This window comes from Notechis scutatus, chromosome 4 (genome assembly GCF_049901735.1).
Source record: "Notechis scutatus isolate UNSWTSFEM ecotype Mainland chromosome 4, rNotScu1.2, whole genome shotgun sequence".
In the NCBI taxonomy this organism is placed as follows: Eukaryota; Metazoa; Chordata; class Lepidosauria; order Squamata; family Elapidae; genus Notechis; species Notechis scutatus.
Window position 1 is genome coordinate 101,464,203 of NC_142012.1, and position 124,937 is coordinate 101,589,139.

At 39.1% G+C, this 124,937-nt stretch overlaps 1 protein-coding gene across 1 annotated transcript; it reads right to left on the minus strand.

Annotated features, from left to right (window-relative positions):
* Nucleotides 1-42,993: 42,993 nt before the first annotated feature.
* On the minus strand, nucleotides 42,994-116,842 carry KNDC1 (kinase non-catalytic C-lobe domain containing 1). The gene is made up of 31 exons (XM_087965678.1): nucleotides 116,453-116,842; nucleotides 109,596-109,794; nucleotides 99,234-99,292; nucleotides 89,239-89,385; nucleotides 85,915-86,032; nucleotides 82,754-83,691; nucleotides 78,699-78,813; nucleotides 76,902-76,973; nucleotides 76,747-76,808; nucleotides 75,025-75,183; nucleotides 74,650-74,727; nucleotides 73,094-73,101; nucleotides 72,380-72,402; nucleotides 72,065-72,227; nucleotides 69,163-70,070; nucleotides 68,664-68,808; nucleotides 66,078-66,157; nucleotides 63,748-64,082; nucleotides 61,455-61,548; nucleotides 61,261-61,358; nucleotides 59,276-59,496; nucleotides 57,583-57,696; nucleotides 55,379-55,526; nucleotides 55,009-55,182; nucleotides 54,104-54,265; nucleotides 50,537-50,619; nucleotides 49,642-49,792; nucleotides 47,266-47,388; nucleotides 47,076-47,135; nucleotides 44,896-45,053; nucleotides 42,994-44,633 (listed from the first exon to the last, which is right to left on the minus strand). The coding sequence occupies exons 1-31, from the start codon at nucleotides 116,840-116,842 to the stop codon at nucleotides 44,405-44,407; spliced, it is 5,814 nt and encodes a 1,937-aa protein (XP_087821804.1). The 3' UTR covers nucleotides 42,994-44,404.
* Nucleotides 116,843-124,937: the final 8,095 nt, after the last annotated feature.

Sequence of the window (124,937 nt, forward strand, 5' to 3'; positions counted from 1 at the left end):
TTCTGCTTGGTACATTCTTAAACTACACACAGTATTCTTTAAAAAAGAAAAAAAGAAAAAGTTGTAAATGCATATAATTAAAACAACATTCCATTCCAGTTCAATTCTATCATTAATATTAATATTCCTTAAAGTCTTAACATTTTTCACATTACTTTTCAATTAAATATCATACTTCTATGGGAACCCTCTTCACTTATATTTTATAAAACATTGACTAATTAAAATGTTCCCGTTCCTTCCTAATTCAATTTTCTCCTATAAAACTCTTTTTGAAGACAGAAACACAAGCTGGGTTTGGGGTTGTACAAGAATTGATTATTCTGGAAATGGCAAATCAGCATGTTTAATTTCAAATTAAAAGGAACATTCCTAGAAGTTGTTAAACTGGAATAGCAATTATGCTTTGGGCAAGGAATCTTTCCAGTGCCCCTTTTACTGTGTTAGTTTGATGAGTGTTTAGGACACCTACAGCTTTGGTTTATTAAATCCATGTTACTATGAACTATCTCAATTATAGCACAGTGGCAATTTTTAATTGTGACTTTCAAATTGTAAATTTAAAGTTAACATTAGCAAGAATTGTCTCACCAGTTACCTAATATAAATTGTTCTGGTTTTTAAAACTTACTCTTTCCTGTAAAATCTCAAGTTACATTGGAAACCCTGATGAAAGATTCCACATTCAATGTTCTGTGTCCCAGTTTTTCACTCTTCATTTCACTGAATGGTTTGGACTGTATTTCATTATTCTCGTCTTGTTCTGGCATATAATAGAGGCTAAAAATGGAACTTTCTCTAGCACGACCCACTATTTCATGCAAAGTTAAACCTTTTTTTCCCTCTGTTAAATGAAACGAGCAATTCTTATTTTGAAAAGAGATAGAATTATCCTTTGTCCAATCTTATACCTTTTTCTTTCTTCCTTAAAGAGCGATCCACGAAACTTTGATGTTCCTTTCAATGCATGCACCCTTTTAGATGATAGGTGTTACGCTTATGGAGAAGTCCTTGACTTTCATGTAGTTCATTTAGTGACCGTTTGAAGTTGCAACGGCACTGAAAAAAGTGACTATTTTTCACACTTGTGACCTTTGTAGCAGAGCCCCATAATCATGTGATCAAAAATTCAGATGCCTGGCAACAGGTTCACACTTGTGACCTTTGTAGCAGAGCCCCATAATCATGTGATCAAAAATTCAGATGCCTGGCAACAGGTTCACACTTATGACCGTTGCTGTGTCCCAAGGTCCTGTGATCAACTTTTGCAACCTTTTGATCAGCAAAGTCAATGGGGAAGCCAGGTTCACTTAACAACCGGGTTACCAACTTATCAACTGCAGAGATTCGCTTAACTTTCTTGTGGCCAAGAAAGGTAGTAAAATGGGACAACACTCCCTTAGTAAATGTCACACTTAACAACAGAAATTTTGGGCTCAATTGTGGATGTAAGTCAAGGACTACCTGTATATTTTCTGAACTTTATGCACTTACATTAATAGGCCGGCTCTGGGTAGCTAACAAACCCCAACCTGAATTAAAACAAGAACTAAAATGTTTAAATATAGATGTGTGGTTGTTTGTCTTTATTTATTTATTTATTTGTTTGTTTATTATTTATTTATTTGTTTGTTTAATTTATATTGCCGCCTATTCACCCATGGTGACTTGAGGCGGCTTACACAATGTAAAACCATATTTAAAACAAAAAATAAAAATAAAAAACAATAAAAACTAACAGAAAGAATCAAATACATTAATAAAGTACAATAGAACAAAATCCTTTTAAGCTAAAGGATAAGACCCGGGCTTATTTGATGAATAGAGACAATATCCTTTATCATAGTTCATGACTGAGGCCAAGAGATAAAATTAATATACCTTTCTTCCTCCTTATGTATGACTGTATCAAGTGACTGTAATCTGAACTTGCAAGACTAAGCAATTACCACTGAATTGATAACTACAAAGGGGCTGAATGTAAAACAAAGCATACTCTCAGACTCCCTGACCTTTCTGATGGGAAGATGAAGATAAGGAAAGACATCATTAGTATAAAGGGAGAGCCAAGCTAATCAAATGATTGGGAGAAAAACAGATACATTATAAAGATAACAAGCACCCACTAACTTTTGCACCACAGTCTGGTACAGCTGCCCTAAATTGCTTAAGCTCATCTTGACCTTTTTACAGCGTAAACCTACCTCCCAACCAGATTAGAAGTCTTGATGAACTCAGAACCTGGATTGTTTTATTGTTAACTGATTTTTTTTAATGTGACCAAGTCTTCACGCATATGATTGTTTTAAAGCAGACCTGCCCAAATCCCAAATAATAATTCTCTAAATCCTGTGACAAAAAGGCCTGCAAAGTAAATATGAATTGCAGTCCATTATATAAACTGTTTCCCAAGCATGGGAAGCAGTCATATATGATCTTCAATTCATTAATCTCAATTATGTTCAGAATCACATGGAGTAGTTATCTGATCTGGAGAACAATCTTGGGTGTCCCTGGAATGAGGCAGATGTGGGAATAAAGCTTTGTGTTACCCCCTTTCAGAATTTTGGGCTGGGAGGAGAGAATATTTATTTATTTATTTATTTATTTATTTATTTATTTATTTATTTATTTATTTATTTATTTATTTATTTATTTATTTATTTATTCATTCATTCATTCATTCATTCATTCATTTATTTATTTATTTATTTATTCACTTACAAAATAATAGGTATAAGTATTAACATGAGTAAGAACACAGAAAATAGGTATGATTAAATGGGGACAATAGGACAGGAACGGGAGGCACGATGGTGCACCTCCTTATTTTTATTTTATTTTGTCAAGCGATTATAAGATAACAGGTATAAGTATAAACATAGTTATGAATACATGAAATGGATACATATAAGAAAAGAAAGCAGTAGGACAGGGACGGTAGGCATGTTGGTGCACTTATGCACGCCCCCTACAGGCCTCTTAGGAAAGGGGTGAGGTCAATAGTAGACAGTCTAAGGTTAAAGTTTTTGGGGTTTGGGGAAGAAGCCACAGAGTCAGGTAGAGTATTCCAGACATTGACCACTCTGTTGCTCAAGTCGTATTTCCTGCAATCAACTTTGGTGCTGTTAACGTTGAGTTTGTATCTATTGTTTGCTCTTGTGTTGTTACGGTTGAAGCTGAAGTATTCATTGACAGGTAGGACATTGCAATCTATGATTTTATATACCATACGAGAAAACCAGGAGACGCGAGTTGTCTGCCAACCAGCTGTCCCGCAAGGACTATAAATCCTTTCTTTCCCCACTATCCTGTCAGAGCTGAAGAAGCTTCTTGGATGAGAAGCGAAACGTCTTCAAAAAAAGGGGGGGGAACCAAGGAAGTCCAGCTGCCTCCTGAAAAAGCAGCTTGGGGGATACGCGAGCTGTGTGTTTCCCTCTTTGTCCGCTAGAGGGCGGAAAGAGCCGGGATCGTAACCAAGCGCCCGTAGCCGGAGTCTAATTCCAGCCTGGAGCATTTAATGGCGCAACGGGGATCCCCTTTGAAGTGGGCGGCTTTTAGGAGCGATTGCCTCGCCTCCCGATATCCCAGGGGGCCAGGCAATCCCATTAACTTCGACCTGGCCAAGCCTTTCCTTTGAAAGCGGCTTGCGATTTACTGGCAAGTCACGTGGAATCGCTGCCTCCCCACTTCTGTCCAGGCGCCCCCCCACCCTGAGGTGGCATTTTCGCTCCCTTCTCCGAGCCAGCCTGCCATTGCCCGCGGGTCATTTATTAATTAATTAATTTAATTATTATTTTTTTTGTTTTTATTTGGTGTGGCCTTTGATCCGCTTTGGATCAAAAACATTAGCGGCTGCTCGGCAAGTGCGGGGTGAGGTGGGGGAGGGGAGAAGCGAGGAGTCAGACTGAGGCGTCGGAGCCGATCAGCGAGGGACTTCGCCTTCGCGCTCGCAAGGAGATCGGGGTCACCGCCAGATCGGATCAACTCAATCTGACGCCAGCCGTTGCATCAGATAGCAGTCAGTTGGACCCAACCTTGGCAACTTTAAGCCTGGCGGACTTCAACTTCCCAGAATTCTGGGAGTTGAAGTCCGCCAGGCTTAAAGTTGCCAAGGTTGGAGAGCCCTGAGATAGCTGACCGAAAGGCCAGTTGCTTCAAGAGCCCCTGAGGGGAATGGTTAAAAGGCGAGAGAACGCAAAGACCTTCTGGTGACGCCAGGAATGTCTTCAGAGCATGTTCAAAAAGTTGATTCCAGCCTGGCTGCCTTGTTGATTTCTTTTTTAAAAAAAAACCACACTGCGGAGACCCTTGAGTTTAAAAGCTTGAAGACTTGTGGACTTCAACTCCCAGAATTCCTCCTCCAGTCATGTTAGCTCAGGAATTCTGGGAGTTGAAGTCCACAAGTCTTAAACGTGCCAAATCTGAAGGCCCTTGCACTAGAACAACACCTCTATGGGAGTACAGTATAAACCTTTTCTTCCTAGCTGACATTAAGTAAGGAACATCTAATGAATAAATCTCTATGAGGGACAGCAGACAGAGTCCATGGGGCACATCCCACTGTATTGCTAATTTTTAGCAACCTTGTGCAATTACTTTACTTCTCAGTAATGTTGTAAGTTTTTACCACCCAACAATATATACAGTTCTGGATATCTCACATCATCCCTGACCCAATATATGACATGTTCAGGCTGCATTGAAATAAGGCATGCAATGAGTAAAAATACCCATGAAGACCCATGGTTTAAAGCAGGGGGCTTCAAACTTGACAGCTTTAAGACTTGTGGACTTCAACTCCCAGAATTCCTCCTCCAGTCATGTTAGCTCAGGAATTCTGGGAGTTGAAGTCCACAAGTCTTCAATGTGGCAACTTTGAAGACCCATGGTTTAAAAGGAACGGCTAATTTGGTGCGATCCTTAGTTCTTGGTTTCCCCAAGTTGGTGCCAGTGTCAAGAGCTGCAAAGGTTTTCTGAATCAGCTTGCCGGCATCCCGTGAATAGCAGGAAGTTTTGAAGCCTGGAGGCGGTAGCTCTTCCTTTGATTATTAGACTGGTTGGCAATCAATGGGAATTGAATTTCAGTTGAAATTATGCTCTGAAATAGCTAAGGAGGGCACCCTAATGGAGAATCTGAGCCAATCGTAGACTTAAATATTTCATCCAAAAGTTGGACTGGGCCCCGGTCAAGGCACGGGACTGAGAAGGAGCAGTGGTGAGTGTGCCTGGGCGCATGTGGACAAGATTTGCACAATAAGTTCCAAGAAAAATAAATCAAAAGAACCACGAGCAGGGAAAGTATTAAAATGCATGGGAAAAAAATCATATATGGACTGCAATCTGTGCGTTGAACATCGCAATACAATCCCAGCTGTGAATCATGAGGAACCTCAGGGCTGCTGAGGGCAAATGCCTGGCCTTAAGAGGATGGGGGCCTTCCATCAAAGACAGCAACTGCCCCAAATGAGCCCCCAGAGGGCAAAAGTCTCTCTGAGTCACTTGACAAGTGAGATGGACAGAATATAAATTTAATAAGAATAAATGTATATAAATAATAAAAGGATGAATGATTGGGGTGCCTTGCACCCTTTCCCATTAGTAAGCCCAGGGGCTGCTGGGAAATCAAAAGTTTTCTGCAGAAATTACAAAGGGGCTTCCTGGGAAGTGGCCAAGGGAAGTGGCAAATCATGCTTCTTAACTGTCTGACATCATTAAACACTCCGTCGTATGTGCATGGGGAATGAGAGAACGGAATGGAATGGAATGGAATGGAATGGAATGGAATAGAATAGAATAGAATAGAATAGAATAGAATAGAATAGAATAGAATAGAATAGAATAGAATAGAATAGAATTCTTTATTAGCCAGGTGGGATTGGACACACAATGAATTTGTCTTGGTGCAAATACTCTCAGTGTACATAAAAGAAAAGATACATTCGTCAAGAGTCAAGAATCATCAGGTATAACAAATAATAGTCATAGGGTACAATAAGCAATCAAATCATACTAGGAAACAGTCAATAAAAATCGTTAGGATACAAGAAGGACGTTGGAAGATGTTGCAAATAAAGTCCCAAGGATTTAATTGGAACCCTCAAAAAGCGAAGAAAGAAGGAACTATTGGTGAACACCTTGACTTTTAAAACTTGATTTTTGAACTTCTTTAATTGGGCCTCCTGCAGATAGAAGAAAATATTAATAGTCCATTTGACTGAACTGGATAGGAAAATAAAGGGATGCTGTACTGAAGAATGATTTGAAATAATGGGGGGAAAGTGAGAAAACATAGAGAAATGTCCATGGAGATTCTCAGTCAACCAGATCATAGGTTTCCTGCAAGAAGAAGATGATGCATCCTGCAAGATGTATGAAGATGATCCTTACCTTTCAATATGATTTGACTTGGGGAAATGTAAATCCTACTTCTATTATGAAATGGCTTGAAGGACCACTGTACTATTAATCAGAGCTGGTGGGGATGGAGGTGGTTGAATGGTGGTGGCTTGGCTGTTCTTCATGTCTACTCAAAAACAAACCAACAAGCTATTCCTCCTTGGACTCAATAGGGCAACTCAACTGCCTATATAGGACATAAAACAGCATAGACTTATAGAGCTCTAGCTCCAAAGAGACAATGGATTTGAATACAATTTTTGAAAATTTGGAAATCTGCTAATGGATTAGAAATGTCCCAAAGCATCCGTGGCTTGAGAGGCCTTCCTTCAACAACAACAACAACAACAACAATCTAATTGGTGAATTCTGTGAATGGTTTACTTGTTTTTCCCTTCTAGGTTTCCTTTTCAAGAGACACATCAAATAATCTTCAAGAGTAAGCAGATTGGTATCCTCTAGAGTCTAGACTATAAAAATACTAAGCTTGAAAGTCAGGAAGAAAAGCTATGGCTTTTCAGAGGCCGATATCACCTAAGTAGGCTATCAACTTTTTGGCTAAGCAATCTGCTCCTTGCTGCCCGCTGCTGTCCATGGTGCTGAAATAGCAAGCGAGAGGTGAGTGAAAGGTCTTTGAGTTATCAAGAGAGCAAAAATAAAGCAAGGAGTTAAATAGTTAATAACGCGATGGGCTCCAAATTTGACTGTGAGTTGGGCTCCTTGAAATCAGTGCACTATTTATTGCTATGGTAACATACATTATGTACTATGCTGCCCAAGAAGACTTACTTTTAATGAAGAATTATCATTTTTAAAAACTACATAAGCCTAACCAAAAATCACACAAGAACAATACTTCAAAGATACAAAGAGATAAAACATAAAAATACAGAGAGAAAAACACTGTGAACAAAATATTCAGTAAATATTCATGGTCTCCTCTTCCCTACAATATTCCCCAATTGCTAACCGCTACTTAAATATTTATGCTTTGCACGGAATGTTAAATATTGGAGACTGTTCCTTATATCTATTTAAGTCATTTCATGTTCTTTTTAATTAGTCTTTTTAGAGTGCTCCTAGAAACCATATCCCAAGTGTCGACATTTGCCTTGCTGTGTAGTAGGAAACCCTAAGAAAGCCCTTCCTGCTTAAGTTTCAACTACTGTTACAAGTATGTTGTAAATCTTTAACCTTGTTTAAATTTAAAGTACAAGATGCATTAACATGGCAGAAAAGTCACCTTGAATTTATTTATTGATTTGAAACATTTACAGAGCCGCCTGTCTCTTATCAAATTCTGGGCAATTCCCAATCAAACCTGGGGTCAAAACACAGTAATAAATACCTCCTCCAGGGTTTACATTGGATGGGGCGGGGAGCCCACGGATGCAGAGAGGTGAGTAAACAAATTCTTAGGTAGTACATGAAAAGAATAAATTATTATTCTTTTTCTGCCATTCAGCAATTCTGGAAAACAAAACAAAAAAATGCATTTCTGCCACTCCTATCTAATGGCTCTCACTTTTATTTCTCTGACCACTGCAATTGGGAGAGTCGGTTTCAGGGTGAAACCTTCCTCGTCCTCTCTCATTGGGTGACATGTTCGAAAATGGTAAGAAAAGGAATCTTCCTTCCTGAAATGAATGTCCGGAATTCTCCATCTACCAGTAAGTTACATTGTTGCAGGGAAAGGCTTAAGCCAGTGGCGGTTAACCTTTTTCAGCTCCTGTGCTGATAATTCTGCCAGCGCCCAGAAGGCAGTGCGTACTGGGGGCCCCACACCCCCTGCGCATGTGTGCGTGACCCCCCTCGCACCCCATGCATCAGTGCATGCATGCGTGCTTCCTCCCTCACATGCCACACCTCTCTGCACGTGCGTGTGCGACCCTCCCTTCACACACCACTCATCTGTGCATGCGCACGCAATCCCCTTGCATGCATTGCATTCCTGCGCATGCACACACATCTCCCGCGCACCCCCCTCTGCCCCTGCGCATGCACACCGGATATCCAACAATCAGCTGTCAGGCGGCGGCGTGCATGCCTATGCACAGTGGAGCTCTCCAGAGCTTGCATGTTGGGGGAAATGGCTCTTGCATGTTGGGGGAAATGGCTCTTGCATGTTGGGGGAAATGGCTCTTGCATGTCGGGGGAAATGGCTCTGCATGTCACTTCCAGCACACGTGGCATAGTTTCGCCAACATGGGCTTAAGCTGAGCTCCTCATACCAGGGGTCTCCCACCTTGGCAACCTTATGACTTGTGGACTTCAACTCCCAGAATTCCTCAGCCAGCATGCACTGGCTGAGGAATTCTGGGAGTTGAAGTCCTCCAGTCGTAAAGTTGCCAAGGGGGGAGACCTCTGCTCCATACCATTCAGTGAGAAAAAGAAGATAAAGGGATGAAGTGGCTGTTACCCTAAACGTCCTTCGGCTGGCTTTCCTCTGCCCACTTGTCACCATCCTTTTCTCTCTGGGTATCTCAGGAAAGAACATAAACCCAATTTAATAGGCTATCCAAATGGAGAATTTGGGTTTATCATAGGTATCACTGACCTTTTTTTTTTTAAACTCTACATTGCCAAAAAGAAGCTGGAGACTGAACGGTAGAAATAATGACTGGTGCTCTCTCCAAGAAAATTTTGGTGGTGCGAGCCACACCTGTCCTAGGCCTAGAGAGGGCAAGCAGAGAAAGCAGATTATCCCTTGACTTACTTGTGACTGTAGGTAGTCCTTGGCGTATGACGAGAATTGAGCTCAGAATTTCTGCTGCTAAGGAAGACATTCGTGAAGTGATTTTTGACGACCTTTCTTGCCACCGTTGATAAGTGAACCATTGCAGTTGTTAAGTTAGGAACACTGTTGTTAAGTGCCTCAGGATTCCCCATTGACTTTCCTTACAGAAGATCTGATCACATCACCCCAGGACACTGCAACCATCCTAAAGGTGAACCGGTTGCCTGTTCTGACCCAAACCTTGTTCCAAGGAAACAAACACGAAACAGCGGGAACAGCAAAACCTTTTAATGGTTCTTTACGAATTCCATTCCTTCCCGGTTAAAAGGCTGTTTCAAATTAATTATCTCTGATAAGAATGAACCTTGCCATGATGGTGCAAGGCTGCCAAGAACACTAGATAAAGTTACTAAGAAATATTTCAAACACAAAGAGTCTCCAAACACCAACCAAGATATTCTGAACATCCACCAGGTTTGAGTGCAAAAACTTCTTTGCTTCCTGCAAAGAACTCCGGTTTCTCAGCTGGCTTTTATCTCTTAAGGAAGGGGCCATTACCTTGCAGCCTTACTCCCGAGTCTGCTGCAGCTGCTCTTTCCTTTGAGCAGGCCTGCATGCATGTGTGCTGGGCACAGGCTCCTCGGGGTCCTCTTCATCACTGCTGCCAGTCTCCACAATCTCTGAAGGCAGCATTTCACTCCCTGATGGTCCTGGCCCCATCCCTACATCACATGCAGGCCCCTCATCTGAGTCCTTGCTCTCCAAGACCTCAGCCGTCTGCACCAGCTGCCGGTGAACCACAACATTGCCAAGCATCTGAATGTGGATCACATGACTAAAGGGATGTTGCAACATTTGTAGGTGTGAAACATGGTCATAGGTAAACCAGAATATTTCCTTTTGGGACTAATGGAAAAAGAACTGGAGAAAAAAATTGGAACTTTGTTACTATACATCAGGAGTGTCAAACTCAAGGCCTGGGGGCCAAATCCTGCCTGTGGAGTAATTAGATCTAGCTGAGGGACCACCCTGGAAACAGCGAAGGACCGGCCCATGGTGCTTCTGCCAGTGGAAATGGACTCCCGAGCTCTGTTTTCAGCTGCCATGGCTCCTGCAACCTTCTGACCGTGAAAATAGCCAGTGGTGGGATTCAATTTTTTTTACTACCGGTTCTGTGGGCGTGGCTTGGTGGGCGTGGCAGGGGAAGGATACTGTAAAATCTCCAGTCAGAGGTGGTATTTGCCAGTTCTCCGAACTACTCAAAATTTCCGCTACTGGTTCTCCAGAACTAGTCAGAACCTGCTGAATACCACCTCTGAAAATGGGCCTCCTGGGCGTCGTTTTCACTGGCAGAGTGTTACAGGAGCCTGTGGCAGCCAAAAACGGAGCTTGGGAGCCCGTTTTCGCTGGCAGAGTGGCCCCAACATGAGTGATGTTGAGCTGGCCATGCCCACCTCAGCCATGCCCACCCCACCCCACCCACCCCCGAGGTAAAACACAATCCTGATGTGGCCCTCAATGAAATCAAGTTTGACACCCCTGCTATACATGTTGACAGCAGCAAGTCTATAGTATGCGCAAAAAAGGGAAAGACACTTCGCTACCTACCATGGAAGGATGGTTGCAGAAGTTGATGGAGTTGATTGAAATGGCAAAACTGACCACTCTGATTAAAGAGAAAAACACAAGTACTTTTGTTTCCCCTTCTGAACTTCCTGCTTGATGTGGAAAAGAACGTAATTTTGACTTTGGGTTTTATAGATTAGATTTTTATAGAAATGACTTGTTCATATTATTATGGAAAAACAAAAAGTTGTGATTTGATGCTAATGCCTTATTTTACTGCAACAGAGCTAGTTGGAAGTGAATGCTTCTTTTTCTTTTCTTTTCCCTACCTTTCCTCCCTTCTCTTTCCCCTTTTCCTTCCCTTCTCATTGCTCTTTTATGTACTTTTCTATTTTGTATTTTATAATACTTAATAGCTTAATAAAAAAAATGTTCATAGGTCACTTCTTTCAATACCATTGTAACTTTGAACAGTCAGTAAACAAATGGTATATATATATATGCCATTCTGAGTATTTTAAGGGAGATTAGATGTTTGAAAGGGGATGTGGTGGCTCAGTGGCTAAGACGCTGAGCTTGGCGATCAGAAAGATCAGCACTTTGGCAGTTCGAATCCCTAGCGCCACCACATAACAGAGTGAGCTCCTCTTACTTGTCCCAGCTTCTGCCAACCTAGCAGTTCAAAAGTATGTAAAAATGCAAGTAGAAAAATAGGGACCACTTTGGTGGGATGGTAACAGCGTTCTGTGCGCCTTCGGCATTTAGTCATGTCAGCCACATGACCACGGAGACGTCTTTGGACAGCGCTGGCTCTTTGGCTTTGTAATGGAGATAAGCACCGCCCTCTAGAGCTGGAATCGACGAGCTCATATATGTGAGGGGAACCTTTACCTTTAGATGTTTAAAAAATTCAAGTCTTCCTTTAATGGATTCTACAGAATGGATCAAGTAAAATTCTTGGGGGGTTATTATTTTTTATCCTCTTATCAACAGTTGCAAAGCAAGGTTCTAGAAGCACACATTAATATTTCAATACCAATGAGTCCTATGATTGTTTCTCTTTCTTAAAAAAAAAAAAACTATCGTAGATCAAATCTGATTTGTACTGATCACCTTGAAGTCAGTTTCATGGAAGGCGCCTCTTTTCCTCTGGGTGGGATTACACTAAAGTAATTAATTTTAAGATTGCAGGGCTGGTTTGTCATCGTTTTATCTTGATGCATTTATGTCAATTGTGAATAGATACACTAAATTAATCTTTAGTCAGATAGCACCATTTAACAGGAATCTTTTGAAGGCGCCTTGTAAACTATTGCTCCTTTGCAATCAAAATCCGGAGGAAAATTTTCTCGTACAACTTAACTGTGTTGACCAATTTGCCTTTCTTCCAAGTGTAAGGATTATTCCCTTCTTTCATTTTAAGTTTGGAATTATCCATTCAGCAAAACTTATCAACCAGAGCTCTTCTTGTCTTTGAGAGGAAAGGCCTCCTAAACAATTTAGAGCAAAGCAAATGTTTCAAACTGAACCCGCCGCATTTTGAAATGCTGCCATCTGTAGCTCATTCACTGAAAATAGCCTTTTGGTCTTTTGTAACACTGATTTTTGGTGATAGTGTCAGTGATCAGAAATATTAGTTTTAATCAGAGCGTTAATGGCAGCGATAAATTTTCATAGTTGGTTATCAAGATTGGGCTCTGGAAATGGATGCTCCTAAGAGTTTCAGACATGCATGTCAGACATTCCTTAGGCTTTTAAACAGAATTACACACAAAAATGATTGAAAGGGGGAGAAGGGACAATATTTTTCCACACAAATTTCCATTAGGTTGCAAGGCAAGGCAGTTAAACTGTGCAAGGTCCCTTTAAGAAGCTGACAAATCACAGAAGACTGATAGATTTTTCAAGAAAATCATATATCCAGGTTCCACAACACAGTTTTTAAAAGTTTTATTACATATAAAAAATTCTGTTTCTAAATAAACAGTGTGTTCTTTGCATACAAATAATTTGAGAGATATAATCATAATATTTACAATAGTATTCATCACATTGGTATTGGTCTCATAATAATAATATTTGCTTATCCATTTGAATAAACCTTCCTTATAAAATTAATCCTTCTCTTATATTTCCATATTTCTAACTTCTGTTTTTATTGGCTAACCATAGATAAAATGAGTCCCACTACTAGAAATATTTGTGTATTGCCAACTAAGTTATTTGTGTAGTAATAAAAAGGAATGAGAAAGCCAAGTTATTACAACTGGTTTGTGCATATGCAAAACCATAATATAATTTATTTTGATTTTTGACTTAGCTTTTTCCGTGAATCCAAACCCTGGGTCTGTATGCCCCCATCTACAAGACTTTTTGGTGCCATCTAACAATGATTTGGAATAATTCATTATGATGTTATGGGATTTAAAACATTAATTTTAAAGTTTAAAAAGATGTGAATTGATACAGAAATTAAAGATATCTGCCTGGTCTTAAACCTGCCCGAAAGTAGTTTTGTTTGCTCATTCAGTGTGTGGAGTAAAAACTCTATGTACTGTATATAGTTGTTCAAAAATATTTTGTGCATATTTGTTTATTATTACTATCCAGAGCCAGAAACAGAATTTATGACAGAACAAGAATAAATTCTGAGGCTAAGTCGATGCTTGGTCTCACTAAGATTCTTGTGTCAACCATTCTGAAAGGGATGACATTTAAACAAAAAATTATAATGTGATTAATTTAAAGCAGCAAACAATCAATGTTGCCTTCTAAAAGCACTTTTCGAAATAGAAACCAGTATTCAAAATCTTATCAGTTCAAATATAAAACCACTGGAATGGACATCATTTTTAGGACCAAAACAAGATTGGTAAGTATGTTCGATAAACGATCCCAAAGGTGATTTTTCAGGAGGCAACTGGACTTTCTTGTTTTTCCTTTTGAAGACATTTCACTTCTCATCCAAGAAGCTTCTTCGGCTCTGACAGGACAGTGGGGAAGGGAAGGAATGATATTCCTTGCTGACAGCTGGTCATTTGTATCCTTTTAGAGGGTGCTGAAGCACTTGGAGGTTTATTTGTGACCTCAGGTTCACCTGAGTAGTGCTCCTGTTTCCTGTGGCCTGCAATTTTTTCCACTGGAAATCCATTCCTACTCCCTCTAAAGCAGAGCTCTTCAAACTTAACAGCTTTAAGACTTGTGGACTTCAACTCCCTGAATTCATCCTCCAGTCATGTTAGCTCAGGAATTCTGGAAGTTGAAGTCCACACGTCTTAAACTTGTCGAGTTTGAAGGCCCTTGCTCTAAAGCAGTGATCCCCAACCTTTTTATGCGCGGTCCGGTCACCGCATCAGCTGGGCGGCCCGGCACGGTCATCAACTGGGCACCGCCATCTTTTTGACGAAAGTGCTTCGGTGTGACTCTCACGGAAGCACTTTTTCATCAAAAAGATGGCGGCGCAAGCGCTCGTGAGCTTTTCGGTAGAAATGGCTTTACCCGGAAAAGCTCACCGAAAGCGCCGCCATCTTTTTGATGAAAAGTGCTTCCGGTGAGCTTTCACCCAGAAAAGCTCACCGAAGCACTTTTTATCAAAAAGATGGCGGCGCCCAGCAACCAGTGGCCCGGTAAGACTTGTTCCGCGGACCGTGCACGGTCCACGGACCGCGTTGGGGACCCCTGCTCTAAAGGATGCAAATGACCAGCTGTCTGCAAGGAATATAAATCCTTCCACTCCCCACCATCCAGTCAGACCTGAAGAAGCTTCTTGGATGAGAAGTGAAATGTCTTCGAAAGAAAAAAAAACAAGAAAGTTCAGTTGCCTCTTGAAAAAAGCACCTTTGGGACAGCCATGACCTGGATGACTGAGAATCTCTACAGACTCTCAATAAACACAGTTGAACAGAGAAGGCTAGCAGATGAAAAAAATATTGGCTGATCTTGAAAAAGCAAAGGAAAGTTGGATCTGGTTAGTAATCGGCTGGGAGATCACAAGGACATCCACAAACGGTGTCAAAAACTGGAAAGTTGAAGGTGGCAAAGAAGGCAAACTGTATCTGCACACGTGATTGTGTGAAGTCCACCTTTTGAGTCAGCATTGACTCTTGGCATCTACCTGGACTAGCCCCTTGCCATTTACTCTGCAAGGTTTTGGAAATGGTTTGTTATTGCCTCCTTCCTAGATTTGAGAGAGTGTCTGGCCCAAAGTCACCCAGATGGACTAGAACTCACAGTTTCTAGCCTGATGCCTTAACCATTATACCAAACTGACTCCATCTGCATTATTACCAAGAATGCAGTCCATGTAATCTCCAGCAGCCAGGCTTGACTTGAAGGGAGACTTCATACTCACTTTATCTTTAGTTGGCAGTGATGCATGGGATAAGACTTGAGAGGAAATGATTGGAAGTTATAACCTGAGAAAATCATTCTTCAGCTAATTTGGTGTTTCCCAACCTCAGCAACTTTAAGATGTGAGGACTCCAACTATCTGTGGAATTCTAGGAATTGAAGTCCTCGTAACTGGGCTTGGCTAGTCAGATACTGATACAGATCATCAGAGTTGGAAGGGACCTTGTAGGTCATCTAGTCCAACCCCCCGCCCAAGCGGGAGACCCTACACCATTTCTGACAAGTGGCAGTCCAATCTCTTCTTGAAAGTCTCAACTGACGGTGCTCCCACAACTTCTGAGGGCAAACTGTTCCATTGGTTGATTGTTCTCACTGTCAGAAAGTTTCTCCTTATTTCTAGGTTAAATCTCTCCTTGTTCAGTTTCCATCCATTATTCCTTGTCTGGCCTACAGGCGCTTTATAAAATAGTTTGACCCCTTCCTCCCTGTGGCAGCCCCTCAAATATTGGAAGACCACTATCATGTCTCCCCTGGTCCTTCTCTTTACTAGACTAGCCAAGCCCAGTTCCTGCAACCGTTCGTTGTATGTTTTAGCCTCCAGTCCCCTAATCATCCTGGTTGCTCTTCTCTAGAGTCTCAACATCTTTTTTATAATGTGGTGACCAAAACTGGATGCAGTACTCTAGGTGTGGTCTTACTAAGGCTTTATAGAGTGGTATTAGTACTTCCCTTGATCTTAATTGTATCCCTCTGTTAATACAACTTAGGATTGCATTAGCTTTTTTGGCTGCTGCTGCATACTGCTAGCTCATATTTACCTGGTTGTCCACTAAGACTCCAAGATCCCTCTCACAGTTACTGCTATTGAGCCTGGTTTCACCCAGTCTATATGTGTACTTTTGTTTTTTCTTGCCTAAGTGTAGGACTTTATTTTTCTCTACATTGAATTTCATTTTGTTAGATACGGCCCAGTGTTCTAGCCTGTCAAGATCCAGATGGATCTTGATCCTATCTTCTTGGGTGTTAGCTATTCCTGCCAGTTTAGTATCATCTGCAAATTTGGTAAGTTCCCCTTTTATTCCCTCATCTAAGTCATTAATGAAGATATTAAAGAGTACTGGGCCTAAGACAGAACTTTGTGGCACCCCACTGCTTACTTCCCTCCATGTAGGGACCCATTAAGGACTACTCGTTGAGTATGGTTTGCCAGCCAGTTGCGAATAGTCTAGTGAAGAGAAGGACCAGGGGAGACATGATAGCAGTCTTCCAATATTTGAGGGGCTGCCACAGGGAGGAAGGGGTCAAGCTATTTTCTAAAGCTCCTATAGGCCAGACAAGGAATAATAGATGGAAACTGAACAAGGAGAGATTTAACCTGGAAAAAAGGAGAAACTTTCTGACAGTGAGAACAATCAACCAATGGAACAGCTTTCCCTTGGAAGTTGTGGGAGCGCCATCACTTGAGACTTTCAAGAAGAGATTGGACTGCCATTTGTCAGAAATGGTGTAGGGTCTCCTGCTTGGGCAGGGGGTTGGACTAGATGACCTACAAGGTCCCTTCCAACTCTGATTATCTGTATCTATCTTGAAGCTTGCAGAAGTTGGGAAACACAGAGCCAGTCCGCTCTTGTATGTCAACACAGAAGTGACTCAGGAACAAATATTGAAAGAGGTAACCCTTTTCCTAGCTTAAAAGAGGCTTGTATGGAAGGCTGTTTCCTTTGCGGATATAATTAAATAGATTCCAAAACTGCAAACAAACTTGATATCAAAAAGGGATTTTGTCAAACAGAAAGAGGCTTGAAAATACAAGTTATCCCATTCTCACTATCCTTAGGAAGTTTTTTTTTCCCCCTAAGAGTTTCAAGCTGGAAATAGATTACAAGAAATAAAATCCTGGATAAAATGACCCTTATTTAATTACTGGTGTGAATCAAGTTGACCTCTGTCAATTCAGTTTACTGCCCATTAGATCTGCTAATCCTTCTAACTGTGGGATCTGGAAGATCTGGTTTGTAAATATTCCCCTGAGGTCATTCCCCCCCCCTCATTCTAGCCCCATTTCAGTCCTTCCATAAAAATATGTCCAGCAAAGGTTCAACAGGTAAAATCTTCCCTGGAATTATATTTTTGTGCCAGGAAAAGTGTCAGGGGTTGCTTTTTTTTTGCCCTCTTCCCCCATAACCGCTTCCTGCAAGGCCATAAGCAGCATGGAGAGAAGGGATTGTTCCTTTTTAGAGAATAACCTTCCAATCAATTGCCTGCAGAGATTGTAAAGAAAAAAGAAAAAAAAAAAGGAAGACCCGGGACCAGGCGCCAGCTGTCTGCTGGGATTCTCAGCTGCTTCATGGCTGAGCTTTGCTGATCAAAGCAATGGGGGAGTAAGGCAGCTCCCACCTCATTCCCTCCAGACTTCTCATTGTCCTCAAACTTTGCATGGAGATAACCAAGTTCCCCTCTCCCTCCAAAGCTTCATTTAAGATCACACATCATTATCTGCTCAGAATGGCAGTTTCCCTTTTAAGTATCAACCCTGGGTAAATTGATGGCTGTTTGTAACACTCACCGCCTCTTTGGAAATGCTAACAAGTTTATTTAGCTCACCCTTTGATGTCGTGATCCCTGCTATTAGGTGGTCAATTAGGCATCAACCAGATTAACCCGGTTTAAAAAAAAAAGCTTTTGTTTTGAAGCACCCATGAGCACTAACCTGTCCCCTGCCTTGCCTTTTCTCTGGCCAAATGTAGAAGATGATAGGGGCACTTTGTCCCACTAAAGGACTGGACAAGACAGAGACCTATGTTGTCCAAGCATAACTTGACACCCTGTCCCACCCCATTGGCCTTTACAATACATTTATCCCCATTTCTTTGCCAATTAGGATTCCTGGCCCACCCATTTCCCTCCCGGCATGGAAAATTAAAGCCCAGTGAGGGGGCTTTGCTTTGAAGGGGTAATAAGGCTGGGAAGGGAGGGGGCTAAAATACAGTTGCTTCCTTAGCTTCTGGCCTGAGATCTGAGTGACAAAAAGCCAGCATGATAAAATACCCTGGGAAGAGATTTGTAAACACATTTTTCCATATTCACCCAAAGGCTTAAGGACTGCTTTTCTGATCTCTCCGGCACCAGAACCAAAGGAGAATTCTGCTTAGGGTTTGTATTGGAGAGGTTGCCACAAAGAGAAGGGGGTCCATTTATTTTCCAATCTAAAGCACCATAAGGTAGGACAAGAAACAATGGATGGGAACTAATCAAGGAGCAGTGGTGGGATTCAAACTTTTTTACTACCGGTTCTGTGGGTGTGGCCTGGTGGGTGTGGCCTGGTGGGCATGGCAGGGGAAGGATACTGCAAAATCTCCATTCCCTCCCCACCTCACTAACCTGCTTTCCAGCTCTGTTCTCCCGTGCAGGGCAACAAAAGAAGACCCAGCCAATCAGCTGGGACTCGGGAGGCAGAGAATAGATGGGGGCGGGGCCAGTCAGAGGTGGGATTTGCTGGTTCTCTGAACTACTCAAAATTTCCGCTACTGGTTCTCCAGAACTGGTCAGAACCTGCTGAATACCCACCTCTGTCAAGGAGAGAAGCAATCTGGAATGAAGGAGAACCTTCCAAACAGTGAAGACAATGAACCAGTAGAAGAGCTTTGCCTTCAGAAGTTGTGGGTGCTTCATCACTGGAGGTTTTTAAGAAGAGACTGGACAGCCATTTGTCTCAAATGGTATAGAGTCTCTTGGTTGAGCAGGGGGGTGGACTAGAAGACCTCCAAGGTCCCTTCCAGCTCTATTCTGATTAATGTTTAGGGCCTGGCTTCACTGATGATGGCTTTGGTGGGGTATGCAGGGTTGCTGCTGTTTAACTGCTGAAGTCACTCCTCCAGTGTTCTGCAAATGTTTTTCCCTTACAGTTGGCTTCAGACTTTCTCGGGATGCTTTGTGACTTATTTGGGCCAATGCTTTTTGATCTTACGTTGTGGCTGGAAGAACGTTTCATTTCATGGGGGTGGAGAGTTAGTTGTTGCTTTCTCTCTCTCCCATCCTGCAGTCTGTCCCATTCTTGACCTAATAAAGCATTCCAAAGGCAAGCCATAAGGACATCGTGAACTTCTCCATCCCAACATAGCTCAGCATGCAAAAGTAGAGGTACTCTATATCTAAAATGTCCCATATAAAGCATTGTCTAGTTTTCTACTGATCTGTCTCTTCTCAATTTACTGTATGAAAGATGCCATAGACAAGCTATAATACCTTGGTCCTATTTGGAGAGTGAAAATGGCTCTGGCAACTTTTTAGCTACATTGCATGATTGTTTCAAAGGCCCACCTGATGTTTACCCACACTCCCAGGTATCTGTCATGTGCCATCCATGTATATGATGACTGAAACTGAGGAATGTTTTGGGCCATTATGAATGCAATGGGGGTGAAGGTGTCCCCCTCTTTGGCCTTTGTGGTTCATTCAGTGCTTCTTCGATTTTTCCATATTTTACCAATTGGCAAGGTCTCTCCACTGTAGCACAATCCTGGGACTGTCCTATTTCTGTCGGTTCCTTTCACCCTCCTTTTGCCACCCCTTTTCACAACTGGCTGTCCCTTGACAACTTCCCTTCCTTTTCACATGTTGTTGCCTCCATGCTGAAACCAACTGGATGAGATCCAGATCCTTTTTCCCTACCCCCCCCCCAATTTTTCCACAGTTCCCAACTACGCAATGGCTGCTATCAATGCTTAAAAGTCTCCCCAGCTCCTTGGAGAAGGGGAAGGGGTTTTCCTGGTTAATAGACAGTTAATTGCACATCAAAGGAAGCGATAATATATGTCAATTAGGCCTAATGTCTTGTAGGGTGAGAACTCCTCAGTTACCACTGGATCTAAAATGGTTTCGCAAGACCGTGGCAGAGCTCAGAAGTTGGCTCCTGTGTGTCTGAGGACATCAGGGTTTGGCTTAAAACAGCTCAACTCCCTGCTGGCTTGTCTGGCCAAATGGTAAGGGAAAAAAGCTCCTAATTCACAGAAGACCCAAGTCAAGGATTGCACTCTTCTATTCCCACTCACAGCCATCTTCTTTTCTTGGTTCTCGATTTTTTTCTTGCATTTGATCTTTTCTGTTCTGAAGACTGAAGTCATATTAATCACCGGTCAATGACAGTGTTGGATTGATTTGCTTGATTGACTGAAAACCCAAGTGGCCTGGTTGATTTCACTGTATTTCCAAGAGGTTATTTTGGTCAAGCAGCAATCATGGAATGGAGAGAAGGGGCAACTGCCCAAGGAGCACATCTAAATGTAAATGACATGTCCTGCTTTCATTGGGAGTGTTAGGTGCCATCTCACTTGGGAAACTTTTATCTCATTCTCCCAAATCAAATCAATCTTTATTGCTGCTATTAACCAGCACAAAGCATCTACAACAATAGGTCTTAAGTGAAACTAAAAGGATGAAAAGAAATGATAGAGAGAGGAGGTATAAAACAGTCACTTTAACTCCAAAAACAATAAAGAGCTTACAATGCCAGAGGGTTGCATTAAGAAGCAAGCCAATTCTAAACTTAAGGCTAAGAGTAAGCCATATCCAGCAGGCTGCACTCAAGCCAGGTTTGGCTATTTTTACTCATTGCGTGCCTTATTTCAATGCAGCCTGAACATGTCATATATTGGGTCAGGGATGATGTGAGATATCCAGAACTGTATATATTGTTGGGTGGTAAAAACTTGCAACATTACTGAGAAGTGAAGTAATTGCACAAGGTAAAAATTAGCAATACAGTGGGATGTGCCCCATAGACTCTGTCTGCCGTTCCTCATAGAGATTTATTCGTTAGATATTCATTACTTAATGTCAGCCAGGAAGAAAAGGTTTATACTGTACTCCCATAGAGGTGTTGTCCTAGTGAGAAGGCCTTCAAACTTGGCAAGTTTAAGATTTGTGGACTTCAACTCCCAGAATTCCTGAGCTAACATGACTGGAGGAGGAATTCTGGGAGTTGAAGACAAGTCTTAAAGCTGTCATGTTTGAAGACCCCTCATCTAGTGAAAGAAATTCAGTAAGGTAAGATCTTCATGGCTAATAGATCAAGTGGATGCATGATTTAAGTCTGACGCCTTGTGACATGAGTTTTGTGCTACTACCAACAGTTAAGTGTTGTGCCGTTGTTTCACGCCCACTTTCAAAGAGACTCTTGGCTTGCTCTTTTGATGCTCATATCATTAGGATTGATTTTATATACTTACATGCAGAGTTTTATATACCTACATACTATAGTAATGCTATAGTAGGAAGGAGCCCCAGGCTTGTTGGAGACATCAGCTGAAATATTCCCAAGGCAGCCTTCCTTTACCCATCACTTGCCAGAGGTGTTGTTTTTCAACTCCTGGGAAGGAGCTAAAGTCTCAAACAGCCAGAGGCTACCAGGCTGGAAAAATCTTCCATGAATTAAATATCCCCTTTGGGCTCTTTTATGGTTGAAAGCATCTGAGGAATTAGCTTTGGAGAAATGCATCGATTAATCTGGTTAACCAGAAATCTGGTACTGGAATATAGTTCCACATTGTTACCCTAGTAGGGAAATTTAACATAAAGCTAGGAGGTTGTAATATTTCCATCTTTCCCATCAACTCCAAGATTTTCTCTTTTTCTCATGATGAAAGATTTAAAGATTACAGTGATCGGTGACAAAGCTAAGGCATTTAGTCTCTGCTTGACAAGGAATCAGAGGAGGGGACTGTGTGAAAATTCTTGAAGTTTCCTAGTAAATACAATAGGGAATTAATAGGGGTAATAGTTTCCTTTTACTTTTTTACACTTCCCATCTCCATTCTAAAAAAGGGGGACATCAATAGAGATGGACGGACGGATGGATAAAGTTAAGTTGAGTATCTAAGTTGGCACAATTGCCAGTTCTCCTAGCATTCACTTGAAAATGGGCGAATGAAAATATGAGTAATCCATCTCAGAAGAAATCCATCCATGGGAAAATTTGTAGACCCTTTTAAAAAGACATTCAAGCCTCTAGGGAAATCACTTAATTCATAATTGTCATTATGCATTTCAAACAGAGGTGATATTCAGCAGGTTCTGACCAGTTCTGGAGAACCGGTAGTGGAAATTTTGAGTAGTTTGGAGAACGGACAAATCCCACCTCTGACTGGCCCCACCCCATCTATTCTCTGCCTCCTGAGTCCCAGCTGATCGGCTGGGTCTTTTTTTGTTGCCTTGCACAGGAGAACGGAACTGGAAAGCAGGTTAGTGGGGTCAGGAGGGAATGGGGATTTTGCAATAACCTTCCCCCAGGAGTGGGGAGGGAATGGAGATTTTACAGTATCCTTCCCCTGCCACTCCCACCAAGCCACACCCACGAGCCATGCTACACCCACCAAGCCATGCCACGCCCACCGAGCCACACCCACAGAACTGGTAGTAAAAATGTTGGAATCCCACCATTGATTTCAAATATCATTGAGCAACATGTTAAGCTTCCAGAAAGCAACCTAGACTTTTTTGTAAAAGGAAAATTAGCGTAATAATCTTAACATGAGTTGGTTTAACTGGTTCTTCTCCATCTGATACTTATAAGTAGTCATTGTATCTTGCCCCTAGAGAGAAAGAAATTCAGTGTGGTAGCTTACTCACACAAAGCAGAAAGCTGGACTAATTTCTAAGTTAATATGAACACTGAGAATTATAAAGCAAGGTAGGCTGGGATGGCTAAAATAGGGTTCACCTAATTGTACTTCAGTGTATTTTATTTTAGACACTTGAGTTGGCAGGTCTCAACTGTGGGCTATTTTTGGCCTCCAGAACCATATCTTTAGATTGCAAATTATACATGTACATGCATGCCCACCCATTTATATCTACAGGTAGTCCAGTGGTGGGATTCAATTTTTTTTATTACTGGTTCTGTGGGCGTGACTTGGTGGGGGTGACAGGGACGGATACTACAAAATCTCCATTCTCTCCCCACCCCACTAACCTGCTTTCCAGCTCCATTCTCCTGTGCAGGGCAACAAAAAAAGACCCAGCTTTAATTCTTTTTTTTTAATTTGCTCTAGGGAATGAGATAAATGGATAATTTGGAGAATGGACAAAAAATATAAATAATAATGATTCAAATTAAAATGAATTAAATAAAATAGAAATAAGGAGAGTGAAAAGCGGAGAGAAGTTATATAGAAGATATAGAATGGTTAATAAGATAGGTAATGGTATATAAGATGAGCATGAATTTAATTGAAGTCCATACAAAGAGAGGTAATCTGGGGCCAAACTACTTTCTTAAAAGTTTTTATGTTTTTGTGTTTTGTGTGTCTATGTTTTCTTTGAGAATTAATAAAACCTCGGAGGAATGTTGGATGAGAATAATGTTAAACGAGACAGAGAGGAATGAAGATGATATTGAAATGTTGAAAAACAGAATGATGTTGTATAAAATAATATTTTATTGGACTTGTAAAGTTAACAATGGAGGTTTTATGTATTTAAAAGTTAACGATGGTTTGTTTGTCTTCAAAATCAATAAAATTTGTTTAAAAAAAAAAAAAAAAGAAGACCCAGCTGATCAGCTGGGACTCGGGAGGCAGGGAATAGATGGGGGCGGGGCCAGTCAGAGGTGGTATTTGCTGGTTCTCCAAACTGCTCAAAATTTCCACTACCGGTTCTCCAAAACTGGTCAGAACCTGCTGAATACCACCTCTGGTTTTGCCCCATTTTACAAACTTTCTTGCCACCGTTGTTAAGTGAATCACCGCAGTTGTTTAGCTAGTAACATGGTAGTTAACAGAATCCGTCTTCCCCATGGACTTTACTTGTCAGAAGTCACAAAAGGGGACACCATGATCCCAGGACACTGCAACCGTCATAAATATGAATCATTTGTCAAGCATCCAAATTTTGATCATGTAACCAGGGGGATGATGAACAGTCATGTGAAGAACAGTCATAAGTCACTTTTTTTCCCAGTGCCGTTCTGTCTTCAAACAGTCACTAAATGAGCTGTTGTAAGTTGAGGAGGACCTGTCTTTAAATTACAACAGCAAAATGTCTTCTCTCATGTTGGCTCTGCCAATTTATTTGGTGGTTCATTTAGAGATGACCAGTTGTTTTGGTACAGATATCAATTCAGTAGCCATCCAAAGAATTGGAGTCCAGGTAAACATTGCAATTGGCATATATTTCCACATAACAGGCCTGAACCTGTATCAATCTTTTTGGATCAGAGCAAGCATATGTCATTCCTGCTCCTATAATGGATGGCTTCCATATATTGGCATCTATAGTAAGTACCTCTTATTGGCAAAGACAGGAGAGAATTCAACGTATGATATTCCACATGTTGTTTTTTTGTCTCTCTCCTTTTCTTTCATCTTCCCTGACCTTTCTCACCTCTTCCCTTTCCTGTTTTCAGTTCAAGCCTCGGCATCTTAGTTTGTTTAAGGCCATTTGTCACCTGCCCTAAAGGTAAAACAACTGAATGAAGCATCCTTGGGCAGTTTTGGAGGTGTCACATTTGAATGAAGGGAAAGGATTTAGAAAAGCAAGGAGTGTGGATTATTAATACCATTTACAAACTTGTCCTTAGTACTTGATTTATTTCTTCTAAAGGCAAGTATGTAAGTTCCCTCAGCCCTCTGCCATCATTTGTTTAAATTGGTTTGGACGTTCCTTTGTGCTTTGATTGGATTACAATGGAGAAGAAAGCATTTTGAAAAGCTTTTTCCCTTGCTTAAATTGCCTTCACTAAAGGGAAAAGATACCCCCACCCCCCGCTGGGAAATTTTATATGGTCCTTCCTAAATCCACTTCTGAACATTTTTTCAATACTTCAGATAATCCATAAAATAATTCAATCAACCATTTGTCTAACCTGGATACATTGCCTGTAGGAATTTAGAAGTACCTATTATCTTCAGCCTGCATGCAGATATGATGTGAGATAACCTATTGGTATTTACTTTACAATCAACCAAGATTTCTATCTTACAATTTCTCCTTTATGTCAGCATAGATAAAAGAAGATAGCTTGAGCTCAGCCTGAAAAAAGAAGAGAGAGAGAGAGAGAGAAAAAAACCTTTAATCTGACTGATAAGGCTGACTTCTATTGCTAAGTGTTATTTTCTTTTTGCATTTGTCTGCTCCTAGGGTCCAAATTTCAACTTCTTCATTCTTTGAATCAAAAGACTGGCCATCAGTCTCATCTGGTAATTCTTTCATATCAAGAGTGGAGTCTTCATTCTTTTAAGAGCTGAAAGCTTTATTTCATTGTTGTTGTCTACATCAACATGCCATTGCTAGAAGATAGGGGTCATTCTTGTGTATCAAGGATAGACAAGCTAGCGCTTTTCTAGTTTGTTTGTTTTTTACCTCAGCCCCCATCAGCTTCAACAGGCAGAGTGAATTGCAGTAGTTTGTTAAGGTGGTTGTCCAACTGGTACACCTGGTACACAACAGTTAATTGAAGGGTGCTATTAGTATATAGAAAGTAAACTTCAACTATACAGTGTGTTTCTGTCCCTGGTTGTCCCTTCTAGTGTGAAATGTGCATATTAGATTTCTGTTGACAAATTTTAAAATACTAGAATGATGAATGTATTCCATTTTTTAAAAAAAAATTGTTAAAAATCAGGAGATGGTATGCAAGTTTTGTTGGTTAAAAATTAAGTGATAATATCCAACGTATTAACTATTTCATTATTTTAAGAAGACCCAATCCCAAAGGTTTATTCAGTTTGTAAAATTTGGCAAAGAAAGCATGGGAGCCTGTCCATTTTTTGTAGAACCCTTTGGCAATGATAGATGATTACAGATGACTTGGAAAATTACTGAATTCATTTGGACACATTAGGATTTTTCAAATCATTACCTTTAACTTTGCTTTCTTTTGCTTAAGACCTTATCATGACTTTAGACCTTATCTTGATTTTCAGGTTTACTCCTACCCCCTTAAATAGTTGTTTCTAGAATTTCATTGACCATCTATTACTCTCCATATCAAGATATTACCTTCAATTGTTCTTTGCTTGACTCCACTCACTAGTAACATCTGGAAATATACCTGGAATATGTAATAGCCTACATGCCATTTATCCTGGCCATTTTGCATGCTGCATAGAAACAAGTATATGTGCTATGTACTATAGGCATATGGGATTGTAGTTAATTTAAGGAATACAGGATGCAGACTGGATTCATTATCATGGGCGAGAGAAGCTCAAACACCATGTACTTATGTTAGGCATTCCTAAAAATCAAATGCAATTGCAGAAAAAGGCTTGTGCAATGCCGATTTTAATATACTGGATATTAGATCAGATTTATCTGAAGAATGAGAATAGGTAACCCGGCAACAAAGAAAGGCTGAAACATATGATTACGTTTACCCGTACAGTTTCAGCTTGGTAGCAGCATAGTCACAGCATTGGATTTGAGAAATGTGTTCACATTTCTTCCTATAATTCCTGAGTATATCATAGGGCTTATTTCTAGATATTCCCAAAGTTGCATTATCCAAGTTGTTTTTAATTGGCTATTGAAAGTTATCTGGGAAAGGCATACATTTTTGTAGGTGTGAAAGTATGCTTTGCATGTGTGTGTGATGTGCATGTAACTGATTATATGGGCCACAGTTTAGCCCAGATTTGAATGGAATAATTTTTGGGGAAATCCTTGTTTGTCAATTCCAATCCTTAGGGGGAAGAACAAAACCCAAAGATATCCAGAACATTTTATCAAAAGGTGAAAACCAATGAATGACTAAAGCAGTTCAAATAAAAATAGCATTTTTATTAGGTGGAAATAAACATCATGAAAAAAAACAACGAACGTGAAATTCCAAAATATAGTCTCACCCTGAGTTCATCTGTATCTTTCAATCAACATTTATTGGTTTAAAAGTATTAATTATCTGTATTTAGCCCATGATATTTAAACAAAAGCAGAGCAATCACCATATAATCAGTCTTGCTCCTGGAATATATTTCCAAGATTCAAAATGAAATGACCATTTAAAAACCACTTTATTTAAAGTGCTAATGTTTTATGATTAGGTGGCTGACTGATGTAAAAAAATTTAAAAAGGCTAAAAGCAGAGTTAAAGCTTGGTAGTATTTTAATATCATGGAAGGAGAAAAATTGTTAGTGGTAATAATACACTATATATCATTGTAATTAGAGGTAACAGAGTCAAATCCATTAGGCTTTTATCCTGACCATGCCAATTATTTTGGCTGGCAGGGGCAAGGGTATTTTTGGAGCAGCTCACTTAAAAGTGAAGAACAATCTTTTCCCTAAGATTAAAAAAAAATAGTAAACCCCTAAGGTAATTGGCAGAGAGTCTGGTGTAGTGGTTAAAGGCCTTGAATTAAAGTCAAAAGAACAAGGAAATTCTAGTCCAACCTTATCATGTATCTAGTCACTCTCAGCCCTAGGAAGAAGGTAAAGCAAGACACTTCCAAAATATGACCAAGAAAAATGCATGGACTTGTGCAAGGCTGATTCAAAGGAACTCATTTACTTTGAAGGTAATTGGCAGGGATAAACCTGCCCTAGTTTGCAAGTTCCTTGTAGTCCCATCAACAGACTTGATAAATAAATATCATGCACTGTAGAGGAAGTCCCTTGACTTACAACCATTCTATTTAGAGACCGTGCAAAGTTACAACAGCGCTGAAAAAAAGCAACTTATGACTGTTTTTCGCAGTTATAACCATTGCAGCCTCCCTCGTGGTCACATGATCACAATTTGGATGCTTGGCAACTGGCTTATATTTATGAATGGTTTCAGATGTCCCGGGTCATGTGAACACTTTCTGAGACCTTCTTACAAGCAAAGTCAATGGGGAAGCAACCGGATGACTATCTTAATACCTGCAGAGATTCACTTAACAAGAGTGGCAAGAAAAGTCATAAAAATGGGGCAAAATTCACTTAACAGATGTTTCACTTAGCAACGGAAAATTTGGGCTGAATTGTAGTTTGTAAGTCAAGGACTACCTGTACAACCTTTAACTTTTACCTCTATAACACCCCCTTTTTCTTTCTGTTTTTCATGATAAAAGGGTTAAAAGTCCCAAGCACTTTTTTCCAGAAACTTTCTTAAAAACTTTCTATTGACCCAAATACAAATATTAAGTCAATATGTGAGAAGAGGGTGGTTTGACTAGCAGGTATTTGGAGGTGGGAAGAGGGTCAAAATAATAATGCTACATTATGAGACTCTGTGTGTGTGTGTGTGTCTATATATATGTGTGTGTGTGTGTCTATATATGTATATGTGTATGTATGTATGTATGTATATGTATATGTATATATATATATATAATATATATATATATATATATATAATATTCGTAGATTTTCACGGGTACAGGTATGTAGGTCTAGGTGTGTTCAGGTCTTTTCCTGTGTAGGATTAAGAGTATCTTGGCGAACTAGCTTAATGTGGAAACCTGGCTAAAGTGAATATATCTGACTTCTTTTCTAAAGGGAGAAAGAAGAATTGGATGGAGTCCTTGTGTGAATTGATTCTATAGCTTGAAATAACTCAATAAAGAAGAGAATGAGGTCATTTTTAAAGGAGATTTGCCTTGCAATCCAGATTGATTTCTCAAGTTTATCAACCAGTTGGATATTTATGATTATCTGGCACCCAAATGTAACCTTAGGGAGCCTGTAAAAACCTCATTATCTCAGCTTCACTAACTCAGCTTTGGATTATCACCACTCTGATCTAGAAAGTACAGCAGTAACAAGTATTATCCCAATAATGTGTAAGGCTGAACAATTAAAAAGCACATAACTATTACAATTATAGTTCTCTCCATGCCATCCAATGTTTGCATAGCTACAAACACAAGTGGTTCCCATACAGATCCCTGAGGGGAAAAAATATAGTTCTTTGAGCACTTATGCTCCATGTAGAAAGGTCCAGATTCAAATTGCAGCATTTTCCCAGAGGGCTGGAAAAGTGAATGCTTTAAAATTCAAAAGAGATGCTGCCAGGTGGGATTACAATGATCACAATGAGACTCCAGTGGTCTGATTCAATCTATGTTACTTTCATATATTCATATTATTTTCAGCATCTCCACAATGGACTCCAAATTAACAATACTTAACAATAACTTCATGCATTGTGTCAGTAACGCTAATGAAAAATTAAGGCTGGGGAGACCCTGTGAATATATTACTTGCCAACATAGCTAATTTGTTATTAGTTGTGAATAAGGGCCATTTTTTAAATTTTTTTGCAGAATTAAATAGAACTTGCTTCTTATTGCTTCTGCAGTGTTAAAAACACATGGCTTGTAACTTACGTGTCATGTCCTTTTTGCACAACTCCTATAACATAAAATTCTTTAACTCCTTATCAAGCATAAGCAATTTGAGAAACCCATTTAAGATTAGCTTCCCCCAACAACAGCTGCCTTTGATGCATCCAGGAAAAAAATATGTGTTGTCTGTATACTTCCAGATCAAGTCCTCATTTGTATCACAAAGATCCTCCAGATCTTGTTGACGCTATTGCCAATACTGCACACATTGTCTTTACATAAGTATCACTTTCCCACTCACTCAATATGTAGATGTCTGTGCAAAAAAATAGCTCTTTGCAGCATATCTGTCCAGGACCAAAAATTTATATAGCTCTTGGTAATCTCTTGAACAAAAAATAGTGCAAATTGACTGTTATTCATCATTAAAGTCTTTCATAGAGTCATGAACACTGTTCTTGGGTCTTGGTAGCCCACAAAATAGGGAATAGGCATTGGCCAGATAGTACCTGGCTGTCCTCCAGAAGTATTTCTGGGATCCAGGTTGAGAGGGGGCACTGGAGGGAAAGGAATGCCAGAAGAATCCCTCCTGGTGAAAGTCTGTTGAGGTGGTGAATAAACATAGGACAAAGGACCACTTTGGGGTCCAAAAGGGAGGTGACCATAAAATGGTAAGCCATGGAAGGATGATTCTGGCCTCATCTCCTGCAGCTGACGTTTCAGCTTCATCCGTCGGTTCTGGAACCATGTCTTGATCTGTAGAAATAGAAACAGGATGAATCATTACTACTTCTGCTGCCTGCCAGCTGCCTGCAATTTGACAGTTCGAATCTCACTAGGCTCAAAATTTTCTCAGCCTTCCATCCTTCTGAGGTGGGTAAAATGAGGAGCCAAATTGTTGGGGGAAATATGCTGACTCTGGAAACTGCTTAGAGAGGGCTGTAAAATGGTTTATAAGTCTAAGTGCTATTGCTATCAGTATCCTTTATTAGCACATGTGGAGAGTTCCCATTCTGCTCCCTTTATATTTCAATAGAGTGAAGAAACAAATGCTAATACACAGTGTTAGGATATATAATGGCAGCTCTAATCAAGATCTGAAATGAATACTGTTTTATGATATTATAAAACTTTGTGCCTTCCAGATGCACAAAGGCAACAAAACCTGCCTAGAATTCTTAACCATCATAGCTGAAGACAAACTAGGTATGGCTTTTGTAACACATTGGGAGGACACCAGATGGAGAATGAAAATGTGTTAAGGAATGAATATCCCTCCCTATACATTAAATGACAGCACATTAGCCCAATAAAATAAACCTACCCGCCAAAGAAGCAGTTGCAACACTGGTTAAAATTCAGTTCATACTCATCTGGATGAAAGTCCTGTTAAATTGGCCTTAGCCTATCTTAAAGCCCAAACATCTGTCCTTAAACCTTGCTGAAAACTCCCATTTCCAGATCTCTTTTCCCTTTCCATCGAAAGGGTGATAGGCCAAGGAATTCTGGAAAAATTAGATTAGGGTCCAGAATGCTGATGATTATAGAAAGATGTCCTTTCTTGCATCTTGGAAATAGAACACGTCTCTGCTCCCTCCCCTCCCCCCAAGAAATCTTTCGACCGGCTTCTCGCATTACCTGCACTTCAGAGAGTTGCATTTTGCTGGCCAATTTGCGTCTTTCCGCCGCTCCCAAGTATTTGTGCCGCTTGAAGGAACTCTCCAGGGTGCTGATCTGTTCCAAGCTGAAAGCGGTGCGCAAACGGCGAGTATTCGCGTTTCGGCTTCCACCGTCGTCTGGAGTCTGGCACTCGGAGAAGTTTCCTTCGCCGTCGGATCCGCACTCCGTAGTGCTCCACGGCATTTTGGAAGCAGCTAACGATTCCGAAGAAAAATAGGGTAAGGGTCCAGGGTCAGAGGGGCAAACAGTTTCCCGTTTTCCTTTCCCCTTGAAAAGAAATGTCTGGATTCCCCGATTTATTGCTTCGATCGGGTCCCCAAACTTGGCAACTTTAAGACTGGTGGACTTCAACTCCCAGAATTCTCCATTCGCTGGCTGGAGAATTCTGAGAGTTGAAGTCCACCAGTCTTAAAGTTGCCAAGTTTGGGGACCTCTGGCTTAGATGGTTGCAACTATTCCCTGATAGACCCGCCAATGACGTCGCTTGACCAGCAATGGAAATTACAGACCCACGAATCTGGAGTGCACCTGACTGAGGAAGGTTAGAAAAGCACATTTCAGAAACGTTTCCATGTTAAGAAAAATATGGAAAGGCAGCGTTCACGAAGGGGATCCCAAGTATGCCCAACTCCTTCATACAATTTAGAACCTATTCAGATTTAGTAACAATTATCTTGGGGTGGGAAATAAATATGGAACTACTCCTTCCTTAAAGTGAACCTTAGGAAAATGAGTCTTTAACCTTGCCTATTCCTATTTCTGAAAGCGCAAAAAGAAACTTCCAGCCCCCAGCTTCACTCCTCTTCGTTGCCCTTTAGTAAGCCTAGAGGGGAGAAAATTTCCCCCCGAGCTCAGGGAGACTAATGCTTGTTCTAATAAGCCTCAAACCAGACAACACGATTTACTCAAGTTTCCTTCTATAGGCAGCAAACTTTCCGAAATTGAGGCCGCTGATTTTATCTGACATAGGCCCTCCTCAATCGTTCCGCAAAGAAGCAACTTCTCCTTTGGAAGAAGGAAAGGCTCGAAGGCTGAAGCACATCACTAGGCTTCTCCCCCTTTTCCCTTCCCTCCCCTCTCTCTCTCTCCCTCTCCCTCTCTCTCTCTATTTTAGTTAAAACACGACAACCGGGAATCTCCAACTTGGGACACTCGTCGTACTCTGAACTAGAATCCCATCGCTCTAGGACTAATGGAAGCTACTTTCCATGCTTCGGGAGGGAGCCACGCTGAGTTCAGGAGCACCCAACCGTCGCTCTTTGCGTCGTATCCTCGGTCTACCGCCTGATCTAAAACACGACACACCGAGGCCTGGGTCTTAGCCAGTCCTGTACCCCAGGGGTCTCCAACCTTGTCCGCTTTAAGACTTGCGGACTTCAACTCCCAGAGCTGGCTGAGGAACTCTGGGAGTTGAAGTCCGCAGGTCTTAAAAGTGGACAAGGTTGGAGACCCCTGCTGTACCCGATGCCTCCATCGGTCAATCCCGGGCCTCTTCCCCCGTTCTAGCCCGATCTTTGCCCGCGGACGCCGCGGCAAGTTCAGCAGGAAATCCCACTCGCGATCTGCCCTCGGAAGGTACCTGTGGACGAGGAAGGCAAGGGCGTCTTGCTCCTTTGGAGCGAAGGAAGTGGCCCCGGAGGCGGTTCCTGGGAACTGGGGACCACCAGCTTGATCTCACTCGGGATCTTCTCCCTGGCCGGAGAATCCTCCTGCTGGGCCCCGCCGCCTTCGGATGGGGCGGCCTTCTTGGCTTCTGGCCGGCTCTGGGCGTGCCTGCTGCTGGGCCGGCTGCTTTGAGAGAGCCATTCTACGGAGAAGGGAGCCTTGGTCATGGCGCGTTGGCTTCGGGCTGTGCTGTCCAGGCTGGGCGTGCCCGCCCGCGTCCCTTCCCTTATGAGCCGCCGCCCCGAGGCAAGCGCCGCTGGAGTAAACAAACATCAAAGGGGCAGATAAGCGCCGTCTAATTATCATCGGGCCTCCCCCGACAAAAGAGGCTGTTCACACATTTTCCAAAAGCCGGCCGAGGCTGGCTCCAAGGTGTCTGCCGAGGGCTCAGGTCGCTCTGTGGTAAGCGATTTACAGGCCCCGTCATATCCTTTGCCGCTCGGTCTCATCAAGTCCACCTATTGCCCCGGCTTTATTGGGGGGTGGGGATGGGCGGGGGTTGGCTTCAAAAGGCCATCGGGGACAGTCAATAGTCGCCTGTCTCAAGGGGGAGATTTGGTTGGGGCCAATTTTCTTCACATCCACATTTCGCAACCCTCTTGCTTTGCTTAAGGAGTTTTATCAAAGCGGAGCAAGATTCGCTTCCACCCCTCCTGGTTGCCTTGCCTTAAACGAGCTGTCAAACTCATTTGGTGGGTTTGGCACAACACACACACACACACACACACAGAGAGAGAGAGAGAGAGAGAGAGAGATGGCAGAGTGGCTGCCTGTGGCGCTGAGGTAGTTGGAAATGGTTTCACAGAGCTTTTCTCTACTCCTCTTCCTCCTCCGTTTACTTCATTCTCCCTCATAATCGCTTCCCCTTCCTTCCACAGGTCAACTATTAGGAGTTAGATGGAGCCAATGTCGGCTTCCTCCCAACTAGCAATGGTAATTTATTACTTAATAAAGAAGATAAGGGCTGAAGTAATTCTCTATTGCTCCTTTCTCAAAGGACTTCAGGTGCCTCTGGAGCTGCTGCTTTGCATTTGGTTGTCACAAATGGCTTCTGAGAGAGGGGAGCTGTCAAAAGCGATTGCCTCCAGGTCACCTCATATATTTTTGGCTGAATTATTGGACAGCCCAGTCCAATTATAGAGACATGGAGGGAGGAGAGAGGTTGAAAAATTAGCTTGATTCACACATTTGTCTGTTTTATGGAAGGAGGTGAAACTGGGGCAACTGATCTGTTTTTAGTGTTATTTTCACCATAGGAAAAAAAAAATCTAGTTTTTTTCCCCCCTAGATGCCTTTATCTTATCCTCCTGATCAGTATAAATATTTGTAAGGATAAGTTTACTACAACAAACTTTGGTGCTCACTGTTTCCATGGAAGGTTAAAAGAACTACATTAATTCAGGTTCCTTTGAGTTGGGCTTAAGTGACAGACTTCATTTATTGAATTATTTCCTATGGCCTCAAAAGCTGAATGGAAATGTTTATGTTTCTTCAGCGGATTCATTTTTATAACACAGAACACAAGCTTTTGAATTACAAGCATATAGTGATATTTAAAAATGGAAGGTGCTGGAGATGAATGCAACCGCTGTTGCATTTGCACACTCAATTTGCATTTGCACACTCAATTATGGTATTACCTTAAAGCTGAATGTGGGAACAATCTATGATCATTTCTATCAAGTGCAGAGGCATCTTTCAGAAAGACTTTGCAAATCCTTTCCCTCCCAATTTTGAAACATAAATTCCAAACCAAGCAGTTTTGAGCCAGATGTGGGTGGGTGGGTTTAGATGCATAAAATTCACTCATTATACCCAAACCTTTTGGGTATAAACCATGCCTAATTCTGACTTAACTCACATAAGATACAGTTTGTTTAAACTACTACCGGTATTTAATATGTGTTTGGATAATGCACAAAACCATAAATCATAACCTGCCAATTATAATTGTGATTTGTGTTTTTATTTATTTATTTATTTTGTCAAGCAATTATAAGATAACAGGTATAAGTATAAGCATAGTTATGAATACATGAAATGGATACATATAAGATAAATAAAAAGAAACAATAGAACAGGGACAGTAGGCACATTGGTGCACTTATGCACGCCCCCTACAGACCTCTTAGGAAAGGGGTGAGGTCAATAGTAGACAGTCTAAGGTTAAAGTTTTTGGAGTTTGGGGAAGAAACCACAGAGTCAGGTAGAGTATTCCAGACGTTGACCACTCTGTTGCTGAAGTCGTATTTCCTGCAATCAAGTTTGGTGCGGTTTACCTTGAGTTTGTATCTATTGTGTGCTCTTGTATTGTTATGGTTGAAGCTGAAGTATTCATTGACAGGTAGGACATTGCAATATATGATTTTATATACTATACTTAGACTGGACCGAAGGCGGCATAGTTCTAGGTTTTCTAAGTCTAGAATTTCAAGTCTGATGGCATAAGATATTCTACAACGAGTAGAGGAGTGGAGAACTCTTCTTGTGAAATATTTCTGGACTTTCTCAACTGTGTTAATATCAGATACGTAATGCGGGTTCCAGACTGATGAGCTGTATTCAAGTATTGGTCTAGCAAATATTTTGTATGCTCTAGTTAGTAGTGTGACATTACCAGAGAAAAAGCAACGTAGGTCTTGACTATTCAGCTTGTATTTTATTTTCTGATTTTTTTGCCAATATGTAAGACAGAGCATTTATTTGTTGAGATTTGAAGTTGCCATTTGTTTGACCATTCTGATACATAGTCAAGGTCTTTTTGAAGGGTTTGTAACATATGTATAGTTATCACTGTCATGGAGAGAAAGTGAAGCATACTTCTTAGGGAAACTAACTGTACTTCTGATTGGAAACTAACCAAGGAGAGAAGGAACCTAGAACTAAGGAGTAAATTCCTAAAAGTGAGAGCAAGCTTGCCTTCAAAAGTGTGGGTGCTCCATCACTGGAGGCTTTCAAAAACAGACTGGAAAACCATTTGTCTGAAATGGTATGGAGGTCTCCTCCTTGAGCAGGGGGTTGGACTAGAAGACCTTCAAGTCCCCTTCCAACTCTATTATTCTATATTCTATGTTATGGGTGTTTTATTTGGATCAGAGAAATCCAGAACATTTGCATGTAATTATAAAACCTATGGTATAATTGGGACAGTAACACATAATCACCTTAACATATCTCCCATGGTAGGAGTCATAGAGATACAACCAGAGACACCACCTTCCTTGAACTGTCAGAGAAAAGGCAAGATATAAACAAATTCATAAAAGGATGCCCAGAACAAACTAAACATGAAACAAATCAGAGGTCAGATACATGGTGTGCAGATCAGTAATACCAACTCCAGTGATGTGGGCCACTCTCTTCTACAATGCTCAGCATTGGAAGGAAATTGTTGATGTGCCACTTGTCTTGTTCTCCTGCCCTGCATGCCACCTTCAACCACCAGAGGATTAGTCTATACCCTGCACTGTAAAAATGGGAGTACCAGTAACATCATGTTGTGGATTTTCTAAAACAAGTGTCAAAACCAACACTTGAACACTAGAAAGCGCTGCTGCAGAAAGCATTTCCCTTCACTTCCAACAATCTTCCCACAAGCTATTCTCATCGCAAAGTTATTTTTTTTTCAATGCTACATGTCCTCTTTGAACAAGGAAGTCCCGCATTCAGACCACCCTAGAATGTTTTCCCCAATCTTTTTTCCTACCTTTCCAATTGTATTAGGGTTAGGGTTGTTAGTCCAATACAATTGGAAAGCATAGCTTAGAGAAAACTGTGTAGTTAATCTTCTGGATGGAGGAATCAAGAAGGGAATTAGAAGATGACCTTAGCTAATTTGAAATGCTAAACAAAGCCAGAGTTATTCAGAAAAACCTAAGGTTGGAAAGTAGGGTGGGATGGGAAAATCTTAAAAAGAAAGGATTTCCAAATTACTTTTGTTTTCTAGTTAAAGGAAGAATCCAGGCATATCCATGAGGTCATCCAGGAACTGAGACCAACCTTACCTGGTGATAAGGCTATTTCTTAAGGTCTTTTGTTGTCTATTCAGAATACAACATAAATAGCCTAATTTTAAGTTTGTTTTGCATGCTTTCAACTGATTGTTCATAAATTAAATAAAAATAGGAATTGCATTAGTAAAACTGATATATTTCTGGATCTCCAGGTGAAAAAACTGGATCTTTCCAGTGAAATCTTTTGATCCTTTCTCAACAATGATAGCATCTATGAGTGGTTCCTCATTGTGATGTGTTGGGTCTCCTGGGATGCTTACTTCTTGGTCTTGGCAAACCTGAGAGGCAAGGTCAATAATTCTGGCAGCAAAGTTTAATGGTTACATTAACCTTGAGACAAAAGTGCTTTGTCCAAGATGTGGATTTTGTATGTTGGATTGGCACCTCTTTGCTCTCTGTTGCAATTCAAATAAAGGAAGATCAGACAGATAGAACTTTATCATGATCATCCTAACACCATTCATCTGATTAGAAAGGAATTTCCCTTCAGGTTATGCACCATAGATCAGATCAATGAATTTTGCTTGGGATTTTTCCAGAGTAGATGAGTTTCACAAGTGTGGAAACGTAATTTTTCCTCCGGGGCTGTTTTTCTCCCGGGCAAGATTAACTGGAGACTTTTAAAGCACTTTTCTCATCCCCACCCCACCCTCAAACAGAACATAACTCACCTGAGTTGAATGTAACGATATCATTTATGGCCCACTTATCTCTGTAGTAAATAGTATCTTTCTGCCTAAGTTGTTCAATGATCTCTACTCCTATACACATGGTGGTGATCTTGATGCTCCGAGTTGCTGCCTAAACCTTCATCTAGATTTCCTGACAAATATACTTTATACCGTAGGTACACAACAGTATAATAGACATTGTGTAAGAGCTCACAAATAGGAGCAGGTGAGCAATGAGTAACAAACAAGCCCCAAAGTGAGACACACAAAAATTAGACACAAAATGTTACCATATGACATTCAAAGTGTGATAAGGCAGTACAGCTTTAAAATTATGATCAATTCAACACATTGTTTCTTCCGTTTGATATTGTTGGGATTTTAAAGGAAAAACAGTGGGTTCAGCTCACTGTGGGATATTTAACCTCAAAATGCAACAGTAGTTCATGCAAAGTAGTCATTTGTCATTTGTCTTCTTGGACAGAAATTATTTTATGTGATAACTCTGTTGTGGACTCATTATACAAAGATGTTTACATAATGGTTTGATGAATTCTTCTTCTTCTTCTTCTTCTTCTTCTTCTTCTTCTTCTTCTTCTTCTTCTTCTTCTTCTTCTTCTTCTCTCTCTCTCTCTCTCTCTCTCTCTCTCTCTCTCTCTCACACACACACACACACACAAGCTTTTCTTGAAGAACTATTTACACCAGTTGATGAGGTTGAGAAATATTGATTTTAGACTACTGGACTGCCTGTGTTAGTTAATTTGCTTAATCTCCTTCTTTTTATATTGTCAAGTAAACATTAATAATGTAATGATACATAACGTGATTTCTTTTTTTTTAAATAAACTTTATTAGTCTTTTATATCTTTAAAAACCGAACAAAACTTATAAATATTATAACATTAACAGTTTGTGACATCCATCTCATATATTTCTATTTTGTGCTTATTTACAAATATATACAGTTCATGCAAATATAAACCTTTAATCTATGAAATGCTTATCATTAACTCTTTTCATCATCCCTTTGTCCTAATTCAATCCAATCGTACAATTTTTCCCAAATTCTATAATATTCAGACTCCTGTTTTTCTTGTAACATCAGGTTAATTTATCCAATGGAACCAGAATTATTTTTATTAGGGATGATTAAAAAGAAATATGGGAAAGATACAAAATACATAATATTACATATTTTAACCGCTGCTAGAATTGCTTATGCTCAGTGTTGGAAACAGAACTCTATACCAACAGATCAACTGATTATTCAAAAAATAATGGCGTGTGCTGAGATGGATAAATATAATGTGATTTCTTTATGTGAGAGAAGATGGAAGTTTAGTGTCTAAGAGATTTTTGTTGAGGTTTTCCTCTTTTTTTTTGGTAAATCATGGTGATAATAATTTTTCTCAAAAACTAAGCACAGGTAATGGCTAAAATGCAATAGTACAAGTGGTGTTTTCTCTTAGTATGGGAGTCAAGTAATCTTTGTACAGGTAGTCCTTGACTTATAACAGTTCATGTAGTGACCACTCAAAGTTACAACGGCAGTGACTTGTGACTGTTTTTCACACTTATGACCATTGCAGCATCCCCGTGGTGACATGACCCAAATTTGGATGCTTGGCAACTGATTCATATTTATGACGGTCGCAGTGTCCTGGGGTCATGTGATTCCCTTTTTGCGACCTTCTGACAAGCAAAGTCAATGGGGAAGCCAGATTCACTTGAAAACCGGGTTACTAACTTATCAACTGCAGTGATTCATTTAGCAATTGTGGCAAGAAAGGTCGTAAAACAGGGCAAAATGTACTTAACAATTGTCTCATTTAACAACAGAAATTTTGGGCTCAATTGTGGTCATAAGTCAAGGATTACATGTATTAGCCAACTTTGCATTGGCTTCTTTCATTCCTCTGTGGTCCAACAGGCTGTGTAGGATATAATGGAAAGGCTTTATATTAAAAAAAAAATGTCTCTAAACAATTATCAGAGCAGAACTGGTAATTTCTGAAATAGAATTGTTTCCACAAAATCTTGAAATGAGTGAAGCACGATGCCCCAATTTATTAATATGTAGCATCAGTCTTTGATCTCTAGACTTTAGGGTGCCTATTTCTGCTGTAAATTGTGGCATTGTTTTGAAACATAGCCAGATCTCATTCTTAAAGGTGAGACCTGATGACTAAGTTACAAATAGACCTGCTTTAACACTGGGGTACTATGTATTATATCTAATCCTGTACCATCCCATTGGCCAAGAACCAAGAGAGTTCACTCAATTATTATATATTGACTTGCAGCCAATGTTTTTTATTAATGTGCTGAAATGTACACTTCTTAGATAAGCAAAGGCAATGGGGCTTCAACCAGACTAACCTTGCTTTAAAACAAATGCTAAGAGAACAACTTTTCTAGCATATTTAATTAGAGGAAGAGCTGCTGAGGACTGTATGTCATTCTATAAATTGAGAGTGACAGACATGTGGTACTCCGAAGATTGTTAAGACTGACAGCCCAGCTAGTAATTTTGGACTGGAATACAACACTAAGGATCTTCAGAGGTCCTTAAAGAAGTAAAAGTTCTACATTTAGGCAAGAAAAACAAAATTCACAGGTACAGTACATGTGGTACCTTGCTCAATAGTATTAACTAGGAGAGGGATCTTGGAGTCCTTGAGGGCAATCATTTAAATGTGAGTCAGCAGTGCGCTGCAGCTGCCAAAAAAGCCAACACAGTTCTAGGCTGCATAAACAGAGAGATAGAATCAAGATCGCATGAAGTGTTAATACCACTTTATATTGTCTTGGTAAGGCCACATGTGGAATACTGCATCCAGTTTTGGTCCCTAAGATGTAAAAAAGATGTTGAGACCCTAGAAAGAGTACAGAGAAAAGCAACAAAGATAATTAGGGGACTGGAGGTTAAAACTTATAAAGATCAGTTGCTGGAACTGGGTATGTCTAGTTTGATGAAAAGAAGGACAAGGGGTGATATGATAGCAGGGTTCCAATATCTCAGGGGCTTTCCCCAAAGAAGAGGGCAGGACAAGAAGCAATGGGGGGAAACTAATCAAGGAGAGAAGCAACCTAGAACTAAGGATAAATTTCCTGACAGTTAGAACAATTAATCAGTGGAACAACTTGCCTCTAGAAGTTGTGAATGCTCCAACACAGAAGTTTTTAAGAAGAGATTGGATAACCATTTGTCTGAAATGGTATAGGTTCCTGTCTAAGCAGGGGGTTGGATTGCAAGACCTCCAAGGTCCCTTCCAACTCTGTTATCCTATCCTATCCTATCCTATCCTATCCTATCCTATCCTATCCTATCCTGAGTCTCTACTTCTACTCCTGCTTTAAAATCATTTCTTTAAGACACCTTCAACTTTTGCTTCACTGGATTTGAGCGAATCTTATGTTAATAAACATAAGGAACCGATAGGAATATAATGCCTTTCTCTTTTTGTTTGGTAGATTTATTTTAACAATGGAATACCAGGGTATGTTTTATTGCACAGTTTGATGTATCTTTATGACTTCAAAATAGCAACAAATAAAGACTAATGAAGGTCGCACTTTAAAAGACTAACAGAGATTAAGTTTCCACCAGAAAAAGCTTAAACCTCAATACATTAGTTAACTTTTAAGCACATTACGCACATTCTCCCTCCCTCCCTGCCTCTGTGTAGTATTTGTGTTTGATGAAATTGAGCCTCAGGTTATTTATCCCTGAGGGATATTTTCCAAACCTTCAATCATAGGTTTGTACTGCCACCTTCTGGAACAATAAGGAATTACAAAGAAAAAAAATGCTGTATAAGGCAGGAGTCCCCAAACTTGGCAACTTTAAGACTTGTGGACTTCAACTCCCCTAATTCCTCCTCCAGTCATGTTAGCTCAGGAATTCTGGGAGTTGAAGTCCACAAGTCTTAAAGTTGCCAAGTTTGGGGATTTATGGTCTTGATTGTACGTTTTTCTCATCCCTTTACTCCATGCTTTGCCCTAAATCGCTAGTTTATTTGAAACTTTTTTTTCTGACTTCATTATTTTACAGATGTATTCAGTTCTTCTAAAAAAAATAGAGCATGGAACGTATTTCCCATCCTCCATCTTTCTTCTGAAGTCAGCATAAACTAAATATTATGGATAAACGAAATTTAATAAAGAGAAATACAAATACACATGGAAGGGCACCTATAGAAGTGGTATTTTTTGCTCAGCCTCATTTTACAATGACCCCATAAGCAATACATTCATCTGTCTAGAGCAGAGGCCTCCAATCTTTTGGATACCAGGGACCAGTTCCGTGGAGAGGTTGTTCAAAGGGCCAAAGGTTTCCTGTACTGCCTGTATCCCGCAGACGGGGCTTCACTTGTTTGCTCGGCCCAGTTTCTGGAATGCCACAGACCTATGCTGGTCCATGGACCAGGGGTTGGGGACCCCTGATCTAGAGTAATGTCTAGAAATGGATTGGGATGGTAATTCTTAGTCATAGTAATTTGCAAATAGGCCCAATTCCAGAAAGGTTCTCTGATGCATCTCCTGAAAACTTCAGGTTATTCAACCTGGAAGCTACAATAGTGAACCGAGGCAGAAGGAGGCAAGAGAGAGTAATATATAACTTATGACTCTGGTTAGATGAGAATAATCTCATTTGTCCCTGACATAAAAAACAAACACCTTTTTCCCTTCTTTTGATTTTGTTCATGACTTGGAGACCAATGAAATATTATTGCTAAAGTACCACAGTGAATATTTGATTATATTCGCTCAAGTGCTTGTTTTACATTTCAAAATTATTTTTAAATTATTAAAATAGCTTATCCCCCCTCCAACAAAAAGTTATATAAAGTTTAGCCCTACTAATTTGATAAGCCATATCTGCTTATGCTCTTGAACAGGGCAAGGAAGTCATAGCATGGATTCCAGACTAAATAATTCTGACTCTTTCTGTAGGTTATATACATTTCAGTAGTTTAGTAGTATAAACTCTGAAAATAGTTTCACACGAATTCTCAAACTTTATGGAAAATAATTTGGAGCGGGACAAGAGGTTGCTGTAGGTGTATTAATACAAGGTTCAATTTGTATTAAAACATATTAAAATGTGTTTTTCCCTATGTTCAAATCAACATCAAAGTAAATCAGAAAATTCAATAAGAATAGCAATTAGGCAAGAAGTTTCCTATAGACTCAGTCATTTATTTTCACATCATATTGTAAGATTTTAAAAGCAATACTTGGTTTGAAAATACTGACTGCTTCATATAAAAATATAAGCAAAGTTTCAAAAGTAACTTATATGTCGACTTTTGACAACAGATTTTAGAAAATTTCAAGTCAATTACTGGAAAGTACTTTAGGTCCTCAGCGAAAGAGCATAGCACAGAATGACATAATCATCTGAAAAAAGGTTCTTTTAAAATAATTTTGACACTGTAATTTACAAAGAAATATTTGTTCAAATTTGCTCATGATTAAACAATTTTTACAGACCACAGCTGAAAGACTTTTGAAAAATAATTCCGTATAAAAATTCAAAAGCATAGATTATACTGAATTGAAAATGAAAAATATTTTCAAACAAAATAAAATGTATCACTATGATTAATCTTCAGATTCAATAGGAAAATTACTTCTAGGTGATATAATAAATACTTGCTTAAATGAAGGATTTAAATCCTTTGAAACAAATCAGTGTGCAATAGTAAAATTGTCCTTAACTAATTGTTTAACAGGTGCTCTGTTTTAATAGGAAATTACAGAAAAAATAATGAAAGTTAAGTACATGCATACAAAACATCACTCCATTAAAATACACAGCACACACAGAAATGCACCATGTTTGCAAATTTGTACGAAAATTATTCTTGAAAATGAATCATATGCTGCCTTAGAACCATAAGCTAGAAATAGCAGAGCTGATATAAGAATAGATACTGAACATGATTTTTTTTAAAAAAAATTAATCAGTGCTTATGATTTGGAATTAGGCTCTGCTTTCAGTTTAGCTAATTTGACTCAAGAAACCAAATTCAGGTCTAATGATTTCTATATGTGGAGAATTCAATCTTAGAAGGCCATGACAACCCCCCAAAATTAACAGATGTGGAGGAACATTAGAAGCAAATGGGGCACTAAACATTTTCTTTTCTTATTACCTGTGGAGGCTGATACTAGATGGGTATTCAGGTAACATTAGGTAATTGAGAGCATTTTGTGCTAGAGGGATACATTCCGTTGCAGGGACTTACTAGAAGTGATGGGACCCTAACCCAAACAGAAACTGAGTCAAATACAAATCTCAATCAACATAGTTTTCAAAATGGTGGTTCATCATCATTCATCCTTCTAGCCTTTATCTATCCACTGCAGGACGAAGGCCTCTTCTGCAGGTTTCCAACCAATATGGACTTGAGCTTTCCTTTGCCAGTTGAGCCTGCAATACTTGCTGATGCCGTCACTCCATTTTGTTTTAGGTCTCTTTTGTGGAGGTTTTTTTCAAGTGGAGTCCATTCTTTGACCGCCTTGGTCCACCTGCCATCAGTTCTTCCTGCTAAATGACCAACCGATTTCCATTTCAATTCTTTTACTCTTTTGATGGCATCGTATAGAATAGAATAGAATACTTTATTGGCCAAATGTGATTGGACACACAAGGAATTTGTCTTGGTGTAAATACTCTCAGTATACATAAAGAAAAGGTACATTCGTTAAGAATCAAGAATCACAACGTACAACAATTTCATTTTGTTCTCTAAATGGGGATTATTAACTCTTATTTTTTGCATCCATTTCAAGGAATAAACTCAAATCGTCAATGAGGAAAGCCAGTTTTGCTTAATGACAAACTATTCACTTAGCAACTGTGGCATTTAACCATGGCAAAAATGCCATAAAATGGGGCATGGCTGACTTAACAACTTGCTTTGCTTGGCAATGGAAATTTTGGGCTCAATTGTGGAGGATTACCCGTACAACTATTTAGTAACTGATCCAGGAAGATGTTTCTTTAAATAAAAATTGCTTGAGATACACACATACACACATATAAAGTTACTGAAACATTGCTTTCATCCTGTGTAATGCATCTTGGATTTTTCGAGATTGCTTTTCAGGTTTCTGATGAAAATTGGCATAATTATCAGCTGCTAACACGAAGATGTCTGCATCGTTAAGAAAAGCTATTCGTTGTCTTAAGAAATTTTGTAATTGGCAATCTGGCAGGAACATGTAGGGGTTTTCTTGAAATGCTTGAACTTGGCTTACAACTCTCGCAATATTTCTTAAAAAGAGAAAAGATGAAAGAAACCAGTCAGGCTTTTTAATTTGATAAAAGTAGGACAATGAACACTGTGTTAGGCACTTAATATTCAATTTAAAAAAAAATTATTTAAAACATTCTACAATAAATAATCAAAATGTTCAATTTATCTTTAATTATTTCATCAATACACGGAATATGTTCTGCTAACGTTATTGTTAAGCTTTATTAACCTGCAAGACTACGTTCAATTTTAATAAATTCCATGTCATAAAAATATTACCTAAGTTTGGCCCACTTGTATGTGCCATTGCGCATCGTAAATCCTCCAGTTTCAAGTTGCTGTATGTGCATAGCTAATATGTGAGCCGATGGAATTGTTGGCGATGTTTTAAATCTCTCCCCTTCCATTAAGCTCAAGCTGTCACTCTTTAAAAATACCTGATATAATTAACACAGACATGCAGAGAGACATCTTAGAACAGGACATAACCATTGATGGCAAAGTCTTTGCTATGCGGTAACAAACATTTTTGGTATAATATTTAAATACAAAGGACTTGGATTTGGCAACTAAAAGGTGTACTTTAAAATAATGTAAAATACAGATCGTATAATATATAATGTAAGTAATGTATGATAACGACTTATATCTGGACATGGATTTTTATGCCAGATTTAAGTCCTGGAGAATATGAAGAGCAATTGCAAAATGTTATCAGTCTTGCAAAATATTATCCCTTTAAGGAAACACAAGTGATCAAGATCGCTGGAGGAGCAAATGCTGCCTATCTCATCATATACATATATATCTACACTACTCTTAACAATCATTTTCTTTTTGCTAAAAGCAGAAGACATTGAGAGATTTACTTTTAATAAAAACAAGGCATTGTACTTCTCAAAAATCAGTGTTTAAAATGTTCTCATCCCGCAATGCAGGAGCTAGAGCAAAAAAAAAAAACAATTCAACATTCTTCAGCTTTTACAACCAAATCTGAAATATTACAACTGCGTCTAAAAAAACCTCAAGTGTCATGCCCCTGTCTGAGTCTGAATCCGAGGAGGAAGACGAACAGCTGACAGGAGTGGGAGTGTGGCTCTGTTGGCTGAGGAAACTCAGGAAGGGCAAAGTTCGGCAGGGCAGAGCAGGAGAGAGGTAGAACAAGGGAGAGGGAATTCAGAGGAAGACCCAGGCCCACCCCCTCTTCATCCTAGGGCATGCAGGGAGGAACAGAGAAGGGAGCAACGTGGATTGTGTGGCTTACGGGGGAGGAAAGGGCCCTGATTCCCTTCATTAGCCACACCTGGGAAGAAAGTTTAAGAGACATGCAGGCTGCATACGACAGTTGTGGGGAGCAACCGTGAGTTTATCTTGTATTGACTTTGCTTATCTGTGTTCCTGGCATCTTTCCAACCATGTTGAGTTTTGCTCCTGCCCTGCCAAACTAATTACCTCATTTTGCCTTGATTGGACGTATAGTTACAGTTTTTGTTGACCATGTTTGGACTTGATTCTCTGTAGCCAAAGGCTGTTCCTGCGAGAGTTTTTCTCCAGCCAGAAGGTAACCAGGACATTGGGAGCAAAGTTGGAGCTAATAAAGGGACTCTTATTGATTAACTGTGTTGCCTTTGTGCCACACCCTGGGTCATCACACCAAGGCAGAATGCGAGGGAAATAGAAATGAGAGAATGGATCGTTCAATTTGTGTTTATCCTTCTGTTTATGAGAACAGGTTTTTTTTTCTTAAACAAAACAAAAAAACACAAGTCCCCAAAAGCCTTCCAATTCTTCATTCACTCACGTCAGAAAGGCTACGATTATGACATGTACAAGAAAGATTTTGGAGATTAACTGGCCTGAGGGAGTGATAAACCATTAAGCGGAGCAGATGGGAACAAAGATTTCCAGCAAAGGCAAGCCAGGAATGTCAGCCCTTGATCAGAAAGATCTTGTTTAATTTTCTGCTCAGCCTTAACTGGTTTGACTTTGCTGGTCAGAAGGTCGCAAAAGGAAATCACATGACTCCTGGACACTGCGGCCGTCATAAATGTGAGTCAACTGTCAAGCAGCCAAATGTAAATCTCATGACCTTGGGGATGCTGCAACGGTCCAAAGTGTGAAACATTGTCATTTTTCCTCCCAGTGTTGTTGTAACTCTGAATGGCCATTAAATGAACTGTTATAAGTCAAAAACTACCTGTATTTATTCCATCTAGATATTCTGCATGGAAGGGGAATACAGGTAATCTTCGACTTATAACAATTTCTCAAAACAGAAATTTTGAGCTTAATGGTGGTTGTAAGTTGAGGACTACCTGTATAGCATGACAGGCATCTCATGCAGAAAAAAACACGAAGCAGCCCTGAAGCCGGATTTGCCAGTGGCAAAGCAAAAATTTCTGAGGAACAGTCCAGATTTCCATTCATGATAGAGAGAAAAGAGCTTATTGTTACTGTACCTCTACAGCCTTCAGTTCTTCCAGTATGTCAGAGACTTTAGAAGGCAAGCTTTTCCAAATCTGAGCAGAAATCAAAATAAATGTTAGTCTTCTGAATATTACAAGTAGAATGCATCCTTTGCATGCTCCAAATATTATAAAAAAAGTATACTGCCTGTATAAACGACTAATAACTAGGCATAGTACTCACAGGCAATTGTCTGACAATGAGATTTTCCAGGCCTCTCAGGATTTGCATGGCAGTAGCAAAATTTCTTTGCTTGTAGCAACACTTGGCAGTGAACAGAAATTTTGATACCAAATTCATCTGTACCTGGAGAACAAACAGAAAAAAAACATTTTTAAACAAAATTTATCAGTATTCTCTGCCAATGTGTTGGCATAACCCATGTTTCGAATGCCCAGCACTCAATGTCAAAAAACACATTTCCAGCAAGGACTATTTTTTGCTACATAGTCAGGGAAAACATCATCATTATATGAAGACTACTGGAAATAGCTAAATGCTTTCAATTCCAGCTAGCTAAATGTGATAAAATTCACTACCCATTGGCAACCAAAACAAAATGCTCACTAAAAAGAGAAGATTTGGTGTCAGATTAAATAAATTACTGTAAGTGTTTTGTTTGCTGAAACCATAAAGCACATCGTATATGTTTTTCCCATGAAACTCCTCTTCATTAGATTTATTATGCAACTACAAAAACTCTAGTTTCCAAGTAGTTTCTGGTTACCAAGTAATAATCAAGTGTATTTTTGAGAAGGGGAAAGAGAGAAAGGCTTTATTTTGGTTAAGGATCAGAGTATAGCAAGATAAAATACAATCAAATACAACAAAGCATCCAGGATGATTAAATCTATAAACTCTATAAAACCAAATAAATGATAAAATCTACTGATATATATGAAAACAGAAAACCAAGAACGAGCTTCCTGGTGCATTAAAAGTAACCTATCATTGTGCAATAAAATATATAGCAGGCAAATTATAATACCTAATGATACAATATTTAATAGGTATAAAATGTCAGAATTCATAGAATATATTATTTTTAATACAACTTCATAGAATTTCAAAAACTGATAAAATACAGGAAAATAGAAAAAAAAATAAGAAAAAACAAAAAAGAATTAAAAGTGTAGACAATTATGCAATTGTTCCCTTTTGGTATCTGCAAAGAATGTTGCTATATTCATTCAAAGAAATTACATCAGATAATAGTTAGATAAACTACATTGGGCTTCCTTGGACCATTTGTTGATCATGCCATTAAATGAAGAGCCAGTTTTGGGTAGTGGCTAGAAACCAGTCCACCTTAGGAACTGGGTGGCCTTGTGCCAGTCATTCTCTCTCAACCCTAGAAGGACATCAAGGAAAAACCACTTCTAAAAATGTTGCCAAAAAAACTGCACGGCCTTGTCCAGGAGTCAACGCTAACTTGAAGACACACATCCACACAGATGTGTTAAACAGCACTTACAAATTTCCCCATGCTGGCTGGGGAATTCTGGGAGTTGAAGTCCACACACCTTAAAGTTGCCAAGTTCAACTAACACTGTTCTATAAGGAATCTTCTTATACTTCCCTTCCCAAAAAGCAGTTGGTAAAACATCAAATCGCAGCTCATTTACAATGCTATAGACAAAAAAACCAAATGAGCAAATATCAGCTTTAGAGCCTGAGTGACAAAATCAGATTTGCTTACTAAGGAAAATGACATCAAATAATGTCAAATAACGATTGCTTTGAATTTTTTTTTTTTCAATAGATGGAATAGGAAGACAAGACCTGACAGGACCCATCATATTCCTCCTTTGCTGTTCCTATTCAGTGATGATTAAAGAACCCATCCAAAGCCATATTGTCAAACAATCTGTGGTTAGTAAAGGGGAGCAACAAGAATTTGTGTCTACTTGAATGGGCTAGTAGTTAAACAGACCTTCAGCTATAGAAACAAAGTGCAAGCACCAAGTAGGTCTTTCATATGCTGGACTTCACCAACTAGCAGATGACTTGCAGGAGAAACTGAAAACAGCACAGCTGCAATGAACAGATCAACAGAGTTCCACTTGCCTGCTAGAAAAGGATAGAAAATCTTTGTCCTTGTACTTCTCATAGCATAAAAACAAGCTAAAATGTTTAGTGTCACCTCTATGGGCTGGAAGGGGTTTTAGGATGTTATCACAGAGGTAAAACTTTTTTTAAAAATGTAGTTCAGAGAAAGCAAAATAATTCTCTGACAGCAAAAGAGCTGTGGTGGCACGGTGGTTAGAATGCAGTATTGCAGGCTAATTCTGCTGACTGCCCAGAGTTTGATCTTGACCAGGTCAAGGTTGACTCAGCCTTCCATCCTTCTTCCGAAGTGGATTGTTGAGGGAAATATACTGACTCTGTAAACCACTTAGAAAGAGCTGTAAAGCACTATGAAGCAGTATATAAGTGGTGTTGCTATTATGATGCTCTATTCGGAGAAGAAATATGCATTAATCACATAAGTAAAATCACAATAACAAATCATGTGCCCAGGCACACATACACACCTATTCAGGAAACAGGAATTCATACCTTAGAGCTGCAGCTGGTGACAATCTCAGCAGCAACCCAGGTACTGACGTTATCTGCATATTTTAAAAGCTGCAGGAGGTAATCATCTTGGACACAGTTTTTTGCAAAAAGGTTATAGGTCGGAGTAGATAGCAGTTCAGAGGAAGATGCCCTGTAAAAAAAACCAAACCAATTTATAACACTTACAGCGTAAGTCTAACTATGTAAAAGCTAATATAACTCACTGCAGGGAAAGCAACAAATTGGATTTTATTTATTTCCAAACCCAAGGGATATAAGATCAAAGCTCAAAGACACGAGTAACCTAGATTTTCAGCAAAAAACATTATTTTCAGTGTGTATCATAAATGGCAAGTACAAGGCTAAGCACCTAGTAAATGCCTTGGATAATTTATCAGTTCTGCAGTCTTTGATTTGCCTTCCTTAAGAGTCCAGATGATGCCAGGAATAAAACTAGACTTCTAAAATTGTTCCTATCTCACCCAACTTACGTAGATCTGTACAAGTTTTTATCATGATCCGCAACCTTGCAATGAACTCACAGAAGCACTGAAATATCTTTCTGCAATATGTAACATATGGAACAGTGAGTTTGTTGAAGAGCCCCAAGGCAGCATGGCCCACAGTTTAGGAATAGCTGGATGAGAAAGTTTGGAACATCTGCCTTAGAGATAAACTTGTTCCGATGGTTCACATTAAATGAACTGCCTTCTATTCTGCCATTTTATATCCACCTAAGAAAGAAAAAGCATCAAAGGGTTCCTACCAAGCCAATAGAAGGAGCTACCTAAATAACAGCTTCAGCCTGTAATTAAAGCTAAGCAGCAGCTAAATAGTCTGGCATGTCAGTAGTTTTCCACTTTCATCAGCAGGGTTGGCTAAATAGCAAACTTACTTTGGGAGAGGCATGGTTTTATCTTTGACTCCAAGCAATCTTGAATTTAGAAAATGCACTGGATGACATTTATGGAATATTTCCTAAACAGATGAAAGAAAATGGTTGTGTGTCATATATTCTATTTTGCATGCCTCCATTATTGTGTTTTCTAATCCAAACTCACATAGTCTCTTAGGAAATGACCCAGAAAGACCAATTATACCAATAAAACAAGGAGGTATTTCTTTACATTCCATCCATGTCTCACTCATTAAGAGTCATTCTACAAGACAATCCCAGCAATTTTGGTACCAAAAAAACCCCTAATCCTGAGCCCAATTGAAATATATTCTTACCAATTTCATTCTATAATGTGAGTCACTGATAGAAGTCAGCATCTGGTCAATTTTCTTTCAGCTTTGAAACTACGCAGGTTCAGATCTAATGAATGCTTAGATGGGAGACCATCAGAAACTACCAGAGCTTCCAGTTAGATTGGAAAATAACAAACCAACAAACCCCAAAAAGGAATGGTAAACAATCTCTGTCTGATTGCCAAAGAAAACGTAGTGAATCTGTCCATGTAGCCAAATGTTGATTCTGCTTTCAATCGCTGTTCGTATCTTTCAAGTCCAATATGAGTTCCTTTCAGATATATCACTCATCTTTGAAGGGATCAGGCAACATTGCTTCTCATAAGGTATATTACAATACCTTTTGTAATACCATATGAGATCCAGATAGGACTGAAAAGTTGCTTGCTATACAGTAAGAGATTGTGGTCATTGAATGTATTTATGCATCAAGATTGGTAGGGGAAATTGCAGTGTGTAGCAATGCGGGTGGCCAGAGACATGAAAATGCATTATCTTATACTTTGAAATTCAGGAAATTTACTCTAGCAATATTACTATATATATATTTATTATAGAATATGCTACACCAAACAATTTTTTCCTAAGCAAGCAGAACTTTTTTTCCTAAAGTTCAACAAACCTGAACTTTATATGCCACCCAAAGTCACTTTCCGTGAGAGGGTGGGGATATAAATGTAATGAATAAATAAGTTGATTTGGGAAAGAAATTTGTGCTGAAGATAGCTAAGGCTATAATTTCATTTCATTAGTTTTTTTTTTTAAAAAGCAGAAATATATATATTTTCCTTGACCATCATCTAGTTATGCAATGACATCCCCACAATGGCTCTTATGCTGATGTCCACATGGAGAAATGTCCCCCACCACGCAGGATAATATTAAAATAGCACAAGGGGTTAGGGTAGTCCTAAGATGTGCACTGAGTCTTTGAACAGAAGTTTCTCAAATTAACAGATTTAACAGATAATCAGAGTTGGAAGGGACCTTGTAGGTCATCTAGTCCAACCTTCCACCCAAGCGGGAGACCCTACACCATTTCTGACAAATGGCAGTCCAATCTCTTCTTGAAAGTCTCAAGTGATGGCGCTCCCACAACTTCCGAGGGCAAGCTGTTCCATTGGTTGATTGTTCTCACTGTCAGAAAGTTTCTCCTTGTTTCCAGGTTAAATCTCTCCTTGTTCAGTTTCCATCCATTATTCCTTGTCTGGCCTACAGGCGCTTTAGAGCATAGCTTGACTCCTTCCTCCCTGTGGCAGCCCCTCAAATATTGGAAGACCTCTATCATGTCTCCCCTGGTCCTTCTCTTTATTAGACTAGCCAAGCCCAGTTCCTGCAATTTGATTTTGTCTGACTCCTGGCTGGTGGTCACTGTGATCTCATGCTCCACCATGGTACTTCACAGAAGAAAAAGAAACTTTTTAACGCTATGATAAATATTTAGAATTCATCCTAGTAATCAGGGCTGTGTTACTATAGAGGTTTTCTCTGCAATAACTAAGAAATGTCCCCCCTTTTTTACTATCATATACTAAGATTGTCTTCTGCTGTATTTTTATTCCAATTCTATAGTGTAAAGAGCCAGAAAAGGAAGAAGAGAAAGCAATGACAGAGCTAAGTTTTGTAGACATTGTCTGATGGGACAAATCCACACTGTACCTCTCACAACAAATTTTATTCAGAACAGATCAATATCTAGATCTGAGGACACATTGGCAATATAAAGGCAGGCAGACTTCAACTCCCAGAATTCCCCCGCCAGCCATGTTGGCTGGGGAATTCGGGGAGTTGAACTCTACCTGTGTTAAAGTTGCCAAGATTGAGAGACGCAATTCTAGATCTTTGAGTTTCACATTGCTTGCTGTGATGGAGAGATTTTTACATCTCTTTCCTGATACAAAACTCCTCATTGAGAGGCAAAGCACAACAGCATGGGCAAGCAGAATAGTGCCCACTGGCATCAACATGATCTGAAACATTTATCTTGGTGTTTACCAGATTCTGTGATGACCCAGAGTGTCCCACAAATGTAACAAAAACCAAAACGTAAATAAATGTTCTTTAATGCCTTCAACTTGGCTTCACTGTTCAATTGTTCACAGTTGGAGATTAAACTCTTTCCAAAATAACATTCCAAATGAAAGAAATACGGTCCAACTCAAAGAACAGATAACAAAGCAATAAAAAAACCAAAAACAAACTGCACTGAAGAAAGTTCCATGACAGACCAGGATAATTATTTATAAACTTCAAGAAGATAACCAGGTATAGTCCGTTGGAAGAACACCAACCAAGATAAACCTCATCCAGGAATAAAACACTCTTTATTTCCAGAGTTTGCTAGCACGCAGGTCCAAACTCTTATGCAGTTCTCACACCTGCATCCCATGAAGAGGATCAAGGCCCTCTCCTCCCAAGTAGACCATGTCTTTCCCTTATCCTCTCCTCCCTGCGTGCCCTAGGATGGATAGGGGATGGGCCTGTGTCCTCCTCTGCCTGCTCAGCTGGCCTCTGCCCTTCCCCAGCCTCCTCCACCACCTCTGGAGCCACCCTTCCACTCCCTGTTGGCTGTTCCTCCTCTCCCTCAGAGTCTGTCTCCACCAGGGGCATGACAGGTTCCCTGCTGTGATTTAAAAAGAATAGTTCAAAAAAGTGAATTAAATAGGAAGTTGACATTTTGCAAAGAGAAAGTATCAGCATTTAGCATCTTTTTAGAGCAATTTCTCTGGGTCCCACAAAGGGATACTTTAGCTAAATACTTCTTCATACCAACATTATTTTGGGGTCACTTTTAAATTTTACCCAAGATACTTTACACTTTTTACTAACTGAAAGCTAGAAATTCAAAGTAAACAACTTCTAAACAACTTCTTTCAATTGGAATGAAAACTGGTATGACTTGTTGTTAACAATGCTCTCGCTTGCCTACAAATTTCATTCCATTCTGGAGAAAAAATAATAATAGAATTTAGAATAATTTATATTAGATGAAACAGTTTTTCCGTTAGGGTTCAATGAGTCAGCTCAGACAACCTCTGAGGCAAACCAGCACAGATTAAGCTATTGACACAGCTCCACTTTAGTATTTCAAAATGGATTCAGTGCTTTCTCCTCATTCTGAATATATTGTTATATATAACTGGAGTGTTACAGCATAGCAATATTTAAAGAATAAAGTGCTAAAACTATGGTGACAGAAAATCCATTTTACCTGTTCTAATAATGTCAGCTGAGAACAAAGTTGTTGCGCAGTGTATTCATTTAAGAAATATGGAGCCTCAGCTATTCTGATGCAGAAGCCAGATGATTCTTCTGTTGTGGATCTATGACACAAGTGGGGTTCAGTGCCTTTTGAAAATCTCCAGCTAAGATGCTATTTGAGAAGGACAAGAGCCATTAGCTACATCTCTCACAAGCAAAATTGAAACCAGTCTCATTTAAGATATATAATTTAAATATATATTATTATATAAGATATATAAGATAAAATTTACAGGTAAGATTATAAGATTTTTCTCACATAATAATTCCTCATAATTTTCTTAACTTCAATACTAATTTATCCCAACAGCAGATTCTACAAATATGACCAAACAGGAACCCTTCTATAAATGTATTCTTTCTACATTTATTTTATTTATTTATTTCTATCCCACCTTTATTATTTTTACAAATAATTTCTTCCTCCTGTTTTCCCCACAATAACAACCCTGTGTGGTGGGTTAGGCTGAGAGAAAGTGACTGGCCCAAAGTCACCCAGCCGGCATTCATGGCGACAACAGGACTTGAACTCACTGTCTCCTGCTTTCTAGCCTGGTCCCTTAACCACTAGATTTATGAAAATAAATCATACATCTCAGATATTTCATGCAATTAACCGCTGTTTGGTTTTGTCTAAGAAGGGAGATTAGAAGATGTAACCCGTAGAGGGCTGGCTTTCATAGCATCTGATAAAAGTTCTATTCATACTCAAAATCAAGATTCACACTTTAGACATAAACCTTCTATGATAACTTAGCTTCAAACAACAGTCCTAAATAAGGTAACAAAGCATAGTGAGAAAGAATACATTTGAATGTTATCATATAATAATATAAAGAAAATTAGGGAAACTACCTTTTGTAAAACATTTCCCGAGTCCCTTTTGCATGAAAAACGTAATGATTGAGTTTCATGGATCTGCATCCCTTCTTCCATCTTGCAAAACTGAGAAGCTTTTCTCTCTTTTTTGCTAGCAATGTTATTAAGCAATGACAGCAACTGTCTGCCACAACCATTGAGTGGAACCATCTGCAAAAAGTCAGTGATTATATTCTTCCGCTTCAAACTGTGTCTTCATTTATCTGAAATAAATTTTATTTCCATTCCCCCACATTCTCAACCAATTATATTTAGAATAATCTACTTGAATATTATATGCTGTAACTTAGAGGTGATATAGAAGACATTTATTTACATCAAGCTTTCTATCAAAGCAGTGAATTACCTGGAAAATGATAAAGTCTTTTAGTATTCGCATGAAATTAGGGTTTATGCTAAAGTCTACGGTGTAACAATCTTCAATCCAAGCTTGAATAATGGAAAAACTACGGTGGTACATTTTGCTGAACAATGAACAAGATTCTGGGCTGGAACTAAGAAAATTAAAAAAAAAAAATTTGAACAGGTATTTTTCATCTGGCATAAGCATTCAAAAAGATTATCTGTTTTAGCTTATTACATCACATATAATAAAAATATAATTTTTAAATTCAAGAACAAAAACTGTTGAAATCAAATTATTTCAACCATTAAAGAGAGCTAGATTCTACTAGTTTGTGTTAGTGGTTGTGATATAAAAGAACAGAATGACAGAATTAGAAGGGACCTTGGAGGTCTTCTAGTCCAACCCCCTGCTCAGCCCTATACCTTTTCAGACAAATGATTGTCCAATCTCTTCTTAAAAACTTCCAGTGTTGGAGCATTTACAACTTCTGGAGGCAAGCTGTTCCACTGATTAATTGTTCTGTCAGGAAATTTCTCTTTAGTTCTGAGTTGCTTCTCTCCTTGATTAGTTTCCACCCATTGCTCCTTGGTCTGCCCTCAGGTGCTTTGGAGAATAGCTTGACTCCCTCTTCTTTTTGGCAGCCCCTGAGATATTGGAACACTGCTATCATGTCACCCCTAGTCCTTCTTTTCATTAAACATACCCAATTCCAGCAATTGTTTTTTTTTATGTTTTAGCCTCCAGTCCCCTAATCATCTTTGTTGCTCTTCCCTGCACTCTTTCTAGAGTCTCAACATCTTTTTCACATTGTGACACAACCAAAACTGGATGCAGTATTCTAAGTGTGGTCTTACCAAGGCATTATGAAGTGGTATTAACACTTCATGTGATCTTGAATTTATCACTCTACTGATGCAGCCTAGGACTGTGTTGGGTTTTTTGACAGTTATGGCACACTGCTGGCTCATATTTAAATGATTGTCTACTTACTAGCACTTCAAGATCCCTCTCGCAGTTACTACTGTTGAGCCAGGTACCTGTGCATTTTGTTTTTCTTGTCTAAATGTAGAACCTTACTTTTTTCACCATTGAACTCCTTTTTGCTAGATATGGCCCAATGTTCAAGTCTATCAAGATCTTTCTGTATCTTAAGCCTATCTTCAAGTATTGGCTATTCCTGCCAGCTTGGTGTCATCTGCAAATTTGATTTCTCCATCTATCCTCTCGTCTAAATCATTGATGATATCACTGGAGGAGTTGCTTTTGCCAGTGAGAGTTTTCATTGGGTTGTCATTTTCACTGCTTTTATTACTTGAAATAGGGAAAGTGATTCTATTTTGCTTGTTTCATTCTGGCTCCATGTGTAGGAGATGACCAGGCGGAGCCCAAGGGAGGGGTCAAACACATCATCAGTTACGAATCCCTGCGCACCCACAGGAGATCTGAGTTCAGCACAATTTGAATTCCTTGAATTCCTGCTAATTTTCCTTGACCATTAGTTCAGATTTTTGTAGAGAGTTTAAGCTTACAATAAATCTTCATACTCATTTGAATTGCCTGAATCTCCTGATTTCCCCGGCACTTGATACCATGGCCACATATAGGCTATTTCTAGTGATGCTGGCCATCAAGTGGACTAGGGGCCAGGACCGCCGTTCCTTAGCAGTGTTAATCAAGGACAGAACTTATTCCTTACCGATCACTTCCTACTTCCCTCTGTTAATTTCTTCTTGTGACCTCTCAACTGGGTTTATGCTCATTTGAAGAGTGCTGAACTTATGTTTAAAACAGGTAGGGCACTATTCCAGAAGATTGTTAAACCCACATAATAACTCAATTAATAGGACACAGGTAGCTAAACCCATCAATAGTCACTCAATCCTACCCATGTTAGACAGACATTTGGTGTAAGAGGAAATAAAGGTAAGAAAATCTGCCAATCGACCTTCCTTACTTTGTTCTTTATAGAAATTCTAAGGACAGCCCATTGCTAATTGTTATTATGACAAAAAAAAGAGTTTGGTAATCCAGATAGAAAGTCTAAAGGTAGCGAAAACTTCAACTAGCACAAGAACTAATTTATTTGGTTATGCCCTTTGCAAATTAAGCAATACTTCATAATTATGAAAAATCACATAATGAAGGCTACTCAAATACTAATGAACTCAAAATATACCTGATTTCAGTGGGATTTCATTTCCTACCTGGGCAAGGTAATTCTGATTCTATCTAGAAGAAATTGTAAAAGTTCCTCTTGTGAGCAGAAATAGCGAAAAGTGAAAAGAAACTGTTGAACATAGCCTTTTAAAAACGCATTTCTGAAAAATACAAAGGAAAACAATAATGCAAGTTAAAATATGCTTTACTGCACTCAAGAATAACAAAAAAAAAAAAATAGGAAGCAAAAGGAAATGCTTTTAAGGGGCAATCTACAAATGTTAAAAATCAATTCTGTTTCTAAAAACTGCAGAATTAAGCATTCACCTAAGAAACGGACAAAGCTACTACAGTTTCTGTTGGTCTGGATGATTAAAAACCTAGTAAGAAAGAGCTTACTACATTTTAAAGTTAAGAAGTAACAATTTCTCTTGCTTTCCTTAGCTGCTACATGACAGGGCCTGTTTTGCTAGATTGTAGACTAGGGGTGTCAAAATGGTGGCCTGCAGGCCAGATGTGTCATGCGCAGGCCACGCCCACCCCACCTCCACAAAGGCAAAAAACCATCATGATACATCACATTACGCAATCGAATTTGCCACCCATACTCTAGACCAAAGAACATGTGAAAAACAAATCAGCAGGCTTCTTCTCCCCTGCCTCCCATGCTAGACTTTTTAAAGGTTTGCAAAAAATGATGAGAATTCTAGCCTAGCAATCATTCTTTTCTTCTCTCGTTTTTGCAAACAATCCAGTGGGATGGTTACTGAAATATGTTCAACACTCATTCCTCTTTTCTAGTCTAAATTCTTGCACAATTTAACTATTTACAGGTAGTCTTTGACTTATAACCACAATTGGGACCAAAATTTCAGTTGCTAAGTGAGGCAATTGTTAAATGAGTCATGCCCAATGTTACCTTTTTCCCCCCATGGCTGTTAACCAAATCACTGCAGTTGTTAAGTGATCACGCAGTCATTAAACCAATCCAGCTTCCCCTCATTAATTTTGCTTTGATCACATGACAATGGGGGGATGATGAAATGGTTGTAAGTGCAAGGACTTGTTGTAAGTTATTTTTTTCAGTACCGTTGTAACTTTGGCCTGATGCTAAATGAGTAGTTGTAAGTCAAGGACTACCCATATGCTGAGGAATACAGTAATGCTTTTATTTACATAGCAATTAATCTGGGATAAGACAATATAAAGATCTTGAAAAAAAATTATCCCAACTCCAGAATGAATGAAAATCATTTCCCTCCATTACTGAAAAATGAAGGAAAAAAGGTCTCATAACCTAAACTCCTTTCATTGTTCATAAATTTTCTCCATTTACCGTCCCAACAAGGAAGGAACCATGGTGGCGCAGTGGTTAGAATGCAGTATTGCAGGCTACCTCTGCTGACTGTCAGGAGTTTGATCCTTACTAGCTCACGGTTGACTCAGCCTTCCATCTTCCGAGGTGAGTAAAATGAGGACCCAGATTGTTGGGGGCAATATGCTGACTCTGTAAACCACTTAGAGAGGGCTGTGAAGCACTGTGATATAAGTAAGTGCTATTGCTATATTTCCATAGATAGGAAAACTGGAAAAGTCCTATAATGAAGCAACACTAAGCTAGATGGACCAATATCACATTTTCTGATTTTTCTGGGGAAAACATGAAATGGCCTTAAGATTAGAATTGATCTCAGTTTTATTGTGCTATCATCTCTGGTGGAATTGTATAAGAGGCTGTACCTGGAATACAGACATGCCATTAATCCAAGTGGAGTTCCAGCTTGAAGATTTCTTAGGCAATTTTGATTGTCACTATACTGGGCTTCACTTGGAGTTTTGTTTATGTGATAAAAGAGGAGCATGCCATCTAAGGCACTGATGTCCAGCGTTTCATTTCTTCCCATATTAACCACTGTAAGGAAGTTGCATGGTTCGACACCCCATTTTTCTGCACACATAATCTGCAGCAAAAGAAAACAAGAAAGAAACAAACAGAAAAGATACAGAGGAAAAAAATTCTTCCAAAAGACGCGGGGTAGGTGTTGGAATACAGCGTTGATGTATTTTATGCAACAACTACAACAGTATATTCTTCAATCGGTAGATGGCAGTGTTTATATGTCTGTAGTTGCATCTATAGTATACTCTATGTCTTTTCTTTGCATAAGGGTTTTCCTGTTTCCTTCTGCCCTTAAGCAGAAAAGCACATATGGAGTGTGTACTGTTTGTTGTGAGGGGGCAAAAAAGAGAATGATTGGCACAAAGCTACTCAACTGGCTTTGTGGCTCTAGAACTCACAGGTTTCCCAGTTTCTGGACCGATGCCTTAACCACTACACTGAACTGTCTCTCAGGTAAGATTTTATGCACACAAGTTGTATGCTCAGGGCTATGCTGCACCTGCAGAGTTTCAACGAAGGTCTGGAGCAGTCCTTATTAAGGTAGGAAATCACGGCAGAAACATTTTTGATTTCTTAATGTTGCTAAAGTTGCACTCTCACCATCCATAACTATTGATTGATTAGGAAGATAAGAATCTGCACCTCCTCATAACCAAAGATTCTCTACTGCTGTGACAGATAAACCCAGGAAGGCCATCAATGCTTCAAAGATGCTTTGTGAAGCTATGCATCTCCCATTCTAAAAAGTGAAGTGGAGCTCCTATGTTGCTTTGTTTTGCACTGTTCCTTCGACCTTTGTTAAGGTATCCAATAACTGTTTTGTGAAGTAACAGAGATCCCAGCAGTAATATAAATGAACTTGGCAAGGCTGATTTTATGTCCTCCCCAGTATATGCATGGGCACATCACCCTGAACTATATTTTAGCACTCTGTTCCTGACAATAGCCATCCAAAGTCAATTTTTGTGTGTCCAAAAACCAGAAATCAAAGCGGTGTCCAAAAGATAAATGTTTTTAAAATGAATAGGGATATCCAGCAGAAAACAAATTAGTCATTCATTACCTTAATCAGATTGTTAAAGGTGTTTTATTTATTTTGCCCTGTACTCCAAATTTGAAAAAAAAAAAAATACTGAATGAATACTGTGGCACACAAAACAATGGATGGCACCAGGAAATACAAACAGTGTTCCACAGATGTCACAAAAACAAAACCTGTACTTCATAATGACTTTCATTTTAGCCTCAGTGGCGCAGTGGTTAGAGTACTGTACTGCAGGCCGCTTCTGCTACCGGCTGTCTATAATTTGGCAGTTCAAATCCCACCAGGCTCAAGGTTGACTCAACCTTCCATCCTTCCAAGGTGGAAAAAATGAGGACATAAATTGGGGGTAATATGCTGATTCTGTAAAACCGCTTAGAGGGCTGTAAAGCACTGTAAAGCAGTATATAAGTCTAAGTGCTATTGCTATTAGTATTTGGTCTGTTTGAATGTCTCTCTTCTAAAGAGAGAGAAATAGTGTAGATCAGGGGTGTCAAACTTACGGTGTCACATTGTCGTCATGTGATGTAGTGTGACTTTTCCCCTTCGCTAAACTGGGAGTGGGCGTGGCCAGCGTGTGGCGCATTCGGCCCGTGGGCTGCAAGTTTGACACCCCTGGTGTAGATAATGAAGACTCCAACTTTGCAGCTTTAGCTAATTAGAGCAATTATTTTGGACAACTGTAGTTGTCACCTTACTAGTGTATCAGTGCATGGGTCCTTGGGCATTCCCTGATACAGAAATAGATATCCACACCCAATTTTTGAAAACTCACATAGTTACCTGGAGATACTTCTTCACAAGCTCAAGAAACTGTATCTTTGATTTCATTTCTTCTATCTGCCTCTCCAGCTTTGGCAACAAAGCTTTTATTTCTCCACCTCAAGATTTGAAAAGTGCAATCAGGACCAGGTTGCATCAGCACAGATGAACAATTGCTACAAGACAGTTGTCAAAATTTCATTTCCCACATATACCTTTGCTGCTTCTCTCTTTACACAACAGCCTCTGGTAGAAGGTTATGCTCTTTCTGTAATTTTTCGTCTCAATCATTATCAGCTGGTCAAGTTCCTGGTGGAAGAAGCAGAACAAAATGGAAGTGATGCCATTTCCCTGCGGACTTCTGATAAGGGAAGCTGAGTAGCATAAAAACCAATCTAGGAGCACGCTCATCAGGACATGTAATAGTGCTTCTTGCTGGCACAGTGGTTAGAATACAAGCAAACTCTGCCCACAACCTAGAGTTCGATCCTGACAGGGCTCAAAGTTGACTGAGCCTTCCATCCTTCCGAGGTCGGTAAAATGAGAAGCCAGATTGTTGGGGGCAATATGCTGACCCTGTAAACCACTTAGAAAGGGCTGTAAAGCACTATGAAGCGGTATATAAGTCTAAGTGCAATTTCTATTGCTGTGCTTCATATTTGATCTTCCCAGTTCCTAGCCAATCTCTAAACTAAACTTGGACATCATTTATGATTTGTTCCAAGTGAAGATATGATACTCTATATTCTGTTTCAGCAACCTAAGGCGTCCAACCTATTGGTTTGCCTGGGCTGCTCCGAGTGAAGAGGAATTGTCTTGGGTCACATAAAAATATGTAATATAATTAATATATATAAAGCACGTACTAATGTTAAAAGGTTATGATCTTATGGTGTCATATTGCTAGCTGTCCAGGACTGTGTGTGGCCTGTGAGCTGTGGATTGGACATGCCTGTTTTAGATCATATCCAGCGCAAGGGAAGATAGAAGGTATAACAAGCCATAATGTAAACAGTTTCATATAATCTCTCCAACATCTGACCTTTCTGTCCAAAGTAACATATAGTTAAACCGGTAAGTCCGATTTATTTTAGCCCATATCTTCATTTTATGTTAAATATTTAACAAATACATGAGTAAATGAAATGTTAATATGTTAATATTTGTTCACCAAGATTATTTAACATTTCAGTTACTCATCCACCTTCAGAATACTGAGAAACTCAAATCTTTTGACTGCCATGACAGAAAAACTAGCAAATAAATAAATCAGGTGCTAGTCACATGGCTCAACAGATGTTTGTGTTATTAAAATCATTTATATCTCAGTTTTCTAGCATTTATACAAATTGATTGTTCACATAAAAACACATTTTGCTTCTTGTTTTCCCGAGTCCCTTTTGCCTAAAATGCAATGTTAGTTATTATCCTTTTTCTCCTCTTTGAAAACTAAAAGCTTAATAAAAATTCAGAGAGTTCCTTAAGAATGAATTTATATTCTATATAAATATTAACTAGCTCTACTGAAGTTCCTAAAATCATTCTTGCCTAGGGCTTTGTAAATATTTGATTGGGAGAGCCAATTCAATCAGTTCAAGTGAACCTCCAAATAAAATGTTTTCTAAATTGAAAATAAATTCAGAATGCCTCTCAGTGGATTAGAAATGTTTGGATACTCCTGTGCATGAACAGAAAATGTTTTATCCTTTACAGAAATATGAATAAAATCTACCTGATTTGACAATTTAATTGGAATTTCTGAACTAAATCAGTTCAAAATTCCAAATCAATTCCAGATGACAAATCAATCTGATGATTTGAATCTGATTTTACTTGATTTACACAGCCCTAATAAAAATGCATTTACCCCACTGCAAGAAAGATTTGAATGTGAAAACAACATGAATATACATAAGGAAATACTTCCATTCCCTTTTAAATATTTATCTGAGATGGCAAAATGCATAGTTTCTTTTGGGATCACTAATTTATTGCAATAGACAATTATAGTTTCCCTTTCAGTAATTTTGAAATTATTGGGAGGAGGAGAAGGAAGCTTAACTGCATATTGAAAAATATTTAGTAAAAGTAATAATAGGAATCCAATGATCCAAAGCCAAACAGTTTCTTTTTCTGTTAGGAAAAAACCTTAAGTACAGTTCAACACATATTTTTAATCTGTTGAAATAAAGGCCATCTCTTGCCTACCTAACAAACTTCTTCCTAAAGGTAGAGATTTTTGAGGGTTACAATGGCAATTTCTCTGATAAGAACACCAGATGGTAAATGAATTGGTTTTATCCGTATACTACTAGGCTGTCTTTCCCATGACCTTTAACTGGGCAAAACAGTGCATTCAATTTCTGAATTGAGGTACCTCAAATGGGCAAACTTACAGAATGCATCGAAAATCCATAACCATGACTCCCTCTAATATATTGCTCTATATTACATTCTACCCTAAGCGAACACATATTTTTTCAGTTTTGAAAAAGCAGGATGACTTACCATTTTTTTAGCATCAATATTTTGAGTTCCGTGGGCTTTTTGTTTTCCAAGTTTTCTAAAATAATTGTGTACATCTAGACTGAACCATTCTGAACCATAGAATGCACTGCTCCAACCAGGACAAAATTCGGGCAATTCAGAAGAAGACAAATAGCTGGAGCACATATTTTCTTCAATCCTTTCTTGAATTTCTTCTTGCTTTTGTTCGGTTTCTGTAACACTTGGCCCACTGCAACATTTTTCAGTCTGCAAACATTCTCCCTCCATCTGTATTCCAACTAGGAGAGTTTGTGATTCAACTTCCTTTTCATTGGAATCCATACCAGCGACATCATCTACATTTGTATGGAAAATTAAAAAGCAACGAAAGTAAATTGTAATGCCTTACATTAGTTGTATTACTCTTGTGGTTGTTTGTTTTCAAGCCAATTGTGCTAAGAAGATTTATGAATAATATTTGCTATGTTTAACAGCATTAGCAAATGAACATTTTGTGTAGGCCAATTCCATATTTAATTTCCGCTTTCTTCCTATGACCACAAATATGAGTATTATAGCTTTTCTTCTATCTGCTTGTGTTGTATGAAGACAGACTCCACTTGGTCAAAACTTGGTCTTCTTCCTTCCTGTGTACCCATTTATTCTTCATTCATGAACTTTGTTTGTAATTTAATCTTCAACACACTGTTTTTGTACAGACTTTCATTTTTATATTTAAGCTGCATTCATTCTTGATCCCATCTTTGTTTTAGCACTCATACTTAAATACCAAGGTCCAGCAATATCCTTATTTTAAACAAAGGCTCCAGATAGTTCTCAGGGATATTTAAAAATAAACATACTGACAAATGCTCCTAAGATTTTACTGGAAATATGTCTATTTGTCCAGAAAAATAGTATAAACAGAAGATCAAGAATATTAAAGAAACACCTTGATAGGCTTGTGAGAACAACGTTATTGGTTTACCCTGACTGCCTTCTCTGCCATTAAGAAAATTGGGGACGGTGTATTCCTCAGCCTTCAAGTCACATAGTAAGTGGTTTTCCCCATATTCCAGATACTCAAACTTTTGGCAACAGGGGTATCTTCAAAAAAACCTCCGACTGTTAATCTGAGTAGCTGAGCAGATCCATAGTAGAACATTATTCTGATCAATAGCAATAGCACTTAGACTTATATACTGCTTCATAGTGCTTTACAGCCCTCTCTGTACAGCCAACAATCTGGCTCCTCATTTTACCCACCTCGGAAGGATGGAAGGCTGAGTCAACCTTGAGCCTGGTGAGATTCGAACTGCCAAATTGTAGGCAGCTGGCTGCAGAAGTAGCTTGCAGTACTGCACTCTAACCACTGCACCACAGAAGCTCTTCCTGTATATCAGTGATCCCCAACCTTTTTTACGCCGCGGCCTGGTATCCCCAACCTTTTTATGGCGCGGCCCGGTACGACATCAGCTGGGCGCCGCCATCTTGTTTTGATGAAAAAGTGCTTCCGGTGAGCTCACCGGAAGCACTTTTCATCAAAACAAGATGGCGCCGCCAACGCTTCGGTGAGCTTTTCCGGGTAGAAATGGCTTTCTCCCAGAAAAGCTCACGGGAGCGGCGCCGCTTATCTTGTTTTTGATGAAAAGTGCTTCTGGTGAGCTTTCTACCGGAAAAGCTCACCGGAAGCACTTTTTCATCAAACAAGATGGCGGCGCCAGCAAGCCAGCGGCCCGGTAGGACTTGTTCCACGGACCGGTACCGGTCCGCGGCCCGGTGGTTGGGGACCCCTGCTGTATATAATATATATACAGTATACAATATTACAGTATAACTAATACTCTACCGTTTTAGGTCAAATCACATCTATTTCAGGATTACTATATATAGACCCCTTCATCTCATGAGGAGAAGCATAAGAACAGGACTGTCAGACTCCCATCCCGTGGGACGAATGTGTCATGCGCTGGCCATGCCCACGCCCAGTTTAGCGAAGGGGGGGAAAGTCCCAATACGTCACGTGACGCTGCCGTGACGATGTGAGTTTGCCACCCCTGCATTAGAAGCATCATGAGTTTAAATGACCTGAGATATATGGCACTTCGGCTAAAGGAAATTTAAATATTAAATCTGATTGCTGAATACAATCCGGTAATAACATTAGGACAACCTTCTCCAGGAGGCTCCCTTGTGATCCAGTTTTCCAAGGATATAAACCTTTATTTGAAAATCCCCGTTGCTCTTCTTCTCCTTATATCTAGTAGGACATAAAGGTTATTCCTTCACAGCTTAACGGCTGCAGGTTTATGGACACTGAATGTAAGGCGTGCCTACTAACGGTTTCATACCTTTCGCTTCCTCACTGCCACTCAGAGAAGTACGTGGTTTGCTTTGGAAAGTCTTGCTCAAATATTGTGGTTCGTTAATTCTGAAAATGAGGGAAGAGTGCAAGAGATGAACATCTGAACACATATTCATAAATGAAATGCTTTGGGAGGTGGAAAACTTCAAAGATGAGCTAAAGTATTTGCATCTTCCACCAGGTGTACTGTATGAGTGTATTTCAGTCAAAAATGATAAAGCTTCAAAGCTTTTAGACATTCAAAATACATGGGACTTTCTCCAGTGGAACAACTCTCATATGGTGGCTAGCCAAGGCTCAGATAAAACATTAAACAGGTAGAATCTCATCAAGCTGTGAATGATAAAACTTTAAATGCATGTGGCCAATTTTGCCACCTGTTCTCTCTAGGCACCTTTACTAGAAGGCTATTGAGGGGGGTGGGGGGAACCCAGCCTATCTTTATGCTGATCCAGCCTTTCAAATATTTATCTGTTCCCTGATCTAGCTACTTTCTTCACTAAGTTTGGGAAGGAAGCAGCAATCCAAAGTAAAATGAGTTTGCCTTTTGTGCTACACTTGCTACTCCCAAATGATTGCGCCCAAGAAATTCCCAGTCATTCAGCTTTCATGTTTTCCCCTTACTTTCTTGTCAGAGCAGAATTGCAGCACAAAATATCCTAAATGAAAATAGAATTCAGAAAGCATTCAGAAAGTCATTTTGGACATTAATACATATAGTGGAAAGAGGTAGGAGGAAGTATGTAAGTTGTGTAATGTGTGCATCAAACACTGCACTATTTTTAGCAAACATATCAGCAAAGTCGTGTTCCATGATAGGTATATAGCTGAGACATATACCAGAAATTACCTTTCACTGCCCAACCCTTCCATTTATTTACAGATGGTCCTCAAATTACAACCGTAATGAAGCTGGCCCATTACGGTTGTAAGTCATAATGGTTATAAAACCTATGTAATGATTTTGTTTGCAGTGGTCATTAAGCAAACATCACCATAGTTAAGCAAATCAATGATCTGGTATGGGCATGGTTTCAACGAAAAGCACAAGTGTTGGTTTTCAACAAAGCCGTCATAAAATGTGGTCATGTGACCTGAAAACAGTTGTTAATGTGGCCATGTTGCTAAGTGCCCATTGTGATCATGTGACTGTGACTGTGTGTGTTTGCGTGTGTGTGTGAGGGAGACCGTTGGAATTTAGGATCTGTGTTATAAGTCCTCTTTTCCAGGTAAGTTGAAATTTCAAACAGTTGCTAAGTGACTACTCATACATCTATACATGTTTTTTTCTGTCTTAATCTTCCTGCTTTATTCTTCCTTCATTGTTTGAAAATGTTCGTTTTAAAACAAAACTCATTGTTTTGCATTCGGCTTTTAGAAACTTTATCTTGGGGGGTTTAAGTAATTTTGTTAAAAAATATGCAGGTATTATTCAGGTACATTCCTGAGGTGAGGAATCTCAATGACAAAGTAAAGTAAAATATGGGGAAAACACCTAATTGTCCTTACAATGCAGAGAAAATGGGGAAACAGAGGAATATTAGTGGTATTCCAAAGTTTGCTCAATCTTCATGGAGGAGAAAATGAGGCCATTTGACCTAAGAACAACCATATCACATACGTTGATTCTCAAAACCAACAATTCTCTGGCATAGAAATCAATGTGAAAAAGTATCCAGCTGATTGACTGAAAGCCACTCCTCTACTATTCTATCCTGACATTTTGATAAGCAGTGATATGTGATACAAACGTTTAACTTTTCCCATCTTTTATGTCTCTGAAATTGCCCTGTATGTAGACAATATTTGGCATATATGCTAATGAATCATTTGGAGACTTAATCAGAGAACAGACATGCAAGGGTGTTTTTTGTCACCTTCTACCAAATTAGTCATGAGAAACACTGCCAAAAAAAAAACCAGGTGTGTGTGATATAAGCTGTTATTTAAAAAACCCCAACCATATGGTTTGAGTCTGTCTTGCACTTAATGCTTAAATTAAAAAGCCAGACAACTTTATTAGGTACTCCATGAAGTTTTGGAGTTAATATATTTGTATCTAGTCTCTAGAGAACATACTGCATAGCTGGAACAAAAGAGATTCCAGCTTGATTGCAAAGCAGTTTGTGCTCACAACTGAGCGTTTTATAGTCTCTCACGAGTCTCTTTATGTTTACGTTCATGTATTCATGTTTATGCCTATACAGATGTGCCTATCAATTTAGTCTCCTACCCGATTCTTAGATGCCACAGTGACTTTCTCAAGTATTTGCTTCTCTTTTTTAATCACAAAGATTAAACATTGGGATAGTATCCAGGAAGTGTGGTGCAGACATGGTTGTGAAAAATGAAAGAACTCAGAACAATGGAACACGTCAGATTTCAACCAGACATTTGTCCCCTGTCCATACAGAACTGCCAGTGAAAATACTGGTAGTAGCCAATATATATTCAAAAGTCAGTTTGGATAGATGAGTGCTAGGAATGGTGGAGGAGTTAAAACGGCAAACAGAACAGTAAGAAAAGCAAAAGTAAAACTGGTGTTAAAAGGTAAAACGCAAGAATCACTTGCCTTTCAGGTATAGGAGTTCCACCATTTGCTGCACCATAAAGATTTGCTAATAATTTTTCTTCCCAGTGAAGCTCACAAAATTTCTCAGAAACTGCATTACAGAATGTATTGTATTGGAGATCCTTTAAAGTGTAAATATATTTACCTGATTTAAAAAAAAAAAGTGAGTTGTGTTTTTAAAATATGGTTAGCTTATTAGGGTTTATTCCATCACCCCCACCCCCATTTTTTCCAATGTTGGTTGAAAATAAGAAAGTCATATTCCTAGGAAGACAATACAAGCAAAAGTAAGTCAAACAAAAACTGCAGAGGCCGAGATTTGTATCCTATATATGCGACTTGCAAACTTTAAAATATATAGCAAAGCTTTTTGAGATATGCACCTGATAACTGCAAAAACAACCTGTCTAAATTACAAAAATTTTTATTGAAATGTCTTATTTTGCTTTTTTTTTTTTTTTAGTATTTGCAATCTGGTACGAAAAATATGAAAGCCTACCTATAGCCAGGGCTTCAGTAACGTCGTCCTGACATTTATCAAATGCAAACTCTTTTTGGATAAGTCGCACAACGTTCTCCAGGGCAACGTTCTGTGTTCCTTTATTCTGATGAGAAGTTTCTCGGATGATTGAACCAGGAGAAGTTTGACCCACCGAGGTATCCAGTGCGTGATCTGATAAAAGGAACCTCTCCTCCGCATCAGTATTGGATTTCTTACAGGACACAAGGCACGGATTATTTTCATAGAGCTTGGTTTGAGTCTCTTTATTAATTGTCGTTGGCGCTAAAGCACCCATCTTCGCTTTGATGTCCCCCCATTTATTTTGTACGTCACCAAATCGATCCTTAATCACATTGCTTAGGGATGAATTTGTTTGCAAGGCTCCCTTAGCATCACAGGTCATTGCTGGTTCTGAAAGGAGCAGATGCAAACTCGGACAACAGCTGTAAGTTGCTTTTGAATGAAGGGGTTTATTGGGTATTTGCTCGGATATAGCTATCTGCACAGGTACAAGGGTCAGAACCCTTGTCTCTGGGTCCTGCTTTAAAAGAAAATTATTTACAAAAGCCATACTAGATGGGACAGTAGAGTCGGGATTAGCCGAGGGAGATGTTTCCAAAATGCATTTCTCTTGAGACACATATAGAGAGTCAGAAAGTGGTAAGTTGGGATCAGAGGAACTAGTACTGCTTGGAGATTGCTCTTCGGAATCCTTCTGTTGTAGTATTTTCGGTTCTTCTTCATTCTGCTCTGGAGCACCAGGCATCATACAGGTAGTAGACAAATTCGAAATTTCATCTGCCTTATTTTCATTGTCATTACTTGAAGGGGTTGGACTTCCGCTACTCACAAAGGATGCTCTTGTCATAGTTTCACAGGCTACCACGGGAGTTGCAGTGGCATCTCTGAAAAGTAAGAAGATGATTTACATAAGATTTACTTTGCCAAGGTGGCTGTTTTATTCTACAAGGTCCTGGTACAGTTATATCAATGTGATTTTTCACACCGACTATCTATCCATTGATGGTAGTAATTCTTACTAAAGCAACTTCAAGAGCTGAAAGCTGATCGGTGTGGAAACAAAACAGTAGTGGTTTATGGGTAATGAAAGTCTATTCTAGGTATAGAATAGATAGAATTGAGTAACAGAGTTGGAAGGGACCTTGGAGGTCTTCTAGTCCAACCCCCTGCCGAGGCAGGAAACCCTACACCACTTCAGACAAATAGTTACCCAACATCTTTTTAAAAACTTCTAGTGTTGGAGCATTTACAACTTCTGTAGGCAAGTTGTTCCACTAATTGTTCTAATTGTCAGGAAATTTCTCCTTAATTCTGGGTTGCTTCTCTCCTTGATTAGTTTCCACCCATTGTTTCTTGTCCTGCCTTCAGGTACTTTGGAGAATAACTTGACCCTCTCTTCTTTGTGGCAGATTCTTAGGTATTGGAACATTGCTATCGTGTCACTTCTAGGCCTTCTTTTCATTAAATTAGACCTACCCAATTCCAGCAACCGTTCTTTATATATTTTAGCCTCCAGTCCCTTAATCATCTTGGTTGCTCTTCTCTGCTCTGTATCCAGAAGTATATAACGTTGCAAATTAAAAGAACACACGATACAAAAACATTCATGTATCTCATAAACTATACTAGGAGCTTGGATGTTTAACTTCTCTTGTTGAAGAGAAAACTAAACATCAACAAATACAGGTAGTCCTCCACTTACAACAGTTCATTTAGTGATCATTCAAAGTTACAACGGCATTGAAAAAAGTGACTTATGATTGTTTTTCGCACTGATGACCATTGCAGCATCCTCATGTGATCAAAATTCAGACGCTTGGCAACTGTCTCATATTTATGATGGTTGCAGTGTCCCGGAGTCACGTGATCCCCTTTTGCGACCTTCTGACAAGCAAAGTCAACAAGGGATCCAGATCCATGTAACAACAGTGTCACAAACTTAAATACCTGCAGTGATTCGCTTAACAACTGTGGCAAGAATGGTCGCACAATGGAGCAAAACTCACTTTACAAATGTGTCACTTAGCAATAGAAAATTTGCTCTCAATTGTGGTTGTAAGCCAAGGACTACCTGTGTAGGCTCATGGATGGCAGCCAGCCCACATCAGAGCTTCAGGATAGCAGTGTAAAGTTAAGGGAAGGTCTGGGGAGAAAAGAAATACTCAATAATAAAGATTGTGTAAAGCAGGGGGGCCCCATTCTGTGGGCCAACAGCCCACTAACTGTCCATGGCCTATTCGCAACCAGACCACATGAATGGCTGGCTGGTGTACACGTATGTGCACACAGCACGTATGTGTACACATATGTGTACACCACTCACGCAAGCATTGCGGGAACTCACGGCCCCACTGGCATGAGTGTTCTGGGTACTCGTGGCCCCAGTTGCGTGAACATCACAAACACTCAGGGCCTCACTCACATGAGCGTGGCAGATGCTTGCAGCCCCACTTGCATGAGTATCACAGGCACTTGCGGTCCCACTCACACACGCGCCTGCCCCTCTCACAAAACCATTCCCTCTTTCCCCCCTCTCCGGGCCGCCAATCCAGAAAAGGTTGGGGAACTCTGGTGTAGAGTTCAGGGCAGGAATGTTCTGTCATTAAGATTAACCAGACTTAAATTTTGGCAAATTAAAGACAGCACTGAAAACATCCAAACTTCTCTGTTGATAAAAAAAAAAAATAGGAATAAAGGAACAAATTCAGGGGTGGGGGGAGTTTAAACTTGTTTCTCTCTGCAAAAAATCAGAAGATCTTTATGATGTGATTAGTTTCATCCTAGTGAACAGCATGGTATCATAGTATATAATAAACATTAACTTGCCTCCCATTCAGTGGAATTAATCATTGCCCGGACGACACACCACCAGACTTACATTTTATGATTTCCATTCTGATGCAGAATAATAGGCTTAAAATGAGTTGCTGAAGAAGTGAAGGCATTTGGTAATGTGATCCTTTCTCTGTTTAAAGGTGACTGGCAAGGAACTGGTCCCTTTACTGCTATCAGTTTGCTTTCATTGCTCATAGGCAAAAATCCTGAAAGTGGGAACACAATTATAACAAGAAAGAGATGCGTGCTGTTTAAAGAAAAGTGAACAACAGTCTCTAACGTGTTTGGCCACATTACTTAGATTTTTCTTATTAAAAAGGAATCGGTAACAGCAAGATAGGTAGAATAAAATACTCACCTAAGTTAGCATTTCCTGAGCAACTTTCATTTTGAAAAGGCCAGTTAACATTAAAAGAACCCTTTCCTCTGAGGTCCTATCAGCAGAATAATGAAGGGTGAGAAAAGAAAAGTCTTAGAAATACTGTTTTCAGCATCCATTCACGCAATCACGGGCACACCCCCAACACAGAGAGAAATAGAAATGTTTCCTCTTCTCTGCCTCAGGGCCTAAATTCTTTATACTTCCAATTTCAAGGAAGTCAGAAGAATAAAAGATAGAAGGAAGTCCTGGAGCTAAATGCCAGTTCTAAATCTAGGCTATTTAGAATGGTTTTCCTATTGTGGATGGTAGTCGAAGCTGCTCTGTACTATTATTTAGATTTTGTATAGACTGCTTTTAACCTCTTTCACCTCAAAAATCCCAATGCATAAAAAAAAAAAAATAAAGAAGTAAGTTTTCCCCAAAGCAGAGGGAAAGAAAAATCAGGTTATAGGAGCAAGAAATGTTAGGTTACTGAAATACTTATTTTCTGTTGCTTGAATCAATTGGCAGTTAATGGCCTTTAAAAAGGTCCAAGGTCACCATAAAACTATCGAAGGAAGGAAAGACAGAAATAATATATATATATATATATATATATTCATATTCTCTCCTACTCCCATTCTGCTGCCATAGCAACAGCAAAATAGGAGGAGGGAGGGTGGGACTAGTTCACCAAGTCCCTCCTCTCACACCACAATCTTGCCATTTTTATGAAGGATGTAATTTTAACAGGAAAGATACAAGCCATTAGAGCAGGTGTTCAACCTTGGCAACTTTAACACTTGTGGATTTCAACTCCCAGAATTCCCCAGCCATCTGGCAAATTTTAGGAGCTGAAATCCACAGGTCTTAAAGTTGTCAAGATTGAACACCCCTGCATTAGAGTCTTTTTCTTAAAGAACAAGATAGAGCGTCATGTGCCTTTCTGATTGTAGTGAATTCTATTCTTTCCCACTGGAGACCCCTGAAGTTATTGAATTCCAAATTTATGTTCTGCTAATGATTAAAATGTTGGCATGCTTAAAGTATGGTTCTCAAATTTTCCAACCAATGTCTCTCACAGAGTTTTTGCTGAGGAAATGAAATTAAGGGATACACCTCATATACTGCTTTGGGCTCTCTGAGAAAAGCAAGATTATAAAATGTTTAGAATATATAACCTGCCTCACAAGATACTGTATAAATTTATTCATTCATTGGCCTAGAATAACATAAGAGCAAGAATGATAAAGGAAAGGCTGAATTTATTATGAGCGTGCAAATCAGTCAAGATCTAGTTTGAGATTTGATTTGAACACTCAGTATGATCTGAATGTGCAGTGTGATAATGCACAGTTCAAAAAGTTGAATCAAATCTATCAAAGTTACAGTAGAATGAAATGTATTCATGCACAGAAATCCACTGATTTTTCAAGTCAATTCAAATATCCAATGGTTAAAACACCTTCAAATCAAATATCTGATCTGAAGCTTTATATAATATTAATATCTGTGCCAAGCAAATATATGAATAAGGAATGAAAAATATAGAATATATAGGTTACACTATTTAATACAAGTACATGTGATTTATAATTGAGATGTTTATTATGCTGAACTACATCTCATGCAAAAATAATTATCCCAAATTTCCCACATCCCATGTTTGTTATAACAGTTTAAGTTATGGAAAACTAGAAAATTTGTGCATTACTTTTAAGTTGATTGGGTTAGTTCGAATAAGAATTGGTTTGGGCATTCATATTTTATTTGTCTCATCTTCTTTCATGTTTCATCTCTATATTCCATCACCAGAATTGTGACTGTAGACTGTATGGCAGCTGTGATGCTATTTATGGTACTTTATTATAATTACAATATTATATCTGTTGGAGTAATGGTCATTACTGAGCTGTATTCGAAAGTCCAAATAGAGTGTAGGTATTTTAGAACACAAACATGTGATGTTAATGTTTTTATAGTATTTGGATTCCGTAATTTGGAATCATTGTTAAGATAGGGTAGTGAAATGTGAATGGTTTCCATAATTATGGTCTATAAGAAGACTTTTTAAAATAAGTCTTGAAAACAGTTGAATTATTCTGTGATTTATTTAAAAAAACAACTTGCCTATGGATTATTAAAACTGTGGTACTGAACTGAAATGAGATTAAAAGAATGTATGGAGCAAAATTAATTTTAGTCTGAATAGCCTGAACTTTACTGAAATAGAATGTCGACATAAACCCCACCAAAAATATTCATACCTGAAACGCCATTTTTGCTAAAACTTCTAGAATCATCTTGCTGCTGATATTTTGTTCAAGTAGATAACTACGACAAATCTAGAAATATGAAATTTCATGTTGAATTATAGACACCAAGAGCGAGGAGGTGTGTATTAAAAAAAAAAAAAACCTAGGCACCTTCAAAATAATTTAAATTTATGGAGAACCTTTACATAATGAAGTCAAAGTTGCTCAAAATTACTATTCCTTCAAAAATCCCATGAAGGTGTGTTGAAAACAGTCATTAGGGCAACCACACAAATTGGATGGATTCAAGCCAATAGAAATTTTTATTTGCTGCTAAGTTGGTTTATGGAAATAAAAACAAAAATTAAATTGCTGAATTTAATTCACCTTAATTGCATCTGCTAGAGAAGGGCGGTCTCCTGGCTTGCTTCTTGCCATATTCAGAAGAAAATCTTTCAGTTTCCCTGGCAACACCAATTTGTGATCAGGTGGAAAATTGCTTCTTGCTGTTCTCCACAAAATTGCAGCCATACAGTAAATACAGGCCTGTGGGAAATGGCGCAGTGTAAAGGCAGCTAAGTCACCGAGTTAAGTCTCATTTTATTTTCCCCTTGTTCTTGAATGCACAGGATTGAACATCCAAATCAACATAAAACTGGGGTGTTTGTTAAAACCATAACTGTCCAACAGATGAATTACAAGCTTCAGATCAAGTTTCTATGGTGATTCTCAGTCATCCAAGTCATGGCTGTCCCAAGGGTGCTTTTCAAAAGGCAACTGAATGTTTGTTTTTCCTTGAAAATGTTTCGCTTCTCATTCAAGAAGCATGTCAAAACTGAAGACTCTTCTTGGGTGAGAAGCGAAATGTTTTTAAGGAAAAACAAAGTCCAGTTGCCTTTTGAAAAGCACATTTGGGTTCAGATCAAGTAAATAAGTCTATTCTAGAGGTATCTTAGGCTGACACAAGTAAGTGTAATAATGGGCTTTCCTTCATCATTAAACCAAGCCACAGACACCTATTCATTAGTTGATCTCCAGATAAGTCAGCGACTATAATATGGAATAAAGTTGAAAATGTACACTCTTGCTTTTCAGGGATTGACATTAAGGAAGCTCCTTATAGGAAGCTTAGCCTTATCAATACTTGATAAGCTTTCGAATTACCAGAAGAACATATGGATGTTTGATATCCAATGACTGATCCAAAGACATCTGAACAATCCTGTGTATATCAACTCAAAAAATGGGATAAAGATCAAACCATGTAAATGTCAGCCTCACCAAGTAGTCCATGAATCAATTCCACAGGCAAAATAAGACTTTTGTATTGAGGGTGGCTATACAGAATCTTGCAAGTATGATTGTTTTGTACTTCCTCTTTCTTCTTACACACACATGAATTAGGGAGGGTATTTGTCTTACCACATAGCCATTGCTTGTTTGGGACGTAAGCCATGATTTTCTCCTTGTCACTTTGGTAATGGATCTGGCCCATCTCTGACAAAGTCATCCTCTTTACTGTTTACTTTAAGTTAATGTTCCAATTCCTGAGACGCATCTCTACACACTTAGCTCACTCTTAACATCCTTTAAGATGTCTCTCTGTAGCTATATTGTTTAACATTCCCACAGAATTTATGACTGACTTATTAATTTTTTCTCAGCATTAATTTTATTCGATTCATTCCATTCCACTCCTTCACATATCATTACTGGCCTTCTTCATATCCACTTTTCACAGATTTTTAAATCTTAATTATTCCTTGTTTTCGTTAACTATATTATTTGCAACTATATTTTTCTTCTCTATATATGTGAGAGCTGAATGAAAAATAAGACCACCAATCTTATAAGTTACCAGCAAATAGCAAAAGGACATATGTACCAGTGTGCAATTTATCTTCTATGTTTTTTTATAATTAAGGCCTATAGGCAGAACCTCCACTTTTCAAAAAGGATTACTAAAAAGCAGACAAATTGCAGCATCCTGAAATATAAAGAAACTATGTATAGGTAGTATAAATCTGGATAGAATTTGTCTTGGAGTATAGCTCTTTTTAAAGATGGATCTTCATTAAAATATAATGCAAAGTTCATATATTTTAATACCTTTTCAGTAACAAAACCCTCTTCTGCTGCCTCAGGAGCCAAGTAAAACCTATCCAAAGATTCTAAAAGTAAAACAAAATGCAATAGAAATGTTAATTTTTGCAACCAAATTAAATGAAACTTTAAAAGTATTAACCACAGCAAGATGTATTTACCTTCATTTCCATATGGAACAAAAGTAATACTTCCATCATGATTGATTACTATAGAATCCAAACATAAATACGCTGGAAAATAGACAATAACATTAACAATATTAACAGGGCTTATAATATCACTGACATCTATTTTGATTATTTGGTTATAAGACAGAATAATTAAATTATGAAATGTTGAATTCTGACAAAGTACACTGTTATCTGACCATAGGTCCATTAGAAGCTTATGCAGTCACTTAGAGATACAGTGTCCTTGATACATTTTGCTGGCTGTGGGATTCTGGCAGTCCACACACGTCAAAGTTGCTGAGAAACACTGCTCTATTTAATACCTAAAGGATTTTCTTGTAATCATGAGTTTATGTGGGAGTTAAAGTAAGATGGTCCAAATCTCTCAGCCTTTGAGGTAAACCTCAGGTGCAGGGAAATTTCACTCTACAAAATTGGCATGTTGGTGCAGCCTTCCATCCTTCCGAGGTGGGTAAAATGAGGACCCAGATTGTTGGGGGCAATATGCTGACTCTGTAAACTGCTTAGAGAGGGCTGTAAAGCACTGTTAAACGGTATATAAGTCTAAGTGCTATTGCTATTGTAGGACCTTCTGGTTGGATATACTGTAATTTGACTATGTAATGGCTAGCACCTTGCTCGGATTATCCAAAACCCCAGGGAATTTGAATATATAATATGATGTCTAAGGCCAGGGGTGTCAAACCTGATTTCACTGAGGGCCGCATCAGGGTTGTGTTTGACCTTGGGGGGCCGGGTGGACGTGGCTAGGGTGGGCATGGCCAGCTCGTCACTTGTGTCGGGGGCACCTGTGGTAGCCTGAGCACTCTGCCAGAGAAAATGGAGCTCATTTTCGCTGGCAGAGGATTGCAGGAGGCCATCGCAGCCAAAAACGGAGCTGAGGAAAGCTCCATTTTCACTGGCAGAGACACTGTGGACCGGTTCTTCTTGAGTTTGACACCCCGCCTTAGGCAATTGTCAAGCTTATATTAGTTTGGTTTTTAAAAATAAAAACAAACAAGCATAAAGGTAGATTTCTTCAATATGCCAAAGCTGCAAATAAGATCATTGTCTGTGGCAAAGTTTATGAAGTGCTAAACAAGCATTAAGAACATTCATGCAAGCCCAAAATTTTGAAATAAATAGAGAAGGACCTATTAACAATCTGTACTGACAGTGGAAATTTTACCTGCCAGATGAACACACAGATGCTCACCTGAGGTATTATTACAGAAATTAGCATCTTAAGATATTAAATAGCTAAGTTAAAAATTCTCAAACTATGCCTTTACTTTATAATTCCTTTGTGGTATTTGGTGGCATGGAGACAATGACTTTATAGTGGTAATAAAATAGAAATGTGATGAATTATTAACTATATGTATTCATGTGTCATTACACACAGTTTAAGATTCTTGTTCAAGAATGCCTTAAAGATATATCAATTTACAAAAAGGAAGTGTGAAATATTCTAGCAACTGAGGCTCCTACAAGTTTCTATTACGTAGATGATAAATAATATCTGAGTTATAGTCAACATTAAAATATAAGAAGTTTATTTTACAATCCATTTTTCTATTGTAAGGATCAATGTAGTCCCTCATCCTTTCATAGCCACTACTTTTTATTAGCTGGTTGGCTATGAGGTACAATAGGAAGCCAAAATGCATATCTCTAAAGTATCTATTCACTCCATACCGAGAGCATTGAAAAAAAAATGAAGCGTGTTGTAAATATTAAAATAAAAAAATACATTAGTTAAAGAAAAAATAGCAAAAGTCATACCTGGATAATCTGTATATGTCTCCAGAGTGAGCAAACATTCGTGGCATAAAGCCCAGAGTTCATAATCTTTCAAGGGTTTACCATACTGTATTAAGAGATGTTTCAGAAAAACACACTGAAAGCAAAATGTTAAGGACAGTTGTGAAACAAAAAGTGTTTTTGAAGCCATACTCATTACAATGTGTGTTAAATTTAAATTACAATATATGCATGTTAATCTATGAACATAAGTTATTGCATTTATGATATAGGTAATACCTCTTCTCAAAATACCGGGATTTTTCTCACTTTCTCCAAAAATACAAACAGTAATGCCTTAGTGCCTTTGATATAAATATGCAAAAGAATTACTTTTATTTCTTCTTCTAGCACACAGAGAAATAGGTTCCACCCAAATATAATGCAATATTATATAGTTATAAAATTAGAATATGAAACTATACAATTATACAATTGTAAAGATTCATGTTCTTCTCGAACAAAAAGGAGTAAATAAGGCGATCGAAAATGCACAGAAAAGTTATTATAGAGGGTTACTTTTTTCACCTTGATTGATCAGTGAAATAAGAGAGAATCCTATTAAAAGCAATAATATTCATCCTGCCTTTATTACTTTTATAAATAACTCAAGGTAGGGAATATACCCTTTACTCCTTCTTCCTCCTCTTTGCATTGCAACAACCCCCTTGTGATGTGAGTTGGTTGAGAGAAAGTGATTCCACAAACTAGTTGGCTTTGAGCCCATGGTGGGACTAGAACTCACAATCTCCCAATTTCTAGCCTGATGCCTTAACCACTAGTTCAAACTGGCTCATGCTAATGATTGAGAGACCATTTGGCTTAGAAATAGCTTTAAAAACGAGGGTCAAACCATGCAACAAGCCAACAGAAAAATAAAACTTTTCCTTGGACCACACATAGATAGTTTTATCTTATAAAAAAAATAAAAAATATAAAAAAATATATAAAAGTTTATCTTGTAAACAATTGGCAAATCAAATAAATAAATAAATAAATAGTTTTGCTATAAGAACAGCAGCAAGCACAGTGCAAAACAGAAGGACCTTGCAACCAGGAACAACAAAGGCCAGGAACAGCAACAACAGTACAAGTAGAAAAAGAAGAAATGACTTGAGTAGGATTGTAGTTGAGTGATATGAGAAGACTGAGACAACTCTTTCCCTAGGGCTCCTGGCTGTGTTCTTTAAATCATAAGTAGCGTTTTCTAAAGTGAGATGGTCTCTTAGTGTCCTTGCTTTTTCTGGTTGAGACAGCTAGCCTGAAACCTGGTTAGACAGAGGAAGCCCTCTGTGCTCATCTGCCCAGGTCTTGGTGATACACACCAGGAACCTCCTCTTCACCATTATTAAGCTGTGGAGGAGCATGGTCTTATTACAAACAGGGCTGGGATTCAACAGAATTAACTGGAGTCCAAAGACTCCAGTAATCTAGCATCTTGGGTGGAGGTAGGTAGGAAGGGGTAGAAGAAGGAATTGGAATTTAAAACATCCAGTCTATTTTTGGAAACTTCCAGGGACGGAGCACCCACAGCTCCGGGAGGCAAGCTATACCATTCATTGCTCTTACTGTCAGAAAATTTCTCTTTACTTCTAGGTTGGATCTCTCTTTAACAAGCTTCCACCCATTACTTGTCCTGCCCTCTGGTTCTTTGGGGAATAAGTCAATCCTTCCCTCTCTGTGACAGTCCCTCAAGTACTGGAGATAATCCTTTCTCTATGATCCTCTCCTGGCCTTCCTGCCTATTGCTGATTTCTCAGCTGTCTACCATTTCTTCAGAATGGGGTACAGGAGACTTAATTTACCACCCTGTCCCCAAGGGCTCCTCTCATTAGATGTCTCTCTTTCTCTAAGTCCCTCACTCTTGAGGATGAGGCTGTTCCCAGTTTACCAGTTTTTTAAAAAGCTTATTTCCTTTGCTCCTTGAATAAAAAAGAATCTTCCGAATTTTACAATTCCAATGAGTAGATTTGAATTTTCAAGGCACTCTCTCTATAACTACATCTAAAATTGAAGACACCTGGAACCCAGTCGAAAGTTAGGCTTCATATAGTTGAACAAAGAAGATTAATGATAAAGGAAGGACTTCAAGTGATGTTTAGGCAGGAAAAAAACTCCTGTCTAAAATTCTGGAATCTCTAGTACCAAGACCAAATCAAATGCAGTATTGATCTAGTGCAACTGTTCTGAAGTTTTATTATGTATGGCCTACCACCTCATCATCAAAAGGGTTGAAGACCATTTGATAAGCCAAGGCTTAGGCGCTCGTGGACCTCATGCTATATGTCTTCCTTCTAGCTGTCAAAAGACTTCCCCATCAATTAATTAGAATATTTTAAAAATTAAAGTGGACAGCCTCTGAGAAGACTTGTAACATCTTGTCAGATTTGGCAAACTTTTTAAAGTTTTGGCTTTTGTAAATAAAGTTTTTTTTCCTAGCATCTGCACTGGGGACTACCTACCGTGCCCTGTTAGAGTAACTACCAGTAGCCAGGAACCAAAGTTTTACTGCTAAGAGTTTATCTCATTTATAAATATTAAGAACAACATTTTTGAATACTTAAAGCTCATGGATAGTAGAAAAGGAAAATTGTAAGTTTATTTTTGCCTCTTCATCCACTGTACTTTGTGTTTGAAAGCTTCAATATTTCAGGGAGCATTCTTTTCCTTCTAAGTGGACAAAGGTTGGATTATTATTATTTTAGTTTTGTTAAAAAAAAAATCCCTTTTCTGAGAATTAAAAGGAATTCTTTCCTGAAAACTGCATCCAGCTTCTGAACAGATTTATCTAGGGATCGGAATAATAGTGACTCTGGGAAACTTATATATTGGCCATCGGCAACTTGATTTTCACTTCTGTGACAGTCTGAGGTTGAAATTATCAGAACAAAGCAAGAGAACATACGAAAGTTTTATATTGTAGTTCAAAAGCCATGGCAACTGCATGAAAAAGAGACCCGGCAACGAGGTTAAAATTAAGGTTAGAGAAAAAGACTTTTCAGTCACACCTGAATTGGTTTATTTATGAATTGCAAAGAAAAAGCCATTTAAAAAGTCTGAAGATACAGTTATGAAGTTGGCAGGCAGAAGGTTTCGCAATGTAATTTTGACATAAAGCAAAGAGGAGCATAGAAGCATGAGGATGACATTAAAGTTGACCGATCGAGCATCTTAGGAAATTTATGTTATTTTCGAGACAAAAGGGAACATTAAAATTAAGAAAGCTGGAATCTAAGGAGTGTGTCAAGATGTGTACAGTGTTGCTATTTCCAAAATGAACACTACCTAATGCAAGCAGAAAACATTCAAATCATTCCTGAACACTGAACCAAACTGCAAATTTTACTCCTCTGTTTCTCTTTGTTTTACTCATATAATAGCCTGCTTTTACTATATGAATAGGACTTCTTATGTATATCCCTGGCATCTTATTTTAAAACCTTCGTGTACATGGTAAAACTAAGGGATACTGGTATAGATCATAGCAGCCTCAGACATAAAATTGCTTCTAATGCTCCATCTTCAAGTTACTATCAAAAAAATAAATAAATTCACCTACTGCCAGTGGTACTTTTCCAGTACACTTTTTCCAAGCATCTATTACATCAAGAATTGACGAAAATATCCCATTGCTGAGAAAAGCATTCTGCCTGACGAGTCTGACATGCCACATGTATCAACTTTTTTAAAAAAGTGAATCAGAACCTTGATCTTTATAAAATTGGCCGTAAAGTGGTTCAAAATAGTGGTTTTTAATTTAGCGTGATAAAGTAGAAATTTACTTCATTTATATTTCAGTTGTGTTAAATTTAGCCACTTAAATTTTCAAACCCAAAGGTTTATTAACAATTTCCCGTTCAAACTTTCCTTTTTAAAGTGCTGGTAATAAAAAGTTGCCCCACTACCTCACCACAGTATATATGTGTTAAGTGTGTTTAATTGTAGGGCGACACTCCCCCATCTCCACAAAGAAATAAAGTTCTTTCTGTGCCAGACTAATTAAAATAGTTTTTAAATGAAGGATTTGTTTTCGCTACCTCATTGTTTCCTATTTCTGAATCCCCGTCGTCATATTGTCTGTCTTCATTCCAACAGTCTTTTCTCTCCCTGTGTTTCTCTTCAGGTGAACTTAGCATGCTTGACTTACATCCATCTTCCTTAAAGGCCATAAATGTGGGAGACATTTTGTTAATATGAAACAAACAGTTTTCACCTGATTTTAGAGGAGTTTCATTGCGGAATTCACTTACACAACAGTTTTCTAATGCATTCTGTCCAGTATTTGTTTCTTCTGTTGCATGTGATGGATTATTTTGGCCTGAAGTCTCAGAAACAGCACAACGATATGGAAAAATATCCACAGTTTCTTTGTCATCACTATAGTTTGGATGCACTGAAGATGTATTTGGGCTCAGACAAAATTCTCCAAAATTGTTATGCAGAAGAGATGCTGATTTTGATTCAGGATGATCACACTGAATTAATGTTCCTTCTAAGAGAGTATCCTCAGTACAACCAGGTTGTAACTGACACTGCTTTCTTGTCAGTGAAGTGTGATGCTCTATAAAAGATAAACATGCTCTTGAGTGTGTCTCAGAGTTAAATGGCACATTTGGAAAAGTTCTAATTTTCCTTAAACAGTATCTCTCAAATGTATCTCCTTCCGCTCCGGTTGCATATGGATTGGCATCTAACTCCTTGTTGCGTTTCATAAAACTGTTCCTCTCTTGACTTTTTGTAACCCAGGTTGAAATACTTTGGCAGCAAACTCTTTCCTTCCTCTTATTGATTTTCATGGTCTTTACATCACTGTTTCCATCATTTGGAGCATAGGTGCCAAAAGAACTTTCACTTCTAGCAAACTTCAAGTCCTCTGGTGATGGTGTTCTAGTCTTAGCCAAGTTATCACCTGGGCACTCTTCATACGGTGAAGGGTTCTCATAGAATGTCCCTTCCCAGATGTTATCAGAACTGTCTAGATACAAAGAAAGAGGCTTTTATTAAAAGCATTTTTTTCCTCCTGCCTCCTCATCCCATCCTGAATTTGTTAGTGCTACGAAAATTAGAAATTAATACGGGGTGCTATTATCAAAACTTAAATAAGAAAGGGTAACTTGAAAAAATACCAAACTATTGATGGCTTCCCATGATATTGTGCACGCCAATAATCTTTCCATCATGTCACAGCCTGGAAGTAACATCTGGGTAAGATTAGGCTAACTAGATCATTGCCAACCATCGCTTACATTGCATCTCCAAACTTGGCAACTTTGAGACTTGAGGACTTCAACTCCCAGAATTCTCCAGCCGGGATGCCGGCTGGAGAACTCTGGGAGTTGAAATCCACAAGTCTCAAAGTTGCCAAGTTTGGAGACCTTTGGCTTATATGCTTGCTTGAAAACGTCAACACATCCACAATGCCAAACAGGAGGCTTGGAAATTCACATTTCCTTATAAAAAGAGAAGACTATTTCGAAGTACAGGTCATCCTCAATTTAGCAGTAGTTGTTTAATGACCATTTGAAGTTATATCAGGCTTTCCTGGGGCTATTTGTGCCCTAGATTTGAAATTTTGACTGCCTTCTGTCACATGATTGTATTTTGGATGCTTCGCAACCAGCCTGCATTTATGGCCATTTGCAGCATCCTGTGGTCACATGAGGGTGATTTACAACGTTTCTTGCCAGAATCTGGCATTTACTGCGGGTTTCGGGGTGGGGGGGAATGTTCACTGAGTAAAACTGATTCAGTTAATGACCACAGTTTGCACTTAACAACTGCTGCATAAAATGTCATAAAACTGAGTGTGGTCATGTGGTGATCCACTTAACAACCAGCATGACTTACGATTAATTTTGGAATTAATTGTGATCGTACGTCAAGGACTATCTGAATATAGAATAACAGAATTGGAAGGGACCTTCGAGGTCTTCTAGTCCAATCCCCCTGCTCAGGCAGGAAATCCTATACCACTTCAGACAAATGGTTATCCAATCTCTTCTTAAAAACTTCCCATGTTGGAGAATTCACAACTTCTGGAGGCAAATTGTTCCACTGATTAATTGTTCTAACTGTCAGGAAATTTCTCCTTAGTTCTACATTGCTTCTCTCCTTGATTAGTTTCCACCCATTGCTTTTTTGTCCTGCTTTGGCGAATAGCTTGGCTCCCTCTTCTTTGTGGCAGCCCCTGAGATACTGGAACATGGCTATCATTGTCTCCCCTAGTCCTTCTTTTCATTAAACTAGACATACTCAATTCCTGCAACCGCTCTTCATATGTTCCATCCTCCAGCCCCCTAATCAGAGGTGGGATGCTACCGGTTTTGCCTGGTTCTATAGAGCTGGTAGCTTTGAAGAGCAGCAGATGTCACCTTTAAAATTCAGCTGTCACATTTCATGAAAGGGGGGGTGGAGAAGTTGAAAAGTTCAAGGTTATTCTGTATGTCGTATTAAGAAATTCCAGTTGCAGTTAATTGGTCCTCATGATTTATGAAGTGTAGAAGTGGGAGGAGAGAAGGGAGGAGAGAAGGTGGATTCTGTGTAATGCGCGAAAATAATTTCACTTTGGGAAATTGCCTTTGAAATGCCAGATCTGTTTCTAATTAAATCAATTGGAGAGAAAATGTCTCGGAGTGATTGATATCATGGATACTTTCTGGATGCCTTACAGCAGACACAGAACCGGTTCTGTGTTTGCTGCTGTTTGGCCCACCGGCCTGCCCGGGCTCTTACCTGTCCTTTATTTCCTGCACAGCTGAGGTTGAAAAAACAGGGGAAAAGAGACTTTTCAAACGCTGTGCACCTGCATGTGCATAAAACGTAACACGCAAAACGTAATCACCGGACTGGTTGTAACGCTGGTTGAATCCCACTCCTGCCCCTAATCATCTTTGTTGCTCTTCTCTGCACTCTTTCTAGAGTCTCAACATCTTTTTCACATTGTGGGGACCAAAACTGGATACAGTATTCCAAGTGTGGCCTTACCCAGGCATTATAAAGCGGCATTAAAACTTTGCATGATCTTGATTCTATCTCTCTGTTTATGCAGCCTAGAACTGTATTGACTTTTTTTAAAAAAATTATCCTGTACATAAAGAACTAGATGTCACTTCAGCCCATACAATTCATGAGCAACAAACATTGTTTTGATATTATTACTCCAAGGTCCATAATATGCATCAAAATATGCAAACTATACCTTGAAAGGTGCCATATGATTCAATTGAAAGCATTTTTCTTCCAGTGGCTGAAAGAGCCTGGCAAATATCAGTTGGGGAGGAAAGCTTGAGTTTCTCTTTGCATAATGATATAACAACCTACAATGACAATTATATAGAGACACGTTATCAATTATCTAGCTGCGTTTTCATATGTTCCAACCAATTAACATTACCTTGGAAATTTCAGCATTTGCATATCTCGTCAACTGTTGATTTATTATGTGTATACAAATTAGTATGTAGCATAATATTTGAAAATGTTTTATTCTGTTTAAAATATAGATATGATAATAAAATATAATATAATTTATATTGGGAAAATACCTTATCTGCTTTTTTTGTACCAACATTTGAGTTAAAATTCCACCCTTCGTTCATTTTTTGGTAGGGGATTTTAAATGAATAAAAAGGCTTCGAATTAGGTTTGCAATATGTTATAGCAGAAATCAAGTTTCAATAGTAAACATGCAGCATCTCCTAGTAACTAAAACAGCAATTTCCAGGAAACAGAAATGTAACTAAAAATGCAGCTGAAGTCCAAGCACTGCACTTTGCTCTTCAGAGATTTATACTTTGGACTTAAAAATGAAACATGAGTATAAGTAAACCCAACGGGGCACACACTCATTCACAAGTTTATGACAGCGATGAAAATTGTGAATGAAAAGACCACTGTTGGGTTCTTTTCATTCAGAAGCTTTGTTCGGGGTTGCTCAAGATTTATTCTGGGGAAGGACTGGATTGATAACTTTCTGGAAGGCTGTTGTGACATATTTAGGAGAATTGAAAAGATTTGGGGCCTTTAACTAAATGAAGTGGCTTAACTGGATCCCTTCCAGTCTGTGTTTAGACCTGGGCATGGGACCAAGGTTGCATTGATTGGTCAGATAGATGACTTTGGCTGAAACATGGAAGAAGGGTGTATGTACTTTTGCTTCTACAGATATCTTAGTACCATTTAATAGCATCCATCATTCTATTCTTCTAGATTGCCTACAGAGCAAATGATGAAGAGACACCATGTATGAAGGATCTTTCTGGAGTATATGATTCTAACTGGTGATCATGAGGGGAGATGTCCAGTCTGTGGTTGTGCTATTGTATGGGACCCTAGATCACAAGGGGAGATGTTCATCTGTGCTCTATTATATGGTAACCCACTCACCCATGATATTTAAAATCTGGAGTGAAGCAGCAGCTTAGGTAGATCAAATATTAATTTAGGATGAAATATCAACATAATGCTGCAAAAACTCAGTTGCACACCATCACCCCAGGCCAGACATGCAGTAAAGGTAAAAGATAAAGGTTCCCCTCGCACATATGTGCTAGTCATTTCCAGCTCTAGGGGGTGGTGGTCATCTCCGTTACAAAGCCGAAGAACCAACGCTGTCCGAAGACATCTCTGTGGTCATGTGGCTGGCATGACTAAACGCCGAAGGTGCACGGAACACTGTTACCCTCCCACCAAAATGGTCCCTATTTTTCTACTTGCATTTTTACATGCTTTCGAACTGCTAGGTTGGCAGAAGCTGGGACAAGTAATGGGAGCTCACTCTGTTACGCGGTGCTAGAATTCGAACCACCGAACTGTCGACCTTTTTGATTGACAAGCTCAGAGTCTTAGCCACTGAGCCACCATGCAATAGCAGCTGTTATTTAGCATCTGGAGACATGTGAGAGACTGTATAGCCAAAACAACTTTAAACTGAAGGAATAGATTTTGAGGGCTCTCCTGGGCTCCCTGGCTCTTACTGCAGCAGCAAGCATAAGTCTTGGGCAAGGAAGCCTTAACCCAGTTGGCATTAGAAGGTCCAATTGGTTTCTGCGTTTAATTCAAAATGCTGGACTCAGCTTATAAAGTTTATGTGGGTTGGTTGTTGTCAACTTTCTAGGCGATCTTCTCCTGTTACCGTGTTTCTCATATAATAAGGCCAGGTCTTATTTTTTTTGGGGCCCCGAAAAAACAGCTAGGCCGTCTTTTCGGGGGTGACTTAATTCCCCCCCCTTGCATCTTAGGGCGGGTGGTGACAGCTTTGATGTTGACCTCGGCGTTGGTGGGGCACTTTGTATCAGGGTCAACGCAGGCAGCACCATATCTGGGTATGCAACAAAAGTACTTCCTAACAACAAGCCCCGCCGCCATTTCGCATGTTTTAATATAGGCCTTAATTTGGGGGGGGAGGGGCTTAATTTCATTTCATGCCTATAAAACATGCTGGGACTTCCTATTGGGGGAGGCCATATTGTTGGAGAAACAGGGTATCCTGTCCATGTATTCACCTTTGGATAGAATGCTTAGATCAGGGGTCCCTAATCCCTGGTTGAGGATTGGCAGTCTGCACAATCAAGCGAAGCCCCATCTGTGGGATGCAGGCAGTACGCAAAACCACGTGCCCTCTTGTCCATGGAAAAACCTCTCTCCAAGGAACTCCCAAAAGGTTGGGGGCCATGGCTTAGATTGTCCACCTCAATGGAGTAACCTCGAAATGCTTGCCCCTTGAGGTGCATTTTCCTCCCACAATCTTGTCCTTCTACAAAACCCTGAATTTTACTGCCATGTTTCAGATATTACTCGATGGGGGTGGGGGTAGGAGGGTGAGGAATTGAGAATGCTTTAAATTGGATTTGTGTTTTGATTTAAAAAAGAAGAGTTAGTGCAATGTTATCTATTATTGTGGGATTTGGGATTTGTTTGAGAGTTTGTTGTTCTGCTTTGCAATTTGCCTTGAATCTTTGGGAGCTGGCAGAGTATACATTTTTGCAATAAACAAATAAAATATACATATGAGCAATGTCAAAGTATTTGAGCCAAACAAACCAAGTAACTTGCCAAGTCTAAAATATTCTGATAAACAAACATTACATACAATCCTGACTTCTTAGGTTAGCACATAGTTCATTTTTTTCTGATATTATGGTAAGCATCATAACTGTTATGACCTACAATTCATTTCCTTGCAATGCATTATTTTAAAAATTCCACTGAGTACGTTTATTTAGAATGTTTGCCCCCCTAAAAACTCAGGCACTAATAAAGGAAAGGTATATTTCCAAACTGTTATCCTTTTGATAAAGAAGAATAGTAACTCCTATGCAGAAATGACAAATTATATTAATGCCAAACAACACATACTGTATTCACTTCTCTATATAACAATAATGCTTACATTTCAAGGAAAGATGTTTTACCCATATTTAGCTTCGGCCAATTATCTTCTAATGAAACAGTGAAAGGAAGATTGGATAAATGTTGCAATTCATGACGACAAATCAGGTTCAGTTGACAAAATAATCTTTACCTCAATGTCTGGCCTTTCTTTAGGATTTTCTTTCTGCATTTGTCCAAGCAGAGAATAGAGATCCTGGCTAAATTCCGGATCCGTTTCAGTTTCCATTGTATACTCTAGTGCTGCTGTTAAAGTAGCTCCTAAGGAATACAGATGGGCCTGCAGAAATTAAAAGCAAAAACAAGGTACTTTATCAAGTACCACTTTGTATTTAAATCCAACTTAGCCTCACTAAAACCAGTGAGTTATAATTAACATTATCTGGAAGCTTCAGATGGTGCAGAATGCACTACTCAAGCAGTTTTCTTTGAGCTGCATTGGTTTCGCTTCCAGGTCTAATTGAGGGTGTTGGTTACCGCCTTTAAAGTCCTTCATGGAGCTGGTCTAGGCTATCTGAGGAACTGTCACACCCACGCCGGAGAATAAGCATGCAATGGACTCCATCCGTCAAAGACTTTTGTTTGGCGGGATCCATCCTTTTGGCCTTCCGAAAGGGTTTGAAGACATGGCTGTGCTAACTGGCCTGGTGCCCCAATGGAGATCTGGCATTCTGAAGATGGGTAATAGATTAGATAACATCCCAACTCCTCCCACTGTCCCAAAGTGTCTACCTTGCTCCCTTTCTCTCCATCTTGGTCAATTTAATTTTCACTGAGTTTTAAATTTAAGATCTTTATTGTTTTAAAATTTTATTGGACATTGTAATGGAATGAATGTAAGCAGCCTAGAATCACCCTTGGCAGATGGGCAGCATATACATTGAATGAATGAATGAATGAATGAATGAATGAATGAATGAATGAATGAATGAACATCTCATTTTTGTGTACAACATAAAAGGAGTCTTATTGACATTCCATTATAGAATATTTGAAATGTCTTTAAATGTATCCTTTCATATTTTATAACACTAATCCTTCTTCTTTTTTTCTTGACTAAATACTTAAAAGGGAAAACTCTGTATTAAGCTAGCCTGGAGGCTGGAGTTAGAATATATATAAGGGGAAAAAATTACCCACTTCCCTGATTCTCCATTCATATCTTTGCACTAAAAAAGAAGCAAACGCCTTACAAATACAACATAAGTAATGAACAAGCTTTAACTAGTTCTACAATGTCTCAGCTGAAACATTATATCAGGATTACATAGTTCTGGGAAGGAGCAAACATGGCAGAGTTAATTATACTGAATAATACAATTATAGATTTATGCATCACACTAAGATGCAATATGATATGTTTATTTTTGATTTATACACACGATCATCAGCAGGATGGAAAATAAATAGTATCTGAAAAAACTCCGACATATTGTCACCATGAATGATTCTTTTTAATTCAGGTAAAAACAAAGCCAGTAGTTTATCAGATTTCCACTAGATGGAGCTTTCTTCAAATCAGTTCAAACTATTTATTGTAAACAGAACAGGTAAACTATCTCTGCCAAATATTCCTCAGAACAATACCAAGAGTTATACTTTAAACATTTTTTAAAAAGAATTATAATTTTAACTTCAGTAAAATTAATGAGTTAATAGTTTTAAGGACTCTCTTAATGAAATACAAGGTAGGAAAAGAAAAGGAAGAAAGGATCAAAGCAGAAATTTCAACATGGGGAAAATACAATTTTTCCTTATACATAAGCTTAATGAAGACTGGAAATCCCTATTGCCAGGTTTCATAAAAAGCACAAGAGATGGGTAGAAGCACAGCTTAAGGACTTGTTACAAAGCAGTCCTGACATTTGTAATCTAAGAAATTCAGATGTTAATTGACAAAATATCTCCTTTTAAGTTTTGTTGGACAATTCAAAGGTACAAACCACTCTGACATAAATTATGAAAAGAAGATCTTTAGGGTTCCCAGAGCTGTAGAGCTAGTCCACTGAACCTCTGTACAAATGCACCTTACATAAACACAGGCCCCACCCTTTCTTGGTTTTCCTAGAAAACAAGGGAAACTTGGTTCATTCCCTTCAGGTAAAGTACAACTTTAGTCCTCAACTTATGTCCAAAATTTACCCCCAAATTCCTGTTGCTAAGTGAAGCATTTGTAAAGTGAATTTTGCCCCACTTTACAACCTTTCTTGCCATGGTTGTTAAGTGAACCAGTGCAGCTTTTAAGTTAGGGACACAGTTCTTAAGTGAATCTGGCTTTCCCCATTGACTTTGCTTGCAAGAAGGTCGCAAAAGGGGATCACAGGACCCCGGGATATTGCAACCATTGTAAATATGAATCAGTTGCCAGGCACCTGAATTTTGTTCACGTGTCCAGGGGGAGGCTGCAATGTTCGTAAGTGTGAAAAATAGTCATAAGTCAGTGCTGTTGTAACTTTTGAAAGTTCACTAAATAAACTGTTGCAAGTCGAGAATTATTTGTATTGGTAACAAAACCAAGATCAATTATCAGAACCCATCTTCAAATAATTTTGGAGGGCAAGAAAAAATGAAAAGGAGGGGTGATTGGCTGACCTTTATTGGACATGCTCTAGTAAAGGCTAAAATAAACCTTCCCAATTCTATGAAAATTATAGACAAAATGCATATTAGTGCAATGAATACAAATGATCATACAGTTTTTTAAAATCACGGATGAAAAAACAGAACTGAATAGCTTCTATTTTAATACATGCAAACACTAACACAGTGAATTTTCCAGCAAGGATCTAGTAGAGACTCATGTAGGTCGACTCAGCCTCCCAGCCTTCCAAGGTCTGTAAAATGTTGGAGGCAATATGCTGACTTGGTAAACTGCTTAGAGAAGGCTGGAAATCTCTGTGAAGTGGTATGTAAGTCTAAGTGCTATTGCTATTCTGTGAAAAAACATACTGATAAAATCATACATATTTTGCAATATGAACAAAATTGGACATGGGAGAAATCAAGATGGGTGATGGGATTTAGTTATAGGGGAAATTTTAGTTATGGTAATACATTAACATTTGGGACCAGATATATTACACATATATTGTACAATATATGGTGAGTCAAAACACCTATGCAGTACTCAGAAATACAGCATATGTTTTTGTCACTGCTTTCAAAAGCAAACTTTTCTGAGACCAAATCTTGGCTGAAAAGTAAGTTATAAATATGTTAAATGCAATCAAGCAATAATTATGCTAATATATTTGACTATTTAGCAGATAAAGTAAGCAAGTTGAGCTCAACACAGAGTTTTATATATCTTTGAAGTGATGAGTTTCTGAGAATGATTACTATTGGGGACTATAATCTTTTGGCTCCAAGGGGCTCCAAGTCGTGAACTGTTTAAAAAGCAATCAGATATACATTCAACAAAAATAGTCTCAATCCTTCAAATATGATTCAGCACTCCAAGAGACAAATAGGCAGTTTGGTGTAGTGGTTAAGGCATCAAGCTAGAAATTGGGAAACTATGAATTCTAGTCCTGACATAGGCATAAGCCAGCTGGGTGAACTATGGCCAGTCACTCTCCCTTAGCCCTAAGAAACAGGCAAAGGCAACCACTTCAGAAAAAATTACCAAGAAAACTTCAGAGACTTTCCAGGAGACAGCACTTATTCAAAAGTGCAAATACATGCACAAACAAACACAAACACACAGAAACTCTTTGAAAGAAATAATCAGGAGTTTCCTGCAAAAACACATGAGATTTCTAAGTGATATTTTGATCTTTGTTTTAGCTGGTTGACACTATATACAGTACTATACTTGATGCATACATAACGTTTTTCCATCCCATCAATTTTATCCTTACAACAACTCTGATAAGAACATGACATTAAAAAATATCCAGTGTATTTGCAATAGTATGCTATTGTTTCAACCTAGCTTTTGAACACAGGAAAAATTCAAAATACAAGGTGGTTTTCGGATGGATATGGCTGCTGGACAGAAGCTTCCAGCAATCATGCAAAACCAGAGTGGGAGAAATTTATCTATCGAGAAAATATGAAAGAAGCAGATAGCTGTTAACTGAAAGAGCGGTGTTGAACATATGTGAGACCAAACCAAGAAAGAAATGGACAGGATATTTTAAACTTCAAATAGGAAATTAATATATATTTTTATCTTATTGCCATTGCTCCCCTTTAATTCTCTTCATTTTGCCTTATGTGGAATCTAAAATCTACAAACTTCTCAATTCAAGTATGGAATGAGGTTCCTTGCCCACTTTCTGGACAACAACCAACCGTTCCAAATCCAAATGGCAGGGTGAAAATTATTTTAGCGTTGTTATGTGTATAACTGTTTTTTCTATTCAGCTTTAATAAAACAATCCATTTATCATATTACATTCCATAAAAACCCATTTCAGCAAAGAACAAAGATACTGGTGTCTTTTAAAAGAATATGACAAATTTCTTATTCTGATTCAATTTCCATTTTAAACTTATTCAATGAAACTCAACAATATATTGTTTTTCACGTAGTTATAGCAATGAAAATGTTAAGCAGGACGAGGGAAGCTATGCAAACCTCAACAGAGGACTAAAGGAACACACAAGGAAAGAGACCCCAAAAGCTTGTACACTATTTCTGTGAGAGTGTATTAGTTTAAAGGCACTACCTTTATTGGATCAAGAAAAGAATTTAAACACACAGTCATAGTTTATAATCTCCCTTCCTTAAGTCAAGGGAAAATACCTTAAGCCCAAAGAAAAGAAAAGGTTAGATGGATCTAAGCAATATCATTTACAGAAATCTGCCCAGGAGCACTGAAACTAAAAGTTGCAGCTGTATACACAGATAGAGTCAGGCAGAGATAAACTTAAGGAAAAGCACAGAAAGCAGAGTAGTTTTTAAAACCAGATTCTGCAGACACTAGCTGCTACAAAACTGTTCAGAATAACACAATTATATATGTCTTAAAGGCTGCCCAAAAAGGGTAGGAAAGAAATGTTTGCTGTTCCTATAGTTAATTAACATTTTAAAAGCCTGTATGATACAATAGCTTAGATCAGGGGTGTCAAACTCGATTTCATTGAGGTCCCCATCAGGGTTGTTTGACCCTGGGGGTGGCCAGGGTGGGCATGGTTAACTCAACGACACTTGTGTTGGGGTACCTGTGGTGGCCTGGGTGCTCTGCCAGCTACGACGGCTTCCTGCAACCCTCTGCTCAGCTCCGTTTTCACTGGCACAGGCACCACGGGCCGGTCCTTCGTTGTTTCCAGGTTGGCCCCGCAGGTCAAATCTAAGCACCCCGTGGGCTGGATCCGGCCCACAGGCCTTGAGTTTGACACCCCTGGCTTAGATGTTTAGATTTTTTTAACACTGAGCACTCACATACTGTGAACAAGGGAAATGCATATTTGTAATCTGCGGTATCAGTTTGAATGGTAGCTTTGTAATATGGACAAAATGCCAATTTGGGGCTTGAGTTGACACGATCAACCCTGCTTAGGCCCAGCAGAAGCCTACTGTTGTGCCAGTGTACAGAATGAATCTATTAAAGAAATCTCAGGTGGGAATTTATGTAGCAAACCTTATTGGAAATGTGCTGTCATCTCTTTTCGGCATGAGTGCGACTTGGGGAGAAAAGGCGGCAAGTGGAATTCCCACGGGGAGAATGAAAGCCCGTAAAGATGGGAGTTTTTAAAAACTAAGCATTTCGTAAAAGTGCTCAGTGTTTGGCGCATTGCAAAAACTCGTTTTAATTGCAAATTCAAGACAGAAACTATTTTTTTTAAAAAAAGTAACATGCAGTCTAGGGCTTTCATTCTCTTTTCAAATATGTACTCATAGGTTGTTCCACAATACTCTCCGTTAATCTGTGGTTCCATTATTACTAAGAGCAGAACGCTTGAGCATGCTCTGGCATCTTTCTCATTTCCTTGAAATGTGTAGAGCTCGACCTCCAAGACTAAAGATGCAGTTCTGGAAGAAATGTAGTGAGCAATAACACATCAGCTAGGAAGTTATGCTTGTTATTTTTCCTTCCTCACTAAATAATCATAAACTGCAGCCTATCTGAGGAAAAACTTTCAACTCATGGACAGTAATGCTTCTAAATTTTCAATATTATTATAATAGACTCAGTTTAGTCTAGCGGTTAAGGTACCAGCCTAGAAACCAAGAGTTCAAGTCCCGCCTTAAGCATGAAAATCAGCTGGGTGACTTTGAGCCAGTCACTTTTTCTCTCAGTCCAACCCAACTCATATGGTTGTTGTTGTGGAGAAAATAGGAGGAAGCCATGTTGGATACATTCACTACCTCTTATTGATGTAATGGAATTCTGAAAACAGATATCCTGAACAGCAAAGAACATGATGGAATGAGAATAGGATGGAATAGTTAAATAAAAATTGGGTGTATCATTTAAAAAGTACAGCGAGAAGAGATAAAGAATTAAGATGGGTCAGGCAGAGAAGGCAGAAATAAAAAATAGTTAGCTAGGACACTTGCTGAAAAAGTCAGGTGTGTTGGATTGTGTGATTAACCAGAACTGCATTCTTTGAGAGAATTCTTACTTTGTCAAAATGGCCATGTAGGAGATGACCAGGCTGAGCCTGAGGAAGGGGTCAAGTATGTCATCAGTCTCAAGTCCATTCGCATCCACAAGAGATCTAAATCCAGCCCTCCTTCAATTCTGTTAACCCTTATCTACTGCAATTTCTCCTTGACCATTAGTAGTTCAGGTTTTTGTAGATAATAAACTTAATGATTATTTGAACAGCCTGATTTCCTGATTTCTTGCGCCCGATAGGCCATTTCTTTTTGATACTATCTTCTATAAATATATATAAGTTTACAAATTTTGCTACCTACATTTCTATGTGTGGGAAATTTAAGAACAACTCACTTCATCCCATTTGGCAACTAAATTTGGCAGCTAAGTCTGATTTAGAAAGTTCAGGAGACCATTGGAAGGAGTCTTAGAATCTGGATCACAGAATATTTTGGTCAGTGTATTCTAGGAGTCAACGCCTTGTAGAGAACTCCTGGATTAATCTTTAGCCCAAGGACAACTCAGTGATATATGGCCTCATTCCAAAGGAAATGGTTGGTCAGTCTGGCTCAGCATAGTCCCAACGGACAATAACTGTTTTTTCAGGTTTCCATAAAGAGAGCTGTTTGCAATGATTGCGTTTTATGACTGTTTTGTTGAATACTGGGACTTCCAGTATTTGTACCCATAATGAACTGGTTCACTTAGCAATCCCAGCATTGATTTTATGACCCCAGCATTCACTTAACAACTTGTTTGTTGACCATCATAACATTTGATCCTAATTGGCAGACTCCATTACAGTTATATGTTGAGGGCTATCTGCATTGTAAAGTCTAAGAACCACTTGATCTATGAGATTGTGCAGAAGTGGTCATCAACAGTTTAAGAATATGGTGTCCTGTTCTATTGCACTATTATATCTAACTCAGGAGAGGATGTTCTGGATCTGGGTCAACATTTGGATGCAATGGCCAGCAGGACGGAAACTGATCTGATGCTGAATGTACACTATATAACAGCCCATCGATAGGTTGCTTCCAGATGCAGAAAACACTTGCAGAACTGCATTCCCACAGAAATTGATACATCGCTTAGATATATTCATGGATCAAGCAGAGTCACTAAAAGCCTAATTGACAAAGGCCTTCAGTTGATAAAACAATTATGTCTCCCCCTGGATAGGGGACAGCTTAGGCAATTGATACATGCCCTGATAACCTCAGTTTTTAATTACCGTAATGTATTCTGTGTGGGACTGTCAATATGATGGAAAGCTAGGCTAATGCAATATTGAGCAAGTTACTGCCACTGCAATATAATGTTATTTTAAGAATTTTACTGGCTGCCACTTTGCTACCAGGTCAGGTATAAGGGTGTAGTATTAACCTATTTGAGGTTAAATATGTTCAGTCTGCCCAATGCAATCATCCTCAGATGATGCCTGTAGCTATTTCATCTGATGCCATGCAGAAAAATACATTATCAGAGGTAGCTCTAGTTTTTAGAATCTTGGTTGGACAGAAAATAAAGTAAATAATTTAGGGTAAGCTGATTTTTTAAAAAAATATCACCTTGACATTTACAATTTCATAATTGTATTCTTGTGCCAGCTGTGACCATTTTCGCAAGACAAAATGTATTTTATAATGTATTGAACTTATTTTAAAATGCTATACGCTGGGTAGATTTTTAAGACATAAGTACTCTTAAAGTTTTGCTCACCGTTCTGCTCAACTGAGTTCTCAAGCAAGCTTACAATAATTTTAAAAAGTACAAAAAGTTTAAAAATAGACTAAAGTTAATACTGAAATAAACTAACAATTAAAAAATACTTTGAGACATTACTGAACAGATGTGAGAAAACTACATTGATTTGATTTTACTTGACCTTTTATGATAATAAAGTATCCCTGAAGACCTGTGCAGTCCTACCAGCCAAGATTTCAGAAACAATTACTAATAATTAGAAATACATCAATGCATATAATATAATATCTAACAGTCCCCTTCAATTTTAGCTTAATTCCTGATAACGTTAAGGGTTGCTTGAAGATTTTTGCCACCATCCTGGAACTTCTTAGCAATTTCACTTCCATATATTAGCTGGGTCTGCCAAGCCTAAGCCAGGTAGGACAATACCACGTGGATCTGCTGGGATATCACATTCTAGCAAGACCCAACCTAAGAGAGAATTCATCTTAACATTTCCACATATTGTTGTGGTTTGCTGGCAGCAGATGCAGACAGTTGAGGTCTCTGACAGCAAGACTCGGACGAGGGGCCTGCGTGTGATGCAGGGATGGGCCCAGGACTATCGGAGGGTGGCGTGCTGCCTTTGGAGGTTGTGGAGTCTGGCAGCAGTGACAAAGAGGATCCCAGGGAGCTTGTGCTCAGTGTGCATGTGTGCAGGGCTGCTCGAAGGAAACAGCAGCTGAAGCAGCACGGGCGACTCAGGTGTAAGGCTGGAAGGTGATGGCCCCTCTCATAAGGGATAAAAGCCAGCCTTTGGGGTTGGCTTCTTTGCAGGAAGCAAAGAAGTTCTTTATGCTCAGAGTTCTCGTCGAAGTCCTGTTTACTCCAGTTTGTTTTTTGAAACTTCTGGCTTGGGATATTTATCTGCAATTAGTCTTTTGTTCTTGGCAGCCTTTCACAACCTTGAAAGGGCTTCACTTACCTGGGACAATTAGTTTGAAATGACTCTTGGCTGTGAATGCACAAAATTCACAGCACCACATTAAAAAAGGTTTGCTTTTATGAACAATTTGTGTTTGTTTGATTTGAACAAGGTTTGGGTCAGCACACATATATAGAGTCTTTGGTGATCTCTGAACTCTGTTGCTTGCTTACCAATGTTTCACTACCCAACTAGGCAATATCATCAGTCGTCAGAGTCACATTGATGATGAATCTAGTTGTAGAGTGAAACATTGTCAAGAAAACAATCAAGTCAGAGAGCACCAAAGTCTCCACAGTTCAACCCTGAGCTACACGTATTCTCTTCTACTGATTCCCACACATGCTGAACTTCTTACTTTTTAAATAATAGAACTTTAAATAATAGAATTGTCAGTAGAAAACTAACAACTGATGAGGCCTTTGGATATCTGATCTTGGAAGCTAATGAATTAGTGAGTATAATTAAGACTCTAATACAATGCAACCCTAAATAACATTTAAGAATCATTAGACTAGGAAGATTCATGTCTTCAGAAAATAACATTCCAAAATTATTTTTACAGGAAATACCAAATAATGTTACAGCTTGCTACAATCGTTATAGTTAGACTATGAACAAATACGTACAATGAAACACAAACACGAAAATATGTTTACTATAAAGGAATACATTTATCAAACATTTTCTTCCAGTATGTCATAGACTAATTACTTAACAATCATTGTCCACAAATAAAAATGGCAACAGAAGATACATTTAATAAATTCTGACTAAAATCTAGTGGAGAAACCACACGGATATTCATATTTGGGAACCATACTAAGCATTCGACATTTTAAAAACATTTCTTTACAATTAAAGACATTCTGAGTTGTAGCAGAAGAGTTTATTACTTACTTCAAATGTGTTTCCAGTTTCATCAATCTCTGGTGGGACGAAAGCTCCTTCTGGATCATCTTTAAAAAGAATGTTAAAACATTAAAATCAATTCAAGACAGAGCAAAAATCAATAAATAGTAATATTTTAGCTTAAGTTTAAAGATGTTGGTTTTTATTTGGAGCGACAAGCGTTCTGATTTTCCTCTTTGTAATATATTCTGTTCTTGTAAATCGCCTGGAATCTTTAAAATTTTACAAAACATATAAATGTATGTGATAGATAAATTACATACAATGTTCCAAATCATTTAATATAATTGAGTCTAATTTCATGTGAAAAATATCTACATTAATGAGCAAAGCAAAATTTTTCAGACATAAAATCTACAACATTTTCTATGTAATACATTATACAGCTTGGGTGGATTGAAAATAAATATTTTTGGCATCAAACTTTAAATGGAGTATTGGAAAAAGAACTTGCTGTCAATATGTTGATCAAAGAATGTATTTGCATATCAAGAGTCTCAATTATTTTGTTTTAAACATTCAAGTACAATGAAGAGACTATTCATAGTTTTCAAATCTGCTCAGTTCATGCTTTTACACATCACAATTGAAGCCACTGCCTCATTACTAAGAGAGACAATTCTATCAGAACATTTTCCACAAAATGTGTTCCCTTGTCATTTCAACAGTTACATTGGGGTGAAATGAAATATAAAAATGTACTGTTAATGCACTTATGAGGAGATCTAGCAGTCACAGTAATGTTGGTATTATTATTTTAAAAAGTGTGTGTGTGCGTTTGTGTGCGCTCGTGTGTGGATTAAAAAGCACAGAACAACCTTGTTGAAGATCTCTGGGGCTGTTCCATTCGTTTAATGTTTAACAAATACTGTCAATCATGTATCAATATATTTCAGAAGAATACTGAGGAATTTGTTTACATTTAACTTCATGTCCTTAACATTTATAATGTATCAATTTCTAAAAAGCAATAAGATCTATAAAGTTGAGAGAAGGGGGGGAAGAATCTTCCAGAGTTCTAATTCCCCTCTATAAAAATAAATGTCTTGATATTTAAGAAAATAACAGCATGACATCCCAGCATCCTCTGTCATCCTCAAATATCCCTAAGAATTATTAACTACATAAATCTTGAAATGCAAAGCTCATGAAAGAATAAATGGAAAAATTAGGGAAAGTTTCATAATTCTGGTTCCTGTCCTGCACTATACCAAGATCTTGCCCATAAGCAGGACTAACTAGGAATCAAGGTCCCAAAATGGGCAAGTCAGAACCTTGCCTGTGCAAAAATCCAACCAGGAACCAACACCACCAAAACAACCAAACCGGGTTCAAGCACAAGCCCTAACCCTGACCAATCAGAAACCAGCCCCCTGTAACCTGTACCAATAGGAAGCCAGCTTAGCTAAAGACCAATCACAAGTCAATTCACCTGGCTGTAAAGATAGACAGTCCTAGTCAGCCACTGTTTGCAGACTACCTTGTTTCTGAAGATGCCAATATGGTGGAACCTCAGGAAGTCTATTATCTAGATCATGGTGATGAATCCCTGAAGCTCAACACAGCCCAACAGATACAAATAGTCCTTGATTTATCACTACAATTGGATCATTGAGCACAACAGTGACATGTCTATGTGACCACTTTGCTCAATGACTGCAATTCTAGCTCTCTCGGCTGCAGTTGTTAAGCAATCATGAAGTGCCACAGGAGGTAGGGGAAGTCTGGCACCCACCATCACCCATTAACCTGTCCTGGACCTCAGTTAGCTACAGCAGGGGTCTCCAACCTTGGCAACTTTAAGACTTGTGGACTTCAACTCCCAGAATTCCTCAGCCAGCTTTGTTGGGAGTTGAAGTCCACAAGTCTTAAAGTTGCCAAGGTTGGAGACCCCTGAGCCACAGGGCCCACTGGTGTGCAGAAACCTGTCACAGCTCCTGCCCCAACCACATCCAGGTCCATTTACCTTTGCCTTTTTCTGCAGCTGCAGAAAACAATCACCTTCCCAAGCTTTCTGGTCAGGAAAATAGCCCGTCTATCCACTGCATCGTCTATCCACTGCCGGGGGAAGAAGCCTCTTCTGCACGTTTCCAACCTATATGGTCCTGAACTTTCCTTTGCCAGTTGGGCCCGCAATACTTGCTAATGTCCTCACTCCATCTTGTTTTAGGTCTCTTTCAAGGATGCTTTTTATCAAGTGGGGTCCATTCTATGACTGCCTTGGTCCGCCTGCCATCAGTCCTTCCTGCTATATGACCAGCCCAGTTTCATTTCAATTCTTTTACTCTCTTGACGGCATCATATATTTTTGTTTGTTCTCTAACCCATGTGCACATTTTTCTATCTTGCCTTGTAATGCCAAGCATGTATCTTCCCATGGCTCTTTGTGCCACCCTTAGCTTTTGTACTGATTGTGAGGTTAGTGTCCATGTTTCACTGTCATATGTTAGAGCAGTCTCAGCCGCCTCTGGGATAACATCCACCCATAGGTTTGGCTTGGAGTTTCTCAGCTGCCCACCCTCCGCCTATAGGCCCAGCACTCTCTGTGCCGTTCCACCCTGTGCCTATCCTTGCCCTCTATTTTCCCAGCCCCGTGCGATCCTGGTGTCCCATCTCACAGTCCTGTTTGTGTCCGGTCCCTTGTCTAGCCCGCGCCTGCAATCACTGTGTCATGTGTCCCCTTTCACATCCCATTCCTATTCCCTCCCATGTCCCGGCACCATCTCCTGATGTGGCTGTGGTGGTGGCTTCCGGGTTTTCGCAGTGTGGCCTTGGTGTGTTGGCTGGCCTTGGCCGCGGCTCCTGGATTCCTGGCCGCCTTTCCAGCCCCGTCGAGAGGTTTGGCCAAGCGTCACCAGCTGGTAAGAGGTCCCGCCTGCCACCCCACATCGGTGTCGAGCTCCGGGGCTGGTCGAAGGACGCCCGGAGCCCGACAAGTAGGTAGCACACACTGATCGAAAACTTCTCTCTTCAGGCTTAGGGCAAGATTGCTCTTGAAAATTATGCTTAGCTTGCCAGATGCCTGCCAACCGCATTTAACACACCCTTCAATTCCCTTTATTGTACTACCTTCCATTGAGATCCATTGACCAAGGTATATATAGAGATCTTCTACATCTAGTTCTACTCCAGATACAAAAATTTTTCTCAAGGCACATAATATAACGCTAAAATACTATACACAGATACATTATAATGAATATATGAAAGCCTTGATTATAGGTAGAGTCAGGTGATGGAATAAAAGAAATTATAGAAGCTAAACCCATACCAGATAGACAATAAACTAGAATAATACACATTCCTCTGAAGGTGATCAGCCAGTCATTTGACTAGAAAATATGACAGGGGGAATAACAGAAGGGAACAAGCACATGTTCTTTTATTAGTTTATCATATCTTTAAGGGATATCTTTAAGGGATATCTCAATAAATGATTACACTAAATCAGTGGTAGTCAACCTGGTCCCTACTACCGACTAGTGGGCGTTCCAGCTTTCATGGTGGGCGGTTTTGTCCCCTATTTTATAAATCACCATTACTGTGGAACCGGTGGGCGGTTAGAAAATTTTACTACTAACAGAGATACAAAAGTGGGCAGTAGATATAAAAAGGTTGTCTACCCCTGCACTAAATGATATTGGAAAACAGTCTTTACACAATCTGTGGGCATCAGTTTCTTTAATGATACAGTAAGTATTTCCAGTTTTTTGACAAATCATGGATGTATGAAAAAAAAGTTTCCATTAAGGGGCTGCTCATGAGATGTCAACTTGACTTGGATGAAATCACATACTCTTCTAATGATCTATCAACCTACAGGAAGTAACACGCTATCATTTGTTAGACAGATAACAGATAACAGATGGAAGGGACCTTGTAGGTCATCTAGTCCAACCCCCCGCCACCAAAGCAGAAGACCCTACACCATTTCTGACAAATGGCAGTCCAATCTCTTCTTGAAAGTCTCAAGTGATGGCGCTCCCACAACTTCCGAGGGCAAGCTGTTCCATTGGTTGATTGTTCTCACTGTCAGAAAGTTCCTTCCTCCTTATTTCCAGGTTAAATCTCTCCTTGTTCAGCTTCCATCCATTATTCCTTGCCTGGTCTACAGACGTTTTAGAAAATAGCTTGACCCCTTCCTCTCTGTGGCAGCCCCTCAAATATTGGAAGACTGCTATCATGTCTCCCCTGGTCCTTCTCTTTACTAGACACCTGTGGAAAACATTTAGTTCACACAGAATGCTCTGCCTGGTCTTATTAATGAGATGTTAATACCAGCATAGGCCCCATGTAACATCCTAGAAAAAATTATGCATATCCTTCAGAAGTTAATCAGCATACTTCTGACTGAACAAACACTAGCATTAATGAGGACAAGTAAACAAGAAGCTATCTGTGTAGAGAAACTGTGGAAGGAACTCCAACATAACATATTCATGACAAATTATTCATGTCTTCACACACTCATTTTTTTCATCAATCAAGTGAGGCATTAAAAACAGTAAATTTCCCAAGCTACAACATGAGGACACTTCTTAATAAAATGGAAATCCAAAGGCAGAGCTTCAGAATTATGAATGTTCCCAATATGGTTGTTCAGATGTGCATTTGTATGCCAGTCTATTAATTTAAATGATTTTAGAATGAAGTAGAACACTGTATTAACTGTAAAATCAGCATGGTTTTAAAATTAGGAGGAAGAAATCCATCGATAATATGTGCTGTGCTGATGACACTGCTGTGACTGCTGAAATACAAATTTTCTGCAAACCATAGGAGAAAAAATTGAGGAATATAGTGGAAAAAATGAGGTAGATTAAATGGAAAGAAGACTCCATTAATGACAACAAACAGCCTAAGGAAAAGACAGTGAAGACACTGAAGTGATGGGTAATCTTTGCCTCTTAGAGTCAAGTATTAACAGCAAAGAAATAGGCAGTCAAGAAATATGCCACAGACCAACACATAAGAAATAAATAATGAAAGCTTGGAAAAGTTATTCAGATGGTCGGATGTGTCTACTGGAATCATGCAGGAAGTGGTTTCTCTGTCACACTCTAGGGAAGCAAGAAGTGGACTTTGAAGTAATAGAATAGAAAGAGAGATAATCTTGAATGCTACTTTTGGGGGAAGACTCCTAAGAACGCCATGGATAGCCAAGAAAACAAACAAATGGGTAATCAAACAAATACAACCCAATTGAGCAGGCTCAAATTATCCTATTCAGATACATTATGTGGAGACTTTTCCGTTAGTTCTCTGGCAGAAGTCCACAATGCTGGGGAAATTGGAAGGAAGGAGAAAAAGTGAACATCCAACAAGATGAAGGGACTTGGTTATAGAAGTCAGGGGTGTGCTCCTGGAAGATGAAATGGATCAGGGGCAGACAGGTTCTATCTATGTGGTTCCAAAGAGTTGACACTGACTTAATAACATACAATCAACCACTCAATCCTTATAAGGGTAAACTTGAGGCTTATTTTCAATTATTTGTGGCTTAAAATGTAGGATCAAGTGGCTGTTCAAAAGATATTGAAGTACGTGAAAAGTACCCACATTTACTTAGAAATCTTCAAAATAGTGAGCACTGTTTTTAAAAATGCCAAGAGTCACCAGGAAACTGAAAAGTATAAACTGCTAAATTCAAACATAACATTAAATCAGCATTATCTTACAGCTTGTTCAGCAAACCATATTAAGGCAAAAAATAAAACTAATTGCACTGATAATTAGTATCAATAATATCAGAAGAGTGTTTTTAGGTCATCAGGAATATGACATTGGCCGATTTTCCTATATTGGCTACATATTTCTATCACTGCTGCAAGAAGAGTTTGAAAACATTTCTTAAATCTACATTTGATTATTAATCACAATTTCCTATGTTATTTGAAGTACAAGTTATGGCCTATCTTAACTATAGTTCATAGAAACAGACTAATGGGACAGAAGATAAGATCTATACACTGTTAAATTCAACAAATTCATTTCAGAGTTCACACAACCTGTTACAATGTAGCTAACCTGTGAAATGCAACTCCCAGAATTCCTCAATTATGTGAATTGAAGTCCACAAGCCTTAACATTGCCAAGGTTGGACAGCCCTGGTTTAAACTAAGGCCCAAAGACATGAGAAAATTTTGGTGGGCCGCAGAGAAATCTCACCCCCAGAGCACCCCACCAAAGCAATTAATCCAGGCTGCGCAGAAACACAAGGCCCACATGGCCCGCAGGAATCCTCCCCACCCACTCACTCCTTACCCGGTAAACTTGCCTGCTAAATTTCTATTTTTCCTTTTTCCGACCATCATTTGTTCTGCTGTGCTGGGAGATTTAGATTAGCTAGGAAGAGGGAAATGGTTGCATTTCTTGCTTTCTAGCCTGCCTGCTTTGCCTGATTTTGGGTAAAAGTTGCTTTTTTTAATAAAAAAAATCAATAGTTATATAAATATTTATAATATTTAAATACAAGTCATGCCCAGCCAGTCACATGACCACCAAGCCACATCCACAAATTAGGCCACACCCACTGAACCAGTTAGTGGTCCCTGGGATCTAAAATTATGAGCTTGGTGGTCCCTGAGGTCCAAAAGGTTGGCGACCCCTGGTGTAGAGCCATAGAGTAGACAAAGTTACTCTCTAGCCATGTTAGTGCTAAGTGGCTTTCCACTAAAGTTAGAGGAGGTATTTAGAGAGCTACCACTATATATTGCATTGTAATCTACTGGAAGTAATACAATTGCGTTGCTAAAATAGGAATTTAAAAGATAACATGAAACATGGTAACATTTGTCAGGCTGGCATGACAGAAATGAGTACACAGACAAAATTATCTGCTCCATTTATTTTGGGTCACCTAGGGAGCTTGAGCAATTTAATATCTTCCAAAGAATATAATGGAAATATTTAAGGGGAAAATAATACATTATACCTACATACCTGGGCCCATTGAAACACTTTTTCACTTTGTTTTAATGACAATTTTTCTTTGAATCCTAGGGAATTTACAAGATCCTCTTCTATCAAAACCTTAAGGACGTCTCTATTTGTTTCTCCTGTTGCTCTCTTTTCAATATTTTCTGGGAGGTCTTGCTTGCTAATTGCTTATATCAGCAGTCCCCAACTTTTCTGGCTCTGCAGACTGGTCGGTGGTTGCGGGGAGAGGGGCTGGTTCCGCCCAAGTGGTGGATGTGTGAGCACAACTCCATTTGCACAAATGAAGGGCACACATGCACACCGCTTGCACAAATGGAGTTTTGTGCCTTATTCTGTTCGTCCGTCATTTGTGTGGCCTGGTTCCCAATGGGTCACAGCCTGTTACCAGGCTGCAGAGCAAGGGTTCAGGACCCCTGACCTATATTATCTCTTCCTTAGTATTTCTATTTCTACTCAGGTAAACATGAAACATGGGCACTCATCCACAACCTTCATGGCAGGGCTATTTCTCCCCAATTTTACCCCTTGATCTATTTACTCCAACCTCTTATCAGAGCAAGGTTCTTGATCCTATTTTCTGAAGTTAAGGTCATAGCCCTTCAACGTTCCACTGTGGTATAGTGTTCTTTCTGAATTTTTCCGCTAAGTGGTAAACATCTCAATATTTCAAACCGCCTCAACAAATTTAAGATTAGCAAACTCCCAAATCTATCTTGGGTTTTTTCCTCCCTATTGTTTCCCAATCTCTTAAATAAAGACATTTCTTGAGGATATCTCTTTATGGTTCAGAACAAAAAAGGAAATATTCCCTAGATTTGTAGATACAATATTCCTTTGTATTTTTCAGAGATCTGATCTGTCAGAATTCTGTTTTTTCCAATACAAACAGAGCATTTACTTTTATTTTAAATTATCTTCTTATATTGTTATGCACAGATACTCGGGTTTCAAAAATTCCTGGCTTACAAACTACACTAACTTACCAATCTTCCCGTACATTATGTGGATTTTTTATCATGGTGATGTACTCACAACTTTCACTGAAAAGAACCAAGAATAAGGATGGAGTGAAGCTGGTTACAAAGAAAGCTGATGCTTCAAAAAAGTCCCCAAGCATCCTAAAACTTTGCTTCTTAAGACTTAACTGCAATCTGATTCTCCCCACCATTAAAAAAAGAGACACTACGAAAGCAGATTCAGATGAAGGTTCTCTTTTGTGCTCAAAATAGCATCTGTAATGGGACAAAGGGGGAGGCAAAATGAGGAAAGTAGCACCAGGCATTGTGATACGAGTGTCACCCCCTTTTCAGGTGTGTTACTTCTGTCAGGAGAAACAAGCTCCTGAAGATTCCATGGCTCCTGGTGAGCTGGTTTTGTTCTCTTCACAATCTTCCTTTAATAAGTAAAGTGAGATTGGAAGAAGGGTAGATTCCTCCAGAGCCATAAGACAATGTGCTTACAGAACCTTGAAGCTTGGGTTCTAGGGTCCCTATCTATGGATATCATCCACATTGCCATCCACTGTTATACACCAAGCTACAACTTCACTTATAAATCTCCCAAAGCAGCAGAAATATCAAACATACCTTCCAATTCATTCTTTGGCTTATCATCTTGCAACACAACCTACCAGAGTTAATCAAGGTTTCCAAAATGTCATAAATCACAAATATTACATGGGTAGGCAACAGTTTCAGGGAGAAAAAATTATAGCTCCTTGTTAGATAGTTTCAAATATGGTGAGTTCTCATTAGTGTACTAACTTTATTTTTGCTTATTTCTCATTTCCCACAATACATTTTGTCACATAGCCATGCTATCTTAGCCAATTGGTAATAAATGCACAAAGATTAGATTACACCCCTGTTGTGTGAGCTGCACTGGCTCCCAGTTTTCTTCTGGTTGCAATTCAAGATCCTGATTAATACCTTTAAAGCCCTACATGGCGTGGGACCAGATTATCTGGAAGGACAGTTTCTCCCAGAGAATATCTATCCATCCCACCAGAACAGACAGAGGGACCATATTCCAGGTCTCCTAGGAGTCACATTGGCTCGGTGACTTAATTGGTCCAGCGGTTCGAGTCCTAGCACTGTGTGCCAGGGTAAGCTCCCATTACTCGCCTCAGCTTCTGCAGTTTGAAAGCATGTCATACGCGAGTAGATAAATAGATACACTTCAGTGGGGAGATGAGATGGCACTTCTTGCGGATGGTTAGAATCCTGCTGGTGCTGGACCTTTCTGGTTGCGGCACCCATTTGCGAAGTGGCTTTGATGGAGGGAGAGGACCCCAGATGATGCACCAGAAAAGCCACTCATCTTTCTTTTTGGTGCAGAGTTAGTTCATCCCCTATGGTGCACTTTGGGATGCACGTGAACATGAATCAAATAGGGCTAGCAATGTTAGGTCAACTACTACTCTGCATTAGAACCGTCATTTTCTGGCTAATTTAATGTCGCCTTACATACACACACACTCAATTTTTTTCTAAAAAAGTACAAAACTTCCAGGTTCCTTCCTTTAAATATTGCCATCTTATGGGAATTTTCAAGCATCCCCTTTTTTGTGCAGCTCCTGTCCTATGGAACTCTCTCTTCCCTGTGACTGACAGGTCTCTACCCTTCTATCCTTCCAGAGATCACTTAATATTTGGACCTTAAAATCTGGGGAGCCCAGGACAGAATGAGAATGTGAGTGCCTCAGCGGCTGTCTCGCCAGGCTTTTCTATTTTTAGTTTTATCGCTCTTGATTTTTATACCGTTTGTATTATTTTATACTATATTTATAGTGCTTTATTAGTTGCAAGCCACCCAGAGTTGTTTTAAGAGGAGGCAGCTATATAAAAGTTTTAAATGAATAAATAAAATAAATTCACGGAACACACATAAAATCTGTTCACTAAAGAAAGGGGGAAAGTTATTTTTGCTAGCTTTAGCTTTTTTATATATTAAATAATGTATATTACCACTAGAGCTAATTAATGTCAGCTTTTCTCCAGTTAGAATATATAATGAACACTAAATGTATAATCTATCTATATATCCTCTCTTGGCTCTCAGATTCTGTTTATGTTTAAAAACATTCATACAAAAGCGGGGTAGCATTTATTGCATAAAATCCTCTGGAAAATACAGACTAGATCAAAGAAATAAATTTAGAACCATATTAAATTTAATCTAGTAATCTTAGTTGAGTACTATAACACCTAAATGAACATACATTTAGTAGATATAACCTAATTTAGTTTGATGTGAGCTGACATTCATTGTTGCACTTAAGAAATTATGGTTCATACTCTAATTAAAATCCATGTAGAAATCTGACAGAGAGAATATAATGTTTCACTACATTCTCTCAGTGGGATTTTTTTTTAACTTTTCAACAAATTGCCTACCAGCCTGCATACTTACCACTGATCTGTTCCATGAAGCATACATTGCCATTGGTGTTAAAAGCCAAAGTGTCAGGAGTGATGCAAAGGGTCTGGAAGACTGTAGAGTGGATAATGTTCTTCAAAGACTGACTACACTCCAGGCAAATAGCCCAAATATCTTGCTCAGTAAGACAGCTATCTTGCAGTGAAAGAACATCAGTGAGCGACACATTCTCCTGCCAAGACAAGAATTCAGAATTACTCCACATTTCAGTACAGTGAACTTGATGAAGCTAGTTCCAAGTAATGCAGAATCCACCAACCCAACACATTTCCAAAACTGCAGAAGGTTCATAGAACAAAGATCTCATGATTTCATGCTCTCTCCTTCTTTCTTCCCTTCAAAGATCTTCTAACCAATGTAAATATTATTTTGGTACAGGCAAGTAGGGAGAAAAACACATAATCCACCATGGAAATCTAAAGGAATCCCTAGAGAAAAATTGTCTATGACATTTTATTGATTTTTATATCGCTTCATTTAACTGCCCTGTGCAGAATCAAACAGGTTCTTTGATTATTGAGAAGCTGCAGGAAACGAAGCAAATGAAGAGATGCTTGGAACAATAATGAAGAAAAACAATGTGAATGCATATGGTTGCATGCTATATTTGGCAGTGTTTCATGGTGGTAAGAGCAGTGAAACATGTAAACTTCACTATGTTTTCTGCATGTTGAGATTTGTATTTAAAGACTCTATCTAAGGTTACTCTGCCTCTTGGGTAAGAATTGCAGAACACTATGTTATAATATAATTGCTCTCGTTCATTCAGAGATGGATACCAGTTGAACAAAGTCTAGTAAGATTAACTCGGACAATCTCTTATGAGACCATCTGAGATTCTTTTGAGAAGACTCGGGATTTAGACAAAGCTCTCTGTGGCATGAACTCTGCCTTCTATAGGCTGGAGTTATACCCCACCAGTATCCAATTTTGGCTCTGGATAGACTCACCCTGCCACAAAAGGACTGGGTTCATGGCTTGGGGATCCTCTTGAACTCATGATTTCTACTAGAACAGTAGAAGGACATCATGGCAAGGGGGAATGTGATTCCAGCTTCAATCGGTATTCCAGTTCCAGGCCTCCTTGTATGCAGCTAGCAAGTAGGCTGGCTTGGTCGTTCAAGAGCGAGACACTAGCGAAGCGGGCACAGCAGCACCTGCATTTTCTGTATCGCATGAGAAAAATACATCTTCTTCCTGCTGTCCTTATCACTTCCTACAGAGCAGGGTGTCAAACTTGATTTCATTGAGGGCCGCATCAGGGTTGTTTCACCTCGGGGGCCCTGGGGGGGGGCATGACCAGGGCGAGTGTCATCACTCATCGACATCACTCATCGAGGCTCCGTTTTTAGCCACGATGGCCTCCTGCAGCCCTCTGCCAGTGAAAACAGAGCTCAGGAGGGCCACACGCATCTTTTTTCTTGGACTTTCTATTATTTTGCGACAACTGGAAATCATCTTGAGATCCAAGAAACAGCTATTACATAAAACCTTGTGTGCATAACTAAATAAAAATAACCAGTTCTTCTCAGAAAAATGTTTAAACTGTTATGGCAAAGCAATTATAAACCTACTTAGAAACAACATAGCATCTTTTGACAGAAATGCCTAAAAAGGTCTTATACATTATATAGAACACATCACATGGATGGAAATATAATCACCTAGAGTGTGGCTTCTAAGGGAGCCTAAATGCCTATAAAATATTGACAGTTGGCAGATGTATAAAAAGAGGAAAGTTAGAAATCCAATAGTTCTTTTTTTAAGAAAAAAATCCCTTTTTCCTTTTTTTTCTCTTTTCTTTCCACTCTGATATTTTTTGTTAAATTTGCTTTTATTTTTTATTAATGAGTTTGTATGCATGTGTATACAAAAAGTATGTATTTAATATATGTACTTATATAAAGTAATATAATTTTAATACTAATTATCTTAAGATCAAAACCTTTATCATATAACAAACTTTCTAATGCAATTTGCAGCAGGTTTTTTGCCAATGTTATACTCAATTTTGTATGAAAAACTCACATAATTTTATCCATGTACTATCGTTGTATTATAATTAATAGTGAAAGAAAAGGGTATTTCCATCTTAATTTTCAATACTCGAAGATATCTAAATATAATGTTAATAATCTTCAATTAATATTGTATAAACTGTGCTGTACTGAAACAACAAAATGTATCCAGGCTTACAACAACATAATAAAAAGGAAAAAAGAAAAGAAAACTTCTAAGACTTAAACTCATGCCAGACTGGACCACCCTCATTTCAGAACCAAAATGGTTGTCTTCTGAAATCAGTTAATGTAGAGAAGGAGTGGCCCCGTGGGGATAGAGTTAAAAGAGGGATCAGCCTAGATCCCTGTGTAGTCACAAGCAAACTAAATCCCAACCACTCCTTGCATTGTATTGACCTTTATCTGAACTTCTAGCAGGTGCTAACCATTAGTTGAGGAGATTCTTATGGGTAGACTGTTTAGCAATAAATCAATTTAACTGGTGCCTTACATGTAAACCTGGTTTTTCGGTGCCTGGCAGTTAATATCTTATGACTTATTAGAATTTCATTATTATACTTTAGAGTTATGTACCTACTTTACTCACTTCCATGTGTTCTTAATTTATTCTATTTGTTCCGTACACATTTTTTAATTACCTCTAACTGTAAATAAAACAAAAATACTGCCACTATGGTCCCAATGGAATGTTCAAATAAAGAGTCCACACTGTGTCCCTAAACACCTGCAAGCATATTTTTATTAGAAGCCCAATGAATGGAACAATTAGCTCAACCCACAGTGTGCTTGTAAAACATTCTGGCTTCAGTACTACATTTCCTGGCAAGCCTATTTAAGGCTGGAAGACATACTCTCTTGCTAAAAGAATACTGTAGGCTACAAAGCTAAGCCCCATGGCAAATGCTTTCCCCTTGGTTACAATTCTACTGCTGTAAATATGAATGGTCTTACCATATGGCAAAGGCACAGGCATATAAAAATTCTGTACAGACCATGAAAAAGGAACATTCTCTCCATTTGAGGGTGGCCATATTCGTGGGAAAGCATTTTAAGCATTAACGGAAGGATAAAATCACACCAGAGTTCCTCTGCTTTTCTGTCCTCAGGGGCAAAAAAAATGTGTTCTCATTCAAAAGGAAAGATTTGGCTCTAATTTATTTTTAATTGTCTGGGTTACCATCAAAGAACTACATAACTTTTCCAGCAGTTTATAAGCTGAAACGTTTTACTCCTGAACTGAGTTTCAAGGGGGGAAAATTCCACTGAGCATCCAAATTGAGTAAAAAGATGGGATACAGATTTGTTCAATAAATAAAATGGATTTAATTTTCTACATTGGTTATGTTAGCAGTTCTATTTCATATCGGCTTGGTTTTGATTTTTAAATGTTGATGTTTTTATTTTCTTCTTGTTTTGCTTTTATTTATGTGAAGCTTTGGCAGCCTTCCTCCTGTGGAACAGCTTGAATACACATATTTTTTTAAAAACCCTCTTTTTGATCAAGCTTCTGAAAAATGGTAAAAATCTGGCTCTGAAATTACATTTGGAGGATGTCAGATTTTCTTTTATGATCTACATCAGCTGGTTAGTGCTATTGTAATTTATATTGTGATTTCTTTGCTGTCTTTAATCTTGACTTCTCTCTGTTTTGAAGCACAGCAGCACAGAAACACTAGTGATAAATAACAATAAATAGTATACAATCATTATGGCATCTGGCCATAAACAAATGAATAAACAAAACAGACATAGCTCTTTCTAGGATAAGTGGAAAACAAAACGTACGTCTCCAGGTAGTTTTTCAGGTGCAATTTAAAGTTACAATGCAACATTTTGAACAAATAATGTCATACTTCCCAAAGGATTACATTGTGGACTAAAGGCCAATCTAGTTCAATCTTCCATTTTCAAAGTGACTAACCAGATTTCTACAGAAAGCACGTGAAAGTCCCACAGCAACTACTACTTGTTCCCGTTCTCAAAAGCATGTTGTCTGCAAAGCTGGAGGTACTATCAGCTTACAACTGGTTGCTTAGTGACCATTTGAAGGTACAGCAGACCCCCCCCCCAATGCTACTTATAACCTGATTCCGAAGTAACAGCCACTGCAGTGTCCCATGGTCATCTGTCCTAAGGACCAACTGCAGGATGCTGCAATAGGAAACACCCACTCCATCCATCTCCTTCCCCATCTCCTCCCACCGGTATTTGGGTCTGCTTCAAACTCCACTGGGCTCTACACCTTCCTCCTCACCTCACGAATCCCAATCCAATGCAGCTGTCCAGAAAATGGCAGCCATTTCTGGAAACGCCACAGGTCCCACTAAAGGAGTGACCGGACCTCCTTCCTTAACCCTAGCTCCGGAGATTTTTGAAAGATAAGTGACCAATGGATCACACAGGGTGATGAGGGTGTGGGACACAATGGGGTGAGAAGCAGGCCTCAGGGGAAGGTAGCAGAGCACGAAGTGCCTCAAGGGATGGGGGAGGCCCCTGAGGGACCCCATGTTTTTGTTTAATGACTGCATCAGGGAGTGGTGATCACACAGGTACATCACTTAATGTTCCTTAACAGCTATCACAATTTCCAACTGTAATGGGCAGGCTTCATAATGGTCATTGGCTGAGGGCTACCTATATATTATTTCAACCATATTGCACTCAGTTAAGAATTTAATGATAACTTCTAAAGAGAGTTTCATTCAGAGAAATAGCACTAGCACTTAAGACTTATATACCGCTTTGTAATGCTTTACAGCCCTCTCTAAGTGGTTTTACAGGACCAGCCTATTGCAATCTGGGTCGCCATGGTACTGAAGTTCTTGTAAACACAGTTTCTCAGGCACATTCTTTAGTAGAACATCCTTTAATATTAGGACGAATCAAACATAGACACAATTCCACTTCACTTTTGATAAATGTTTGTTTCAACCAGATACTAGCAAATTTAGCACAGCACAGAATTCAGACCAGCTGGCAACTAGTAATTGATCAGATAGGACACTGACAAGTTAAGGAAACTCTGAGGTATGAATGGGTTCAGTCCCAGGATCATGAAAGTTAGCCGTATTCCTTTTCCCCACTCTGATCATGTCATTGATTCTAAGGAGAGGCATTTCAAAGTCAGGCTGGACAGTAAAAAGCCTAGTTTGAAAGCAGCCCTCCCCCCTTAAAACATTTTACTAATATTGCATGAGAAAGACAATATAGCTGAATCATGCTTTTTCGGGCTACAAGAGACAGATTCATGCAATTATAGGAAGTCCTCAACTTACAACAGTTCAACCAGTGACCGTTCAAAGTTATTACAGCACTGAAAAAAGTGACCTATGACCATTTTTCACACTTACAACCGCTGTAGCATCCCCATGGTCACGTGATCAAAATTCAGACTACTGACAACTGTCTCACATTTATGACAGTTGCAGTGTCTCGGGATCATGCGATCACTGTGATCACCCAACAAGCAAAATCAACGGATAAACCAGATTCACTTAACCAGCATGTTACTAACTGCAATGATTCACTTAACAACTGTGGCAAGAAAGTTTGTAAAATGGGGAAAAGGTCACTTAATAAATATCTCGCTTAGCAACATAAATTTTGGGCTCAATTGGGGGTCATAAATCAAGGACTATCTGTACTGCATCTTTTATGACTTAGGCCGGTGTGGTTTTCTACTCCCAGAATTGCCCAGCCAGCAAGAATCCTGGGAGTCGAAGTCCACACATCTTAAAAGTTGGATGTGTCAGAAACCCTGACATGTTATGTTACAGAGAGATCACTTTTATGCGCTTGTTTCCAAGTTAGGAAGGATCTGGGAGGGATATTGTTCCAAGAGACTCCTTGGCGGGTTTATACACCCTCCCTCTCAGCAGCTCCCTTGCAAGACTAGTTCCTAGGATGTGCTTCAAACATATAGTGCAGGAGTTGATGGAACAGGACAGGAGTAGAGTTGATGGAACAGGACAGGTTCTAGAGTAGAGTTGATGGAACAGGACAGGTTTCAAGTAGAGTAGAGCAGAGTAGAGTAGAGTTGATGGAACAGGACAGGTTTCAAGTAGAGTAGAGCAGAGTAGAGGAGTTGATGGAACAGGACAGGAGTAGAGTTGATGGAACAGGACAGGTTTCAAGTAGAGTTGATGGAACAGGACAGGTTTCAAGTAGAGTAGAGCAGAGTAGAGTAGAGTTGATGGAACAGGACAGGTTTCAAGTAGAGCAGAGTAGAGTAGCAGAGTTGGAAGGAACCTTGTAGGTCATCTAGTTTCACCAACCCCCACTCAAGCAGGAGACCCTATGTCATTTCTGACAGATGGCTGTCCAGTCTCTTGAAAGCCTCCAATGATGAAGCACCTACAACTTCTGAAGGCAATTTCTGTTCCATTGGTTCATTGTTCTCAGAAAAAAAATATATCCTTATTTTGAGGTTGAATCTCTCCTTGTTCCATTATTCCTTGTCTGGTCTTCAGGTGCCTTCAGGTGCTTGACCCCTTCCTCTCTGTGGCAGCCCCTCAAATATTGGAAGACCACTATCCTGTCTCCCCTGGTCCTTCTCTAGCCAAGCCCATTTCCAGCAACCGGTATGTTTTAGCCTCAAGTCCCCTAATCATCTTGGTTGCTCTTCTCTGTATTTTTTTCTAGGGTCCCAACATCTTTTTTTATAGTGTGGGGACTGCTGCCCAGGGAAGGAACTCGAGGCCACCTGCCCAATTTTAATCCCACACCCCCCCGCCCCGTCGACACCACCAGCCCAGAAAGCCGCCGGGTAGCAGGCAGGGCTGTTCTTGTCCCGCCGCCAGAGCTGCTCACCTCGTCCTCCGAGAGCGCCGGCAGGGGGTCGAAGTCGCAGCACTCTTCCTCTGCAAACTCACCCATCGCGGCCGCTTCCGAGGGTCCTTCCTGGCCCCCGCCGGGACCAGAAGCGACCCGAGGGGACTCGACTTCCAGCGGCCAGCCGGGCTCTCTCCGGCATCCGCCCCCTCCCCACTTTCTTCTTCCGTCGCTAGTTGCGGGTCCGTCTCTTCTCCTTCCCCGACGGTTTGGCTCGCCGCGCCTCCCTCCCGGCGCCGTCCGACAACTGTGTTTGCCGAGCGAGGCAGCGCCCCTGGCAACCGAGCTGCCTCGCCCTCGGCCGGGCTTGAGCCAAGAAGGGAGGCTCCGCCTTGTTCCGGGGCCGGTGGCCGAAAGTGGGGGAACCATCGCCGGCTCTCCTTTAAAGAGTAACTCCGCTAGAAGCCGAAGAGAAGTTTCCGCGCTGCAGCTGCTGATTGGCTGTTTTTGGGGGGGTCTTAGCTTGCGGCTCTTGAAACGCTGAGCCTTTTTTTATTTTTTATTTTTTAAGGATAAATTATGGAGCCCTTTGGTGACTCAAGTCAATGGCGACCAGATGTGGGCCTTACAAATCGTAAGGTTAAGCCTTAACACGGATATTGGAGAACTTTTGGCATTATGAGGGCTCCCTGGTGCTCTCTGAGCTTGCTGGCTTTCTCACAGACCTTTCATTACCCAAACTAGGTAACATCATCAGCCTTAGCAGCTGAGGGGATTTTAAACCATCATGCTAGCACTGAAGATGTTAACAAGTTTGCTTAATGAAACGTCTGCTAGAAAACAAGCAACCTCAAGAGAGCAACAGATAAACAGATAATCAAGAGTTGGAAGGGACCTTGTAGGTCATCAAGTCCACACACCCCCTCCGCCCAAGCTGGGGACCCTACACCATTTCTGGCAAATGGCAATCCAATCTCTTCTTGAAGGTCTCAAGTGATGGCGCTCCCACAACTTCCGAGGGCAAGCTGTTCCATTTCAACCCTGAGCTAGAAATATTCTCCTTTGGCATTACAGATTGTCCTTGGCTTGCAACAGTTCATTTAGTGACCATTCAAAGTTACAGTGGCACTGAAAAAAATGACATGACTATTTTTCACAGTTATGACCTTTGAAGCCTCCCCCATGATCATGTGAACAAAATTCAGATGCTTGGCAACTGGTTCATATTTATGACCATTGCTGTGTCCCATGGTTATGTGATCCCCTTTTGTGACCTTCTGACAAGCAAAGTCAATAGGGAAGCCAGATTCACTTGACAACCAGGTTACTAACTTACCAACTGCATTGATTCACTTAACAACTATGGCAAGGAAGGTCATAAAATGGGGCAAAACTCACTTAACAAATAATGTTGGGTTCAATTGTGGTCATAAGTTGAGGACTACCTGTATTTCTCAACCTAGACAACTTTAAGAGATGTGGACTTCAACTCCCAGAATTCCCTTGTGCAGATTGAGAAACACTGCTTTAAGGGCTGCCTTTGCCCAATGTTCTTGTATTTACTCGTGGTTAGTTTGAATGGGTAAGATGGGGTTTCCAGAGCATGGTAGCCCCTAAATACTTACCTCTAGCATGCTAGGCTGAAATGTTGGCTTGTTAATGATTCACTGCATCCTTCAAACCCAACCTCCAGATTAATTTGTCTAGCCCTTCTTTGAACTCCATTCCAGAGTCATTCTGTTAATTATTTTCTGCAGAAAGTGGATGAGTTCATAGTGGAGAGAAGGTTGAGGTACACTGTATAAAGTCAAGCTTAGGATGCAATCCTAAATATTCTTGGTTTGGATGGAGTTCCACTTAAATTCAGTAGTTCAGCTACTGAAGCACTAACTCAAGTAGAGACTAATAATGGGTAAATTTTCCTGGAGAAGAAACCATTCCAACAGAGGCACATAACAAAACGTTTGCCAAAAAAAAAACCACCCTCTTATATTACAATCAATATGGTTAGACCATCACAAACATATGCTACACTAAGAAGATGTGTCAACACTGAAACATTGTATGCACATTCAGGTGAAATCACAACTGCATTGGGTAACAATCTTTATAGAATAAACAATACCCAGTTTTTCAGTCTTATTATTCCAAGACATGTCTAATATTTGTACTTGGTGTGTGTGTGTGTGTGTGTGTGTGTGTGTGTGTGTAATAAGACAACCTATTTTTAGTATAAAAAGACACAAAAACTGGGTGGAATGATTCTCAAAATAGGAGCACAACAGCGGAAGAATACAGTTTGCTCAAAAGGAACAAAAAGCAATAGAAAAGGACTTGTGAGATATTAAACTACTCTTGCTCAGAAGAAGGACTAAAAGCGATACTATTATTACCAGGCTTCCCACTACGGCTTGCAATAAATCTCAGTTCTCCAGCCTTTAGTTCAGGAATTGCCTTGGAAGCTAATCCTCAGATATAACCTGGTTTTTTTTTTATTGCAGATAAGAACGAAGGCAAATGCACAAAAATGATTGGTGTTCCAGAATGTAAAATCTAAGTGTTTTCTTTCTATTTTCTGTAATTCACAAATATTGGGTGTTCTCTTGATGGCCAGAAAGATAATTGGATTATAGTTTCATAATGATTTTCACTAGCCTGATAACTTTCGACTGATATCTAAGCTGTCCATTTGTCCATCCTCACATTGGCTGGGTGTCGGGGTAGTTCACACATATGACACACCCACAAACAAAAATTGGAGCTTTGATGGTCATATCATTGCTCTTGTCTTGACATTTTTGACTACACCCTACAGACACTATTGGTTGGGTATATACCAGAGGTGTCCAACTTTAAGACCTATGGACTTCAATTCTCAGAATTCCCCAGCCATCCATGCTGGCTGAGGAATTCTGGGAGCTGAAGTCCACAAGTCTTAAAGTTGCCAAGGTTGGACACCCATGGTGTATAGCATCATCCACCCAACCATGAAGATGTAGGTGATGGTTTCAAAACCAAATGATACATCTCCCAAGAAAAGTTATACCTTCATAAAAATATAAAACCTTCTTCACTTCATGCCTTTTTGAATGATGCATGTACAGGCAGTACTCACTTAATGACCATTGGCTAAGCTACTGTTCAAAGGTACATTGGAAGTCCAAAAGGTACTTAAGACCCAATTTCAAAGTCTTGACAGCTCTACTCATGATCATGTGATCACACTTTGAGCTGTTGGCAACCAGCTGACCTTTATGGTCACCTGATTGAGATTTTCAATATTTTTGGTCAGTTTCTTCTGGTTTCCAGCAATAAAAAGGACCATTGGTTAAAATGGATTCATTGAACACAGCACTTGCTTAACAAACACTGCAAAAAAAGTTATAAAACATGGCCCATGGTGATTGTCTTAAAAACCACAACATACAGTCGTAATTCTGGGATCAATTAAATTAATTAAATATTTGATTAAATAATTAAATTAAGGCCCTTTCCACCTCTATAATTCTATATTCCCATTACCAATTGCATATGGATTAATGGATCGTTTGAATACTAATGCATCATGCAGGGCGAAGATGTCTATTTATATGCTGCATTGTTGTTGTTTTGGGTTCCTTCAAGTCAGTTTGGACCCTGATAACTTCCTGGAAAAGTTCCTGCAGTTTTCTTGGCAAGGTTTTTCCAAAATGGCTTGCTCTTGACTTCTTCCTCGGGCTGAGAAAAAGCAACTGGCCCAAGGTCACTCAGTTGGCTTTCGTGCCTAGGAGAAACTACAACTCACGGTTTCCTGGATTTTTTTGCCTGGTGCTTCGCTACTATATCAAACTAACTTTCATATGGCTCAGTTATTGAAATATATTCAGTGTGGTGCAGTGGTTAAGCTTAGAAACTCAAAGACTCTGAGTTCTAATCCCACCTTAGACATGAAAGCCAGTGGGTGACTTTAGGCCAGTCACTCTCTCTTAGCCGATCTCACCTCGTAAGGTTGCTGTCGTTGGGAAAATAAGAAGGTAGGAAGGAGCATTATGAGTGTTCATTAACTTGAGTTATTTATAAAAAGAAGAAAGGCAGGATAAAAATCTAATAAATAAACACATGTTTTGAATAGTAATTAAAGCTCTTATCCGATCCCTCTTTACTATCTTTCCACTAACTTTGAACTCACAAAAAAAAATCAATTACAGCCACTGGGAAAGCCAGAAATCCTTCGTATCAGAACTGAAGTGCTGCCTTGTGTTCTTTTGGGAAATGTAAAATGTGTTATCATTCATTAAATTAAAAGTTTATTGGATATCTGTGCTTTATTATCCCATTTATGCATAACTCTTAAGTCATTCTAATAAATATATAAAAATATGGATGAACACTGAACAGAAACTTTGCAAATCCATCATCATACTACTATGCTTACTTTTCCCGGTCAAAATGGCATGAGTTATACAGGCGGATCAAGCTAAATGAGATCTTACCATTTCATGAAAAAGATAATGGTAGGTAGGTCAGGGATTTTCTTAAGTCCAGAGTTCAACATGCCTCGGGCTTCACAAACACTTTAGAGAATGTCAAGGAACTCTCAGAAAATAAATTTAAAACAAGTTAAATTAAAAATGAGTGAAATACGGAAGCCACTTGAAGTAAATATCTCCAATCTCTTCAAAAACTGATATTATAATGGCCTAGAACAGGGGTGTCAAACTTGATTTCATTGAGGGCTGTTAGGGATATACACCCTAGCAGAATGTGCAACGGCAGTCAGTCAGGCAGATATGTGAGATAAACGTTGTTGTAGTTTACACTCAGTAAAACAGATACACAGTGCTAGTTAAATAGTTTACTCCAGTAAGATTGTTAGCATAGTCAAACAGTCCATATATCATACACTAAGTTCAGTCCGTCCGGGGATTATCCATTAGCAAAGTCCAGTGTCAAAAAAGAGGTCAGTAAACTTACAAGTAATCAGTCCAGTAATATATCTCTTTTTGCAGTAGAGATATGAAGAAAATCAAACCTCTTTTCTTCGTTCAGCAATAGCAAGGAAAACACGCAGTTATCACCATCAATCCATCATTGTCAGCAATCCAGTAAAAGCCAGCAAACAGTGAGCTCTCTTGCTCCCTCTTATGGTGATTTTACAACCGCACCCAAAATACATGGTCTGCATTTAAAGTGATACACACAATCATAGTCTATATATATTATTTTACCCAAACTAAGTTAGGTAACCATGTTATCCCTAACAAGGGCCAAATCAGGGTTGTGTTTAACCTTGGGGGGCGTGGTGTGGCTTGGGTGGGTGTGGCCAGGGTGGGTGTGGCCACCTTGATGACACTCATCGAGGTTCCGATTTTGGCCACAACAGCCTTCTGCCAGCAAAAATGGAGCTCAGGGGGACGTGTGTAACCATCCCGAGCTCCGTTTTCACTGGCAGAGGCATCACGGGGCCAGTCCTTTTCTGTTTCCAGGGTGGCCCTCTGGGCCAGATCTAAGCACCTGTGGGCTGAATCGAGTTTGTGGGCCCTGAGTTTGATACCCCTGATCTAGAATAAAGAGAAGAAGATTTAAGGGTAGGATGTTAATAGCATGGTACATTTTCTCACTAACTAGTTACAGCCTTAATTATCAAGGATTTCTCTTCTGCTTTATCAAAGGGGATTAGCTATTTTTCTTCATAGACTTATCATAAAAGATTACTGCATACAAACTTTTAGGACCACTATTGCTGTAGATGAAGGAATTATAAATTTATTACATTTTAATTAGACGTATATTCTATTTTAAGAGCTTTGCTTATTGTCAGCTTGCCAAAGGAGTTCCTTTTAGTTTAAATAAAACCCTCTAGGACAAAAGAGCTGTTAGGCAAAAGCAGTTTCAGTAAGGTCTATGTTACTACTTTCTTTTTTTAATTGACCTCCATCCAGCAGTTACACCATTAAGTAAGCTGGGGGAAAACAGCCTTACTATGACTGTCTTTTGTATGAGACAGTAGTGGGAACGCAATTGAGAGGAAAACAAATAAAATATTGTGACACTATGAATTTTCTCTGTTAAATATGCCTCCGTACAAGAACTAGGGGGTGGGGAGGTGGGTTCAACCATAATTTTAAAAAGATTTCCATTCACCATGATGATTTCTACCCATTATTTTTAATATGAGAGATTACTTCCAACCAGAACGCCAAGCAAACTTGCTCTGAACGCCACTATCCTGGATGCCACTGGGGTCTCTGAATACATTCTTGTTGCCTTTGATTTTTTAAAAAAGACCTGATTCCGAAAATCCTCCATATTGGTGAAGGAAATGGTGGAGGTGGGAAGATTCCTGTGTTTTACATTATATATAAGTGCTACAGTCTGGCCTTCAGATTCATTTCCAGATTATCAAACGCAACTCCACGTGTTGTTCTTGGTTCCTGGGACCAGACAACCTTTTTCTAATCAGGAGCCACTCAGTTAAGTGAGCTATCTCTCTAACTATAATTGTTTCATAAGAAATTTACCAGTTCTCCCATTGAAAAACGGATGATGACGCTCATCACTTCATTGCTTTATATCCCTACTTCAGCACCTTTCAACCTGGAAATTTTAGGCATTTTAGACTTAATAGCCTTGGTAGTATTTTTCACTATCAGCTGAGGTCTGCAACACTAAGGCTTGTTGCTTCCAATTGGAGCAAAATTGCATGTCATAAGTACAACTTTGTGTGAGCTAATAGCATATGTGTTGCTCTATTTTGAATTAGAACCACAGTGCACAGGAAGATACATATGAATTTTTCTATATTCTACCCTTTATAAGTAGGTGCTTTTGTGGCTGATTTTGTGCTACAGTTCCCGCCTACAGTCTATATACATCACAAATATAGTATGTTGTGATTTACAGAAACTTTTAGCTGGGATGCGTAATACAATCTGCCACCCGTAAGCTGAAAACCAGAAGAAAAATTTCTTCTTGTAAGGATTACTAGAGATACACGTATTACCTTCCCTCTTTTTCCCCATCTCCATGGAGATCAAATGAAAATATACAATCCCTGCCCAAACCAGAAGCTTCATATTGCTGGACCATCTGGAATGTTATTTGCTATGAAACATGGCTCCAAATTTTTAGAGTATCTCCTTGAATCAGTGAGTCTGTGGCCTCATTTTGTGGAGCCAGATATCATATCAAAACTTTGTGAAAATACTTGCCATTTTTTTACAAGATTCCAAGAATATTGAAAGGAAATGCTATGATCCCATCACTGAAGCTTCGGGCTTATATTCAACTTATTTACTTTACCTGTCTAAGTTGACAGATTCAAGTTATAATAGTCCTGCTGTGGTAGAAAGGGTACAGCATGAAGAAAAGAATCTAGAGGAGAAGGAACTAAATAAGGGGTTTTTGCTACTCTCTGAGGTTGGCTGTTTTCTTGCAGATGTTTCATTACCCAAACTAAGTAACATCATCAGTGTGTCAAGCCCGAAATTGACATAAGTATAGCCATTTTAGTTTGTCTTAGTATGTATTCTTTTTCTTATTTTCTCTGTGGCAGTAATGGGGGGAAGGCAGGGGTGGGATTCTACCAGTTCGCACCTATTCGCTAGAACCGGTTGTTAACATTCTAAACAGTTCGGAGAACCGGTTGTTAGAAGAAATTACTGGACTAATCCTGTAAGGAAGGCAGGAAGGAAACATTCTGGTGTTGCTTACAGAAACTGCCTCTCCGTTAACCCTTATGACATTCTTGGCAGGACTAGACTTCCTGTCTCTGGAACTTCTCTGGAGTTTTTTCCCGCTCCTTTGTTGGTACTTTGCTTGTGTGGAGTGACCATTCAAAGTTACAATGGCACTGAAAAAAGTGACTTATGACCATTTGTCACATTTACGACTGTTGCAGCATCCCCACAGTCATGAGAGGCCAGGCGAGGAGATGCGTGCCTCGATGGAAGTGATATTGAGTTGGCCATGCCCAGCCAGTCACATGATCACCAAGCCACATCCACTCAGTCACATGACCACCAAACCATGCCCACCAACTAAGCCATGCCCACAGAACCGGTTGTTAAAAAATTTGAATCCCACCCCTGGGGGAAGGGTTATGGGCTTGACACATTCCTAAGGGGGGAGGAGTGGAGATAAAGAGAGTGTTATGGCTAGGTGATCTTCTTTCCCGTGGGACACGAGCTGTTTGGGCTTGGGCCCCTGGAGGTGGAGATTTATGACATCAAGCAACGTTGAATTACTTCTATTGGAGAATGTGACTTTTGGGGGTTGTTCCTAACTTCTAATATTGTGGGGTAATTCCGGGTTGGGTCAGATCCGGAATTACCATGGACTTTGCCAGTTTGATGCTTTCCTAAACAAAATAAATCTTTTTGAAGATGGACTTTGTTATTTTTCTTTTAACATGGATTTCATTACTTGGAAACCTGACACAATGCTGAGAAGGAGTGGGGTTTGCTCTCAGTTTAAATTCTAGTGGCTTGCTGTCAAGTGGTCTTAGAGCACAGGTGTCAAACTTGTCACGTCATGTTGATGTCAT

What these genes read in the sequence shown, in the direction of transcription:
- KNDC1 (XM_087965678.1), bottom strand. Translation starts at nt 116,842, where the DNA reads ATGGTTCCCCCACTTTCGGCCACCGGCCCCGGAACAAGGCGGAGCCTC. An exon ending in AAACTGGAAACACATTTGAA is followed by an intron (nt 89,386 to 99,233) that starts GTAAGTAATAAA and finishes TAATTTCTGCAG; the next exon opens with GCCCATCTGTATTCCTTAGG. An exon ending in TGTTCCATATGGAAATGAAG is followed by an intron (nt 76,809 to 76,901) that starts GTAAATACATCT and finishes TTTTACTTTTAG; the next exon opens with AATCTTTGGATAGGTTTTAC.